Here is a 144179-nt window from a genome sequence, read left to right on the forward strand (position 1 = left end):
GAAACAAAAGGATCATCAAGAACAAACTATGGTTGCTAGGTTTCTTACAGGTTTATCTTCAGAATTTTCTGTTGCAAAAGTCCAAATGTTGACTGGGTCGGATGTGCCTACTCTTGCTGAGGCATATAACCGTCTAAGCAGACTTGCTATATCTCTTCCACATTCTCAGCCTGTGACTCAGTCTTCTGCCTTAGTTGTCTCATCTGGTTATGGACGTGGAAATCTTCAGAACATCCGAGGACGAGGTCGCGGCCGAAGTGTGGGAGGTAGAGGAAAGCTTCAATGTACATTCTGTGGAAAATCTGGACATTTAGAAGATCGTTGCTGGGATAAGCATGGCCGACCAACCTCATCTTCATCAAAGTCATATGCTCCTAGAGCTAATACTACTTCTCTCGAGGCAACAAAGGCACAAGACAATATTTCTGCAAGTGACAGTAGTATAACCCTCAGTCGTGCTGAATATGATGAGCTGATAGCTCTTCGTCCTTTGAGCTCTACCTCTCCTGTTGCTGGTGTTGCCTATTCAACCGGAAATCTTCTTCATCCGACTGACAGTAAGTGGATTATTGATTCTGGTGCATCCAGGCATTTGTGTGGAAATTCACTTGTTTTTTCAGATCTGAAGGATATTAAGGCTCAGCTTGGAGTCTCATTAGCCGATGGGAGTAACTCCCCGGTTGTTGGTCAGGGAAATATTTCTATATCCTCCTCATTACAGTTGAAAAATGCTCTTCATGCCCCAAAATTTCCTCAGAGTTTACTTTCTGTGAGTTGTCTTGTAAAAGAACAAAACTGTAGAGTAATATTTGATCCAATGGGTTGTCATTTTCAGGATTTGCTGACGGGGAAGAAGATTGGTGGAGGCTATGAAGAAAATGGAATCTACTACTTACATCATCCAATGGGTACTGTGCATGCTGCAGTGGACCATTCATTTAGTCCTGTTCAGTGGCATCGTCGTCTTGGTCATCCTTCATTGTCAAAGCTTCGTTCGGTCTTTCCTCAGATTCCCTCCACCACATCATTTCAGTGTGAAGCATGTCAGCTGGGCAAGCATCATCGAAGTTTGTTCCCTTCGAGTCAGAGTCAGTCTAGTAATAAAATAAAGTCTTTGAACTTCTTCATGCAAATGTATGGGGTCCTAGTAAGATTCCTACTAGGACTCAGTGTCGATACTATCTAGTTATTGTTGATGATTTCTCTAAGTTATCATGGGTGTTTTTAATAAAGGAACGATCTGATGTTCCAAATATTATCAAATCTTTAATTCTTGAAATAAAGACTCAGTTTGAATCGAGTGTCAAGATTGTTCGCACTGATAATGCTCTCGAGTTTAAATAAAAAAGTCTGTTACAATTTTACCATGATAGTGGCATCCAACCCCAAACTTCCTGTGCCTATTCATCTCAACAAAATGGGGTGGCTGAGCGAAAACATCGTCACCTACTTGATATTGCCAGGACCATTATGATCCAAGCAAATGTTCCTGCGTTATACTGGGGAGATGCAATTACAACTGCTTGCTATCTGATCAACCGCATGCCTTCCTCTTCTGTGGGTGATCAAATTCCAATTCATATCCTAAAACCAAATACCCCTCTTTTCTCCCTCTCGCCCAAAGTGTTTGGATGTGTTTGCTTTGTACACAAACTTGGCCCTGACCGTGATAAATTAGCTGCTCAAGCTACAAAGTGCATATTTATAGGTTATCCCAAAAATCAAAAGGGATATCGATGTTATGATCCTACTTCTCGCCGAGAGTATGTCAGTGCGGATGTGTCTTTCTTGGAATCCACTCCATATTACTCTAATACTGGTTCCCCGCTGCAAGTTGATCCAGCTGAGTCTTGCCCATTACCGATACCCCCTTTTCCCTTGGAATCCGTGCCCTCATTCCCGAACCACACTTCATCCTCTTCCAGATTTCATAATCCTCCATTGGTATATGTGCGTAGAGATCCACCTCCGCAAGTGCCTCCATCTTCTTCCCCTGAGGTAAGTTCTACTGACAATAATGATCTTCATGATGATGATAACAGGCCGATTGCTCTACGAAAGGGGACACGACAATGTACTTTATATCCCATGTCTCGTTTTGTCTCTGAAGCCAGAATTGGAAATCAGATGAAATCTTTTATTTCAGCTTTATCTGCTGAAGTTATTCCTCGGAACTATCAGCAGGCCGAGATTCATACTCACTGGAAGAGGGCTATGCAAGAAGAAATGGATGCCTTAATATCTCAGCATACTTGGGACCTAGTTGATTCCCCTGCAGATGCTGACATTGTTGGATGCAAATGGGTATATACGATTAAGTACAAATCTGATGGTTCCATTGAACGGTACAAGGCCAGATTAGTAGCCAAAGGGTATACTCAGACATATGGTATTGATTTCTTTGAAACTTTTTCTCCTGTTGCACGAATGGGTACCATTCGTCTTGTTCTCTCAGTAGCTGTGCAGCATGGTTGGAGCCTGTCTCAATTAGATGTGAAAAATGCATTTCTATATGGGGACCTATCTGAAACTGTTTACATGCAACAACCTCCAGGATTCGAGGTTGAGGGGGAGTGTCAGAAGGTGTGTAGATTGAAAAAGGCAATTTATGGCTTGAAACAAAATCCTCGTGCATGGTTTCAGAAGTTGTTTGAAGTAATGTCAGGTTTTGCTTTAATAGGTCAGCAGCAGATCATACACTATTCATAAAGAAAACTAGCTCTGGCATAGTTGTTATGGTGGTATATGTGGATGACATCATTCTTACAGGTGATGATGTGAAAGCTATTGAAGCCACAAAGGCTCATCTTCACAAACACTTTGTTACAAAAGACCTTGGTTCACTCAGGTATTTTCTGGGTATAGAAGTTGCCAGGAGCAGTGAAGGGATGGTTTTGTCTCAACGAAAGTATGTTCTTGACTTATTAAAGGAAACAGGAATGTTGGGAGCTAAACCAGCAAATATTCCCATGGACCATAAAGTTCAGTTGTTTGAAGAAGGGTCAAAACTAGTTGATAGCAAAAGCTATCGCTCCCTAGTTGGGAAACTACTGTATGTAACTGTGACCAGGCCAGATATTGCTTTAGCAGTGAGTAAAGTCAGTCAGTTTATGGACAAACCTACTGAGGTACACTGGAATGCAGCTATTATGATTCTCAGATATCTAAAATCTTCTCCTGGAAAGGGGTTATTGTTCAAGAAAGGTGGACCTCTGGATATAGTGGCCTATTCTGATGCTGACTATGCAGGATCTGTAGTAGATTGAAAATCTACCACAGGATTTTGTGTGTTCCTGGGAGACAACTTAATCTCTTGGAGAAGTAAGAAGCAAAATGTGGTTTCGAGGTCTAGTGCAGAATCAGAATATCGGGCTATGGCCCAAACAGCTGCTGAATTGATGTGGGTTCGTACTGTGCTTCTTGATCTCCAGGTGAAGGTTTCTTCTCCCATGACCATGATGTGCGATAACAAAGCTACAACATATATAGCGAACAATCCTGTATTTCATGAGAGAACAAAGCACATTGAGGTTGATTGCCACTATGTAAGGGATATGGTTCAAGCGGGTCATATCACTACCAAATATCTAAAGTCGGAAGACCAAGTTGCAGATATGTTCACAAAACCTCTTGCCAGACCAAAATTTTCAAAATGTTGTGACAAGCTGAGCATGATCGATATCTATGCTCCAGCTTGAGGGGGAGTGTTGAGAATAGGTGGTTTTAAGTAGAGTTATCTTTCATTAAGGTGCTTTTTGTAATTTAGTTCTTTATAATGGGGCTGTATTGTAATTAGGTCTTTAAGCCTCTCTCTATTTAACATAGAGAGAGGCCCTAATCGAAGGTATGAGTTCTGAGGTTTTCTTTGCAGCCGTCTCTCTCTCTCTTCTCTCTCTTTCTCTCTTCTCTCTCTCTCTTCTCTATCTCTCTTCTCTATCTCTAGGGTCCAGGCCATCGTCTACAATTCGCTCTCCCATTTTCTGAATCTTCTACTTGTTTTCTTTTACCTTCATTCTAAAATATTAACAAAATTAATAATTAAATTTAAAAAAGTATAAGATTTATAAAATACAAGACATACCTTTATTAGCATGCATCTTGTTTGAAGATGGATCTTTTTTACGTTTCTTAGTTGAGCTTGGTGAAGTATCAAAAGGAGTAACATATATATCATCCAAATTAAAAGTTGGATCCAACCAAGAATCTTCTAATGCATCTTGTGGCAAAACTGGATCTTCTTTTTCTATAATCCACTCATAATCAAAATCAATATTTTCAAGACACAAAGGATCCTCAATTGTCTTCCTTCTTATATCTCTTTCTTTCAACTTCATATTGTACATGATAAACACCAAAGCATTGAGTTTTTCTTGCTCAAGGCGATTTTTCCTTTTTGTATGTACCTATAAATTAAAAATTTATATAATTACAAATTTGCAATATATTATGCAACAATGAACAATCAATAATATGAAAATATCTATATTTACCAAAGAAAAAGTGCTCCAATTACGCTCACATCCTGATGCACTACATGTGAGATTCAACACTCACATTGCAAAGTTTTTCAATTCTTTTGTTTCATCACCAAATGTATTCCACCAATCAGCTGAGAAAATAAAATAAAAAAGAATGTTAGTAAGAAAAAAATTAGATCAATTAAAATTAAAATTAAGACAATATAAAGAAAAATACATACCTGGATTTTTTCTCTTTCTTGTTCCAATTGCCTCTGGTCTACCAAACAAACCAATTGCATTTTCATATGTATCAAGTTGAATCAAAATCTCACAACGTTCTTCTATATTGGGCACTATCTTTTCTAAACATTCCATAAACCAATTTTAACTTTTTTATCTTTTATACAATCATCATCATAATGAAAGTGTGAGTTCAGAAAATACCCTGCAGAATGTAAGCAGTGATGCATTTGATTATCCCACCTCTTGTCAATAATATATCAAATGTCTATATAGTTGCTCTTATCATTGCCTACATTATGAGCTATTTCTTCCTTTGCCTTTCTCATATCATTAAACAAAAATCCCATAACTGGTTTATCATCTGAATCAACCCTTCTCAATACTTTCACTAAAGGTAATGTGACTTTAATGATATAAACAATTGCTTTCCAAAAATTTCTATCTTCAGTGACAATGTATGTTACTTCTTTACCTTTTGGATTTTTGATATAATACTCACTATCTTGAAATTCTGGAGATAAGAACATATTCTTTAATGCATTTTTGTTTACACCAATACTTTGAAGAGTAAGATAAGAAGTTGCAAAACGAGTAATAGCTGGCCGTAAGAGCTCTTTACCATTTGTATATTTTCTTATCAAATTTAAAATTCATGCATGTTCATATATAAATGTAGTTACAATCTTTGCTTTTTCCAATACTCGTTTATGCAAATGTATCTTGCCAATGTCTTCAAGTATCAAATCTATACAATGTGCTGCACAAGGTGTCCAAAAAATATGTTGAAAAGCTTCAATATCTTTTAACTTCAAACCTGCAGCCTTGTAATTTGCTGCATTATCTGTAACTACTTGTACTATATTGTGTTCTCCGACTTCTTTAATAACTTCACTAAATAACTTTACCAAATTATCAGTTGTCTTTCTTATTCCACTAATATCACAAGACTTTAAAAAGACTGTACCTGAAGGATTGTTCACAAGAAAATTAATCAAATTTCTACTTTTACTATCCGTCCAACCATCTGCCATTATAGTACAACCAGTTCTTGTCCATGTCTTTTTGTAGTCCTCCAACATAATTTGAGTTTTATCCACTTCATCTTTTAAAATCCAAGTTCTCATCTCATGATAACTTGGTGGTTTAAATCCTTGACCATAATTAGCAATAACTTCACACATGGATTCAAAATATCGACTATTGCAAAAATTAAATGATAACGCATTTGCAAAAAAGAATCGCCCAATAGCATAACATACTTCCTTTCTTTCTTCTCTTTTAAATGCATTATTTATCGTTGTCTGACGAGCTTCTGAACTCACAAATTGATCCATAGGGCCTCTTGTTTGTGAACTTCCAACTCTACTAGTAGTTGGAGAAGAAAGTTCACCACTCATCAGTCCTTGAGTAAAGCTTTTATTCATACCACTTTGTAATATATTTTTTTCTTGTTGTTTTTCTTCTTTCTTCTTTTGCAAGTATTTTGCAAAAAATTGTGTCACCTCATTTGGTGCATGATCACATGGTTTAGCACCCTTGTGACTTCCAGCTAGATGCTCTTTTATTCTTGCTACACCACCTTTATAAACTACCTTACAATACATACATACCGAATTTCCTCTTTTTTCCTTATCATTCAAATCTTCTTCAAAACAATGCTTCCAAGCTGGATCGGTCCTTGTCATTTTTTTTAAGATAAACAACCATCTGCACAAATTTAGATTTTTTTTAAAACAATACAATCCATAATCAAGAAAACATATATTTAAAAGCATCTCTTTATTTTGCAATACAATCTCTTTGTTCATATTTGATGCATTTTTATATGCCCCATTGACCGCTCTCTTTGCGGTATGTTATTTACTCATTCTACAAAATTGGAAGATCAAACAGAAACATGTAGCATATTTAGATTTAATTAATTCTTATGCACATTTCAGTTCAAACTCTGTGTTTGTTATTCAAGCTTTGCGTGAAGAAGCATTTGTATCAGTGAAAAATGCCAACGGTTCAAGCTTTGACACCCCTGATAGTGCTCGACTACTTGTGCTTTGTCTCCACACCCGGTGGGTCATTGCAGCAGGTGGTTTTCTCATACACATAGTTCCACTTTATGCAAAATTCTAAGGCCAATTCTATTAAGTTAATTTAGTCAATTTCCTCCTTAGACACATTCACTCTTTAAACACGTTGGGAGAAGGAACCATGGATTAAATTCTAACTAATCGACCATGTTAAACTCATTAATCCGTTAGTTTGAATCAAAATAATTTACAACCATGAGATCCCAGGTTAATTGTAAAATCCAATCAAACATATATACACACAAATGGGTGGGAGTAACAACAGAGCCCACCTTGTGCATGCAAGTGGTGCGTAAAAGGCCCTTTAGCGGCAGTCACCATGTGCTGTTGGTATCCACTGTTATTACTCCCGTATAGGGGTGGCAATCGGGTCGGGTTGGCAGGTCAGCATACCTCAACACGAACCCGACCCGTTTATTAAACGGGTTGGCTGTGGCAAACACGAACCCGACCCGTATATTAAACGGGTAACCCGACACGACACAATTAACCTGTTTAATAAACGAGTCGGGTCGGGTAAACAGGTTGGCGGGTGGGTCGGGGTCGGGTAAATGGGTTGGCAGGTCGGGTTCGGATAAACAGGTTGACCCGCCCACCTAACCCGTTTATTAAACAGGTCAGCCAGGTTGGCATACCCCTAACACGAACCCGACCCATTTAATAAACGGGTTAGGCAGGTCGACCCGTTTACGACACGAACCCGTTTAAACCAAACCCGAACTCGGCTAAGAAACGGGTTGGTGGGTCATGTCAGATTTTGCCACCCCTACTCCCATCCCATATATATATACATATATATATATATATATATATATATATATATATATATATATATATATATATATATATATATATATAAAATGAGAGAGTGAGAGAGTATTATTGTAGTCTTCCCATATCTATAGGGACATTTTATTATGGTAACGGCCATTACAACCACTTTTCTGAAAATATCTCAACAATGGAGGAGCATGGGTTCCATCATTGTCGCCAAAAGATTTATTGATGAGAAAATCCACCAAGGATTCTAAAAGTTTCTAGAAAAAGTTTCTTAGAAACAAGCCTCCCTTTCAAAGGTAATAGAATTGGCCGAGTACGAGATCAAGTCGTTTTACCATACATGACAGGGTATAATTCAATCAAGGTTGAGATCTTTACTTGAGAAAGTATTTTCTTGAACTCCTTGTTGCAACTGCGAGGTAAGCTTGGATGGTAGACCCTACCCAAGCAAGACCAAGACAAGAAAATATGTACATGTGAATTAAGGAAAACAAATATTTAGTCGAGATTCCCAAGAAAACTTAGAAATGTAGAAGAAAAGAAAGTATAGGAAATAAAAAGAGGGACAACAAACTTACTTAGGATTCTTGAGAAACCCCAGCTCCTTCTTGATGGCGATCCAATAGTGTGATGGTATTTTGGGCTCAATCCAATATAAATCTGATTGAGTTTCTAGGCTCTAGTCAGTGTAGATCTTATGGGGGAAAGGAGCTTTTCTACAAGAAAAATGTTTCTCGAAATAAAGATTCCAAGAATAATGGATTCTTGGGAAAGAGAATCCCCATAAAGGTGAAATCTTGAAAAAAAAATTCAAGAAAGCAAGGAAATATCAATGAAAGTTAAAATTTGAATGAAAATAAAAGAATTTTAATGATTACCTCGGGGCCCCCTTCCTAGTAGAGAACTTTTCGTAGGTTGTTCTTCAATTTGGGCCTTCACATAGCTTCAAGGTGAAAAATGAAGGAAGAGAGAGAAAATTTATAAAGAGAGAAGATTCAGAACCCAATGCTTGAAATCCCCCAAAACCTTAAGAAAAACCCACAAGAATTCTCTCAAGAGAAGTAACTTGAGAAAGGATAGGAGATGCCAAGATAGGATGGAAATGGGAGAATGGGAGCCTATGCTTGGGAGACCCCCCTCCCCCAGGGCAAAACATAGCCTAGTGGCAAGACTGGGTCTTTTCATTGGTTTAACTGGCAATATGACCCACTCTTGGTGTTTTGGCCATATCTCTCAAACTGTGTTTTGTATTTGTATAGTTTAGTACGTTAGAAAGCTAACATCCTTCTCTATAAAAGAACTTTTGAGTAAAAAATCAAATTCGGCAGTTTGGTTAGTAAAAAAAACAATGAAAATGGGTCTTGTCAAATCGAAGAGATTTTTGTTTGGCTGAAAAAGCTTGAAACCTTAGTTTTTGAAAAAAAAATATTTAAAGGATGTTGTTTTGTAGGCTAAAATATGTCAAAAACCAATTTTTATCAAATTTTTTTTAAACACTGATGAAATGTTCTTGAGCCTCTTGTGGGGTTTTGTAGAAAAGATCTTTCTCTCAACTTTTCAAAAGACTTTTTGATAGAATTGTCCCCAGAGCGCTCATCAACCTTTTGCAAAAGAGTCCTTCATGTTGTATTTCACTCTTTGCAGACAAAAGTATTTCAATTTCACATCCAAGGTCTTTGGTATGTGAACAAATCGTTCCATTTCCAATGAATCATCAAAGCGACTCTAATAAATCAAGGCCATGTATGTTGGTTGGGAACTCATAAAATTTTGGGTGTCAACAGCCTAGGTATATGATATATTATTATTTTTTGGTACTATTTCATATTCAAAGAGAATCAAAACAGGGTGCAACAAAAATGCAATGTTCAAAATTTGAGTCTATATAAATACCGTATTCCTATGAACAAATGGATAATCAGTTCCAGGTTAGTCCTGGACTGAATTGATTAGGCCACACTTCTTATGTAAGCGGTAAGGTGCAATATCGTCTCTACATCCAACCTGGATTTGACAAGTTTAGTACTGTTGCATTTTCCCCTTTTGTGATAGCACTTCTCTATATACTTATATCCACGACATTTCTTGGCATAGTGATCCCAGTCTCCCAATGCCCACCTTGGGTTCTGGTCAGGGTGGGCAGTGCCCACCTTAACTTCTGTAAGGTCAAGCACACTCGAACCTGACCCATGCCTCTCTCTCTCTCTCTTGGCAGCTCCCCCCAAAGCCCTACACTTCGGCATGCACTCACCATTTGGTAGCACTAGCAGCAGTGCTGGTGCATATGCCTCTGCCTTGAGGTCCTCTCTCTCAAAACTTTGTTGGATTGCTTCTGGCCACCCTTTATCAGACGGCCTCTCCAGCACACCCTTCGCCCTGGTGGTTGGGTTTCCTCCTTCTTCTCTATTTTCTTCTTTGATTTTTTTTAATGCTTGATTTTAAGGGTTTACTTGCTTTCTTTTTTAACTAGCATAATATATTGTTAGGGTTTAGCGTTTTGATTTAGTTATTTTTTAAAAATAGCATGAATGTTTAATTAGGTTTATAATATTTTTTGCATTTTTATTTTCAATTAATATTAGGTATGAATAATGAATGCTTGATTTTGGTTAGAATACTAAGGGTTTTATTTGTTCTTTTTCATTTAGCATAAATCTATGATTTCCTTTAGAACTTTGGGTATTGACTTGGATTTTTTCAAACAATAAATGCATAATTAAGGTCTTAGGGTTTTTTATTCACTATTTTCTTTTTAATTATCATTAAGCATGATTCCATTAATAAATTCTTTTTATTATCAAACCCCTAAATCTTTATTTTTTTAGGATTTATGTATTTTATTTTATTTTCAAATAATGTAAATATTTAATTGAGGATTTTATTTTTTTCAATTAGCATGGCTATGATGTTTTTTAGGATTTAAAGTTTGTATTTAGTTTTCTAGAATGACATAAATGTTTAGGTTATGGTTTTAGGGCTTGTGTATTTTTTTAATTACCATTAGGCATGACTCCATGAATATTATGTGATTTGATTTTGTTTAGAATATTAACAGTTTTTATTAATTGATCATAAATACATAATTTATGATGTTTGAATTAGGGCTTTGCTTTGGCTTTTTAGAATGACATAAATCTTTAGTTTATGGTTTTAGGGTTTTTTCGTGTTTTTTTACTTATCATAGCATGAACCATGAATATTCATGATGTGATTTTGGTTAGAATATTAAAAATTTTCCATTAATTACCATAAATGCATAATTTATTATGTTTGTAGTAATTACGGTTTTGATTGTTTTTTATAATTATATAAATCTTTAGTTTATGGTTTTAAGGTTTTTTGTGTTTTTTCTAATTACCATTAGGCATTAACTCATCAATATTTTGTGGTTTGATTTTGTTAGAATATTATGTTTTTTTATCAATTAGCATAAAAGCATAATTTATGAGGGTTTTGATTTGGTTGTTTAAAAACATATTGTTGGTATAGTTTGTTAGTAATTATTTTTTCTGTTTTACTTTGTGTTTGTGCCCACCCTAGTTTATAATCTAGGACACGTATATATATAGAGAGAACTGAACATATGAGGCCCCATTTTTTTGTTTTGCCCCATTCTGCCCCATAGTTTTGAAGTGTTTTAAGATAGATATGAACCGTTAGATGTGTTTTGAATGCTCGATTTAGTGAGAATCAACCCTTGGATTATGTTTTTTGGATGAAAAAACATGATTTTATGAGGCAGGAAAAACTGGTACCTTCATAGCCATTGATTTTGGATCACAGGAAAAACCTATATGCAAGTCAGATTCCAGCAATCCAAAAGCCAGATCCCACTAAACAAAACCTATAGATCACATCTATGGTGTTAGATGTGAGAAAAAACCCAAAACAACATTTTTTTGATGCATATATATATATATGGTGGTAGCCGTGCAACGCTTGGTTGCACAACTACCAGCGCAAACGGATGGGCCGTCCATCGCGGCCTTGATGGATGGCCCACGCAAAAATGCACATTTTTGCCTTTTAACAGTGCTTTTTGATCGCCGCTAAAGGTCTCAGTGAAAATTGGGACCTATAACGACGGTCAAAACACTGTCACTAAAGGCCCCAATTTTTGCTGGGGCCTTTAGTGACTAACTTTTGACTGCCACTAAAAATAAGAAAGCAGAAAAATGCACATTTTTTTTTACCATCTATTGCAAGCATGATGGACGGCTCACGGAGTTGCGCACCTAAGGATTGCACAACTAGTACACACTGTATATATAGAGTGTGTGTGCTAGCTGCCTGACCATTTTTGAGCTTGACCCAGTTGATGGTCAATGAGCATCTATCCCACGCGTGTGATGGACGATCAATGCTCTATAGTATTAAAAAGAGCCTTTAGCGGTGTCTTTGAAGCGCCGTCAAAGGTTTAATTTGTGCCCAGACCTTTAGTGGCGCTTCAAAAGCGCTGCTATGGTCCCTTTACACAACAAAAAACATGTGTAAATGAAAGCACCTCTAAAGATCACTTTTAGTGCTAAAGCATGTTAAGCATCCACGTGTGTGCGTGTGCGATGAACACTCAATGCATGTCCATTTCGATCAGGCCCAAAAGTGGATCAGGCAGCTATCACTTTATATATATATGGTGATGGGTAGGTGCCCGATGCTTTTTTGTGCCTACCGCGTGCCTATCGAACTTTGAAAAGATTGTTTCTATTTTTTCTAAAATCTAACCATATAGATGTGATCTACATACTTGATTTTGTGGGAATCGACCTTTAGATCGTCTGATTCCTACACCATGTTAGGTTTTTATAAGATTCAAAAATCATTTAAAAAAATTATTGAATACTTAAAAAATCATTTTTTTCTCAAAAAAAAACATGATCCAAGTGTGATTTTCTAGCAAATCAATCATGCAGAAGCAACCTGAAAACCTTATCAAAGCTCGATCGTACGTGGTAGGCACAAAAAGCTTCAGGAACCTACCCATTATATATATATATATATATATATATATATATATATATATATATATATATATATATATATATATATATATAGAGAGAGAGAGAGAGAGAGAGAGAGAGAGAGGAAATCAATACGTGTTCCTTTTGAATCTTTAGTAATGAATAAGTTGCGATTCAACAAGCTGTAACTAACAAATTTGGGACTACTATAAGCACGGGAGTCTTTGGATGGGCAAAAAAGTTATAATTTGAGTAGTTCAAGCGAAGGTTGCCAAACTAAGAAGAAAAAATGAAAAATGATACAAAAAGCGAAAGCGAGAAGCAATGCATTTTAAAATGTATAGAAAGTGGGAAGCGAGAAAATAAAAAAGCCAATATAAGAATCGAATGAGAATAGAAATGAAACACAAATAAAAACTAAAATAAAAATGACTATTCTTAAATTTTTTACTGTAAAAATTAATTTTTTTACAAAATCTAAAAATGATGATTACCAACAAGGTTGTTAAATGCGATGAGGCGAGGCGTTGAGCCTGCGCTTCGCCTCTGAGGCGTACGCCTCAGTAAGACTCTCAATTATTCGGAAAGACTTAAAATAAGTTTACCTATGTCTGGAAACTGCTTTTATCGATAGTGAGGATTGAATTTAATGCGTATTCCACTGCATCAGAACGACCTTTGTTTAATGATCAGTCAGATTTTTTTTTATATTTACTTTAAGCGCATCACAGCAACGCCTCAGTACCTTGAGCGTGCACCTCGCCTCTGAGGCGTACGCTTCAAGTACTGAGGCGTATGCCTCTCACAACACTAATTACCAATTTAGAAAAGCACATGGAAGTGATTGAGAAGGGTGAGAAGAAGCACAACAAAACATGAAAAGTAGAGTGAGAAAATGTATGAGAATAATAGATGAAGTGTGTAAAAAGCATAAAAGAAGCATGGGAGAATAGAGATTCCCATCAAGTTTTGGAAGTGAAAAGTATCACACTTCCAAAGCAAGTTTTCGGGAAGCAGGCTTTCCCACTTAATTAAGAAGCTTCCGGTAATTCTGGTTTTGCGAGTTCGATATCTAAGGTGTGCATCCCTTGCCACAAGGCAAAGCAGCATGTCCCCTAGTGGGCATGAATGTGGTTGAAGGATTTTTACTATTGGAAGGTGAGCCATATGGCAGAGCATCAATTTCTCTCTCCTACCATGATTTCCCCCCAATAAATATCACGGTGAAAAACTTGCAGAAGGAAAATTGCTATCGGTTTACAAGAAAAAAAATTGTTTTGGAAACCTGTTTTTTTTTTTTTTGGCACTCAAGGCTGATACACAACCCGAAGACATAATATGTTCAAAATACTATGCATTTTGAAAGTATTTTAATATCCTATTACCACGATAAAAAGTTTAGTAATTTTTTTACTCATATTTTTTATGTTGTACATATCTATATTTTTATATATGCCAAATCTTTTCCTAGAAGATCAAAATTTTCTTATGATAGCGTGAGAATATTTGTCTCGTCGAGATGTATTTTCATGTCGCTGCATCTCTCTCATGCATGCTTTTAGGCTAAAACAACTCTACATTGGCAAGGAAAGCTGATGCCAATTAATTTCTGGATGTTTAAATCACTGATTAGTTAAACAATGAGGCTTAACTTATTTTGTTTGGAATGATAAACTTTGTCAATAGATGGGTCAAGGGTTGAATGAGATTAATATATAGCCCAACCCTAAACAGCATATCCATTTAACTAATTTTTGCCAGTTGTGGACAGTGGTGCAAATGAAGATGCCTGCACATTTTGAGAAACATGCATAATTCACGCATAGGCACATATAGCAAATCTTTTAGATTTCATTCATTACCAAATAGCAATTGAAACATGGCAAATCTGCCTTATTGTCTAGGCATTTCTTACTTCATAGGAAAGGCTGTTTATTTGCTCAGACATTTTGCACTTTGACATGAAACCTTCCACATGAGAATGATGTTTTATGTCAGAAGTGGCAACCATAATTGCATTCGCCGGGTGTCTCGTAGCATTGGTGATCGTAGTCACAGCACCAACGGCTTGGATTCACCTCAATGCATGTTCCAAATCCACCTGCATCATCAAAATTTCAAATTAGTCAAGTTCAAGAAGATGAACCCTCCAACTCAAACCACTGGTGTCTTCATGAACCATGTAGTTTCCACCTCAGAGCTTAAATGGCTAAGTTCAAGAAGTACTGTGGTTCTACAGTTCTTGATTTGATCCCTCCTTTTAGGAAAACCCTTTTTTTATAGTCCAAGGAAAAAAAAAAACCCCATCACAGTCCAGTTGGTAAAACCCTTGAGATCCCCCCTGTCCACTGGGGAGTACACCCAGCTTTGCCCCAACCAGATGAAAGGAGCCCCTGTGGGCTCTTTCAGCAGAACCTTGAAAAGAGTTTTTTCACAAAAAGTTTTTGCATGAAGAAAAATCGGAAAATGTGGTTAGCAAGCATATGTTCTTTAAACAAAGAGCATGGCATCTTTGGTGTACAAAGAGAGGTTCAGTTTGCAATTCAAAGTAAAGACAGTCAGGCAGTGCACAGATAAATGACCTTGAACAAGGACCGGAAACAGAAGAGCAATGCAAAGAGAGAGGAGAAGAAGGCGAAGAAAAGGAGCCATGGATGTATTGAATGGTGGTGCTATGAGGATGCGTATGAACCTCAAGACATGAGGCATTTATAGTAGTGGCGGGATGGACGGGATTAGAGAGGGGGGCTGTACTCTGGATATACATGTAGTTTCTAGCTCCATACACAAATGGTAATGGTAGATGTATTGATGTATTAAAATGGTAAGATAAACTTTTTTTTGAGAAAAAAATACATTTTTTCCTTAAAAAAAAATATATCTTACCATTTAATCCATCCATACATCGACCATTACCATTTGTGTATGGATAGGATGATGATGGTGCATATCTCTGCATGAGGCAATATTGAATGTATGATGGAACCCATCCTGTTTCAAATGATGGGATCCGTGTGCTATCCTTTGTCCTTTAGATTTCTCCCAAGTAAAATGATGCATTCTAGAGAGCGGATTCGGTACTGGTAGCTTGGGTAGCTGCCACGTGTCTTGGAAGGCTAGGGCCCACTCTCACTTTTAGCTATAGTGACAGATATAAGTGATATTTTGAAAAATACCGTACAAAAATGCAATATATTATCTTACCGTTTTAAACTTTAAATTCTCGTGATATTTTCAACGAAACCTAAATATCATATTTAATTTTATCACCTTAAACTATCTTTTAATTCATCTCTCTCTCTCTCTCCCTCTCCCTCTCATTTAAAAGTAATAAAATTTTCTCTCATCCACCCAAAACATAAAACGGGTTTCTCAATATGGGAGCTTTGGAAAGGGTTGATAATAAAAAACAGTTGCATAAAATCTATCTTGGAAATTAAAAGCTTTAAATGTGTTGGAATAGGAAACGCCTCCTAGCGTCCAATGTCTAATTTGAACCCATATGTTGAAGTCCTAAATGATTTTATTTAAAAATTTCAAATTTGGACAAGACCTTAAACCAATATCATTTTCTACAAATTTTATTTTACCCCGTATTTATTGAATATTAATTAATTTATTTTTAGCTGATATTTTTTCAAAAAACTTTAGATAAATAAAAATTTTCAAAATCTCACAAGAAGAATCTTCACGATAACTTTCTGTTTTAAACTTTTGTCACTATGCATGTAGGGCATGTAAACAAAACAAGGAGCTCGTGACCCAGCTCAGTTTGGCTCATCACAAATTCGTTCATGATTGTATCGCTAGTGAGCTGAGCCAGGAGAGCTCGTATAGATAAAAAAAAATATACCACCAAGATTTTTTTGTGAGATTTTGAGGGTGTTCAGCTCGGCTTGGCTTAGCTCAGGAGAGCTTGTTTATATATATATATATATATATATATATATATATATATATAAAATAATGCATAAAACATATATAAAAAGAGAGGATGAATGAAAAATATATACATAAAATATGAATTATTAAGTGTAATATATATAATATATAGTGTAATATATAAAAATATATATTGTCCATCTATAAATAACATGGAATGTTTTTACATGAGCCAGCTCGTCTTTGGCTTGTCTCATTCACGGACTAGCCATTCTCAAGCTCGGCTCAGCTAAAAACAAATGCGAGCCAAGCCACGAGCTCAATCCATTGGTAAACGAGCCTAGCCCGAACATGACCTGTTCAGTTCATTCAACTCGTTTACCAGTCTACTCATCTGCCATGGTATACTTGGGTCTGGGGCCTACTCATCCATGTAGCTGCTATGTGGTCTGAGGTTGGGGCTGACCCTCATTCAGGTAGCTGCTATATGTCAATGGTCTGGCATCCACCCTCCCTCAGGGTCCGTGGCCTGCTACAGGGCGTCAAGTGCTTAGGAAAGAACTTGGCCTGAGCACTTTATCACTCCTCACAGCATGAGTTAGCTTTTCCCATTTAAACATCGAGCTAAGTGTTGTTTCCCAGGAAACGGCTAACAAAATCAGATGCAAGCACAATGGCTATATAATAAATATTTTTTTTTAAGATAAGTGGAGGAAAACCAATTCATTGATGCATGGTCTTGAATTTGTGATATCCCATCAACTTGCTGACCTTCAGGAGTCGTATCTGATTAAGATTTTATTTTTAAACCTTGTTAACAGAGATTAGTGATTGCCCAACAGAATAAGGTCTGCCTGTGCAAAAACCATGTGATCTACACATTTGATATGGCCTTTCTAGATTCAAAACCCAAGTACATCAGTTGCATTATCAAACCAGAAAAAACTAAGGTCCCGTTTAAATGAAGGACAGAACCGGGTTGAGGACCAGGTTTTTGTTGTCAATGTCTTTTCAAATGAAGCGGGGGTCTTAAAATATATAATGGATTCACAATTGTTAAATGGTTCAACATTGTTTGTCTTTGAAAATGAAAGTTTCTGGATTTCCAACCCAAAATTTTCTGGTTTCCCTTCACATTCTTTGAGATTCGGAGTGTGTGAACCTTTTATACTTCGTTATTCATCTTTTATAATCATCCCAAATTCATTACAAAGCACTCGAGAGCATTTGTAAAGGGATTTCTAAAAGTCTATTTTGACAAATGCAACTCAAAGAACATTTTTAAATGTTTTTTTTTGTGTTTTCGGATCTTTTCAAAGGAAATCTGGTTTTATCAAACCTTGACCTATGAAATAACGTCATCGACCTCTTTCAACCAAAGTAGAGGTTTCTAGCTTTTAAACAAACCAAAATCACTTTGACAGGACATTGGAGTGAAAAATTATAGCCAAAAACATGTTTTTGGTTTAAAAAATAACATGTTTATAATGTAGTGCCTATTTTAAGGGCATTTTTGACCATTCAAATAATTGAATTTGGTTTTGAGCCTAAAAGAGATTTTGTAACAGTGGGTGTTAGCTTTCTAACCAAACAAACCAATCATCAAACGGACTTGTAAAACTCAAGATACAAAAGTTTTCCCGTGAGGTGTTCGGTTGGGTCTAAGGGTTTTAGATCTAGACCCGAATCTAGATCCACCATATCCAATTCAGTGGTCAAATCTGGCATAGATCTAACTGGGCGTGGACTCAATAGATCCAAATCTAGATCTATTGGATCCATGCCAGAGCTTCAATCTAATGTGGATATAGTTGGGTTTGGACCAAGTTTGGATCCAAACCTGACCCAACTTGAATCCAGATCCATGCCAGAGCTTTAGTCTGGCATGGATATAACTTGGTCTGGATCCATGCTAGAGCTTCAGTTTGACATGGATCCAGCTAGGTCTAGACCTAGTTTGGATCCAGACCCAATCTGACCCATATCTAAATTCACTGGATCCACTCTAGAGCTCAAGTTTGGCATGAATTTAGTTGGATCTAAACCTAGTTCAGATACAAATCCACCCCAGGATCCGAGTCAAGGTGGTTGGATCCATGCCTTTCCTTGAGTCTGGTGTGAATCTCAGAATCTACGCCAGAGCCTAGGTTTGGCAAGGATCTCATATCCATGCCAGAGCTTGAGTCCCTATGGGTTTGAGTGGAAAACTATAAATACACTCTTGGGTGGTGGGGGGGCCAAATTTGCATATCTTGAGCTCTTGGGTGGGTTTAGTGGAGAATTGGGAGCGTTTACCTTCTTTCTTCGTGTTAGAGGGGGACCCTACCTAAGTAATTTTCTAACTTTCTTTTTAGGCTAGGTAGCTTTCCTAGCTAGTTTTTCTTAAGTTTTAGTCTAGTTTTCTTTTTTAATTGACCACCAAGTTGAGAAAGGTTGGAGTGCTTTGCACTCTACTGCCTTCTAGGAATAGTTTATTTTTATCGCTTCCCGCTTAGGATTTTCTTACGTTCTAACATGAAAAATACTAAGCATGTTACTATAGCCTAGGAATTTCATTTTCTTGACATAGTAGGGTGGTTTTCCTAATGGGAGTGCCCTCTCCCACATAAGATATACGGTCAAGGAGGAGAAGCTCTATCGGAAGGTGGAGCATGGCAAGAAAGGGCTAGGGCTTCTTGGATCCTGAGTAAGAATCTCTTTCCCTCACCTCCTCTTCTTTTCTTGTGATTTACTTTTCTCACTCATTGTTAACTAAGTGCACACCCTTGCCTTCTGTTTGTTTGCGCCTTGGGTGGGTTCAAAACTCTTGACTTACTGCATATGTGCTCAAAGGAGGCTTTGGAAGATTAATTTTCTTAGGAAATCTCAACCTTGGTTGGATCATCCATCGGCACTTGGGTTGAACGGTCTGACCTCGTACGTACCAGCTAGGATCCCACAAAGTTTGAAAAGAAGTTTGTTTGAAAAGAAAATCTTTTCAAATAAAAATATTTTATTTTCAAATGTAAGATCTCGGTCCTATAATTCTTTTTTGGCTTGCCGAGTGGGACTCACTATTCACCCATTAAAATTCTTTAGGAATTGATTTTCCTAAGTTTTCTTTTGAGAATCTACACACTACTAGGGAATTGCATGACACATAGATCATAGGAAAATACTTTCCAACCCCTAGCAGTTTTTTCTAAAATTTGATTGTGAGACAATGTGTGCTCTATGTTTGCTGCTTTCTTCTTTATCCTACTTTTTCTAGGTCTAGGGCCACTATGTTTTCTCGTGTGTTCTTTTTTCAAACTTTTTGTTATATCGATTTGGGATCCCCTTGCTCGAAGCTCAGGTACATTAGCAAGTGACCAAGAATCTGGAATTTGTTTAACATGTACTAGAAGCATTAGCTTGGATATATAGTAGATTGTCAGAAGAGATCCCTTTCCTATTAGAACCCCAAAGTGAGCCTGTGTGAGAAACCCTTTTCTTAGAAAACCTGGTTTTTGAAATTGCTTTAAAGGTGAATTGATTTCATCATTGTTTGTTGTCCTAAACCAATGGGTAGATCTAGGAAGGGGACTATCGTGGAAACAGTGAGTGGCCCAGTTTGGATCCTGACCTGACCTGGATCCATGTCAGAGCTTCAATCTGGCATGGATCTAGTTGATTTTGCACCCAGTTTGGATCTAGATCCGACCTAACTCGAATCCTAATCCACTGAATTCACACTAGAGTTTCAGTCTGGCGTTCATCTAGCTTGGTCTGGACCCAGTTTGGATCTATATTTGATTTGATCTTAATTCAGATCCATTGGATCTATAACAAAGCTCAAGTCTGTCATGGATCTAGTTAAATTTGGACTTAGTTTAGATCCAAGTCTGACTCCATATCCGACCTAAGGTGGTTGGATCCATGCCAGAGCTTGAGTCATGCCCGAGCTCAGGTCTGTCTGAGTGGGCTTGAGCCAAAAACTATAAACACCCCTTCGGGAAGCCTCATTTACACATCTTGAGCTGTTGGGTGAGTTTTTACTTGAGAGTGGGTGTGCTCTGATGGAGATTCGAGAGTGCCTATCCTTCCTTTCCTTCGCATCGGGGAGTGTCTCCACTCAGGTAATTTCTTAATTTTCTTCTTAGGCTAGGTAGTTTTTTCTAGGTTTTAGGTTAGTTTTTCTGCTTGGTTGGCTACCAAGCCAGGAAAGGGTACGGTGCTTAGCACTCTACTGTCTTCTAGGAATAGTTTACTTTTGTTGCTTCTTGCTTATGATTTTCTCACGTTCTAACATGGGAAAATACCAATCATACTACAATAGCTTAGGAATTTTGTTTTCCTAGCATAGTAGAGTGGTTTTGCTACTAGGAGTGTCCTCTCCCATATAGGATATCTTGTTAGACGTGAAGCTCTGCCATATTTTTGGCTTGAATAGAATGAAAGTTCTATCGGTCCAATAAGCGAGCACTTTCTTAGAGCCTGAGTAAGTATCTATTTTTCTCTTCTCTTGTTCTTTTCCTATGATTTACTTTTCTCACTCACTGTTTACTAACTGCACACACTTCTCTTTTGTTTTTTTGAGTCTTGGGTGGGTTCACCACTCTTGGCTTACTGCACATGTTCTCAAAAGAGCTTCAGATGAGAAATTTTCTCAGGAAATCTCAGCCTTGGTTGGATTATCCCTTGCAACTTGAGAGAAACGGTTTGACCTGGTACCTGGGAGGATTCCACAACATTTGAAAAGAAGTTGGTTTATAAAGAAAATCTTTTGTTTTCAAAGGTAGGATTTTGGTCCTACCACGGGCTTAACCAATGTACACAACCTTGTTATGTAGTGGTGACAATGGGTCAAACACATGCCATATCAATGTAGATTTCAATCTGAACCCAAATGCTAAGCAAAAGACAGAATCAGAAATCGGAACTAAACTAGATTCAGTATAGTAAAGAGTTTGAAACCAATTTTTTTCTGGTAGTACTAGTCTAGTGGAAAAAATTTCGGACATGTTTCGCACAAGTAAAGGTGTTTTGGGCTCGAAAACTTTTCAAACACCTAGATATTTATGCCAACCCAAACGTATCCACATCAACTTACCAACACCTATTTACTTAGCCCCTAAGCAAACCAATTGGCCAATAAGAGCTTGACACCTCATTTTTTAGCCAATCAGACACAAGAAACTGCATCACAATCAAATCTAAATCTTTTAGCCCAGAAACCCCCACTAAGAAACCTATAAATAGGTGTCCTACCCTAATAGTCCAACATCTATGATTTAAAAGCTTCAGCACCGAGACTCAGCCAATTTGTGCACCCATACCTGAACTCTGTTGGAACCTGGGCCCAACTGAGATCTAGATATATATTTCAACAAATCTTCTAAATTTGAGCCTTGTCTGAGCTCTGTCTTAATTGTCATCACATTCATCATTGTTGTAGAAAAGGCTACCTAAGCTCGATATATGATTTGAATTCTCTACACTTTTTGCATTTATTTTACTATAGCTTAATTTGTTTTATAGGATCGTGTTCGAGGTACATCTCATTGCACACCAAAGCCAAAATAGAAGAGCCATAATTATTGACAAAGTTGATTATTTTGAAGAAAGGAGGAAAGATGACCTATAGACATGGATCCCACGTTCTTTTTAAATATCAGGATTCAATTCAAAATCAAAGATTTCAAAAATTGGATCCGCACTCATTGAGTGGCATAGGATCAGATCTTAAAGTTGCACACTCCGATGGCAGACCCTTGAGGATTTGGGTAATCATATCATCGTCACTCACAGGATTAAAGGTGACAGCAAGCTGGGGCCTAATCTTGTTCGCACATTAAAAATATTCATCAATATTTTTTGTGCCTTGAAATCTTGAAGCTGGCTTTTTAACTGCATAACACAAGACCGACTGTAAGTAGCATGTGTCTGCTTTAACGTGTTCCAATGAGGACCAGCCTATGACCTGGCCATGAACTGATTTGGTAGGAGACAAGATCAGCCACCTCAAGAGAAGCAGATCTTGTCTTTGTGAAAGTAAATGTTTTTTAATTAATTTTAGACTTTCCATCAGCCAATTTCTTGAATTGGGAAGGATAAGGTTTCGGCCCATCAACATATCCAATAAAAAAAGTTTTGGATTTGATCTCACTACAAGGATGAGGGTCAATAGCGGCAACTTTTCTCAATGCTTTTGCCCTATTTATCACCGCTATAGGTTTATAATTGTGGCCTTAGTTGAGTAATGACAGATATATTTGTAGGTTGTTAATGTGTAACCCAACAACGGCAAATAATCTCGTTAAAACTGAGAACACTAATAGCGACGATCAAACCTATAGTGGTGACATTTATGTCATCGTTATAACTTGTAATGGAGAGAACTAACTCACCGTTATAGTCAATAATGGTGATAAGTTATTGTTATACACTATGATAATGACAATTAAACAACTGTTATAGGTTATAACGATGACATAGGGTTAAGGTTGATAACGGTGACACATGAATGTCGTCGTTATATCTTTAACTTATAAAAATATTTTTTTACATTGCATTAAACAAAACGGTAAATACAATTTAAATATATACTTTAAAACATCTTCAAACATACATCCATTCAAATTTAAACATGCATTCAAATATAAACGTACACTTCTCTAACCTTCTCAAACATTCATTCTCTCCAACACCCTCAAACATACATCTATTCAAATATAAACATACACTTCAAACATCAATTCAAATATAAACATATATTAGTGTTTATACTTCTTAAAATATACATTCAAATATAAACATATACTTCTCTAACATCCTCAAATATTCATCATCTCCGACCTCCTCAAACATACATATTTTAGTCTCAATCTTATAATAATTTGGTTCTAGCTTTCGGGTGTCAAAAGGCTTTCCCAAACTTTAAGGCTTCCAAAAATATGATTTGAACTTCTTCCTTTTTATTTATAACTCAAAAAAACTATACCGTCACGCAGGCTCAATCTGTCTCATAAAACTCCAAAGCTAGAACCCCTGCCCCCAGGAACCTATGCTATGGGTTAGATTGGGCAAATGACTGACACCCATGAGAATCAAACCTTGACTACCCATCTAGCAGCCAAGGCTTCACCCCACTACGCCCACCCCCCTTGAGGCATATTATTTGAAGTTGACATCAGACAAAATTGAATCCATAATTGAGCTTTTTTTGAAAAATATTTTTTTTATAAAGATGACTTTCCGTGCCCTACGCATTCCTCTCAAAAAAATGACTTTTCCCCCTTTAAGAGTAATTACAAATTTTTTCTGTTTTCAAAGTTTGAAGAATACTTATTTCAAATATTTTGCTACCAATCGTCAGAACTTCAGCGCGGGTACAAAATAGATCCTACTCATTGACAGATTCAAATGATACATAACAAAACGTGATCTGGATTTGAAACAAATAGCAGGCCCATCGGGTAATCAAATATGTACAGATATGAATTAAACCCGGTCTAACTGCACTGGTTTTTGTTCTTTTCCTTCTCTAAAGATGGCTCGTCTATCTATAAATTCATCGGGACAAAAAATCTTGAATCCACAATTTAACTCCCAACACCCCTAAGGATTTGTTTGAATCCCTTGCATATGAGATTCAAGGGATCGATTCAAGCCTGAATCTGTAATTTCATCTTTCAGTGTAAATTCATGAATCTCAGAATCCCAGTAGCCGAGGCTCAATGCGACATAAACCTCCCAAAGCCTAGCAAAGAAGACAGAAGTATTGCAGTAGCATTCTGATAATAACCATGGAAATGAACAATAACAGCGAATTTGAGGCAGGGAGTTCTTGAAAGGCATATGCCTCAAATCCATCGGACCTGTGGTTAGAGAAAGCCCACTCTACTAAAGGTAATCCTTCAAGCACAAACCTCAAAAATTTCAACTCAACTTGAATAACAATTCACAAGAGAATCACAACTAAGGCAATTATACAACTCAGAGAAAACAAAGCTGCACAGGAACCCCGTGGAAAATAAGGGTCACTTAAAAATCTCGCTTTTCCACTATCAAAATATATATTCATAATTATAAAACTTTTTGGGCAATAAAAACTAATACTGTAAGATGAGTAGTCTAATTAAATTATTGTAGCCTGTATAGCAGAAAAGAGAATAAATAGTATTCAGAAATGAGGAAAGGAAATCAAAACCTGGGATAAGACAATTAAACGGATGAGAATATATATGCATTGAAAAGGAAAACAAAATTGTGGGAACTGTTAAATGTGGACGGCTCGCACATCATTCTGGCCAAAAGGAGTGCCACAGCCTGGGCACTTACGATGACGAATCTCCAAATTCCTTTGAATGCATAGACTGCAGAAAAGGTGGTAGCATTTTGTAATCACAACCTGCAGGGAGTCAAGATCTGGATCAGATGTCGAGTTCTCTCCCCAAAACATAAGGTAGAAATGTTAACTACGCCCAGCTATACATGGTGTCTGATATAGACATCAGCCAAGCAGAATCCACAAAATTTTCTAAATACCTCCTTGGGTCTCTCATAGCAAACGCTACACTTCAACACAGCTTTGTACTCCTTTATTTTATCTTGAAGTTTCTCAATTGCTGCTTCACTGCTTTCAGAAGCCATCTGGTGAACCTTGTTTTTAAGTTCCTGAAGTTTTTCCTCTCGCTTTCTGTTTTCCAGTCTGATTGGCAGTTGAAAAAAAAAAAGATATCACAGGAAAATACTTATGCACCGAAAAAAGGCTACCAAGAAAAAGGAAGAATGAAAGAGGCACAGGCTGTGCAAATAAATCCAATTTGCACGTCATGCCCAAAAAATAAATAAGATTAATGAGTCAAGGGGAACAGGAATGTTCAAAATGTTTGAGATCTAGGGTTACCATTGTCAAGCATTTGAGATCTATCACTACTTCAATGACATAGGACTACCAAGCAAGTCTAAAAAATGAACAGCTATCTATGTCACGTGTGTACGGGTATGACAGCAAATTCAAAAAATTTGGGTAAGGAGACACGGCAATATATATATATATATATATATATATATATATATATATATATATATATAGAAAAACCTGTATCTTCAAACGGGTTTTCCTTTGAACATCTTCGAAGGTGCAGCACTACGCTGCACATTCTTTTTTTTTCAGAAAAATGACTTGTACGGACGCTAAAAGTCATTTTTCAGCAGTCAAGACTGCCGCTAAATGTCTGGAGAATGCAAAAGAAATGACGAACCGTCGCCGTTTGATCGTGCGCGATCAACAGTGACAGTTCGTCTAACCTATCTTCAAACACTTTGTGTTCCCAACACATTTATAGGGTAGGAACTGCAAAAAAAACACTGGAAGGTCAGAAAAACCCATTTAGCACCTAATGTGTGAGCAGCTACCAAATTCGAGAGATTACAAAGTACCCCTTCCCTTAAAAATGAAGAGAAAAAATTTCACACTCCTGTGATTTAAAAAAAAATTATTTTACCCCTTGTAAAAAAGAAAAGACACATTTTGGACATTTTAAAATGAAACAAACATCCCCAACAGGTACCCACTGCCTCTCTCTCTCTCTCTCTCTCTCTCTCTCTCTCTCTCTCTCTCTCTCTCTCTCTCTCTGCTTCTTCGTCTTCTCCTCCCCTCCAGCTAGTTAGGGTGAAGACAGGAAAAATAGCGAGAGAGAGAGAGTTGGGGTTCGGGTTGGATCTCAGTTAGACCCGACCCGATCCAGACCCAGCACGTACCCGTGCTGTGCCTGGTACCGGTACCCGTGTCTATGTGACATGTTAGCTATAAATCATCCATTTTCAGAAGACCACAAAACATAACAAACCTTTCGTTTTCCAACTCTATTTGAAGCTCATCATACTCCCTTTGTTTACGGTCAATTTCTTTCTCTGAAGATTCAACAGCTGTCTTCAGCCATTTTAACTCCTTTTCTGCATCTGCTTGTTCCACTTTCACATTCTCCACACTGATTGCAAGATGCCTGTTCTCTTTAGAAGCTTTAGCAGCTTGGACCAGATATGCTTTAATCTGCATAAACCAAGGAGCTATGTCACCAAGATACTGGTACAACCCAACACAGGACATGGGTTTGAGATGTGACTCCACAAAATTTTTGAAGAATAGGACACAAGGACAGAGATCTTTTAAACTACAAACTTATTAAAAGTAATAAAATAATATCTGTGCATGTCCAGTTGTGTTACCAAGGACACAACCAAACAGTGTGTCCCTGTGACAGGTGGGGAGTAAAATGCAAACTTAACGTTTGACTAAGAATATAAACAGCAGAAAGAAAAGCACCTGCTCCTCGCCACGGGATATTTTCAACTTGAGAAAATCTAGTGATGCATTAGCTTGCTGCAGTTGCTTTTCCAAAGCCTGCTTTTCAGCAAGAAGACTGCTCTGTGCATGCTTTATCTTTACACTCTCGGAAACAAGCTGTCATAAAAGACATTCATGGTGATGTAAGGATAACAGAATCATGAAGTCAAAGTTCATTCACTGCAAATGACTATCTAGAGATGGTCACTAAGATTTGAATTTTTTCATTCAGAGGTCGTCTTCATTAACATGTGCTATGTAGTGAAATGGTCAAAAGAAACCAATGTACACTTTAAATAAGTAATCTTTACATAATTTCACGGTTGAGTTTCTATACCCCACAACATGACATTTAAATATATAATCCTCCATGCATTACAAAACCACAAAAGTTACACTTCACTATTCATTTCAAATACATCTCCAAGTCAACTGGTGTACAATATTTCAATGCAGGATCCTTTGAAAAATATCCTCCAAGACCTCCACTCTCCATCGACCTCCTAGAGCATGAATTACTAAATCTAATCACTAAAAAGATGTAAAACAATGTTTAAGTTCTAAGGGCACAAAAAATAAGATTAAGGTAAAAAAAACTAAAAGTAATATCTTCTAAAAACATAAAAAAAAATGGGCTTACCCTCCAACTTCAATCATACACAAATGAAACAAATAACGAGGATTTTTTACCTTATCTCACTTCCTTGAGTGAAAATGCACTCTTGAGCAAACCACAAAAGTCCTCTCTTTCGCACGGATTGCCCCCAAATTGCACTTAGGACTCCTAAGGTGTGTGAATACCCCTCTAATGGCCTCTACATAAATGAGGGAGTTGGGTCTCAAGAGGTAAACACCTTGTATCGTACAATATAGCATGATACGAGCTTGTATCGTATGATATACGATACGATACAAGTGTGTATTATATCGATTTTGTATAGTAACCAGTGTTATTAAAAACGTGCCTCAAGGCGCAAAAAGCGCGCCTCGCCTCAAGGCGAGGGCCTTTGTGCCTTGAGGCGCAAATGCACAGAGGCGTACACCTCGAGGCGAGGCGTACGCCTTGAGGCGAGGTGCGCCTCAGGGTGAGGCGCGCACACATCATGATTATGGTCAAATGAGGGTCAAAGCCCTCATTTGACCATAATTAAAATCTTGCCCCCGACCCTAACGAGGGTCGGGGGCCCTAAATAATCTCTTGCAGCCCCTCTCTCTCGTCTCTCACAATCTCTCCCTCTCTCTCGCAGCCCCTCTCCCTCTCTCGCAGCCCCTTTCCCATTTCTCACAGTCTCTCTCTCTCCCTCTCTCTCGCAGCCCCTCTCCCTCTCTCTCTCTAGCGTCTCTCCCTTATCGGCCTCCTCCTTCTCGCCGAAAGCAGCTGCGACGCCGGAAGCAGCCATACCCCAAGTAACCCGACCCCCTTCATTCTTTTTCCTTCGTGTCTGCCGCCCTCTCTTGAATCTCTGTAGCAGGCAGGGGCACGACCCCTGCCGTGTGATTTATTCCGGCAGGTAGGGCCCATGGCTCCTGCCGATTGTGGTCCCTGTCAGGTAGGGGCCTTGGCCCCTGCCATATATGATTTCCATTAGGCAGGGGCCAAGCCCCTGCCTGTTTTTTGTTTCTAGCAGGGGCCATTCTATGGTTCAGTCAGGCAAGAGCCGAGACCCATGCCATATATTGTTTCAGGCAGGCAGGGGCTCAGCCCCTGCCATCTATTGGTTAAAGCAGGTAGGGGCCAAGCCCTTGCCTGCTTTTTGTTTCTAGCAGGGGCCATAGAATGGCAGGGGCCGAGGCCCCTGCCATCTGTTGGTTATAGCAGACAGGGGCCAAGCCCCTGCCATATATTGTTTCAGGCAGGGGCTCGGCCCCTGCCTGCTATAACCAATAGATTTGCACGCAAATATGTTTTTTGCAAATATGTTTTTTTGTTTCTAGGTGTTCCCATATTAATCTTTAGTTGTTCTTAGATCGTAATTGGTAGGTCAGATACCATGTGCGAGTTGCATTAAATTGGTGGAGCTGGAGAGCTTGTATAAAAATCACATTGTAGTTAAAGTAGTTTTTATGTTTTTCATCTTTTTCTCTCAAGATATCCATGTTGCCTTGATTTCCTCCAGTTGATGTCTCTCTCATTGATGTTTTGCTTCAGTTTTTTCTCTCAACATTGCAAATATTCTGTGAAGTATGATTAGTTATTGTTGATATGAAATTCTGTGCAGAATTCTGTCTCCTAGTTCTGTTTCCCGTGGATTAATGTACCGCAGAAAAGATACTAATATAAGCTAAGATTTTGTCTAATTTTTTCTTTCTATAAAAAAAATATAGACATTATTTTTCTTCATACTAATTATCTCATATTTTTTCCGTATTTATTTGAGATTTTTTATTTCGTGTTGGTTGGTGCTTCATCAATAAAGCATTTCTTATTTATTTATAAATTTAGATAATTTTTATAGTTTTTTTAAGTTTTAAAAAAAAAAAATTGAGGCTTACGCTTTGCGCCTCGAGGCTTACGCCTCGCCTCAGATTTTGGTGTAGCACCTCGCTACGCCTCAATGCTTTTCACAACACTGATAGTAACGATACGTATCATACCGTACATACAACCTTGCTTAAAATATATAATAAACACAAAATATATATGTGATCTATATGAGCTCTCCTGAGTTGAGTCGAACACCCTATGTTCGGGCTTGACTCATTTAAGCTAAATGATCTGCCATGGCTTGACTTGCCAACTATACAAACCTATCACGAACGAGTTTTTGATAAGCCGAACCAAGACGAGTCATGAGCTGCTCGATTCATTTATCAGCCTTATTCATGGAGAACAATGTCAGATGCCCAAGCTAACAAAAACCATAGGCATCCAATATATATTGTTCTCCATATTTTTGTGTCAAATGACATAAAAACCAGCATATATATGTGATACTCATATATTAGTTTATTTTCAAGTTTAAATGTGGATATGTATATTCCTAGCTTAGAAATGGACCAAGTTGCATGTGAGAGTTTGGGTTAGCTTAACGGTTCACTATTGGAATCCAACTCGAGGACACTTCTTGAGCATGAAAAGAATAGGGAGCTTCACCAATCAAATGGATCACAAGTTTCATTTCTTTAGTCCTCACCTATGTCACATGGGTGTGGGTGCGGGTGCGGGTGCGGGTGCGGCAAAATATATATATATATATATATATATATATATATATATATATATATATATATATATATATATATATATAAAGTAAAAAAGTTGGACATAAATGACCCTGGGTGCATTGACTTCACCCAGGGTTAGGTTGACCGCATCAGGTGCAGGTGCGACACGGGTGCGGCACCTAGTTGGAGAATCTCTGTGACATATAGGGCAAAAAAAAATTCTTGGCAATTTTTTTTTTAAGTTCTAGAATTAGACCAAAATGACCCTGGGTGCAGTCAACGCACCCAGGGTCGGGTTGACCACACCACACCCGAACCCGCGTCGAGTCGAGTCGACACGGGTGCGGCACCCTGCTAGCCGAATCCCTGTGACATAGGTCCTCACTATATTCTTCTTCACATTCATCTTCTATTTTTTCTCTCCTAAATATACAAAGGACAAGGATTGATGAAGAAAATGGGAAGTATCATAGGTTGCAAGCTCTAAACATCAATCAGAAGCAGCTAAAGGCAATTGATGCCAAGTTGAGAACATAATGTAAACCAAACCATCATGAGTAAGGATGAGAAAAATTATGCATTTTCAAACCGACAAGTGGGTCTTTTGTACGTAGATAAGTAACGCCATGATCTTGTAGCAGCCAAGTGTTTATTGTGCCTTGGACATGCCCATAAAAGGTGAGAATAAGTAAAAACAAATTAGAAAAAGTTGGTCAAGATAGAAAATGCACCATCAGATCAACATGAAATATATGATAAAGATTGATACTTGTTATGAACTGTAGCAGTTTGGGGGTGAACACAAATGCAGTCCTGAAGGAACTAAGATTAGCCAGCGTTCAAAGTAGAGCACAAATGTCAGAATAAGTATACACTACACAAATTAGAAGAAATTGTTCAAGCTATCCAATACACAATCAGATCAAATCAAAGAATAAAGATGATACTTATTATGAACTGTAGCAGTTTGCTTGTGAACACAATGCAGTCCTGAAGACACTAAGGTTAAAGAGGATGCAAAGTAGAGCAATAAACGTGTTTTTTGAAGAAATAATGGGCTTGGAATACATGAAAATACATGAGGAAAAAATGACAGTTGCAGGGGATCAGGCGATATTGAAAATCACCACTAATTGTGATTTTCAATATCCACTACACAATCCTGTACGGAGGCATGTCCGTACCACCAAAATGCCCTGGTGGTACGAAAATGCCCTTGAGAGGAGCCTAAAAGGATTCCCCATGGTGGGTGCTCGGTGCCACCACAATGAGGGTGGATATTGGAAAAATCACCATTGGTGGTGATTTTGAATATCACCTGATCTCAACCCGATAATTAAAAAAAACAAAGGGCATCAGGGATAAACTCGCTGAACAATCAACCAAGCAATCTGTTTCACATGGCTGATGTTTGGTTACATTTAACTTATTCTACCAAATTAACTACACAAATATTTATTCCATTCATCAAACTTAAATTGTTAGTTACATTTAACTGCATCACAATAATAGTTAAAATGGACAAAGAAAGGGGAGACAAGAAAGAGACTAAAGACTCAAAGCACAATCCTCAAATTAACAGAAGCCAAGAATTGTATGCCTTTGACATGTGATGTAACACATGCACATACAGGTGGTGGCCTCACGAGAAGATTCTCCAGGTCCATAGCACAAAAGACGTGTACAGTGATGTTTATAGGCACAAATTATAGTAAGATAAGCCCAAAGACAAAGGTTCAGACCTAATCACCTAGTTGAAAGCCACATGTAACCAGGAAGAAATAGCACCAGGCTTGTTTCCTTGGTATTAGAAACATGTTAGACATTTAATTAACTTCCACAACTAGCAGAAAAAACCTACAAAAGAGCTAACCTCTCACTGCTCAAAATTAAAAATAAAAAAGTAAAAAAAGAAAGCCAGATAAAATTTTTTAAGGGTCTCCAATTTTTTATGGATGGATTGGTGGTAATCATGTATGTTGAAGTCGGCTAGGGAGACTCCCTGAAAACAAGAAAAGAAAAACAGAGGAGAGAGAGAGAAGAGAAGAATCGTATATTGATAGTTAGGTCTAATCTCACTTAAATAGAGAGATTAGACATACCTTATTTACAATAATGCCCCTGTCGCATATGAGTAGTTACTAAACTACCCATATGCGACGACTACTTCTTAACACTCCCCCTCAAGCTGGAGCATATATATCAATAATGCTCAGCTTGTCACAACATTTCGAAAAATTTGAACTCGCTAAAGGTTTTGTGAAGACATCAGCAATTTGGTTTTCTGAAGATATGTGCTTGGTGCAAATGTACCTAGTCTGAACCAGGTCACGTACATAGTGACAATCCACCTCAATATGCTTTGTTCGTTAATGAAATATTGGGTTATTAGCAATATAGGCAGCAGCTCTATTATCACATATCATGAGACTTTCACTTGAATATCAGTTAACACAGATTTAACCCACATCATCTCAGCAGCAGTTTGAGCCATAGCCCGATATTCTGATTCAGCGCTTGACCTGGCAACAACAGTTTGTTTCTTACTTCTCCAAATAACCAGATTCCCTCCAACCAACACACAGAATCCAGTTGTGGACTTTCTGTCAACAACCGACCCTGCATAATCTGCATCTTAATAGGCAATAACATCTAAAGACAGGTTTTGTTTAAACCATAGTCCTTTACCAAGGGAGAACTTTAGATATTTGAGAATCATCATAGCAGCATCCCAGTGAGTCTTTGTAGGTTTGTCCATAAATTGACTTATCTTGCTCACTACGAAAGATATGTCAGGTTTGGTCACAGTCACGTATAATAGCTTGCCAACCAAGGAGTGATAACGGCTACATTCCACATACTCAAATTTTTCATCAAACAGATGAGACTTGGGATCCATAGGAATCCTTGCAGGTTTGGCACCTAACATCCCTCTCTCCTTCAGCAGGTCCAAGACATATTTCCGCTATGACATAACCAGTCCATCTTTACTCCTTGCAACCTCTATGCCTAAGAAATATATGAGTGGTCCCAGATCCTTAGTCACAAAGTGTTTATGAAGATGGAGCTTTGTGTCAGAAATGTCTTTTTCGCTGCTTCCTGTGACTATAATGTCATCAACATATACTATCATGACAACAATCCATGTGTAGGTTTTTTTAATAAAAAGAGAGTGATTTGAGGCAGAGCGGACAAACCTAAATGCTGACATGACCTCAACCAGCTTGGAGAACCACACACGGGGACTCTGTTTGAGACCATAGATTGCCTTGTTCAACTTGCACACCTTCGAAAACTCCCCAGGAACTTCAAACCCCAAAGGTTGCTCCATGTAAACTGTCTCCTCCAGGTCTCCATACAGAAAGACATTTTTCACATCAAGCTGACATAGAGACCAACCATGGTGCACTGCGACAGACAAAACAAGACGAATAGTCTCAAGACGAGCAACAAGAGAGAATGCTTCAAAGAAGTCCATCCCATAAGTTTGAGTATAGCCTTTCGCAACCAGGCGAGTTTTAAACATTTCAATCGATCTATCTGAGTTATACTTAATAGTATAGACCCATTTACAACCAACAATATCAGCCTCAGGTGGAGGATCAACTAAGTCCCATGTTCTTCGAGCAAGCAGCGCATCCATTTCATCTTGCATGGCCCTCGCCCATTTGGGGTCCAGAAGAGCATGATGGTGATTGAGAGGAACTGAGGTAGCAGATAATGCTAATACAAAATTCTTCATATTTTCACCAAGTCTGGCCTCAGAAACAAATTGAGAAATAGGATGAAGTGTACATTGCCTTTTTCCTTTTCGAAGAGCAATAGATAAATCACCATCAACTAGAGAATCGTCAGTAGGGTCAAGAACACTCACCTCTGGAGAAGCTGATGGCACAAGCATAGAGTTGGGTGGAGCTTGATGTGTGTACGCCACAGGAGGATTTTTGTAACGAGACAGAGTCGGACTGGGAACAAGAGGCTCAAGACGAACAAACTCTAATGGAAAAGGAGGAACAAGAAGAGAGAATTAATCACCTTGACTAGCATGTATTCTCGGAGAAGTACTAGAAAAATATGGGATAGACACAAAAAATGAAACATCTGCACTGACATACTCTCTCTGGGATATGGGATCATAACAACGATATCCTTTTTGGTGCTTAGGATACCCAACAAAAACACATTTTATAGATTGAGGTGAGAATTTATCTCAGTTGGGATCAAGTTTATGAACAAAGCACACACAACCAAACACCTTTGGTGAGATAGGGAAAAGAGGAGCTTCAGGTCTGAGAATTTGAATGGGAATACGATCCCCCACCGAGGTTGAAGGCATACGGTTTATTAGGTATTCCGCAGTTAGAACCGCATCTCCCCAGTAAGATGCAGGCATATTAGACTGAATCATAAGGTAACGGGCAATATTTAGAATGTGTCTATGCTTGCGCTCCGCTACTCCATTCTGTTGTGAGGTATGAGGACAAGAAGTCTGAGGTTGGATCCCAAGATTTTTGTAAAATTGTAATAAGTCAGAGGATTTGAATTCAAGAGCATTGTTAGTGCGAACAACTTTGACACAAGAATTAAACTGAGTTTTTATTTCAATAATCAAGGATTTAAGAATAATGGGGGCTTCAGTCCTATCTTTCAACAAGAATACCCAAGATAATCTGGAAAAATCATCTACAATGACTAAATAATAACGACACTTAGAACGACTAAGAATTATACTTGGACCCCAAACATCAACATGAAGAAGATCAAACAGATTTTGACTCAAAGGACTTTGACAGGACGGAAATGAACTCCTATGATGCTTCCCAAGCTGACATGCTTCACACAGCAGAGTAGTGGACGACGAGATGTGAGGAATAACTCTACGCAATTTAAGCAACGGAAGATGATCAAGACGATGATGCCAAAGCAGCGAACTAGAAGAGGACTCAACTGCAGAATGAACAGAGCCAACTGGTTGGTGTAGATAATAGACTCCACCTTCCTCATAGCTTCCACCAATTGTCTTCCCCATCAGCAAGTCCTGAAAAGTGCAACAGGAAGGATCAAATATTACTCGACAATTCAATTCCTTTGCAACACGACTAACAGATAACAACTTTTGAGGGAATGAAGGGGCAGAGAACATTTAATAACTGAAGAGTAGGGGAGATGGAGATATTTCTCTGGCCAACAATGGGAGAGGAACTCCCATCGACAAAAACCTTTTTATGATTAGCAACACTATTCAACTTTGAAAAATCACATTCATTTCCACACATATGGCTAGATGCCCCTGAATCAATAATTCACCTACTACCTTTGGCAAGATAATTCATCACCTGTAGAGCATGCAATATCAGCCACGGGAGAACTAGATGGAATATGTGCCAACAAATCATCGTACTCAACACGAGTGAGTGTAACCAAATCACTAGGAGGAATGGTGGGGGACTCAAGTTTGGCCACTTGTGTTGTAAGAACAACTTTAGCTGAAGATGCAGGAGGTCGTCCATTCTTGTCAAAACATCTATCTTCTAAATGCCCAAATCTTCGACAACAGGTATACTGGAGCTTGCCTCGTCCTCCCGGGCCTCGACCACGTCCACGACCTCGAGAATTAGGAAGAAAACCTCAGCCTCGACCATAGGAAACAGACAGAGCAGAGGTTTGTGATTCCGACTGAGATGAAGGAAGAGACATGGCAAGCCTGCTCAGTCAATTATATGCCTCAGCAATAGTGGGAACATCTGAGCCTGTCAACATCTGAACTTTGGCAACTAAGAATTCAGTTGACAAGCCAGTCAGGAACCGTGCGACCATGGTATGCTCCTGGTGTAGTTTTTGTTTGTTACAACATAATGGTCTATGAGCATTTAGTCTCTCAAAAGTTGCCTTCACGGAGGCATAATACTGGACTAGAGTTTGTTCTCCTTGCAACAATTTATAGATCTTCTGTTCTACTTGAAGAATACGACTAACATTGGTTTATTGAGAATAAGTATCTTGTAAATTATCCCACATTTGTTTTGCAGACGTGTAATAAATAAGCCCATCGGCTATGTGAGGTTGCACACTATTCATAATCCAAGACATAACAATATCATTGTCCTCTTCCCATGTAGCATACTTTCCAGTTTTTTTTGTAGGCTCATTTTCCAACAAAATCTGTTTTCGTCGATGCCCTGAAACAGGCATCATGAACGTACGCGACCATCTAGCATAGTTAGTCTCATCCAACTTTACAGATGATCTGTATGAAAAAGGATTTGCAAAGGCTTTATAATCGGACACAATTTCAGTCTTCATGTCTGACCTCTGCATTTCAGCCATGAAAATACAACCACATGCAACTATCAACTGCTGAAAACTCAGGTCTGATGTGCGCACCAAATACCAGTCTGAGAAGCCGACACTACTAGATTTTAATCATACTGATAAAATCTGATATATAAAAACGTAATATGCTGTTCAGATCAGAAACTACCATGCACACCAACTACCCACAAAAAAAAACTGATTCTACCAGATTTTAATCACCCTGATAAAATCTGAACTATTCACCTTAAAAGTTGCGACCAGATGCATACCATAAAAAAATTTTATTCGACAACCTGCATACCACAACTGCATCTTCGGGTATTTTCGACATCAACGCAATCATCAACAACCATACCTGCTGCTACGCACCATTGACACGGTCAGGGTTTCCCTGTGCTACGTGCACATACGTGCTCCATCGACTACAACTTCAGCCGTAATGAATATTGGCTACATCACCATCAATCGACCTCTTTTGTTTTAGACCTCGGTAGTGGTCATGAGGCTGCTCCAGACCTGTCTTCCACACGATGGTCCAGTCACAGCAGAAGCATCGGTGACCCCAGCGATACTGCAATCGTTTGCATCAACTGCGCACGGAGGCGACCCCAGCGATATTGCAGAGACGTCTTCAGGCAGCGACGTCTCATGGCGGTGGCTGAGCAACGTCACCGGCGACGTTAGGCACCCAGGGTGGATGGCTTTGATACCATGTTGAAGTCGGCTAGGGAGACTGCCTGAAAACAAGAAAAGAAAAACAGAGGAGAGAGAGAGAAGAAGAGAAGAATCGTATATTGATAGTTAGGTCTAATCTCACTTTAATAGAGAGATTAGACACACCTTATTTACAATAATGCCCCTGTCGCATATGAGTAGTTACTAAACTACCCATATGCGACGACTACTTCTTAACAATGTATGCAGTCATTCTCTCACGGAAGTAACATCTTTCAATAGCATTCTGGAATTTTCTCCCTTTTGAATCTATAACCTCCTTTTTTCAGCAGTCACCATAAACTGCTGCTTATGGTCAAAGTACTGGAGTCCATTAAAGAATGTAATCAAATCATCAACAGTACCAGCTCTCTACTTTATGCAACCATGTAAAAGCATAACTCTGCACTCATAATTTCATTTAGGGCCATATAACATCATTTGAAGTTTCTAACAAAGTACAGCATTTCCATGCATTCATTTTCTTAATATTCAGATTTTTCAGAGTTCAAACACAAAAAGAAACTTGGTGGGAATGTTATTAATTTAGGGCACTTCAGGTGCAGTATATGCAATATTTCTTCTAATTGCCTTAGGTTAAGAATAATCAGGGAATTTGCTTATGTGCAGAAAACCTAGATGGAACTTGGAAGCAAATCATATTGTTCCAGCTAGGGCTGGGAAACGAGATGAGACACTTGTGGCTCAGCTCATTGTAAAAAATATAAATGTAACTATATATAATATAATAATATAATATTTTATTTATATTTATTTTCTTTTTGTATTTTTATTTTTGTCTAGTTTGATTTGAACTAGACTTTAAACTAGTCAAGATCCAACTAGATCTTGACTAGTTGGTATAGCTGTTGGAGCTAGTCCAATGGCTACAATTAGAGCTGTTGGACTAGCTCCAACGACTCTCTACCAAAGCTCCTTAAGAGCTCTTCTTTCCCTCTCTCCTTGTATATAAATAAGGGTGATCCCCTCTCCTTTGTTATAATGAGTTTTAAGCATTTCATGTAAATGAAATAAAGTTTATTATTTTATCTTTTGAGTTCTTTCATTTATGCCATTTTGTGGGTTATGATTGTAGTGTCCTCAATAGACACCTATTACAAGCATTTGTGCTTTTGTGGAAGACCCTCATTTTCTTACATGGTAACAGAGCTCGGAAGCTTCTAGATTTTGGAAGAGTTGCTACCTTGTTTTCCGTGCCTCTCTAGCAAAAATTGATTCATCACCTTGTTCGTTGTTCAAATGCTTTTAGTGTCATCATAGTTGAAGAAAGAAGACTTTTGGAGGATCGTTGGCTACACAAAGATCATGATTATGCTCTTGTCCTCTTCCCTTTTCTCATATTTTTCTTTTTTTTCCTTCTCTCTCATCACCTTTCTCTCTTTTTCACTCTTGTAAAAATGGATGACAATGATAAAGTATGACCATAAAATTAAATGATACTAATTATGTGATGTGGGCTTCAATCATGAAGCATCACATTTGGGGAATAGTAGATGGTTCCGATTCAGAACCTCACAAAAATTGAAAATGAGAAAGAGGCTTCTCTCACAGAAGGAGAGAAAAATAAGGCATTAGTCACTTATGAGAAAAAGTGAAAATAATGAAGGATGGGGCATGCCAAAATCATGTTTTGGCTAATTAATAGCGTAGACATCAAGAAATGCTCTAGTCTTGCCAAATTTGAGCATGCCAATAAGGCTTGGGAGTACCTTAGAAATATGTATTCTCTTAAAGATATTGCACATGTGTGCAATTTGTAAGATAAAGTTCGGACTTTAACTCAAAAAGACAAAAGTATTAGAGAATATAATAATGAGTTGTCCGAACTTTGGGAAGAGTTGGCTCTTCTTGAACCAAAGTGGCATTGTCCTGAAGATATCGAGCTTCGCCAAAAACAACTTGATATGGAACATTTTTACCAATTTATAAATGGTTTGAGGTCGGAATTTGAAACAATCAAATCGGCTTTTTTACATAGAAGAAAAGTTTCTTTTATTGTTGACACTATTGAGGAACTAATTATGGAGGAAAATAGGCTAAAAAAGAATACTCCAAAGAATGAAGAAGATTATGTTCTAGCCGTATCTAGACCAAAAAATTATATGCACACTTATAGGCCGCCTCATTTTAGTAGACAAAATAATGATTATGACAAGAAGTCATTTGTCACCATTGTCATGAACCGGGGCACTATAAACTTCAATATCCTAAATTAAAGAGAAGAGAAGAAAAACAAGTTGCATATGTTGGTTCATCACAAGAATCAAAAAATCCAACCAATCAAGATGCACCCGTGTCTATGGCACAATTAATGAAAATTCTTCAACTACTTCTCAAAGAAGCATCTTCCTCAACTGAAGCCTCAATCGGAGCAGTTATCTCATCCTTCTCCGATCTCGGTAACTTTCCTTGGCTCCTTGACTATGGTGCTTCTTTTCACGTGACCTCAAATATCAATAGTTTGTCTGAATGTCTTAACAATAACTCAAGTGTGTCAAATATCTTCACAGTTGATGGTACATCTCTTGAATTCAAAGGAATGAAATTTTTTGAAAATCTTCAAAACTCCAAAAAAATCTTTATTTCAAAAGTTAGATATATTTTCAAACTAAATCTAAACCTTTTATATGTCTCTCAAATATCTGATTATGGGTGTAACATCTCATTCTCTTCTCATGGTTGTTGGGTATAAGATCGTCAGTCAAGGAAGATGATTGGGGAAGGTCATAGAGAAAAAGGACTCTACTATATGGATTTTTTGAAATTACCCAAAAATGTCTTTTGTTATAATGTTCAGAAATTGGATTTGGATCTATGGCACAAAAGACTTGGCCATACTCATATATCCAAAATAACACTTTCCAAGTTTAAGAAAATTTTGTAATTCTGAAAAATTTGCTTGTAAATATTGTATTCTTGATAAAATGAAAAGATTACCTTTTCATGATAAAACTTGTGTATCATCTAGACCACTTAGTTAATACATTCGGATGTTTGGGGTCCCACACCGGTCATATCATAAAGCGGATATGCATATTATGTAATTTTTGTTGATGACTTCTCTCCTTAAATATAAATCAGAGGTCTTTTTGCATTTTTAAACATTTCACAAAATGACAAAATAAATTTCAAAATGATGTTTCCATTTTTCGGACTGATTAAGGGAGAGAATTTTTGTCAAAAGAATTTAAAGATTATCTTAATTTACATGGAATCACACATCAAAGATCTTGTCCACACACACACTACAACAAAATGGTTTGGTCGAACGAAAACACCGACACATTATGGAAACCACTAGGACTTTATTAATAGAACTGAATGCCATCTTCTTCTTTGAAAAATATAACCCCAATTGAAAAACTTGTCAAATTATCTCGTGATTACTCCGGATTGAGAGTTTTTGGATGCAAATGTTTTATCTTCACCAACAAAAATGATAAACTCTCCCCTTGTGCCATTACTTGTGCCTTCTTAGGTTATGCAGATAATAAAAATGGCTATAAGTGTTTTGATTTTAAAAATGAAAAATTATATGTATCCAGAAATGTATCTTTCTTAGAAAAAGAATTTTTTTTTATTTTGAAAAGACCAAGGAAGTAACTGAATATTCTTTTTTGATAGATTTGACTTCAAATTTGATGGATATGACTATGAATACGACCTAGACAATGGTCAAGGTATTGTTGATTCTGAACATAATGTTATTAACGAAAAGCAAACCCATAGTGACACCAGTTTACAATACTCAAGACATAGAGAATCAAATCTTCCATGTGCATTAGAAAAATATTCTGAATCACAAACCAGAAGGTCATCAAGAGTCTCTAAACCTCTTGGTAAATTTGTGCCATACGAATCTTTTTTACCCACATATAAGGCATTTATTACATTAATACACTCATATGTAGAACCTTCATCATATACTCAAGCAAAAAACCATACAGAATGGGTAGAGGCCATGAAGGCAGAATTAGAAGCATTAGAAAGGGCTAACACTTGGACCATTCAAGATATTCCACAAAGAAAGAAACATATAGGCTATAGGTGGTTTCATAAAATTAAAACCAAGAGTGACGTAACTCTTGAAAGATAAAAAGTCAAATTAGTGGCCAAGAGATATTCTCGAGAGTATGGCATCGATTACGAAGAAAATTTTGCTCAAATTGCCCGAATGACCACAGTCAGAACACTAATAGCCTTAGAGTCTATTAGAAAATTGTTCATATTTCAAATGGATGTCAAAAATGTTTTTCTCAATGGAAACATAGTTGAAGAGGTTTATATGGAAGCACCACCTAGTATAAGTATTTCTAAGGGTAAGGCTCTTCGTTTAGAAAAGGCTTTTTATGGTCTTAAACATGCACCAAAAGCCTGGTATGACAGGTTTAGCTATGTTATGCATAATATTGGATTCAAAACTTGTCTTATAGACACTGTTTTGTTTATTAAGATTTTTGATGCAAGGATTCTTCTTCTTCTTCTTTATGTAGATGACATGAACATCACCAGAAGAGACAAACAAGAAGTTGGAAACATTAAAAAGCTCCTTAAAAATCATTTTGAAATGACAGATTTAGGTTTATTGAGATATCTTTTAGGAATTGAAGTTGTTTATTCCCCTCGAGGTTATTTATTATCTCAATCTAAGTTTGCTTTGGAAATTGTTTTCCGGTCTAGAATTACAGATGATAAGAGAGTGGATACTTCAGAAATTGTCAACACTAAAATGAGAATCGGTGATGGAGAACCTCTTGATGATCTCACTCCTTACAGACAACTTATTGAAACACTTTTCTATCTTTCCATTACTAGACCTGATATAGCACACGTTGTACACACAACTAGTCAGTTTCAGCATGCTCACACTTCTGTTCACATGGGAGTAGTTTTGCGTATTGTTAGATACATTACGTCCTTCCTTTCACGAGGCCTCTTATTTTTTGCTTCATCTTCATTAGATTTAATTGCTTATACTGATGCTGACTGGGGAGGTGATCCCAATAACATGCACTTAACCACTGATTTTTGTGTTTTCTTAGGTGAATCTTGATTTCGTGACGATGCAAAAAGCAGTAGAAGGTCGCTCTTTCGTCCACTGAAATCGAATACCGCACCATGGCCACCACAACAATAGAGGTAATCTGACTCAAAAGACTACTGACTGACATGGGAGTTGAAGTAACAAAAGCTTCATGCATGTGCTGTGACAACAAAAGTGTAATCTATATTGTCAACAACTGCACATTTCATGAACGCACCAAACATATTGAAATGGATTGTCACTATGTCGGAGAGGAGTATCTACATGGAACCATTGATCTGCCGTATGTTATATCAGAATATCAATTAGTAGATTTCTTTACCAAATCTCTCTGCTCCTAGATATCATTTTCTCTTAAACAAACTTTCGCTCATTGTACCGTAAGTTTGAAGAGTGTTAAAAATATAAATGTAATTATATATAATATAATATATATAATATTTTTTAGTTTTTATTTTATGTATTTTCTTTTATTTTTGTCTAGTTCGATTTGAACTAGACTTTAAACTAGTTAAGATCCAACTAGATCTTGACTAGTTGGTATAGCCGTTAGAGCTAATCCAACAGCTACAATTAGAGTTGTTGAACTAGCTCCAACGACTCTCTATGAGAGCTCCTTAAAAGCTCTTCTCACCCACTCTCTCCTTGTGTATAAATAGGGGTGATCCCCTCTCCTTTGTTATAATGCTTTTTAAGCATTTCATGTGAATGAAATAAAGTTTATTATTTTATCTTTTGAGTTCTTCCAGTTATGCCCTTTTGTGGGTTATGATTATAGTGTCTTCAATAGACACCTATTACAAGCATTTGTGCTTTTGTGGAAGACCCTCATTTTCTTACAGTCATATTCGGCTCGTAAAGAGCTCGTTCTGATTCATGAAATAAGCTCGACAAGTTTAAGCTTGAACAACCAATGTTCGTCTCAGTTCGGCTCCTATAAGCTCGTTTATTAGTAATAATTATATTTTACATATATTTTATATTATAGAATGAATATGGTTGTAGTGTTTGGCCTGCAAGCAATAAGTTTAAAGTTCAAATCCTATTGCTTACAAGTTTGAAACAATTATTTATTTTTAAATGAGTCAATTTCAGCTTGGCTTAGTAGGCTTAGGGTCCAAATTCAATTGTTTCCAACTTTTAAAAAAAAAGTTTTGTAGATGAGTTTGCTCGTGCTCAGATAGGGATGGCAGTGGACCGGGGGGTAACAAATTCAATTGTTTCCGCCATGCCCGTTTGGACCGGGGATGAAGGACATGAAACGGGGAATGGACCGAGGATGGAGGTCAAAATCAAAACCCGTATGGGGATGGACTTACTCTTGCCACCGCCCCGCTTCACCCCGTCCACGATCCCCGTTAAGGAAATTACTATTATACCCTTATACATATTATAAAATCATATATATATATATATATATTCCTAACCCTAACATAAAATTCTTTCTTGAATCTCTCATCTCTCTTTCCTCCAACGAGCCGCGCGAGCTCCCATGTTTATCCCCTCCTTCTAACGACAGAAGGACGCAGCGGCAGAAAGACCGAGGCAACGAGGATGGAGGACATGAAACGGGGAATGGACCGAAGATGGAGGTTAAAATCAAAATCCATACAGGGATGGAGGCGGGGATGGAGGGCAAAATTTTGAGACGGGGTGGGGGTGGAGACCTTATCCCCCGCCCCGGTCCACTGCCATCCCTATGCTTGGCTCATTTAGCTCGGGCTTTTCATGAGCTCAAGCTTAGTTCCATTCGACACAATAAACGAGTCAAGCTTGAACACCTTTTGTTCAGTTCGTTCGGCCCATTTACCAGCCCTAGTTCCAGCTATGACCTTGGCAACCATACTTGGAAGTTTTATGGACTGGTAAGCTCCTTCAGTGTTCCAATTTTCAATAGGACTTTCAGAAAATAAATTACATATTATAAGGTAGAAAAAAATAATGAATCACTTCGGGAAGAATCGTTTTATTGGGTTGCCCTCATTAATAATCATGATTGAGTTTGGTGTTCGACATTGGTTTAGACACTAAAAAATTGCCAGCATACCATTAATATTTTTGGGTGATTCACATAAAAAAGATCAGAGGGCTTTTGGTTGTATGTTTATTCAGGTATAGATCAACAGAAAGTCAGGACACTCAGTGTCTGGCCATCTAGCTATCTGTTTGGTTATATATAAATAATGGGGCAGAGGAAAAAAGAAAAAGAAACAGTGGAAGAAGATATAGAAACCTTGATATTGTAATCATCTCTTTCAGCCACCTGTTGCTGAAGCCGGTGGTTTTGCATTTGCATATCCTCATAAGCTTGCCCAATAGTCTATACCAAGAGAAAAATTGAGATTTAGTTCTAGCATTCAAAATGGAAAAAAGAATACCAAAGAATAATGCAGGAAAACCTCAATTTCAGAAATATATGCTTCCACTTCTTCATCTTTCACTTTTATAGCTTCTCTAACCTCCAAAATATCTCTGCATTAAAACATAGACATTATAGATAAGGTGCTACTGATAAATAACAACTTATTATGGTAGGATTTATACTCCATTTACACAAGGGAAGACACAACAATCTAACCCATAGGGGTTGCAGTAGTAACGCAAAACAGTCCATCTTTTCTGAAAATGAATAAGTACAGCCTTTATGGCTAGATAAAAGTTGTGACAAACATTACTATTCCTTTAAGACACTTCAAACAAATGATGGTACAATGTAAATGACTTGGGTGGTTTGATTTTAGGGACTTTTTACAAATAACTCAAACATATATCATAGTAAGTGTTCTATTCCCACACATAGCTTTCCCCTTTGTTAAGCTAACCGCAGTAAAATCTAAAGCAGCTTGAACTGGAATAAGATACAGAGTATGCTATATCACCCAATTCAACGTCTAATAGAACCACACCACATCCCTCCATCACTCTGAAAAAATGGATCACCAAAAACCAGTTGAGACTTGACAGTTTGTCAAATTGACCAATTATTGAATATTTGAACAAGGTGAAAGCAATTACGGATTAATTGGTAGTTGTTGGAAATCCTATGTCAGAGAAGGAAGATCATTCAAACATTACCAAGTTTTGGACCTACATACAAGGCTTTTAGCACCATGGTCACAAGGAGAGTACTGCAACCTACTTTTAAAGAGTTGCAGATAAACATGATTCTCTGTTGGTTTGCAGTTCCTCTAGCTCATCACAAATGCAGAACACTCATGAGTTGGCATTACAAGTAGTAGAGGTTGTTGAGAATGTGAAGAATCCTTGCAAACAATCAAGTTTTCAAATAACTTGAAAATTCAAATACTCAAGACAAAATAAATGCACAGTGTTTGTAAGCTTTACACCACAAAAGAAATGCAATAAATGCACAGTGTTTATAAGCTTTACACCACAAAAGAAGTGCAATAAATGCACAGTGTTTATAAGCTTAAGGAGACAACTCCTTACTGAAATTACCACTTTACAATGGGCTTACAGTCCTTATAAGCTTTAGCAACTCATAAGAGCTGTTGGGCTGATTCCCAACAGCTCTAATTAGAGCTGCTGGGAGTCAGCCCAACGTCTCTTATTCTTACAACAGTCAGTGGCTGACTGTTGTACACTATACACAGTAAGCTACTGACTGTGTACAGAAATACATAAAAAAAGATAAAGTAAAAAGAAAAAGTTACAAAAATAAGAAAAATTAAAAGGAAGAATTACAATCATATTCAACAACATGAATATGTGTAAAATGACTAAAATACCCCTACATCTAATACAAGAAAGAAATATATATTATATATATAAGTAAATGGATACATGTACATATATATGAAATATGTATGTATATGTATCTTATTTTATACATATAAAATATATATTATAAAATACATTGTCTTATGGATTACAATTTAACACCCCCCCTCAAGCTTAGGGCATAATGACCGAAAGTTTGCCAAGAAAGAAGTTGAATCGCGGAGAGCACAACGATTTGGTGAAGAAATCTGTCAGTTGATATTCTGAAGTTACATATGGAAGATCTATGACTCCTTTCAGATATGCTTCTCGGACATAGTGGCAGTCCATCTCGATGTGTTTAGTCCGCTCATGAAATGTGTGGTTTTTGGCAATATAAATTGCACTCTTGTTATCACAGCATAGCTTGGTGGGCCCTTCTACATTAATCCCCATATCTTCTAGTAGCTGATGAATCCATACAATCTCCATGGTAGTAGTCGCCATGGCACGATATTCAGCTTCTGTTGAGGATAGAGACATTTTTTGTTGCTTCTTACATCTCCATGAAATCAGCGAGTCTCCTAAAAACACACAAAAAACAGTGGTGGAGTGACGGTTATTTGGGTCACCTCCCCCGTCAGAGTCAGTATAAGCAATTAGTTTTAATCCAGAAGAAGAGGATAAGAATACTCTCTTGTTTAGTGTGCCCTTTATGTATCTCACAATCCGCAAGATGGCACTCATGTGAACTGATGTTGGTGCATGTTGGAACTGACTTGCAGTATGAACTGCACCAGAGATATCTGGTCTAGTAATACTCAGATACATCAAAGATCCCACAAGTTGTCTGTAGGGGGGTGGGATCGGAGAGAGGAATGTAAGGAAACGGCTTTGAATACATTAGGTTCAATAATGAACCAATATGCATGCACATGAAGTGCGGATATACCCACTAAAGGGGAAAACACAAGCACATAATATGCTAACACATAAACTCACGAAAGGGACAAAAATGCCTATAAGGGGAAAACACAAGCACATAATGTGCTAACACATAAACCCACGAAAGGGACAAAAATGCCTATAAGGCATAAGTTAATATTATTGAAGAGAAGAAGGGTGTAACACCCATTACAATGGAGCAAAAGCTCCTCCAAGAAATTACAAATACAAGGGGGAAAACCCCTATTTATAAGCCTTTGAGGAGCCACATAAGGGGATCCCAAAGGAGTCGTTGGGAGCCCCCAACGGTCACATTTGTGACCGTTGGGGGCTCCCCAACGACTCTTTGGAGAGTCCTCCAATGTGGCGCAAAACACAAAAAATAAATTTAGAAAAAATAAAAAATAAAAATAAAAGAGAAAATACAATCATATTCCAAAATGGAATATGCGTAAAATGACTAAACTACCCCTATGGCTAATATAGGAAAATATATATTATATATATATAATTAGGAAGATACATATACCATATATGTATATGTATCATCTTTTATATATATAAAATATATCTAATTACAATAATTGATGATTACATTTTAACACCCCCCCTCAAACTTTGCGTGGGGAAACGAAAAGATTGAAAAAAGTCGCAAGACTCCAAGAGGCTTCGGTAAGGATGCCATTGAAATTTGCAAATGCCTTCCTCCAATTGTCTTCTAATGGTGAACACATTTCCCGATCTATCCAGGGTACTTCTTTTTATCCCATCTCCAAGATCCTGTGGAATAACAACCAAGAACAAGTAAAAAATATCTTTGCACTTTACTCAAATGGAACATTCCTAACAAGATTAATCAAAACCATATCGGATGACTCACCCACAAAACAATGGTGCAAAAATATAACTTATGCATAGAAATTTGAAGCACATGATAGGATAATTACTTTAGCATAAAAAGAAAATTTAGAAAACCAAAATTTCAAAATCATATATCATGTCAAAGAGGAAACGAATTACAAGAATGCATAATGTTTTCACAAGCTCTAAAAATGGACAAAACACAACCCCACAATGGGGAATAAAGCAATGGTCCGCCATAGGACCCCATAAGAGGCTTATAATGAAGTGTCGAATAAGAGAAACGAAGTCTTCAAGAGCAAACAAGAGAGCACGCATATACCCAAATAGCCACTAATGGGCAAGAGAACAACAAAACCACAAAAGTGGCAAAACACCCAAAAGAAGAGGAAAATATATATTTCACTCAAGAAGGCTTCAAAGAAGCATATAAAGAGGTATGAATTAATGGGTGTTATTCATTTTACAATGCATAATCTACACATTTCTCTATTTTAGTAGGGAACCTTACACATTTAGGAACATCTCACTCAAATGATTGCAATTATAAAAATTCATTTTGCATATTAAATACAAAGGTGGCCAAAACCATAAGCACTTAATATGTAGATTAAATGCCAAAAAATTTTGCTTTAAAATATGCATATTAATGATATGATTTTCTTGTATCTTTAAAGGGAAAAATATGAATGAAATTTCACAAATTTCAACAATAGTTCATCTACTACAAGCAATTACCTCATTAGCCCTTCAAAACCCACAAATCAAGTGTATAAGCTACTAGAACAAGAACATAACCATAATGCCATTAAAGGCCAAAAGACATACACAAAGGTGTGTAAAAATACCTCTTGTCTACATGTAATAATTCTTGAAATGAGTGTATCAACAACAAGAACAAGAGAATACACGCCAACATGGACCAAAAGTATCTCTTGTCTACGTAAAAAGACACTCAAAATCAAGTATGTTCAGCTACTAGAACAAGAGTATCAAGTCAACCATGGGCTAAAACACAATACATCTCTTGTCTACATAAAATGGCACTTGAAATGAGTGAAAGAAGCCAACCATGGGCATACATTTCAGCGACTAGAACAAACACACAAATGCCAACATGGACTAAAATCACACATCATGGTGTGAATCAACGTGCCTTGTCTACATATAAAAACACTCATGACAAGTGTGTTCAGCTACTAGGCCAAGAGAACAAAGCCAACAAAGGGCTACCAACACACAAAGGTGTAATAAAAATCTTGTCTACATATGATGACACTTAGATAAAAGGTATAAAAGGAGAAGACTTTTGAGGTAATAAAACTTGTAATCACAAACATATAGATAAAACCATGGTTGCCAGTTGAGGAAGCGGGAGCGGGAAGCGAGGCACTTTCAAAATTTTAGGAAGCGGGGAAGCGTGGGACCACTTAGAACCGATTCGGGAAGTGTCTCGGAAGCGACCTAGGAAGCGTCTCGGAAGCGACCTAGGAAGCGTCTCGGAAGCGACCCAGGAAGCGTCTCGGAAGAGAGGGGGAAGCGAAAAAAATAAAAATAAAAAATAAAAAAAATTGAAAAAAACAGGGGAAGCGAGGGGGAAGCGTGGGGGAAGCGTGATGGGAAGTGCGCTTCCCATTAAAGGGAAGCGCGTCCCCCATTAAAGGGAAGCGCGCTTCCCAAAAAAGGGGGACGTTTTCCCCCACGCTTCGGAAGCGCGACGTTTCGCGCTTCCGAAGCGCGCTTCGGGGAAGCACGCTTCCCCTTTTAGCTAGGCGCTTCCGGTAACCCTGGATAAAACTTTGAATATAACCAATAGAACAATATTTTTGAAAATAAATACGTGCACATACGCACAACAAGAACACTTGAGCACAAAACACGAACTCACAAATGTGCAAATGTACTCATAAGATTCATAAACAACAAAAGGCTGAGCAATAGTCCCAAAACCCTTGATTTTAATATACCTTAAAACATTTAAGGTTTCAAACACCATATATCCATCACATTTATATATAAATAAGAGCATTCATAAGATCAATGGCCAAAAAGGGGAAAACGAGTGTCACACTCATAATTAGAGATCATATAACAAATCATTTTAGAGTCCCAAGGTGCCCATAACTCACCTTAACAACCATCTTTAATATGGCAAGTGGACAATCTAAAATGACATAACACAAGGTGCCCATAGCTCACCTCAACAATCATCTCTAATATCATAATAACAAGGCCATATAAATGATGCATTAAATAACCTGTGATGGATAAATATAAATGCCATAAACAGGCAATCAATTTCCAAATAGGTGATTTTATAAAGAGGGCCGATTTGAAAAAATCAAATCAAAGGTCCAATATAATCAATCACAACAATATGCTTTATAACAATGATTATGCATAAACGCGAATTATGCTTTATCATGATCAATTCTTCAAAGAAGTTATTTATACCAAAAAGGTTTATTATATAACATGAAATATTAAGCAACATCATGTGCAAGAACTGATTTGGAATAATCCAAGAGTCAAATCAAACTTTAACTACTCATGTAAAAGTATCTTCAATAAGATACCAAGAACAATATTACAATATTCTTGGAAACAAATGTGAGCACACATGCACAAAAAGAACACTTGTGCACAAGGAGCACAATACAAACTCGCAAATGTGAACCCAAAAGTCATAAGTTTCACTAACAGAGCGTGGGATATAATCCTACAAGCTTTAACCATGATAGATATAAAGTGCAATTATATGCACACCAAATGATAATAGATACAATTTCTATGTAATATAAGATGTCAAATGACAATATAACAAATTTAGTTTAATATGGGCATTCTTTAATAGATGCGGTAAAATTTGGAAAAACTTATGCGGAAAAAATTCACAAAAAGAACAAGTTTGTAAAACTTGCAATATTAGTAGAAAATCAAAAACTAAAGGACCAAGCTTGTATAAAGAATTGGACTTCTACAATTAGACCTTCAAATGCCCACAACGAAACTTCCCAAAAGAATAATCCTTTTAAGACTGAAACTTTGAAGGATTTTCACAAGAACAAACACTCAAGAACTGTGGAAGTCTCATACATAGTATTCACCAATAAGAACCATACAACACTAAAAAACGAGTATGTAAAGCAAAGAAAAACTTAACTCCAAACGAAAGAAAAAACAAACTTCAAGAGTTACTAGAGGTATTCATACATCACTGCATGAGGAATCTTTAATTACAAAAAAGATGCACTAAGACACATGATTTGAAATCATTTTTGAGATTCTTAAAAAATATCACTATATGAGAAATCTCTAATAAACATCACTACTCATAATATATGATAGCAAGTGTGTAGAAAAGAATGTGAATTATCACAAGCTTTTATATGTTAAAGAATTTCAATCTCAACTCAACTTTTCTTTAAAAAACTTCCCACATATATAATTTATGCTTTTAAGCAAACATGCAAAAGATAACTTCAAAGTACCGAAGTTATTTGATAAAAATATAAATTCAAGGAGTCAAAGATGTCCATCAATACAAAGCTTTTAAATCATATGTAGGATTTGAAAAACAACAATAAGATCACAAAGACTCCTAAAACCATACACACGAGTTCAAGATTGACATCAACTTATGCTTGAAAGATAAGCACGATTAACGACCCTATTAAAGAAAGTTTTAAGCAATGACAAACAAGTTCACCGATTTAACTAATTATCTTTTAAGAGATTTTAAAAATGTGATATACACAAAAGCAAAGGCTCAATGAAGAACCGAATAACACAAGTACTAAAAAACAAAAAACACATACATATAGATTATTAAGGAAGTAGATATTCCTTTATAATGCATGATACTAAACGAAAAAGAATACATAACAAATAACTTTAAGAAAGAAAAGAGAGAGAACAAGAAAACTTCACCATTTTTCTTAATATTTCTTGAATAACACGCTTTCCGATGCACCAAAGAGCAACTCGGTCACAACCTTGCTCTGATACCATGTAAGGAAACGGCTTTGAATACATTAGGTTCAATAATGAACCAATACGCATGCACATGAAGTGCGGATATACCCACTAAAGGGGAAAACAAAAGCACATAATGTGCTAACACATAAACCCACGAAAGGGGCAAAAATGCCTATAAGGCATAAGTTAATATTATTGAAGAGAAGAAGGGTGTAACACCCATTACAATGGAGCAAAAGCTCCTCCAAGAAGTTACAAATACAAGGGGGAAAGCCCCTATTTATAAGCCTTTGAGGAGCCACATAGGGGGCTCCCAAAGGAGTCGTTGGGAGCCCCCAACGGTCACATGTGTGACCGTTGGGGGCTCCCCAACGACTCTTTGGGGAGTCCTCCAATGTGGCGCAAACCACAAAAAATAAATTTAGAAAAAATGAAAAATAAAAATAAAAATAAATGAGAAAATACAATCATATTCCAAAATGGAATATGCGTAAAATGACTAAACTACCCCTATGGCTAATATAGGAAAATATATATTTTATATATATAATTAGGAAGATACATATACATATATACCATACATGTATATATATCATCTTTTATATATATAAAATATATATAATTACAATAATTGATGAGTACATTTTAACAAGGAATACCATCATCAATCTTCATTTTGGCTCCTACTATAGCAGGAGTTTCACAAACATTATCATCCGTAATACCTGACCTGTCAATAATCTCAGAAGCAAGCTTTGTTTGAGATAAAAAATACCCTCTATGAGAGTATGCTACTTCAATACCCAAAAAATAAATTAGAAATCTCAAATCAGACATTTCAAACCTATCCTTCAAAATTGATTTTATACTTTTAACCCCTTTAGAATCACTTCTGGTTATAAGCATATCATCCACATATAAGAGCAGAATAACAATCCCTGCATTGGTTTTTCTAACAAATAAGGCAGTGTCAGTGAAACAGTAAGAAAAACCATTTTCTAACATTACGAAGTTAAATCTATCGTACCAAGCCTTGGGGGCTTGTTTTAAACCATAAAGTGTTTTTCGAAGGCGGAGCACTTTCCCTTTAGGAGTCTCCATTCCTGGTGGCGCATCCATATATACATCTTTATTCAGATCACCATTAAGGAAGGTGTTTTTAACATCTATTTGATAGATGTTCCATTTGTTGATTGAGGCAACGGTAATGAGACATCGGACAGTAACCATTCGGGCCACAGGGGCAAAAGTTTCTTCATAGTCAATCTCATATTCTTGACTATATCCCTTTGCAACTAATCAAGCCTTATATCTCTCAAGAGATCCATCGCTTTTAGTTTTTACCTTAAATACCCATCTACACCCTATTGTTTTCTTACCCTTAGGAAGATCTTGGAACTCCCAAGTCTTTGCCCTGTTGAGAGCATAAAGCTCACATTCCATTGCTTTCAGCCATTCATCATTCTTTTTGGCTTCTTCGAAGTTTTTGAGTTCTATATAGGAATGAATGGCGCTAAGGCATGCTCTATGTTGAGGAGTAAACGAATCATATGAAATAAACCTACAAGGCATCTTTCTACTTCTCTCAGATCTTTGTAGGTTTTCATCATTTGTTGAATTGGACCCACTAGGTTCACTTAATTTTTCAATTGCACTCCTAAAACTGTTTCTATCTCTATGGGTATATGTTATAGGATCTCTCAATGCTCCTTCATTTCTATGTTGGGAGATAGGTGGATGGGAAGAGTCATTTTCTTTGTCATTGACGTCATTATAAATGAAATCGTCATCACTATGATCACTATCACTATGATCACTATCATCATCATGTTCTAACATTTCAAATAAAAAAGAGTAATCCATGTTTTCTTCAAAGGGTTCACTCCTTTCAAAACCATTAACATTTTCCAGAAAACTCACATTTCTGGAAACATATAGCTTGTCATTCTTAATATCATAACAACGAAACCCTTTTTGGGTTTCGGAATATCCAAGAAAAGTGCAGACAATGGCTTTTGGTGAAAGCTTGTCGTTCTTGTCAGTAAGAATGAAGCATTTACAACCGACTATAGTCGGGTTCTTTGGTATACAATTTTTCAAAAGGCGAGATATTATTCAAGTTTTTAGAAGGTAGCCGATTTATAAGAGAGACAGATGCTAAAGTCGCTTCAGCCCAAAAAACCTTATGGGATGTTTTGAGAAACAAGTAATGTTCGAGTTGTCTCTATTATATATTTATGCTTCCTTTCGGCTAATCCATTTTGTTGAGGGGTTTTCGGACAAGATCTTTGGTGAAGAATACCATGACCTTCAAGATAATTTTTTAATTCACTTGAAAGATATTCTCCACCTGAGTCAGTTCTAAAATTTTTTAGATTCTCATTAAATTGATTTTTAATCATCACATGATAGGTTTTAAAAATTGAGAAAACTTCATATTTGTTTTTAAGAATGTTGAGAATAGGTGGTTTTAAGTTAAGTCTTTTTATATTAGAGGTTATTTGAAATTATTTTTTTTCATAAAGGGCTTAGATGTAATTAGTCTTTTTAGCCTCTCTCTATTTAACATAGAGAGATGCCCTAATGAAGGGTGTAGTGTTTTTCTATGTGCAGCCGTCTCTCCCTCTCACTCTCTCTCTCTCTTCTATCTTTCCCTCTATCTCTCTCTCTACCTAGGGTTTGGTGCTTCTTTCAACATGGTATCAGAGCCACGTGCGATCTTGGGTGCCTGAGCTCTAATCTCAGCTTCCTTCAAGCAATAAAACCTCTTGGTGGATATCGCTCCTCTGTTGATCAGCGATCAGCGCCTCTTGGTGAAGATCAGATCTGGCGACAGATTTGTAGTTAGACCTAGTCACGACAATGAAGATCTGACTGGAGGTCATGACTCACATCTGAAGCCAGATCTGGAAGGTGGATGAAGACCCAATGGTCGTGGGTGCCAGAACTCATCGTGTACAGGGTGAAGATCTGAAAAAAAGGGGGAGGAATCAGATCTTACTCATATCTGGGTATGTTTGTTAGGAAGGCTTGGGAAAGAAAATCAAGTCTTTGATTTTCTGTCATGGTTGAAGTCACCAGCAGCTACCCATCAAGTGGAGATCGGGCCTGCTGAAGATTGACGTGGAAGTTGACTGTGGCGTGTGGATCGTGGTTTTCTGCCCTGATTTTCTGCTGTGATGCCGTGATTCCTTGCTGTGTTTATCTCTGCCGTGATGCTGTAATTTCCTGCACTGTATTGTTGTCGAGTTCTTTGAAGGCCTATGTTTCTGCGTGCTCAAGTTATCGCTAGTTGTGAATCTGGATGGTGAGTTTATCTCAGATTCTATTTTGTTGGTAGATTTCAAAAGATGAATATTAGCAGCCCTCCTGTGTGTGTAGATCTATTCCCTGCTGTGTCGTGATCTGTTTGGCTGGAAAGTATGTGTTGTGAAAGCAGCATGTTAACTTATTGCAGAATTTTTTTTTAAGCAGCAGGCGTGATTCCCTGCAGTGTGGGAAAATATTTTGTTTGTGGGAATTTTTTTTTGTCGAGGGATTCTGTGTTGAGTTCTGCTACTGGTTGTCTTAGTTGCTGATGCATGATGATAACACACGCTATTCCTTGTGTCACTTGAAGCCTGTCCAGATTTTATCTCTGGTGTGGAAAACTGTGTAGTCGCGAAAAACTGATGTGTGATAGTCTGAAAACCAGACACAACTTTATCGTGTTGGATGTGTGATCTTGATTTGCAACCAATAGCCATCCGCGGTTGAGGTGGAAGGTGCTGGTCAAGGTTCTTTAAAATTTTTAAGTTTGGATCTGAATAGTAGCAAGTCGTTTTTCTCAGATTTCATTGGTGAAATCAAAACTTGATATAGTCGGGTTCGTAGTTGATTGTGGGTGTGCGCGTGTGGTTGCTCCTTGATTTTGTGAATCTAGCCAATTGTTTATATTATGGCTCACGTGGTTAAATCAGATGCAGATTCCTCCAATGATTATGTAACACTTAGCAGGGTTGAATATGACGAGCTCCTTGCTTTACGATCATCCACTTTGAAGTCTTCGGTTGCGGAGGTTGTGTGCTCGGCAGGTGATGGCCTATCTGGTCAAGGTGATAGGTGGATCATTGATTCTGGAGCCTCCGGTCACTTGTGCGGAAATTCGAGTAATTTTTTGGGTTTAAAACCTGACTGGTCAAAAAGGGGTACGTCTTGCTGATGGTAGTTCTTCCCCAATTGTAGAGCAGGGAAGCATGTTTATTACTCCTACTCTTCAATTGTCGCATGTTCTTCATGCTCCGTCGTTTCCACAGAATTTACTATCCGTCAGTCGAATGACAAAAGATTTGAATTGTAGAGTGATTTTTTATCCTATAGGGTGCACCTTTCAGGACTTGCTGACAAGAAGAAAGATTGGTGGCGGCTATGAGGAAGGTGGTTTGTATTACCTACACCAACCAGAAGTTTCGGCCTATTCTGCTGGTACATCATCCTCAAGTCCTCTATTGTGGCATCATCGTTTGGGTCACCTTCCAGTGACAAAACTTCGTCGTGTCATTCCTCATATACCTCCCTCAGTTTCTTTTCAGTGTGAAACATGTCAATTGGAAAAGCATTGTCGAAACTCTTTCCCCACTAGTCAGAGTCCGTCAAGTCAAGGATCGTTTGATCTTCTTCATGTCGATGTGTGGGGTCCGAGTAGGATTCCAAATAGGTCTCAGTGTCGTTATTATCCAGTTATTGTTGATGACTTCTCAAGGTTATCGTGGGTGTTCCTGTTAAAAGATCGGTCTCAAGGTCCTGTCATTCTTAAATCTTTAATTACCGAGATAAAAACTCAATTTGATGTATGTGTTAAAATTGTTCGCACTGATAATGCTCTTGAGTTCAAATCCAAAGCCTTACTTCAATTCTATTCTGGTAATGGGATTCAACCTCAATTTACATGCCCCCATACCTCCCAGCAAAATGGGGTGGTTGAGAGGAAACATAGACAAATCCTTAATGTTGCTCGATGCCTTATGATTCAATCCAATATGCATGCTTCATACTGGGGCGATGCGGTTCTGACAGCTGGTTTTCTGATAAATCGCATGCCGTCAAGCTCTGTAGAAGACCATATCCCTATTCAAATTCTCCATCCAGAGGCTCCTCTCTTCCCTATCCCCCCTAAAGTGTTTGGATGTGTGTGTTTTGTGCATAAGCTGGATCCGAATCGAGATAAACTTGCTGCGCAGTCTATTAAATGTGTTTTCCTTGGGTATCCTAAGAACCAAAAAGGATATCGTTGCTACGACCCTATATCTCATAAAGAGTATGTTAGTGCGGACGTTACCTTCTTTGAGTCTATTCCTTATTTTTCAAGTACTACTCCCAGACTACAGGAGAGCCTTGGTGATATCCTTCATCTGTCGATTCCTCCCTTTCCGTTAGAGTCGCTTCCTCCTCAGTCCTTGGTTCCAGTGTCAGGTGTGTCTCGCTTCCGAAACCCTCCCATAGTATACACGCACAGGGTGCCTCCTACCTCCATGCCGCCATCACCTCCTTCTCCTCAAGTAAGTGTTTCTGAGCAAACTGTTGCCCCTACATTTGATGTTGATCTTCCCATTGCTCTGCGCAAGGGAAAGAGACAGTGCACTCTTTACCCCATCACGCAATTTGTATCAGAAGCTAATCTTGGGGCTTCTATGAAGAATTTTATTTCTGCTCTGTCTGCCGCTTTTGTTCTGCTTCATCACAGTCAAGCTCTAGTCGACTCCAACTGGATGCAGGCTATGCGTGATGAGATGGATGCCCTATGGTCTCGAGGCACTTGGGACTTGATGAGATGGATGCCCTATGGTCTCGAGGCAAATGGGTATATAGCATTAAGTATAACTCGGATGGGTCGATTGAACGGTACAAAGCCCGGTTGGTTGCAAAAGGCTACACTCAGACTTATGGGGTTGACTTTTTTTAAACTTTCTCCCTAGTTGCTCGTCTTGGCACTATTTGTCTCGTTCTTTCTGTTGTTGTGCACCATGGATGGCCCTTGTTTCAGTTGGATGTCAAGAATGCCTTTTTGTATGGAGATTTGCATGAAACTGTCTACATGCAACAACCTCCAGGGTTCGAGGTTCAGGGAAAGTGTCAGAAGGTGTGCAAGTTGAAGAAGGCTATTTATGGCCTGAAGCAGAGTCCGCGGGCATGGTTTCACAAATTATTTGAGGTAATGTCGAGCTTTGGATTTGTCAGGTCAGCTTCAGATCATTCCTTGTTTATCAAGAAAACCAGCACTGGAATTGTTGTTATGGTGGTATATGTCGATGACATCATATTAACAGGGAGCAGTGCCCAAGATATTTTTGCAACAAAAGATCATCTTCAGAAGCACTTTGTTACTAAAGATCTTGGTCACCTTCGATATTTTTTGGGTATCGAGGTTGCAAGAAACAAAGAGGGCTTAGTGTTGCCTCAAAGAAAGTATGTGTTGGACTTATTAAAAGAGACTGGAATGCTAGGAGCTAAGCCAGCTAATATTCCAATGGATCCCAAAACTCACATGTTCGATGAGAAGTCTGACTATGTGGATAGTGTCAGCTTTAGATCCTTGGTGGCTAAGTTGCTAAATGTGACTGTTACTAGACCTGACATTTCATTAGCCGTGAATAAAATCAGTCAGTTCATGGACAAACCTACAAAAGTTCACTGGGATGCAGCTATGATGGTTCTTCGGTATTTAAAGTCATCTCCTGGTAAAGGTCTTTTGTTTAAACGAAATCCATCGTTGGATGTGGTTGCCTACACTGACGCAGATTACGCAGGATCTGTCGAAGATAGGAAGTCAACATCTGGATTTTGTGTGTTTGTGGGAGGAAATCTTGTTACCTGGAGGAGTAAGAAACAAACCGTTGTAGCCAGGTCGAGTGCTGAATCTGAATACCGAGCAATGGCCCAGACTGCAACTGAGATTATGTGGGTAAAATCAGTCTTGACCGAGCTTCAGGAGAAAGTATCCCTTCCTATGTTGATGATGTGTGACAATAGGGCTGCTACATATATTGCCAACAACCCAGTGTTTCATGAAAGGACTAAACATATTGAAGTTGACTGTCACTATGTTCGTGACCTGGTTCAAGCTGGGTTTATCTGCACCGATCATGTATCTTCCGAAGATCAAGTAGCGGATGTTTTTACCAAAGCCCTGGCGAGACCTAATTTCTCAAAATGTTGTGACAAGCTGAGCATGATTGATATCTATGCTCCAGCTTGAGGGAGAGTGTTGAGAATAGGTGGTTTTAAGTGAAGTCTTTTTATATAAGAGGTTATTTGAAATTATTTTTTTTCATAAAGGGCTTAGATGTAATTAGTCTTTTTAGCCTCTCTCTATTTAACATAGAGAGATGCCCTAATGAAGGGTGTAGTGTTTTTCTTTGTGCAGCCGTCTCTCCCTCTCACTCTCTCTCTCTCTTCTATCTTTCCCTCTATCTCTCTCTACCTAGGGTTTGGTGCTTCTTTCAACAAAGAAAATAAATCCAATAATATCTCGTATAGTCGTCAACAAAAATGACATAATATACAAAGCCTTCTTTTGATAGGACGAGTGTCGGTCCCCGTACATCCGAATGGATAATTTCAAAAGGTCTTGAGATCTTTGACAAAAAGGCAATTTTTTCATTTTCCCAAGAATACAGTCGTTACAAGTGAAATCACTTTTAAATAGACTTTTAACAAAAGCTAAATGAGAAATTTTTACAATATTTGGATGTCCAAGTCTCTTGTGCCACGCATTAATATCCTTTTGTTGGACAACATTACAAAACGGGTTCTTTGAAATTTGAAGGGAATCAACATAGTATAAATCACCCTTCCTAGAGCCTTCCTCAATCAATCTCCCGGACCGACGATTCTGTATCCAACATTTGTTAGATGAAAACTTTATATCACACTCATGATCCGAGAGTTGAGAAACAAAAAGCAAATTTAAGTTTAATTTGGGTATAAATCTAATTTTTGAAATAAAGAACCCTTATTTTTCAAATTTTTCTATTCTTTTTACTTGAAGAGGTGTTCCGTCCGCGGTTGAAACAAAAGATGGAGAGAGATTTTTTGAGTATTCAGAAAAAGAACTAAAACTTGGGGTCATGTGAAATGAAGCACCTGAATCTAAAAGCCAAGAGGTCTTACCGGGAGGAGAAGAGGTTGACATGGTGGCTCCGGATATAGCCCCTTTTAGAAGAGGTTGAAGTGCATCCACGATTTGTTGCAATGAGAGAGCTCAATTTGAAGATGACGAGCACTCTTCCTTTTGAGGTTGGGATGTAGTAGCCTTGGCAAGTAACTTTTTCCACTTTGGGCAAATAGGCTTGATATGCCCCGGTTCCTTACAAAAATGGCATAAAAGCTTGCTATAATCTTTCTTCCCTCCTTGACCACTTGAGTTTTGATTCTTGAAGTGAGGAGACTTGTAGGTCCTTAAGTTGCTCTATGGTCTTGAGACATCATTAACTCTTTCATTTTGTTTATTATTGGAAGGTGTAGCTAGAACACTTGGGTTGTTCTTGCTTATACCCATACGAGTCTCTTCCCCACTTAGTTTAGTAAGGGAAGTGAAGGCGGATAAAAGAGAAGACCGGATTTGTTCGAATTCAGGCCTAAGCTCATTCAAAAAATTAAAAAATATATCTTCTTCCAATTGTTTATGACGAAGCTCTACGAATTCTCCACTCCACTTGGGTTCGAGCATAGCAAACTCATCCCAAATAGAAGAGAGTTTGGCAAAATACTCCTTTATAGTTATCTCTCCTTGATGAAGAGTTAGCGCCCTATTTTAGAGGTAATATTTATGGGACAAGTCCTTAGAGGTGTACAGCTTCTCAAGGTACTCCAACGCTTGAGAAGCCTTCTTAAACTTGATAATATTGACATTAATTCTTGTTTCTACGGATGAGAAAATCTATGAGAAGATTTTAAAATTCCTCATCTCCCATTCTTCATGCTTTTTGGTGTAGTCTTCAAGAGCCTTGGCTCTTTCTTTGCCTTCAAAGATTTTTATTTCTCCTTTCTCCATTAAGGTTATCTTTGGCTCCGGTTCGGGAATCGAGCTTTGGACATAGCCCCAAAGCGCTTTCCCTTTAATATAAGCCTCCATGTTTTCGGCCCAAACGTGATAGTTGGACCCATTGAGTTTGAAGTCGAGAGAAAAATGAGAGTCTTTTTCACCCATTAGAGAGGAGAGATGATGAAAAAGAATATGTACCACAAAGGATTTTTAGACCTTTCTTGATAGAAGAGTCTTCTAAAATATTGGATGAACAAAAAGATCCACTCCAATCAGCAAAAAATCGAGGGCACACTTTTCGAGGCACCTGAAAAATTGAGAATCCACACAATCTTTCTTTCTCCAACCTTGCTTTGATACCATGTGAAGAATCCTTGCAAACAATCAAGTTTTCAAATAACTTGAAAATTCAAATACTCAAGACACAAAATAAATGCACAGTGTTTGTAAGCTTTACACCACAAAAGAAATGCAATAAATGCACAGTGTTTATAAGCTTTACACCACAAAAGAAGTGCAATAAATGCACAGTGTTTATAAGCCTAAGGAGACAACTCCTTACTGAAATTACCACTTTACAATGGGCTTACAGCCCTTATTTATAAGCTTTAGCAACTCATAAGAGTTGTTGGGCTGATTCCCAACAGCTCTAATTAGAGCCGTTGGGAGTCAGCCCTCTCTTATTCTTACCTGTGTACAACAGTCAGTGGCTGACTGTTGTACACTATACACAGTAAGCTACTGACTGTGTACAGAAATAGTACATAAAAAAAGATAAAGTAAAAAGAAAAAGTTACAAAAATAAGAAAAATTAAAAGGAAGAATTACAATCATACTCAACAACATGAATATGTGTAAAATGACTAAAATACCCCTACAGCTAATACAAGAAAGAAATATATATTATATATATAAGTAGATGGATACATGTACATATATATGAAATATATATGTATATGTATCTTCTTTTATACATATAAAATATATATTATAAAATACATTGTCATATGGATTACAATTTAACAGAGAATGAAGATCTCAATTTGATTGAACAAGAGAAAATAATCAATATTTTGGCTGGCAGAGGCACATTTAATATCGGCCAGGGAATCTCCTTCACCTATAATTACTTAGCCACATGGTAATGCTCCTAGAATCCCTTGTAAATTTGTAATGTGTGTGGGCTCATAAGCCACTCAACAAATAACTGTTGGCATAGATCAGAAGCTGCTTCACATGTTGGATCGATGGACCAAAAATTTCCCAGCATGTGTCCATTACATCCATGCAATCCCCAACATCCCACTCCTACCAGACCGTCCATAGCTCCTAGCATGTTATCTAGGATGTCATATATGGCTCTTAGCACACCATTTTCAGGTCTGAACCTTTAGAACAATGAGGACATATATGGCACTTTGATTCAACACCTGGTATCAATCCCCCATGCAATACGATGCACCATTAACAATCGTTAAATAATGATTATGTGGGTTGCACCATCCCACATTGCATGATACATGGGTGTATTGTGCTATATAGTATGAGTCGGAATTTGCACAAATTGTGTGATTCCAGCAAGTCTTTTAAGCTGTCCAGCCAGCTTTGGTTGGCTTTTTAGCAAAAAAATGATCATTTTAACACCAAAAACACAAAAGAAATTTCTTCTCCACGAGCCCAATTTTTGTAGGCTCTTCCTTAATCCAACCCTTGTGCCAGATTTGTGTGAAATATTGAAGTATTGGCCTCATCCATCTTAACCAAGGTTAGATCCATACTATGTTTTTGAAGGTAGAAGAGGGTCCAAAGGCTTAAAACCATGAGGTAAGAAGTAGAATCATACAAGCCTAAGTTGGATCTGGTAGGCTCCCTTGGTTTAGTTTTATGTTCTTAGTATGGGATCAAGTTTTGTTACTTGAATTGGGTCTATGTACTTGGGTTGGGCATACATACTTGTATTCATGGGCAAGATTGTCATTTTGAATAGCTCATAGAGCTTAGCATCTTTTGGTTAATACAATAGAACTCTCTTGAGTTTTTGGCCTCTCTAGTAATACTAGTGAGGAATTGGGCTCTGATTAGGGAAATTCCTAGCTGGAAATTGGCTCATCTCAGTTAGAATTCCTTGAATGAGATTCCCGCCACTCTATCCTCTTTTCCCTCCTTTATAACTACTTTTCCTTCTCAATAACATATATCTCCTAGCCAATTCTGTCTACTCCATCTTCCCCCATTCTCTCTCTCAAATCTCTTCAGCTACACCTATCCTCTTCCTAATTTCGAGGATCTGGTATCATAGAATCTAAATTTTTTGAAAGAGTTTTTGTCATAAATTAATTTTCCACAAATTTCTAGAGACCCGGCTCGGGAACATTGCAGTTTTTGTCTATGAGAATAATAGGTTTGTTAACTGATGGAAGCATTATGAGAGGGAGTTTCATGTAAAAATATTTGGAATGAAGTATCATTTGTTTGGTACAAGGTAAAATGTTGCCTAATGCACCTCTAGAAAATGGTCATAAAGCCACTTGCTGTACAAAAATTACAGAAAAAGGATAAAAAATATAAAAAATGGAGGTAGAATATGTTTGAGTTATGAGAAGAGGTGCATCCTGAGCAAGCTGAGGACTTTGAGGCAATGACAGTGTTGAAAGCAATGTTAACAGTAGTCATGAAGAAAAGATGCACATTCTTCAGCAGTACCCCGTTAAATTATAATTCATAAGACAATGCATTAGCTGTAGGGGTATTTTAGTCATTTCTATATTGTACGCATATTCATGTTTTTGAATATGATTGTAATTCCTCCTTTTTATTTTGTCTTATTTTTGTAATTTTTTCATTTTTTATTTTTGTTTTTTTATGCAATATTTTTGTACACAGTTAGTGGTTGACTCTGACTGTGTACAGTGTACAACAGTCAACCACTGACTGTTGTACACAGTTTAAAAAAGATAGACGTTGGGCTGATTCCCAACGTCCGTTGGGAATACTGATTCCCAACGTCCGTTGGGAATAGCCCAACGAATCTTCAAGTATGCTTATAAATAAGGGCTATGTGAGCCCATTGTAAGAAGGTATTACAGTAAGGAGTTGTCTCCTTGAGCTTATAAACACAGTGCATTTATTGCACTTCTTTTGTAGTGTAAAGCTTATAAACACTGTGGATTCATTGCTGGTGTAAAGCTTATAAACATTGTGCATTTATTTTGTGTCTTGAGTATTTGAGAAGTATCAAGTTATTTGAAAACTTGATTGTTTGCAAGGATTCTTCACATGGTATCAAAGCAAGGTTGGAGAAAGAAAGATCGTGTGGATTCTCACTTTTTGGGGTGCCTCAAAAAGCATGCCTTCGATTTTTTGGTGATTGAAGTGGATCCCCTTGTTCATCCAATATTTTAGAAGACTCTTCTATCAAGAAAGGTCTAAAAATCCTTTGTGGTACGTATTCTCTTTCATCATCTCTCCTCTCTAATGGGTGAAAAAGACTCTCATTTTTCTCTCGACTTCAAACTCAATGGGTCCAACTATCACGTTTGGGCCGGAAACATGGAGGCTTATATTAAAGGGAAAGCGCTTTGGGGCTATGTCCAAAGCTCGATTCCCGAACCGGAGCCAAAGATAACCTTAATGGAGAAAAGAGAAATAAAAATCTTTGAAGGCAAAGAAAGAGCCAAGGCTCTTGAAGACTACACCAAAAAGCATGAAGAATGGGAGATGAGGAATTTTAAAATCTTCTCATAGATTTTCTCATCCGTAGAAACAAGAATTAATGTCAATATTATCAAGTTTAAGAAGGCTTCTCAAGCGTTGGAGTACCTTGAGAAGCTGTACACCTCTAAGGACTTGTCCCATAAATATTACCTCTAAAATAGGGCGCTAACTCTTCATCAAGGAGAGATAACTATAAAGGAGTATTTTGCCAAACTCTCTTCTATTTGGGATGAGTTTGCTATGCTCGAACCCAAGTGGAGTGGAGAATTCGTAGAGCTTCGTCATAAACAATTGGAAGAAGATATATTTTTTAATTTTTTGAATGAGCTTAGGCCTGAATTCGAACAAATCCGGTCTTCTCTTTTATCCGCCTTCACTTCCCTTACTAAACTAAGTGGGGAAGAGACTCGTATGGGTATAAGCAAGAACAACCCAAGTGTTCTAGCTACACCTTCCAATAATAAACAAAATGAAAGAGTTAATGATGTCTCAAGACCATAGAGCAACTTAAGGACCTACAAGTCTCCTCACTTCAAGAATCAAAACTCAAGTGGTCAAGGAGGGAAGAAAGATTATAGCAAGCTTTTATGCCATTTTTGTAAGGAACCGAGGCATATCAAGCCTATTTGCCCAAAGTGGAAAAAGTTACTTGCCAAGGCTACTACATCCCAACCTCAAAAGGAAGAGTGCTCGTCATCTTCAAATTGAGCTCTCTCATTGCAACAAATCGTGGATGCACTTCAACCTCTTCTAAAAGGGGCTATATCCGGAGCCACCATGTCAACCTCTTCTCCTCCCGGTAAGACCTCTTGGCTTTTAGATTCGGGTGCTTCATTTCACATGACCCCAAGTTTTAGTTCTTTTTCTGAATACTCAAAAAATCTCTCTCCATCTTTTGTTTCAACCACGGACGGAACACCTCTTCAAGTAAAAAGAATAGAAAAATTTGAAAAATAAGGGTTCTTTATTTCAAAAATTAGATTTATACCCAAATTAAACTTAAATTTGCTTTTTGTTTCTCAACTCTCGGATCATGAGTGTGATATAAAGTTTTCATCTAACAAATGTTGGATACAGAATCGTCGGTCCGGGAGATTGATTGAGGAAGGCTCTAGGAAGGGTGATTTATACTATGTTGATTCCCTTCAAATTTCAAAGAACCCGTTTTGTAAAAGTGATTTCACTTGTAACGACTGTATTTTTGGGAAAATGAAAAAATTGCCTTTTTGTCAAAAATCTATGTTTACAACAAGACCTTTTGAAATTATTCATTCGGATGTATGAGGACCGACACTCATCCTATCAAAAGGAGGCCTTGCATATTATGTTATTTTTGTTGACGACTACACGAGATATTGTTGGATTTATTTTCTTAAACACAAATATGAAGTTTTCTCGATTTTTAAAACCTATCATATGATGATTAAAAATCAATTTAATGGGAATCTAAAATTTTTTAGAATTGACTCTGGTGAAGAATATCTTTCAAGTGAATTCAAAAATTATCTTGAAAATCATGGTATTCTTCACCAAAGATTTTGTCCGAAAACCCTATACAAAATGGATTAGCCGAAAGAAAGCATAGACATATAATAGAGACAACTTGAACATTAATTGTTTCTCAAAACATCCCAAAAGGTTTCTGGGCTGAAGCGGCTTTAGCATCTGTCTATCTGATAAATCGGGTACCTTCTAAAAACTTGAGCAATATCTCGCCTTTTGAAAAATTGTATACCAAAGAACCTGACTATAGTCGGTTGAGAATTTTTGGTTGTAAATGCTTCGTTCTTACTGACAAGAACGACAAGCTTTCACCAAAAGTCATTGCCTGCGTTTTTCTTGGATATTCCGAAACCCAAAAAGGGTTTCGTTGTTATGATATTAATTGTGACAAGCGATATGTTTGCAGAAATGTGAATTTTCTGAAAAATGTTAATGGTTTTGAAAGAGTGAACCTTTTGAAGAAAACATGGATTACTCTTTTTTATTTGAAATGTTAGCACATGATGATGATAGTGATGACAATTTCATTCATAATGACGTCAAGGATAAAGAAGATGACTCTTCCCGTCCACCTATCTCTCAACATAGAAATGAAGAAGCATTGAGAGATCCTATAACATATACCTATAGAGATAAAAACAGTTTTAGGAGTGCAATTGAAAGATTCAGTGAACCTAGTGGGTCAATTTCAACAAATTATGAAAACCTACGAAGAACTAAGAGAAGTAGAAAGATGCCTTCTAGGTTTATTTCATATGATTTGTTTACTCTTAAACATAGAGTATGCCTTGGCGTCATTCATTCCTATATAAAACCCAGAAACTTCGAAAAAGCCAAAAAGAATGATGAATGGCTGAAAGCAATGGAATGTGAGCTTTCAGCTCTCAACAGAGCAAAGGCTTGAGAGTTCCAAGATCTTCCTAAGGGTAAGAAAGCAATAGAGTGTAGATGGATATTTAAGGTAAAAACTAAGAGCGATAGATCTCTTGAGAAATATAAGGCTCGATTAGTTGCAAAAGGATATAGTAAAAAATACAGAATTGATTATGAAGAAACTTTTGACCCTGTGTCCCGAATGGTCACTGTCTGATATCTCATTATCGTTGCCTCAATCAACAAATGGAACATCTATCAAATGGATGTTAAAAACGCCTTCCTTAATGGTAATCTGAATGAAGAGGTATATATGGATGCTCCACCAAGAATATATACTCCCAAAAGGAAAGTGCTTCGTCTTCGAAAAGCACTTTATGGTTTAAAATAAGCCCCCAAAACTTGGTATGATAGATTTAACTCCGTAATGTTAGAAAATGGTTTTTCTTCCTATTTCACTGACACTGCCTTATTTGTTAGAAAAAACAATGCAGGGATTGTCATTCTGCTCTTATATGTGGATGATATGCTTATAACCGGAAGTAATTCTAAAAGGGTTAAAAGCATAAAATCAATTTTGAATGATAGGTTTGAAATGTCTGATTTGGGATTTCTAACTTATTTTTTGGGTATTGAAGTAGCATACTCTCATAGAGGGTATTTTTTATCTCAAACTAAGCTTGCCTCTGAGATTATTGACAGGTCAGGTATTACGGATGATAAGGTTTGTGAAACTCCTGTTATAGTAAGAGCCAAAATGAAGATTGATGATGGTATTCCTCTCTCTGATCCCACCCCATACAAACAACTTGTGGGATCTTTGATGTATCTTAGTATTACTAGACCAGATATCTCTCATGCAATTCATACTGCAAGTCAGTTCCAACATGCACTAACATCAGTTCACATGAGTGTCAGCTTGCGGATTGTGAGATACATAAAGGGCACACTAAACAAGAGAGTATTCTTATCATCTTCTTCTGAATTAAAATTAATTGCTTATATTGACTCTGACCGGGGAGGTGACACAAATAACCGTCACTCCACCACTGGTTTTTGTGTGTTTTTAGGAGACTCGTTGATTTCATGGAAATGTAAGAAGCAGCAAAAAATGTCTTTATCCTCAACAAAAGTTGAATATCGTGCCATGACGACTACTACCATGAAAATTGTATGGATTCATCAACTATTAGAAGACATGGGGATCTCAATAGAAGGGCCCACCAAGCTATGTTGTGATAACAAGAGTGCAATATACATTGCCAAAAATCATACTTTTCATGAGCGGACTAAACACATTTAGATGGACTGTCACTATGTTTGAGAAGTGTAACTGAAAAGAGTTATAGATCTTCCATATGTAACTTCAGAATATCAGTTGGCAGATTTCTTCACCAAAGCCTTGTGTGCTTCGCGATTCTATTTCCTCCTTGGCAAACTTTCGGTCATCTTGCCCTAAGTTTGAGGGGGGGTGTTAAATTGTAATTCATAAGACAATGTATTAGCTGTAGGGGTATTTTAGTTATTTCTATATTTTACGCATATTCATGTTTTTTAATATGATTGTAATTCCTCCTTTTTATTTTTTCTTATTTTTGTTTTTTTATGTAATATTTTTGTACGGCTGATTCCCAACGTCTCTAATAAGAACCGTTGGGAATAGCCCAACGACTCTTTAAGTATGCTTATAAATAAGGGCTATGTGAGCCCATTGTAAGAAGGTATTACAGGAAGGAGTTGTCTCCTTAAGCTTATAAACATCGTGCATTTATTGCACTTCTTTTGTAGTGTAAAGCTTATAAACACTGCATTTATTTTGTGTCTTGAGTATTTGAAGTATCAAGTTATTTGAAAACTTGATTGTTTGCAAGGATTCTTCACAATGTTATAAACTTGATTGTTGAAAGCTTATAAAGCTTATAAACTTGATTGTTGAATTGAAAGCAATGTTAACAGTAGTCACGAAGAAAAGATGAAAATTCTTCAGCAGTACCAGTGCAAAGGTGTAGCTCTCGTGACAGGTACTAGTGGTAGCCAACACTGTACTCCCCTTCCCCAAAGAAAAAAAAAGATGAAAGGAATTGGCTCAGGAGAGCAGAGAGTTTATGGGTCCAGGGAAAAGAATCGGCAGTTATTTCCTGGCTAAATGACCCCACGTGCCCAACCTAGCATACGTTTTACTAATGGCTTCAAGGCATATCATTGAGAAGGTGGACATTAACAGCACAGAGTCTGCTTATAAGATGCTCTTATCATTTTCGAGAGAAAAATGTTGAAGTCATTTTAGAGGTAAAAGTAAAAAAATTGTGTATTTTTAGAAAGTCATTGAAAGTCGCACCATTATGGGAAATGGATGGATGGACATTAGACAATGTAACTTGATAAACTTTTTGGTCACAAGCCCTGAGTGAGTGATGTTTTTGAAGTTTATTAACATGTTGGAATGAGGACAAAGTGTCGGTTGTCATATTTTTAGAGGTGATAAAAGCATTTCAAGGTTGCAAGAAGACTAGTTCAAAATTAATATAAAGGTTTTCTCTGGTGCCCATGTGCAGTGCACTACATGGATTTTATGGTTGAAGACGCTAGAGAGGAGCTTTATTATCGTGTTAAGGGAGAAATATGCAGAGAGAAAAGAAGGATGAGGAGGATGAGGAGGCAGAGAAGAAGAGGTGAGGAAGAAATGAAGCAGCAAGTCATTCTGTCAAGGCAGTACATCTGCCTGGAGCATGAGCATACTCGGTCCCATATGCCATTGATTCTGATCTAGTGGGCACGAGTAACCATTATCACTTCAACAAGGTGTCTACTTTTCTTATGTGGCTAAGAGAAGACAAAAAAAAGAACATAAAAGTCATTTCACCTTTTCCAAGAAAGTTGAAAAACAGTATCCACACAATTATCTGAATTCACTTCACAAATTGCAGGTGAGTCCGTGTACATACCATAGTCACCTGTATCGTTAAAGGTAATTTCTCGGAGAAATTTTCAAAAGTTGATAAATCTCGAGAAAATCTTGGGAGTTATATTTATTATATGTTATATTTATTAGTTTCTTTATTTATTTATATTATGTAATCAGTTTCTTAGTTACTTTTATTAATCAGTTTCAGTTTCTTAGTTACTTTTATATGTTATATTTATTAGTTTCTTTATTTATTTACTTTTTATTAGTTTCTTTACTTTTTATATGTTAATCTCATATATTTTAACTTGTATAGGTTAATCTCATACTTTTTAGTACTTATTTGATATTTTCTATTGCTTATTGGTTGTTGCTTTATAGGACATTATATTTTTCAATTATATAATTAGTTTTCCAGTTATGTAATCAGTTTCTTAGTTACTTTTATATGTTAATCTCATATTTCTTAGTACTTATTTGAGATTTTCTATTTCTTATTGGTTGTTACTTCATCAATAAAGAAATTTTTTATTTATTTGCATTTTTATATTTTTTTTATAGTTTTTTTAAAGTTTTCAAAAAGAAATTTGAGGCTTATGCTTTACGCCTCGCCTCAAATTTTGGTGGAACGCCTCGCTACGCCTCAACGCTTTTCACGACACTGCTTGGGAGTTTAAAAAATTGAAAAAATATAAATAACAACAAAAAAGCTAAGAAAACAATAAGTTTTGCATTATTTTTCTTTCAAAAATATAAAGAAACATGTTTTAAAGGTTTTAAATTTAAAATATAAAATAAAAAAATAGGAAATGCAAACTTAAAATAAAAAATAAAAAATAAAAAATAAAAAATAAAAAATAAAAATAAAAGAATTTTTCTAAAATATATTGTGATATTTTGTTTCTGGTGATATTTTGAAAATATTGTGATATATTCCCAATATTATCGGCTACCTTGAAATATCCGATAATATCGCGATATTTTCAAAATATCGGAAATATTAGTGACAGTGGTACATACAAATATTGTGGACGTTTGTTTTTAATATTAACATAGAAGCAAAAGAAGGGTAGGGTGTCCACGGAGAAATCCTTTAAATCTCAATGAAGGAACCATAAAAACATAACTAGCAATGTGTATGATATGCAGCACAAAATTAATGGAAGATCATAAAATAATAATAATGTCAGGCTTCAGGTGGATGAACTATAGTGCATCATATAGGCATCAAGTAAACAAGAAAAGAAATATAACCTCTGTAAAACATCCAATTTGTCCCTTAGATCAGATATTTCAACTTCAGCTGCAGTAAGCCTTTGTTGACATGCAGCTTCAGCCTCATTAGCTGCTCTTACTCGCAACTCCAGGCCGTGTTCATCTAAAGCAGATTTCAACATCTCAGCTTGCATACAAGCTCTACGTTCTGATTCTTTGATCTCCATCACATCCCTGTAGTAACAAAACAAAAGTCTGATCAGCAAAAGCCTGATCATTTTTTAACAAACCAATTCAACACTGCCCCTCAGATATGAAATTGATCCTTATACATGCAAGAAATCAAATGAAAATGGAACCACAAGACTGTTCATTGGATGGGTGGAAGAACATTCATATTTTTATCACAAAAGCGTTGGCTAACAAGAAAATGCGAAAACAAGAACAATCCCAAAAGGATTATCAAAATTTCCCTCCAGTTTATGTTACATGGGCATTGACATGGCCGTCAGTGTTGAAGATGAGAATACAGTGTTGGACATGTTGAGTCGTAGAAACTAGAAACATAAATATAAAAAGAAGAAAAAAGCTTAAGAAACTAGATATGTAAACCTAAACAATGCAATGCATTAACATGTCAATGTTTCCTACTATAATTCCATTACATAATTCTTTTATTGATAATTAAGATTCATATGAAATATGGACAAATATACAGAAAACAAAACAATATGGTTGGTATTCTAGATAAAAAAAATAAACAAATAACAACAATATGCATGCTCAAATAATTAAAGGAGAAAAACAATTGTTCTTTTAGATAGTCCTCAAAAACCAAAGGATCCCAAGTCAGTCTCATCCAATGTTATGCTTGTCATCACAAGCATGTTGACGCATCAACCAATGATTTATCCCCAAGGGTATCTCAATACTTAAATGGTCACTCTTGTATTTGGGATTCTTTCTAGATACCAGCCAAAGATTGAAATTCCGGAAAGTTTTGGTAAGCACATGCCATAAATCTAGATCACACACATCAAGGTAAGGGAAGTGACGGGAAAAAAGTGTGTGGGACGGGGAGTAAATGAAAGAATATTATGCCTATGGAGCCCTACAAGTCCGACAATTAAGTGCACAGAGATGCCTTTTTCAATGAGAAAGCTGGAGGATGAGGGCCCCCTCCAAGTGAGGCAGAGATATTTAAGTGTCATACACATGAAAGAAAGTGTCCAATACTCACTGTGCCCAACATGAAGCATCAAAGCTTGGCATTGTGTTTGACATGGAGTATCCAAATTTGACAGTGTTACACATACTCGACACCATGTATAACAAATGATGTTTCCATAATCAACATTCTCTTTGACACTCTATGGCTTAAAAGATGTGCATCAAAGGCCACATCCAGATGTCTTAGTTTAGATATTAGTGTCCATCCATCTTAATACTGATGCATTAGGGACCTAGAAGTGTCTAGGAGACTGCTAAAATTGCAACATGGATACATCCAAGAATGTTAAAGTGAAGCATAAATGCATCCGAGAATGTCAGAAGTGAAAACTTGTTGGATGGCTGGAAGACCTGGCAATTCACGCAGTGGAAAATAAAAAAGAACAAGTAGAATTCCATTAGAGAGAAATTCAAAGTGAAAAAAGGAATGTGGTATCCTTAACAGTCTGGCTGCAGACCATGACCATAAATTATGATGGGAAATTATGATGATCGGTTGGCAATAGTAGCATGTTATAAAGCTTAAAGAACCAAAATACGTGACACAGGAATGTTCAGGCTACAGGTTGTAATAATTAATGCTTGTACGAGCTGAACAATTAGACAACTTACAACAGTGTTTAATGATCATAACAATAATAATGAAACAGAAACGTAGATGAACCAGTGCTTAGTTAAAGCAAAAAAATCTAGCCTATCATCATCCAATTTTATCTGATCATTGCAGTTAGCAGCTTAAGCAAGCCATAGATCATGTACTAACAGATTGTATTATGGTAGCAGTTCAGTAAGCTTCACATTGACAAGCTATAAATACAGCTTCTCATTCATTACCCCTACGCAAAAGGTCTTTCTACTAGAATACATGCTAGGCTCTGAATGTTTCTATTCCAGGGTTATTGGAAGCACGCTTCCCTGAAACATGTTTCGGAAGCGCAAAATGCAGTGCTTCCGAAATGCACGGGAAAGCGTTACATTTTTTGGGAATCATGCTTTCCCATATAAGGGAAGTGTGATTCCCTTTGCAAAGGAAACATGGTTCCTTATTTTGGGAACCACATTTCTAGTCACAAGAGAATTGCGTTCCCTTACATTAGGAATGTGATCCCCTAAAAAGGGAATCTCGTTTCCTAATTTTTGGAACCGTGTTTCCCATAGTGCGGGAATCAAAACTCACTTTAAGTTTGCGTTTTGACATCATTAAATTTACCTTTTGAGCCCAAAAAAAGGGAAAACGGTTAAAATTCAAACAAATTTTGAAGGACAAAAAGGTCATTTGGCTTGTAAATCCATAACCCCATATAAAAACCAAAAGGCACAGATTTAGGGATTGAACAGTATGAGATTTTCCAGCAACATTAAGGCGACGTGAGAAGCAACATTCTGGTGACGTGCAGACATGTCCTCTCTCTCTCTCTCTCTCTCTCTCTCTCTCTCTCTCTCTCTCTCTCTCTCTCTCTCTCTCAGCTTCTTCTTCTTCTTCTTCCCTGCCCTGATGCCCTGCATTTTTCTTCTTCTTCTCTGCCCTGCTGGCCTGCACATCTTCTTCCCTTGCTTTGCTTTCTTTTTTTTCTGTTATGTTCTGTTGATTCTACATTTTTTTCCTGTTTTTCACTTGTTTAGCAAATGTATCTGTTGCCCATTTTTTCTGGTTTTGTAACTTGTTTTGCTCTCTCTTTCTCTCTTGGTTCCATTTTTTGTTGTAAACAAAAGAGAGAACTAGAAAACAAAGGAGCAGAGGGGTTCATTATTAAATGTCTACAATAGGATGCATTTTTTAAATGATTGCACTTGCATATATGATTCAGTTTTGAGATTAATAGATCAGCTTGAATGTTATGTACTCATGCTTTATTTTGTCCATGATAACATAAATTTTATAAATTGGTTAATTAAGAAAAATATAATTACATTTTCGCTTCATGTTTGATTCCTATTTGCTTCCCACTTGATTCTCTCTTTGTTTCCCCTTTCGAATCATTTTTAGCTTCTGGTTTGATCCCTAGGTTGCTTTCAGTTTGATTCTCTTGCCGCTTCTAATACAATTCTTCATTCGCTTCTAAGTCGTTTTGCGCTTCCCACTTCCTAATTTTTTTTAGAAGTGCCGCACTTCCCGCTCCTACTTCTCGACCGGCAACCTTGTTCTATTCTATTTTTCAATCCTCATGAAGACACCAAAGAACTAGAAAGTAATCTTATTCATACTAATGCAAGAGTATTCTATTTCATATACCATCCATGCAAGTCTATTCCAATTTGAAAAGCAATAATAGAAATGCACTTATTTCTTTCTGCTCCAAGATTCAGTTGATAGGGTAACTAGACATATTCAAGCAAAGAGTAGTGCACAATAGCAACTTCAAAGTCGAGACTATGACACCTCATTTCTCAAGTTGATATGAAAATTTTAGTACGTTAAATCAACCATCACTTACAGAATCGTGATGGGCCTTCGCAGAGAAGGTACAATAACAAATAGGTTATACTGGTGAGAGTATGCTATAAGGTCAAGGACCAATCTTGAACTATGAATAGCATATGGCCATCTTGCCCAAGGGTTTGAAAGAGGTACCAACAAGTGGAGGATCAATGTAATGTGCAATGGCAACAAAATAAAAAGGAATGCAGAAAAGAGGTTTGGCTCACAGAGTGACTTTGGGCTAATAAGCACATGCATAAACCATCTTAACATGTATAACACCAAGCAAGTTTGGGCTAATAAGCACATGACTTTGGGCCTATGTCACATAGGTGTGGGTGTGGATACAGGTGCAGATGTGGCACTTTAAAAAAACTTGGGTGCGGGGAGGCTATATATATTTTAACAGTTTTAAGTTAACACTACATGTATGTGTGTGCATTATGTATTTATATATATAATATAGATAAAACTGGACTCGGTTAGGGTTAACTGAATCTACTTTTGGACAGAAATGGACCTCAGTGTGGTTGACTTCACCAGACACAAAGGAAGCCGTGTCCAAGTGTTGCACCCACATGGGTGCGGGTGCGGGTGCGGGTGCGACACGGGTACATGGGTGCAGGTGCGACACGGTGCATTGTTAGAAGAGTCTGTGTTACATAGCGTTGGGCTAATAAGCTGCAAACAAGCTGTCCTACTAGACTGAATCAAATAGGAATTTAGTCTACGAACACCAAGCAAGTTTCTATATGTGCTTGGAAATAGGATGACCTTTGATACAAGCTATAAATGTAAAACAAACACCAGGCCTAATTTACAGTCTGTGGCTCATCAGCCCCATATAGCAGACATGTTAGGAAAAGACAAGCCCCATATTACACATACGGAATAAGATTGGGCCAGAGCCATTACGTAAATGTGCTTAATGTTTGCCACAACCATCCCAATGGACCAAATATTTGTTATGAGCAGAAACCAAGGACCAGGACCACTAGCCCAACAGCCCTGTGCATCCTCATCTGCACACGATGTTCCATAGATACAAGAGATCACAGTTCTAACCAGTAGCAAAAAGCATATTAGCCACAAGCCAACAATCCCATACCAAATTTCTCAGCTTCTTTATTGCTACTTGCATAATAATAGCTGCAGTTAATCAAGTACAAAAGCAGAAAGATTTTTAAGAATAAAAAATCTGTCAGCAGAAAAGACACTAAGGTACAGGACATCAGCCAACCTACCAATGATCAGCACCAGAAAACACCGAAACACTAGTTCATCATAGAGTATCCATTCTTTCTTCTACGTCTTTGATAGCCAAAAGTGTGTTTATTACATAACCATTGTAGCCTACCCTGCTTCTTTCCCTTTGAAACATATATAACATTAGAGATGCACAAGGTTGTCAAACACTCCAATATCTTCCCATTCACTGTGACATGAAATACCAATGCTGTCCTCAAATCCTCACGATGCTTGCAGAAAATAGGAAAATTTAAATGTTGTAAGCACTCATAATCTCATATGACGGCAAGTGCCCTCCACTACCATAACATACCACTGACTGCAAGGCTTGACCATTTCAAAACCTCAACAAGATGTCAGGTAGAAACCAAATAAAAAAAACTATCCCTCAGAAGAAGACAAACTAGACCCCCAATTAAAGCCCCTGTCTCCACCAATTGCATCTTTACTAACCTTTATAAGGCCATTTTAAAAGGTCAGCCCATCCAATTCAAGCCAATGGATCACAATCTATTTTGAAACACATTCCTCATCCCTCAAAACAACAGAAACAATGGAAAAACAAACACCTTAATCCTATAAATACCTCAAGTATTTTGATCTTTAAAGCCAAAAGGTTTTGATATTACTTGACCACGCTTAGCATTGATGGCATCATGATACAAAAAACTACATTTTTCATAAAGGCAAATGCCTTTATCTCAATTGCAATAATAAAATGGGCTCAAAACGAAATAACAGCTGAGAAATGTTAGACATCAATTCTTGAATTATTCTCAAAATATACAGCCCTTGTCTTCATATCCACAACCAAAGATCCTCAACATAAGAATGATAAAAGTTTAGAAAATTATTAAGGTCCTCAGTAAAGATACTTAGTGATAAAAGGTTAATGGGAAACTTTGGTGTATTGAGAACAGAATAGAGTGAGAAACAAAGAGTTAAAAAGACTCATATGACACATTTTTTGGGAGCTTTAGAAACTCTAAACGACTTTCTAGTGGACACTTGGTCCCGTCCTTTAATATATTTTTCAAGAGCACATAGTTTCTCTAAATTACCTCATCTAGAGTATTGAATACAATTTGGATGATCACTAAATGATTCTGTGTTTGTCGTATCATGTTGCTCTTCTTGACTCTCATCTATATCACTTTCAGCAATTTTTGGAACTAAGTCCAACAGAAATGAATATTCATCTATTTCCTTAGAGTTCTCACTTTCAAAAGAACTTTCTTTTTCTAGGAAGGACACATTCCTTGATACATACAATTTTTTGGTTTTGAAATCAAAACATCTATAGCATTTTTTATGACTTGCATATCCTAAAAAAGGCACACGAAATAACACGAGGAGAGAGTTTGTCATTTTTGTCGAAAAAAACAAAACATTTGCACCCAAAAACTCTTAACCTAGAGTAATCTGGGATTTGTTTAAAAAGTTTTTCAACAAGTGAAATATTGTTTAATAAAGAAGATGACATTAAAATTGCACTTAAAGTTGCTTCAGCCCAAAAAATCTTCGAAACTTGATGTGTGATAAGAAAAGTTCTTGTAGTTTCAATAATATGTCTATGTTTTCTTTCTGCTAAACCGTTTTGTTGTGGGGTATAAGGACATGATTTTTTATGTGTAATACCATATAGATTCAAATAATCTTTAAATTCTTTTGACAAAAATTCTCTTCTTTAATCAGTGCAAAAAATTGAAATATCATTCCTAAATTGATTTTTAACTAGATTATGAAATATTTGAAAGTGTGAGAAAACTTCAGATTTATGTTTGAGAAAATAGATCCAAGTATGTCGTGTATAATCATCTACAAAAATTACATAGTACATAAAAGCCACTTTTTGAAATAACAAGTGTGGGACCCCATACATCTGAATGTATTAACTCAAGTGGATGTGAAGAGACAAAGGTTCTTTCCTGAAAGAGTAATCTTTTTATTTTTCCAAGAATACATTTTTCACATGTAAAAGTTTCAAAATTACAAAAAAAAAAACATCTTTGAAAAAAATTGAAGCTTGGATACACTAGGATGTCCAAGTCTCTTGTGCCATACATCTAAGTCAACTTTTTGAAAGTTACAACACAATGTCTTCTTGGGTATTTCCAAAAAATTCATGTAGTACAAGTCTTTTTCTCTATGACTTTCCCTAATCAGCTCCCCTGACTGGTGATCCTGCACTCGACATCCACGAGAGAAGAAGAAAACATTACATCCATGGTCAGACAATTGTGAGACAGATAAAAGATTTAGGTTGAGCTTAGGAATATATCTAACTTGTGGAATGCAAAATCTTTTTGAGTTTCGAAAACCTTTTTCAAAATTCTCTACTCCTTTGATTTCAAGGGATGTTCCATCAGTAGTAAAAACATTTGATCCATTTGAGTTATAGCATTCGGATAACATATCAATGTTTAGTGTCATATGAAAAGAAGCATCGGAATCAAGGAGCCAAAGAGATTTACAAGGGTCGGAGATGACAACGGAAGATATGGCGGCTCCAGTGGATGAAGATGCTCCTTTGAGTAGAGGTTGAAGTGCTTCCACCAATTGTGTTAAGGACATGCTTCCGATGGATGATTCACTTGATTCTTGAGGAGGTTCGACAGAAGCAACCTTCTTTTCATATGGTTTCTTCAACTTCAGACAATAAGCTTTTACATGTCCCGATTCTCGACAAGAGTAACAAATTATTTACGCTTTTAAACTCATTTTCATTTCTCTTATCATTTGTCCTCCCATAATTTGGAGGTTTGTATGTACGAACATAGTTTGCCGGTCTAGATACAGCTAGAACCGAGTTATCATCACTCTTGATGATTCTATTCTTGAGCCCATTTTCCTCCATGCTTAATTCATCTATTGTGTCTTCTATTGAGGGAACCTTCCCTCGATAAAGAAGAATGGACTTGGTAGATTCAAATTCCGATCTTAGTCCATTAACAAATTGAAAAAAGTGCTCCACATTTATTTGATTTTGGCGGAGTTCTATGTCTTGTGGGCAATGCCACTTTGGTTCAAGAAGAGCAAACTTTTTTCATAATTCGGACAAGCTATTGTAGTATTCTCTAATATTTTTTCCCTTTGAACCATATTTCGAACTTGGTTTTGTAAATTGCACACATGTGTAATATCTTTAAGAGAATACATTCTCTTAAGATAGTCTCATGCATCATTGGCATGTTCAAATTTTGCGAGACTTGAACATTTTTTGATATTTATGCTACTTATGAGCCAAGACATAATCTTGGTGTATCACATTCTCCATTCTTTTCACTTTTTCTCATAAGTGGTAATGGCTTTAGTTTTTTCAACCTGCGTAAGAGGTATTTCTTTCTCTTTCAACCTTTGTAAGAATTAGCTTAGGTTCCAAATCGATCTCATCCACTAATCCCTACAACCCTTTCCTCATATAAGGTGCTTCGTAATTGAAGCTCATGTAACATAGTTTGTATTGTTGAGTTTAATGGGTTTAATGGTGACATTATCATTGTCATCCATTTTACAAGGTTTGGATAAGAAAATGTCAAAAAAATGAAAGAAGAGTAGGGGAAAGGAAGAAAAGAGAGAATATTTACTCCACCACGGATAGTGGGTACGAGCGCTCCTCCAAGCTTTTGCACGATCACAACTTCACATATACTTGAAAAGAATGTCACTTTTCTTTTCAAACGTTGAAAGGCATGCTTCCTAATGTACCGATAAGAATAACTTGGTCACTACCGAGCTCTAATACCAGGTAAGAAGATGAGACCCACAATCAAATCTTCAAATGATACAAAAAATCTCTCACAAGAACCACGAAGGTTCATAAGCAATACACTCTCGCAAGAACCACGAGGGTTCATACAAATATACCCAAAAAAGGGTATGCAAAGCAATGGAAAAAAATAATCTTTATTTCAATGGGAAAATACCCACACAAAAGCTATCTTACAAGAGGGGAATCACCTCATATTTATAACACTCAAAAGGTGAGGCCAAGAGGGAGTCGTGGGACTCCCAACGACTCTAAATAGAGTCGTTGGAGGTCCAACGACTCTCTAATACAAAAAGCTTTTTGACTTTTGGTAAAAAAGCAAAGGTCTATGAATGTCAAAAAGAATAAAACTAAAACCTAACCTAATTACATTCGAACTACAATACATAACTAAACTAAAAAACTAAAGAGATTACAAATAGAGCCATTGGGAGTCCAACGACTCTCTAATACAAAAAGCTTTTTGACTTTTGGTCAAAAAACAGAGGTCTATGAATGTCAAAAAGAATAAAACTAAAACCTAACCTAATTACATTCTAACTAGAATACGTAACTAAACTAAAAAACTAAAGAGATTACAAATGATTTTATACAAGTGATTTTACATTTTTGAGTCTTCATATCCACAACCAAAGATCCTCAACATAAGAATGATAAAAGTTTAGAAAATTATTAAGGTCCTCAGTAAAGATACTTAGTGATAAAAGGTTAATGGGAAACTTTGGTGTATTGAGAACAGAATACAGTGAGAAACAAAGAGTGTGAACAGTACCTTTCCTAAAAGTACAATAAGGAGATCCATCAGCCAGTTTCAGGTTCCTGCTTTGGATTAGATGCATAATAATCAGTAAATAGAGATCTCTCACCTGATATATGGTTTAATGGCATAGTTGGCAAACCTGGCGATCCAACTCGGGAACTCGTCCAATAGTTGGGCTGCTGATCCAGCCCAAACCTGTTTTAACCAGGTTTGGGTTGGAATAGTTTAGGAATCGACTGACTCAGCACTGACTCGGCAACTCACCGAGTCAATGCTGAATCAGACGATTCACGTCTGTTTCAAACATATCAGTTTTGACCCGATTCACCGAGCTGAACCGGTATGAACACTGGTTCGTTAAGAGTATAACCGGCTTTAAAATATATCACGGTGCTCGAGTCTCTCGACTCTTCCCCTGCTTCCTCATTTTTCAGAAACCCTCTGGTACCTCCCCTCCATTTTCATCCACCACCGGCGTCCACCGACCACTGCCGGCGACAACTGACTACAGTCTCTCTCTCTCTCTCTCTCTCTCTCTCTCTCTCTCTCTCTCTGAGCTGAGCTGAGCTGAGCTGATGCACATTTTGGGTGTTTTTCACCTTATTGTGTACCATGTGCGTGTGTGTGCATTGTGTGAATCTTTTTTCATTTTGCTGTAAATAATGTAAATCTACAAAATGATGATGAATTTTCTCATGTTACTTTTCATTTTGTTGTACCATGTCACAATTTTCATTATTTTTCTTATTTTCGTGGCTAGTTACATGTAAAATTATGAAGCTTATCTATTTTTTTATGCAAATATTTTGTAGTTTTTATCCTTTAATGCTTTGATTTTGGTGAATTTGCTGCTTGGGCCTTGGATTTTGATTATTTGCATTCATATTGTAGAAAACACAGTGTTATATTCAATATTTAAGGTATTATTAAAAAAAACACTAAAAAAGTTTAGGTTCTAACCGGTCCGAGTTACCGAGTTGACCTGCTGACCCGTGAGTCAAAGGTCGGGCGATCCGAGTCCGAGTCACGGGTTTGCCAACAATGGTTAATGGCACTAGATGCCAAATGCATTGAGACAAATTCATACCTTGGTGTCCATGATATGACATAGGAGCCATGGATGAAGTGTCCTTGCATGGATTGACTTCTCACAATTCGAGTGTGTTGATTCTTTTCTGTAAATCCCTTTCTCTCGAGGACATTAGAAAATTCTTGATTGGATTAAAGAGGGAAGTTTTGGTTTGTCATGATGTATTTGTTTCTTTTAAGGAAAATTCAACACAAATGAGGATGAGTGGAGGCTTTTCAAATCTAGGCAAGCCCAATCCATTAAAATGGTTCTATAGAAAATCCAGGATTTGTCAGCAAGAGTTGATGATGTGTGCATGGTGTGTCACCTTCAAAAGGCTCATTTACATATCACGAAATGGCGTCGTAGGCCAACAATCCACAATGTCGTAGGCCAACAATCCACGACGTTGTCTTATGAAAATGGTGTTGTGTTGCCATGGTGGGGCCTGAAAAATGCATGAGTTGTGTGTTTTCGTGAAAACCCCAGGTTTTCACAACACACAAACGCGCCCTGAACTTAACAATTAGGAAGTCGTGTTCACACTATAGGTTAAGGAAAGAAAAGAATAACCCAAACCTAACAATTTCCAAAAGTTACAAGACAAGAATAGAGATAGGCAATTTGGGATCCAAACCAGTAATTAAATCCAAACTAATAAATCCAATTAAACTGGGTGACAAGGCATGTGAGGATGATGGAAATAATAAGCCTTGCATTTATTTTGCAGGTGAATTTTCCAGCAACATTGGAAAAGGGACTGGGCAAACTTTTAGAATGATCTAGGCATAAGGGACCTTCTATGGGAACCAGTGTTATTAAAAACACGCCTCAAGGCGCAAAAAGCGTGCCTCGCCTCAAGGCGAGGGGCTTTATGCCTTGAGGCGCGTATATAAAGCACAAAACCCTCGAGGCATGCGCCTCACACGCCTTGAGGTGCACGCCTCGAGGCGAGGCGCGCCTCAAACTGAGGCGTGTATGCCTGGGTTTTTGGTCAAATGAGGGTCAAAGCCCTCATTTGACCAAAAATTAGGGTTTAACGTTTAAACAAACCATAATCTTTTATGTTTTCACGCATTCTCTCTCTCTCACGTAGGCTCTCTCTCGTCTCTCACGTGCAGTCTCTCTCTCACACGCAGACTCTCCCTCTCTCTCATATTTTTCTCACACAGGTACTCTTACCTCTCGCACGCAATCTACTGCTTTTTCTCATTTTCTTTTGGGGGAGGGATCACATGGGGATTGGGGATGTTTTCATCATGTGTATGTGTATTATGTGGGGATCACAGAAACAAATTGTTTACGAGTTTTGAGTGAGGTTTCATTTAAGAAAATGAGACTTGTGAAACTTGTGGATAGAGAAGACCAGAAAATATTGCTTTTGGGCAATGGTGCATTGTGTGGCATGTGGTTCAGTTAGGCATTTTTTCAGAACTTTCAGCACTGTGCAGCATGTGATAATAAAATATATCTCTACAGAGGGCTGTCTATTAAGAAGGGTATGTCCTATAATATTTGAGTGTATGTGTATTTCAGAGTTTGAAGATTTTGATGCTATAAAATGTAGCAGTAGCTTGCTAAATCATGCATGATATCCCAAATTTTGGTGCTGTACATTATGACTGGAGAGTACACATACCAAACTATATGTTTGATGAATGTGTTATAGTTCAGGATCTGGGGCATAAGGACTGTTCAGCCTGTTTTAATTGTGAGTCAAAGAGGTTAGAGATGCCATGAGGTTTGGTTATAATCACAAGTGACTTGATTAATGTTGCTTATAGCCTATGTCACATGGGTGCGGGTGCGGGTGCGGGTGCGGGTGCGGGGATTCGGCACTTCCAAAAAACCCGGGTGCGGGGGTGCGGCAGGGGCAAAAAATCTGTATAAAAAACAAAAAGAGGCAAAAGCAAACCCTGAAAAGTTGAGTTTTCCGGTTTTAATGGTCAGATGTGTAAGTATGGTTAAGAAGCTAACATTTAAGCAGTTAAGCTGTTCTTATATATATATATATATATATATATATATATATATATATATATATATATATATATATATATATATATATATATATATATATATATATATATATATACTAGTTCCAAATCCAGATCTACATCATCAAATCCTTCTGGATTCAAAATCGGATCAACTGTAATCCAGTCTGTATCCAACCTACTTTCCCCCCTACTGCAAGGTGTTTTTCAATTGGTGGCCCAGGTCATGGATTGCATGTCAGCATACAGGTTTAAGTTGGATATCGGACTGGTGTGGGTTTGTTTTTTGTTCGGATCTGGCATCCCAGTCAAGATCATTTACACCATATTGGAGTTGGTTATTTCCCGGATCAGGTGCGAATTGAAACCATAGTGGCCCACGACTTGTGAACGGGTTACGTATGAATATGACCCAACAACAACTAAGATCGGCCACGACTTGTGAACGGGTCACGTATGAATATGACCCAACACCAACTAAGATTGGATTCAGTAGGGCACAAAAAGATGCAGACTGACACGGACAGAAACTCACATTGGCGTTCACGCAAAACCCTGAACCCTCTCACTCTCTCTCTCTCTCTCTGAAAATCCATGGCGTCCTTCCCAGAAAACCCTGACTAACGGCGAAAATTCGGCGAGAACATGGCCGGAAAACGGTCGTCTACATTCCTCTTCGTTGTTGCCTTCTTCCTCACCGTCTCGTCTCTTAGATCGGCCTCCAGGGCGTCGACAGCAGAAAACACAACGGTCCACGCCACACCCCCAACCCATCGCCGGCATTCTCCTCCAGATTCCGGAAAGGGAACAATACACTCGAGAAGACCTTCGGTCAAGCTCGAATCCCTCCAAAGATCGGAGGTTGCAGAAAACTGGACCGAAATGACCTTGGGTGCGGTCAACGCACCCAGGGTCGGGTTGACCGCACCCGCGTCGAGTGCATCGACCCTGCTAGCCGAATCCCTGTTACATAGCTTATAGCATGGGTTATTCAGTAAGGGCACTCTTTATCGCTTTAGCATAGTTGAACCATAACAAAATGTGTAGGTTGGCTAACAAAACCCATTCATGATGTGTTTATATGTAATCACTATGGTTGGTCAACATCCGGGAGTGATATATAATTTGTGACATTTTTTACAAGTTACTTAGTCTTTGATCTGGTGGAAATAATGAGTGTGATTGATTTTTACAAGTTAATCTCATATTTTGTCAGTATTTATTTGAGATTTTTTATTTCTTGTTAGTTGTTGCTTCATCAATAAAGCATTTTTTATTTATTTATAATTTTAGATATTTTTTATAGTTTTTTTAAGTTTTAAATTTTTCTTTTTAGGCTTACGCTTTACGCCTCGAGGCTTATGCCTCGCCTCAGATTTTGGTGGAGCGCCTCGCTACGCCTCAACGCTTTCACAACACTGATGGGGACCAAATCAAGTAACAAAAAATAAAAAATGGAAGTTTGCTTGGAGATGCTGACTCTTGACTGCATGGTGGGCAACTTGGAAAGAGAGGAACAGCTGAACTTTCAGGGAATGTTCTTTGAACATCTATGTTAGCCATAAAAACATTTTGGCTAATGTTCAGACTTCCATCACTAACCTGTCTTGGCTGAAGCCCATGTTTAATCATACATTGTAGTCATCCACAATACAGTTGGGATGACTACCTCGTCAACCAACAACCTATCTTTCTTGATTTATGATCATAATCACAGATATAGGTGATATTTTGAAATATCTTTATAAATTGATAGAATGATATTAAAGGTAAAATCTCACGATATTTAGAAAATATCAGAAACATATATATCGTGATAATATCATGATATTGTTAGTTATTTTTATTCTTTTACTTCTTTTCTATATCTTAGATATATTTTTTCTTCTTTCTTTTATACTTTTACTTATTCTGCCATTTTCATACTTTTTAAAAAAATTTAAGCGCTGAGATTTTTCCAAGATTAAACTAAACCTATATTATCACAAGAAATTGCCTTGGCAAGATATAGCCTAGGCCAACATTTGTGATTATGTTTGTGATAAATATATTTCTTTACTTTCTCCCATGAAAAAACCATTATGATCTAACTAGGGCAACATAATCAAAATGAAGGGGCTTAACAAATCAATTCTATAAACTAGAGATTTCCTGTAAGTTCAACATTAAAATTGACCCAGAACCTGACATCTTTTCATGTCAAAATACCATTTGGGGATCTACACTACAGAGATGTATGTAATAAAGTTTTAGAGAGCATCTACATCACATGGGTATGGGTATGGGTATGGGTATGAAGGGTACGACATGGCAATTTTAAAAAATACAGGTACAGGGACACGACTCTCTCTCTCTCTCTCTCTCTCTCTATATATATATATATATATATATATATATAATTAAATGGTTAGGGGGTTCAAGTGAAATTGTTGAAGAAGGTGGGAGAGGATGAAAATTTTTTAAATAAAAGTGGGGTAGGTTGGAAAGAGAGGGAAAACCAAAGGGGTTTTCGTCTCTCTCTCTCTCTCTCTCTCTCTCTCTCTCTCTCTCTCTCTCTCTCTCTCTCTCTCTCTCCTTTTTTTCTTCTTCTCCCTCACTGCCCTTTGACTGATGGTCAAACAACAGCAAAAATCGAATGTTTGGTATTTGGGTTGGATCCTGGCTGGACCGACCCAACCCAGACCGAGCACGTACCCATGCCACACCTGGTACTTGTACTTATGCCAAGGCGTGTCAACACAGGTATGTGGATCTTTCAAACGTGCCCGTGTGACATAGGAGAGCATTTTATGACTTCTAATATTCACAAAAATCATGAGGTAAACACCACAGGGAAAAACATCAAAGCAAAAATGTCAATTGGAAATCAGATCTTCCTGCATCAAAATTTATAAATTTAGGAAATGATAATCCAGAGAAAAAAATAGTGAGCATTCAACAGTACCTTCTGTCAAAGCATTCTTGGCCATACATGTCAAGAAGAATCTGTAGTTCTTGTTTTTCCTTCTGTAACTTCTCAATCTATACATACATTGCGTCAGTTAGAAATTACTATTTAATGATAGAAATTAGAGTTATGCTATTTGTACACATTATTAAAACATGAAAATGCCAATTAGCATCAATTCAAGTATCGAAAGTATGAGTATGACACAGACCATATATAAAGATGTAACAAATTATCAGAAGCTCAATAATAAGAAACTGGGGATAAGAAAGGATCCAAGGCCATTAGGATTACCAATGTCTTAAGGGACTTAATCTTTATCTCGTTCGTAGCACATTTATCCGATAACATTTTGTATTCTCCTGTCTGCATGACAAAAGGAATATCAACTCCAAAGCAATAAGATAAGAAGGATAATCACAAGCAATCAAATCATTTAAAAGAAAATTAATTTGATGCACAGATATTATCAGAATGAAATGGAAGGTGCTGCCTCTTAATGAAGAATTAGAATAAAATCAAGAAAGAGCAAAGAGGACATCCAGAAAGTGTGAAATTTAATTGTGATTTTCTACTAAGATGAAGCATCAACACCAAATAGCTAACCAATATAATTAGAATCCAAAACTTTCACTGTTTAAACACAATCTTCGATTGGCACTACATTCAAAAGATTATTTCTCATGTATGTTGTTGTGTAACTAAATAGAACTCACTTGCTAAAAGTGAATGTTTGTTCCTGCTCCATTGTGTACAGCACAGGCAAGTATCTCTTCCAGTTACCATGTTGGTTCCCTGGAATTTTATTGCAAGAAGCCTGAACAAATTAACAAACTCCCAACAAGATCCACTAAAAACTGTATGGCTGGTGAAACCACTTTGAATCAAGAAATGCTGATCTAAGCCTTAATAAAACGACTTCTCCTTGAACATTCTTTTTTGAAAGGACACTCCCCCCACAGCATAGCCATGTCCATGGTTTTTCTCTCCAAATTTACTTTTTATTTGTTATCAGCATAAGTTCTGCATGATACCTTATTTTCTTAGTGTATTTTTAATTCCAAATACAGAATGAAGATTAGCTAAGGATACAAGTCTGCAACCTGTTATTTTTCTTACTAAATGCAAGATAAGTTACTCTTTCTCAAAGAGTTGAAGAGGATAAACCTTTTTATTCTGGCATTTTTGCTCCATCGACCTTATCCACATATAGGCCTGCACTATGTAAGCTGGGGGCTTCTGGTTGTGTGATTTAAAGCTTCGAATGAGGCATACAAAAACAGCAAGCAAGCAGCATTCACAAAGGCATCTCTATCAAGTATCAACTGGATAGATGCACAGCAGGTTTCATCATTTTAACCAGAGATCATAATTAAATTACTATTCTGATTATTATAAACCACAATGATTTATCTTAGAAGACTTCAACTTGAAGTCTGAATCAGATCGATCATGACACTGCAGCAACATCAAATCAACATATAATGCCTCTTAATAATATGAAAAATAGACCAACCATTGCCAGATTGCCATCATCCAATGCAAGGAGTGCCTTTTCTCTTAACCGAATACAAAAGAAAAATCTCAATTGTGGAAAAGTCAAAAAAAAGAAGGACCTTCTGCTAGGAAAAAGAGTTGGCAATACTCAGTATGATTATAATATAAAGAGGCACCACAACTGGAAATACTCAGTATGCCTATAACACAGAGACACCAACAACACACATAATGCAGTTATACAAGCCACCAATTCCTGCATTAATCAGGTACTGCAGAGCACAGAGCACAACACAGTTTTTTGGTCACAAAACATGAACCTAGTGTGATAACTGACCTAAAACAAGCACACAGATATCTGTAAACTACTGAATTCTCTCTTAAGAATCCTAATTGCTGCTCTTCATCAAACACCAACTTCGCTAACTCTAACTATAACTATTAATTGCAGAGTATTCCCTAAAGATGGTCCACGTTCTCATCTGAACAAGCATAATAGTTCCCAAAGATGTTTCACTAGGTCAAGAAATGGATGCAAGATTTGGCCTCTAAATATTTAGTATGTATCTATCCAGTGAATGGAGACCCCCAACCTTACTTGTACAGTTCACAAGAGCATCTCAATAAAACTTGCAGGCAGGTTCAGAATCAATATGCTAATTTGATCAGGACTAGGAAAAGGGGCCAGCTAATTGTTTCCAATTCTTCCAAAAAAAGCGCACACGAGAACCGCTTAATGTACATCTACTGACATAGTCAAGTGAGTATCAGACATGATGCTAATAAACATTATATGACCTGGTAACTTTGTGAAACTGGGACACAAGGACATGGCCGTGTGTACATGTGTGTCCATGTATATATATGCATCTGCACATGGCATATGTATATGTGCATGTGATTGTGCAGAATCTGTAGATTACAAATTCCCAATCTAAAGTAGCAAAGCATATCATAAGAGTGCAAATTCTTCAATAATTCAAAGAAATTATGATTAATAAAGATTCGATAAAGATATAAGGTGGAAATTGAAATATGCTAATCAACAACAAAATTTCCAATATGGTTTGATTGTGCCTACTAAGTGGCTCATTCAGTGTTCATCTTCGTGCAGTGTCGTGTCAACACAGGGCGCACATGCACATACAAAGTGAAGTATCCATGTGATGCAGATGTATCCTGTCTAGGCTGATGGAAGGAGGAGTCCTACCATGTGAAATAGTTTGCCTCAAGGGAACACAAGGATTGCCACCTGTGTGTTAAATATACTGTTATAGATATATACTAGTTAGTATGTACCATACTATTTAACTAGTGCATATATTATATATATAATATTGTATATATTATTTTTCTGTGTTTTTTTTCTTCCTTTTTTTATTTTGTTGTACTTTGTGGCTGTTGAACTAGCCGTTGGGAGTGTCCAACAGCTAGTTGGACTAGCAGTTGGGCACTCCCAATGGCCAGCTCTAGCCTTTTGGATGCTTATAAAAAGGGAATGAATCCTCATAGTAAAGGTAAGCGGATTGTGAGCTTTTCTTATTAATAAAATATTAGTTTTTATACTTTGTCTCTCTTGTGTGCCTTAGTGCACTTCTATTGCCCATAGAGGCTTTTGTATTGCCCGGGCTTGTGTTCTTGGCTTATTGACTAGTGTGTTTGGATATATCTTTTTTTTATTGTTTGCTTTCATGGTATCAGAGCCAAAGGCTCTTGAAGATTGAAGATGGTGATGCCCAGTGGTTCGTGAGATCATTATTGTTGGTGGTAATCCAATACAAGTTCTCTCTCCGTCATATCTAGTGATCATGGCCGAAAGAGACTCTTCCGTTATCTACTTCAAACTAAATGAATCCAACTATTTGATGTGGGCGACCGCCATGGAAAATCACATCAAAGGAAAGAAGTTATGGGGTTAAGTATGTGGAACCACTTCCGAACCCCAACTAAAGCTTACATGAAGAAAAGAAAATCAAGTGAAGGCTCTCACTGACGAAGAAAAGGGAAAAACCTTGAAAGAGTATCGAGATAAAATGGAGGATTGGGAGGCGACTAACGCTCAAATTCTCTCATGCCTTATAAATACTATGTAACTCAAGATCGCTACCAACATTATCAAGTTCAAGAAAGAGAGTGACACATGGGTCTTTCTTAAGAGCATATTCATTTAAAAGGATATGACTCGACAATATTATCTCCAAGAAAAGGTGTGCACCACGAAGCAAGGAGATAGAAGCGTAATAAACTACTATGGTCTTTTGTCTCCCTTATGGGACGAACTAACCATGATTGAACCTAAATGAGAAGGTCCGGCAATAGAAATGAGACAAAAACAAATTGAGGGAAAATCTATTAGCTTTCTTGTTTGGGCTTAGACAGGAATTCGAGCAGGTGAGATATTCACTTCTTCATACAACAACCATGCCTCTTATGAGTGAGGCACTAGCCGAAGTATGTCATGAGGAAACAAGACTCGGCATGAACAAGACAAGTGAAGTACTTGTCGTGTCAAGACCCAGCAACGATGTAAGGACATATAGACTTTCTCGCTTCGAGAAAAAACATAATGGAGGTGGAAGAAAAATCATGTATTACTATTGTAATGAACCGGGGCATATAAAACCAAAATGCTCGAAACTCATATGTAAGGGAGCCTCAGTGAGTGAAGACACACCCAAAAGAGAGGAAACAATCAAAAGAAAAAGCAACCTCAAGGACTTGTATATTGCTCAATTGACGGAGGCTCTTCAATAATACCTAAAGGTCACTACATCTACTTTCGATGTCGTGGTATCATCTTCTTCTCCTCCCAGTAAGTCTTCTTGGATCTTAGATTCGAGAGCCTCATTTCCTACTGAATCTATACTTTCTGATTGCACCAATTAATATTTTTCTTATGTTTTCATTGTTGATGGAACCTCTTTAAATTCCAAAAGCACTGAAAATTTAAAGACTTTTTCAAAAGATTTTAAAAAAAATTATCTCGAATGTTAGTTATTCCAAAACTAAACTTGAATCTTTTCTCGGTTTCTCAAATCTCGGATTATGGTATGAGGTCTTCTTCTCATCTAAGGCTTGTTGGTGCAAAATCTCTAATTAGGGAAGTTGATTGGGCAAAGTCATAGAAGATAAGACCTCTATTATATGAACTATCTTTGTCTTTCAAAAAAATCTTTTTGTAATTATGCTAAATAAATTGACTTAGCTCTTTAGCATAAAAGATTAGGTCACCCAAGTATTTCCAAATTGTTACTTTTTCTTTTTTTGGAAAAATATTGTAAGGAAAATATTTTGTTTGTAATAATTGTATACTTGAAAAAAAATGAAGATGCTTCGTTTTGGATCAAGAACTTTTGTGTTAAATGAACTTTTAAAATTGGTGCATTTGAAACGTATGGAAACCGACCCCCGTTATGTCGAAAGGAGGATTTTCATATTATGTTACTTTTATAGATGATTATAGTAGACATACTTGGATCTACTTCCTAGATTCAAATCTAATGTTTTTGCTGGTTTTAAATATTTTCATAATCTTGTTAAAAATCAATTTAAAACCAATATCAAAACTTTTCACTCTGATTTAGGGGATGAATTTCTTGCAAATGAATTTCAAACTTATTTGAAAAAACATGAGATTATACATCAAAATCTTGTCCTAGAATACCTCAATAAAATGGATTTGCCGAAAAAAACATCGTCATATTATTGAAACAACTAGAAGCATGCTTATTTCAAAAGGAGTTTCAAAAAGTTTTGGGCCAAAGCCTCTCTTACCGTTGTATATTTGATAAATAGAATGTCTTCTCCAATTTTGGAAAACAAACCTCGATAAAAAATCTTTTTAAAAAGTAGTCCTGATTTAAAAATATTGAGGGTGTTTAGATGGAAGTGTTTTGTACTTCTTGAAAAACATGACAAACTCTCCCCCATATTCATAGAGTGTGTGTTTGTTGGATATGCCGATAACCAAAAAGGCTATAGATGTTATGATTTGAAAAACGATAAACTCTATGTTTCTAGGAATGTTTACTTTTCTTGAAAAAGAAAAAGGTTTTGATGTTCAAGAATCCAAGGAAGATCTTAAGTATGCTTTCTTGTTTGATTTATAAGCTAAACATAATGATAAAGTTGTGGATTATGACTCTAGTGAAAATGTTGATGATAATGCTTCTAATGATATTTTTTTATAATGTTGAACCTATTCAAGAGTCAAGTGTTGATAGTGAACCTAGCCAAGAACTTCAATGTTACTCTCGATGTAATGGTGGGGATAATCCATGTGCTTTTGATAAATATAATTAATCCCTTGAAATAGAAGAACCTAGTCTTAGGAGATCCGAACGTGTCTCTAGACCCCCAAATAGATTTGTCTCATATGAGTCTTTTTCACCCAATTATAAATCTTGTCTTATAGTTGTGCATTCATATCATGAACCTTCAAACTATAAGGAGGCCAAAGACATAAAAAAATGGGTGGAAGCCATGAATTTAGAATTAGAAGCCTTACATATAGCTAAAACTTGAAAAATGCAGTCACTACCAAAGGCAAAGAAGACTATAGGATGTAGGTGGGTTTTTAAAATAAAGACCAAAAGTGATGGATCATTAGAAAAATATAAAACTAGGTTAGTTGCAAAAGGATATTCTCAAGAATATAGTATAGATTACGAAGAAACCTTCGCCCCTGTTGCCCATATGACCACTATTATGACCCTTATTACAGTAGCATCCATTAGGAATTGACCTATATACCAATTAGATGTTACAAATGTCTTCTTAAATGAAAATTTAAATGAAGAGGTATACATGGATCATCTCCCTGGTCTTAACATTGAAAAGGGTATGGTTCTTCGTCGTCGCAAAGTCTTTTATGGACAAAAAAAAAAACCCAAAGGCATGGTATGATAGGTTCAGTAGAACTATGTTAGATCTTGGTTTAAGATCGTGTTATACACTGCTCTTTTTGTAAGGTCTATAGGTTTGACTTTTGTTTTATGTCACATGTACGAAAGGTACGACATAGAAATTCCAAAAAATGTGGGTACGGGGATACGACTATATATATATATCACATAAATACAAAATAAACTCAATATAATCTATATATATGCTATATCTAAAATATATATTATATAGTGAAAATATAATTATAAATTATAAATTAAATACAAACTTGCATGTATAGAGGGTAAAAATGTGTGTCCGGGTGTCGACACGGGGATACATGTGTTAACACAGGTACGTAGGGTAAAATGGAGTATCCAGTTACCATAACTTTTGTTATATTACTCCTATATATTGATGATATGATCGTCACAGAAAGTGATAAGAAAGGAGTTGAAGAAATCAAATTTATGCTTAAAGAAACATTTGATATGACTGATCTTGATTTTTTGAGATATTTTTTAGGTATTGAAGTAGTTTACTCACCAAGAGGATACATCTTATCTCAAATGAAATTTACAACTGATATTGTTGCCCGCTTGAGAATCACATATGAGAAACATGCTGACACACCAGAAGTAGTTAATACCAAGATGAGAGCTGAAGATGGGATTCTACTGGATGATCCAACACCTTACCGACAACTCATTGGAACATTAACCTACTTGTCTATTACTCGATAAGACATTGTGCACGCAGCGCATACTGCAAGTCAATTTCTACAGTGCCAACCTGTTTCTATATGAGTGTCATATAGCGAATATTAAGATATATAAAAAATACTATATTCAAAGGGTTTTTCTTATCTTCCTCATCTTTAAATCTTATTACTTATACTAACCCTAATTAAGGAGGAAATCCCAATAACTGACACTCAACTACTAGTTTTTGTATTCCAAGGTGATTCTCTTATATCTTGGCCATGTAAAAAGCAACAAAATGTATCATTATCCTCCACATAAGCATAATATAGAGTGATGGCTACGGCAACAACTGAGGTCATATGGTTGTGGTCCCTACTTAGAGACATGGGAGTTGATGCTTCAGAACCTTCAAAGTGTCAGATACATTGTCATTAATCATACATTCTACGAACGGACCAAACATATCGAGATGCATTGCCATTACATTCGGGATGAGCACTTGAAGGGGACTATTGATTTGCCCTATGTATATTCTGAATATCATATCGTGAATGTTTTTCACTAAAACCTTGCATTGACCACGATTTCTCTTCCTTCTCAGCAAACTTTCGGTGGTTTCACCATAAGTTTGAGGGGGAGGGTGCTAAATATATATATATATATATATAATAGTTATTATGTACCATACTATTTAACTAGTGTATATATTATATAATATTGTATATATTAACTTTCTATTTTTTATTTTGTTGTATTTTGTGGCTGTTGAACTAGTCGTTGGGAGTGTCCAAAAGTTAGTTGGACTAGCCATTGGGATTGGATGCTTATAAAAAGGGAATGAATCCCCATTATAAAGGCAAGACGCTTTGAGCTTTTCTTACTAATAAAATATTATTTTTTATACTTTGCCTCTCTTGTTCTTCTCTCTTGTGTGCCTTAGTGCACTTGTATTGCCCATAGTGGTTTGTATTCTTGGCTTATTGCCTATTGTGTTTGGATATATCTTTTCTTTATTGTTTGCTTTCACTGTGCTCCCAAGGAATGTGCAATGTGATCTCTTATGCGCGAATTCTGCTTGGGTTACTAGCATATTCCTTCCCTTCTTATATGAGTTGCTAGCATCAAAAAACTATCTTGTGTGACACAGAGTAAGAGGTAATTAACAAAAATCCACCTAAGGTATGAGCTATTTACAAACTACTGCCCGAAATTTGGTTATTACATCCAACTGCCTACTTAATGTGAATCAAATACCCACTTGAGATATAAAATTACATTTTTGTCCTGACTCTGTAAAGCAACCCATTTTATGTCAGCTTATATTTTTTTGTTAAACAAATCAACAGTGAGGGCATTTTAGTCACTAGTTGCAGTGCAGGAAAGGCCCAAAGCCAATCCTGTATTTTGGTCACTCAGTTCGACTAAACAAGGTCAACCAAATGAATTTAGGACTAAGCATGTGTTTGAAACATAAGTTATACAAGCACGCGGCTAAATGCAATTACTGAAATGTTAGGTGGCTTTTCATAATTACTCTATAATGTTCCTTCCTTGACCCTTATCAGAAAGTTCAAAAGGCTATGACTGAACAATTTGATGTAGCCCTCATATACCACTTCCAGCAAGAACCCTAGATAGTTGAGATAACAATCACATAGCATTTGAATAAACCTGGGTCACATAGACACGGCAAAAGGACCAGGTGTTGTACGTACTGGGACTGGGTTGGGTCGGGTCTAACGGAGACCCAACCCGAACCCCAACTCTTTCTCTCTCTCTCTCACTATTTTTCCCCAGTCTCCACCCTAACCAGCAAGAGAAGAAGAACGAGGGGAGGAGAAAACAAAGAAGCAGAGAGAGAGAGAGAGAGGTCTCCACCCTAACCAGCAGGAGAAGAAGAAGAACGAGGGGAGGAGAAGAAGAAACGAGAGAGAGAGAGAGGTCTCCACCCTAACCAGTGGGTGGAGAAGACGAAGAAGCAAGAAGAGAGAGAGAGAGAGAGAGGTCTCCACCATAACCAACGGGAGAAGAAGAAGAACAAGGGGAGGAGAAGACAAAGAAGCAACAAGAGAGAGAGGCGGTGGGTACCTCCTTCTCGTTCTTCTTCTTCTTCTTCGCATGGAGAGAGAGAGGCAGTGGGTATGGGGCAGGGTTACCGGAAGCGCCTAGCTAAAAGGGGAAGCGCGCTTCCCCGAAGCGCGCTTCCCCGAAGCGCGCTTCGGAAGCGCGGAACGTCGCGCTTCCGAAGCGTGGGGGGAAGCGTCCCCCTTTTTTGGGAAGCGTGTTTCCCTTTAATGGGGGACGCGTTTCCCTTTAATGGGGGACGCGCTTCCCTTTAATGGGAAGCGCGCTTCCCATCACGCTTCCCCCACGCTTCCCCCACGCTTCCCCCTCGCTTCCCCCTCGCTTCCCCCTCGCTTCCCCTGTTTTTTTTTTAAATTTTTTGTATTTTTTATTTTTTATTTTTATTTTTTTCGCTTCCCCCTCGCTTCCGAGACGCTTCCTAGGTCGCTTCCGAGACGCTTCCTAGGTCGCTTCCGAGACACTTCCCGAATCGCTCCTAAGTGGTCCCACGCTTCCCCGCTTCCTAAAATTTTGAAAGTGCCTCGCTTCCCGCTCCCGCTTCCCGTATCGCTTCCCGCTCCCGCTTCCTCAACTGGCAACCATGGTATGGGGTCCCCATCCTCCTCCTTCTCGTTCTTCTTCTTCGCATATAGAGAGAGAGAAGCAGCAGTAGCGGCTCCTCCTTCTTCACATAGAGAGAGAGAGAGAGAGAAAGAGAGAGAGAGAGAGAGAGAGAGAATGGGAAGGAGATTACAAAGTACCTTCTTCCCTTAAAAATAAAAAGAAAAAATTTCAAACATCCCCTTATTTTTTAAAAAAAAATTATTTACCCCTTGTAAAAAAGAAAACACCTTTTAGACATTTTAAAATGAAACAAACATCCCCCAACACCCCCTCCCCCCCCCCCCCACCACCACCACACACACACACACACACACACACACATATATATATATATATATAGTTGTATTGCCGTTCCCACATTTTTCGAATTTGCCGTGTCGTATCTGCACCCGTACCCATGTGATAGGAATAAACTAAACATTATGTTTGTGTCCAAAATTTAAATAGCACCCAAATGTATTATAGCATTTGTTTCCTTAATGAGTGCACAGTAATGAAACGTCTTTTAAAAGAATAATTATTTAGCCAAATTTTGCAGCTTAACGAATATAATAGGATTGTTAAGGAGGAGACCTTTTCGTCTATTTTATCTCTAAGAGAATGGACTTCTTCACGTAAAGAGAGGGCTTCATGTGCTATCTCCTTAAAACGATTCAGTTGCACTTCCATTATTCCCATTTCTTTAGACAAGGCATCAGCCATGACACGGAACTCTGATTTGATATCCTTCCTTCCTGTGACAGAATATAAATCTGAGTACAATGGTGGCTAACCACTTATCCATAAGAGTGTGCTTCCACTCTTACCTGAATCCTGATCAGCTTCTTCCAATTTTATTTCAAGATTGTTTCTATCAGTCATACACTTCTGCAGCTGAATCTCTAGCTCCTGCATCCTAGTCTCAGCACTGCCAACAGCTTCTCGTGAAGCATCAGCTGTTTCTGCCTTCACGTTCAGTTCCTCCTCTCTCCAGATTATGTTGTTCCTGTCAGCCTAAAGTTAAATCTTAATAACATACTGATCTTAGAAGAAATTCTCAATGAGATTCATCACAAAATGGTTCCAGAGATGCATAATAAAAAATCAGTTCCACCTGCAAGGAGTCAATTAACCCTTTGTATCGTTCCACTTCAGACTTCAAATGCTGAACCCGCTCATTCAGTGTAGTGTAAGGTCTAGAGGACATGACATATTTCTCATCCTTCAGATCATTCTAGCAGCACAAGAATAAAGCACGCATGAGTCAAAAGATAGGCTTCAAAAAACTGAAATAAATCTTGTACGGAAAAGAAAGAAAGAAAGAACATAATATGATCCTATTTATGAAGAACATCAAACCTGAAGAGTTTTTAATTTCTTTGACAGGATTGCATTTTCTTCATATGCCTCTTGAAGCTCCAAAAGACGGCTTTCTGCTAAAGTCTGTGAAATATAACAGAGTGATCTTTATTCACCTATGCATTTATTATCTGAAAAGAAAAAGAGCAGGAATATTACACTGGAGAAAGATATTGCAGTTACATAAGATCCTTCGCACCTTAGCCTCCTCAAGTGAATCTTTCAACTCACGCATTCCCTTTGACCTTTCAGCGGACTTTTCCAGTGAATTGATTCCATTGACTGGACTCAAGATGGGAATTTTTGCTCCAGATGCCACATTTTTCTGCACTCTCAAATTCACTAACTTCCGTCTACTTTCTTCCAGTTGCGACATGCTGTCCTCCAGTTCACCTTATAAACGGAAAAAAAGGAAAATGACAAGACCTGAATTTAACATCCAGAAGGAAGGTTCCAAACAACTATATAATTTCAGATGCACGCTTTCACACTTCTTCACAATGGCATTAGAATATTACCTGCCAATTGTTTAATTTCAGATTGATCTGTTGCATGACTTTCAAGGTAAGTCTTTATTTCTTTTTCATAACATTTATGCTTCAAATGAAGGGCATCAATAGCTTTCTGCAGACTCTTTATATCCATTGTCAAAGCACTGTCAATCTTACGTAACTCAACAATAGCATCTGCAAAATGGGGAAGGATGAGGGGTTGGGGAGAGCTTTCTGGATAAACTCATCAATCACTTGCAGTTTAGGCAGAAAGAAAGAAGGCTCTGCTTATCATTACATACGACTTAAGATAATGAAAATGCATATCGCAAAGACCCTGTCAGTAATAATTTGCTTACCTTCAGCAGAAAGGTCTCCATGCAGTGATGATGCTAATCTTTCAGTTTTCATCCGTTGGGTATCTATAGCCTCCACTAAGCTCTTCATTAAGCTCAAAGTGAACGCCTGCCTTGAGGCAAGAGCTTCTTCAACATTGTCCACTGTCCCATTCGTTATGCGGCTTTCAGGTCTATTTGCTTCTAGAAGCCTGCAAAGAAATGTCTCCTCCAAAGGGCATGATGCAGGTACACCTAGGAAAGGATCAAAATATTTTAATTCCCAACTAGGCTGAAGAAATTACTCATGATACTTTCCATCATTAATACTTTTTGCTAGACTCCGCAACCATAATGACAGTCAACTTTTTTCAAACCTGTTGAGTGCTCTGACTGCTCTAGCGCTTGAATACCATTTTCATAGTCCCCAGCTCGTATAGCTAGCAGGCTCAGGTCATCAACCAACTAAAGCAGTACAAGCAATAAGCCACGAGTCAAAAAGAGGAAATCTTAGTTAAACAACTCAATATACAAAATGAAGATGTCCAACAACTATCACGAACCAGATTCCAATTTTTATTAACATTGATTAATGCTTCATCATAAACAATTTGTTTAGCTTTCAATTCATTAAACTTTTCCTCCAGGACATGCATCTCGTTCTTCTGGGCATCTAACTGCTGGACAAGCCTTTGATTCTGATATTGAAGCATAACTGCATCAGCCTGCAAATATGAACATACATTTTTAGAGTAACTCAGGAAGCATCAATTCTAATAGGTCTCACGGTGCCACAAATTGATAAATGAAGATCTTACATTATGCTCAAGATCAGTGTTTGTGAGTAATTGAAATATGCAGCAGTGAGAAATACTCAGATTAGAAGTATTAATTCAACAAAAGACAGGAACAATAAGATAGCATAAGTAAACAAAACAATCATAAATCATTAGAATATTTTCTTTGGCAGCAACTTCAGACCCAAAGGTATGACCATGAAAAACCCTATAACTCTGAACGGTCATACAAAAAGGAGTAGTAACAATAGTTCTAACAATGTCCCGTCGACAAGGACAGCTGGTAAACGAGCCGAGCATGAAGTGTTCAAGCTCGACTCATTCTTGTGGCAGGCTGAGTCGAGTTCGAGCTTGCTTTAAAAAAAACTGAAAATACTGAAAGTAATAGGATTACAAAAGAAAACACGTTGTTCAGATCTGGAAGCAATAGGATTACAAAAGAAAACACGTTGTTCAGATCTGGAAGCAATAGGATTTTGTCTTTAAGCCTAATGATTGCAAGCCAAATACTTCAATCATTTGTTCCACACGACATTATAGGATGTAACATATATCTAAAATATATCGATCACTACTTAACCAGCCTATACGAACCAAGCTGAGCCAGACACCTATCTTTCATGTTCAGCTTCCCGAGCCAATTTTACTAGTTTCAACAAAATCTTTACGAGCCAAACAAGAGCCGAGCCACGAGCTCTCTCTCGTTTCCCAGCCCTATCGACAAGCCCAATTATCTCTTCATTCCAAGAAAACGAAACCAATGAACAAACTCAACACGGGCATCAAATTTTTGAATGAGCAGCAGGACAGAAAACAAAATGAAGAGACGAAGAAGCCCTGTAGCTGCATCACGAACAAAAATACAAAAATGGAATACCACAATTCTCCAGAAGCGTTTACATAAGAACCGGGAAAAAAAAGGACAGGAGTAACTGCCTAGAAATCCATAAATTTGATAAACACCAGAAATTTAAACTTCCTGCAAATTCTCTACGGAGACAATGAATTGCACGAAATTTGTACTATTCTGCAAAGGATGAAACAATTAAGCAGAAAATAGTGAACCAACCGCACTATGTAAAACAAAAAAATCATTTCAATCATTTTCCACGGCACAACATAAGGGTCCCATGCAAACAACCGCATATCACGATCGACTTTTCCCTAAGAAACCACAAACGGAACCGATTCCAAAAACACATACGGCTTTATTGTCGGGGGAAGTCGGTGAAGGTTCCTTCTTGGCCATGACGGAGACCGAATTCAGGCTGCGCCGCTTATTCTCCGGCTCCTCTTCGCCGTTTCCCATCATTTCTCCAACTCCAGCGGAACCATTAACGGCGAATTTTGCTATCTCGAAACCTTCTCCCGCCGAAAATCCGGAGAGGGGCGCGGAGAAGCCCTAGTTGAGGATCGCCCTCCCTCGATTGCGACTCGAAACAAAGGGCGAGAAGGAAAAACCGCCGGTCATCTACCTCACGATTCACGAAGCTTGAAAACAAGCAGAATTTCCGATTGATTGCAGACCCAAACGAAGCATACGCCGACAGAAGGAGCAATCTCAGTTCTCCCCTCGCTCCGCTCCCTCTTCGAGTGCCACCGTTTTGGTGAGTGGCGACGCTCGCGCCCTGACACCCCCGCCCGGAGTGTATACATACCCCGCCGGTTTGGGTAAGGCGGGTTGGATACTGACTCGGTAGAACCGGATCCAGACTCACTTGTTCGACACGGTAATCCCACCTGTTGACTGTTGCACACTTTCCCTACTTTTTTCGGTATCATATCAGGGTTTGAAGAAGAAGCTCGGAACGGGTTCAATCACATGGCACGAAATTTGTGCATTAAGCACCTGATCGCCCTCCATCAGGTCTTGGGCCCCACAACCGACATGCCTATCCCCAAGATGGAGGGTGATCAGGTGCGTAAGGCACAAATTTTTGTGCCATCGTATTGCACCTGATCTTTTCACGTGCCCTTGACACCCACTAGGGACACGGTCATCCCAATGAAGGGCATGAAGATTGGGATGACTGGCTCTGCCGTAGGGGATTTCATTGATGCTGGTTGTTTTCATCCCATCGCACTCCATAGATGTGATCTAGATTGACATTTAAATTGCCAAAACCGGACTTATGTGCAGGATGCTTTGGCTATTAAAAAATTAACAGTTGACAAAAACACAATTTTATGATTTTTTAAATCATATTTTTCTGTCAAAAAAATACCATTCAAGGGTTAATTCTTATTAAATCGGCCATCTTGAATCCTTCTGTACGGTCAGATTTGATAAAAAAAACTCGCATCATAAGATTTTACAATGGTACGGAGACGTGGGATGACACAAGGGATGAGTCCAATGAAGGGTACGAAGATAGGGATGACATAGTGGATGAGTGGATTTGATCCTTTGCCACAAGGTAGAAGCTAGGTGCGCTCCTTTGTAGGCATAAGTTTTACCAATTATATGCCTACCAACGTCCGATCGGTAGCTCCTTGGCATAGCCAAAATAATAATAATAACACAAATTTGCAATATTTTCATGATCCATATTATTTGTGACATAGATTTGAAAGATGGAACTAGGACGGTTAAATGAGTCAAACAAATCTAGCTAGAGCTTTTTGAGCTCAGCTTGTAAAGAGTGAAACACTACTTGGGCTTGGCTCATAGGCTCGTCATGAACCATGCTTTAGGAGCCAATCATCAGCTGGCTCAATTTTTTTTTAAAAGTTTGCTATTTTTTAAATATTATTTAAAATCTGATAGTATATATAATATATGTAACACCCCAATATTTTAACTCAAAAGTTTGAGAGAATTTTTTTCTTTTTAAAAATAAAGAAAACAACATTTTTCTTTGGGTTAAGCATTCTTGGCGGGTTACAGATCAATCATCTTAACTGAATTAAAATGCGAATAACATTCACTATTAAAATTTAATTCAGTTCTAATAATTTAAAATTTACATAGAGTATTTTCAATCCAAAATAACAATAATTGTTTTTTTCTAAAACTATCATCGAGAAAGAAAAAGGTTATCTCTCAATATCGCCCAAGCATTCCGTATTCGCTTCGCAATTGTACATCATACTTCACCTGAAACCTTATAAAATAGGTCAAACTCGTGAAAAACTGGTAGAAAATATTATTCAATACACACAAACCAAATACAATATGCAAGATAATATCTCAACAACTGACACAAACATGCAGATAGTCATCAATTCAAGCATGCATAGCATTACAATACAACAAAACATTATCATTCATAAACAGTTGAAATATTATGCATGAACAGATAAATATGCATGCACTTACCATTACAAAACAGGAGATCATTTATGCATGAGCAACTTAATTTACTTTAATTAAGTTTTTTTTTTTTACATAATGCATGTCATGTTTATCTAAATGCAAAAACAAATTTATGTTCTCACTTCTTATCCCCATGGGTACTACACAGACAATAACCTGGATCAGGGCCATGGCACGGGAGTTGTATTCATACAATTTATAATTTTATCTTGGTCGGACACCTTTCACCAGTCCCGGGTAGGGGACGACCATAATCGAGAGAGAGCTCCCAATACCACCAACCTGATGCATCTGATTGTCACTCATGACTTTCGTAATTATCCACCCTGCAACTAATATGGAGGTTTTCCCTATATTTATGGTTGAATAGAAGCAACCTTTCGTGCTCAAAAGAATACCCATGAAGCTGAAAGTATTGCTTACTCTCTCATTGTAGGCTCAATAGATTTAGTATAACATGGTTATATTTTTTATTTGTTAATTTCATTCAGTCTATAAGCATAGTATAAATCTAATTAAAGATTCAAACCTCCTTTCAAGTTCATGGATGCACAGTTGTAATGCCAATGAATCAGTCATGCCACAAATAATAATAATAACATTTTAAATTTAAACATACATTCACCAATAAGCATTGATCATACATAATCAGATGCATCCATACACATTCACATAGTGTGCAATGCACATTTTATTCATTTCAATCACACTTTACAAGGCATATATACGTGCAGAGAATGCTCTTTTCAATGCATGTCATCATTTGGGTACTTAATACCCGCATAATTTTAGTATGGACATTGTATTTACAGGTTCAGTAAATCCTTAGAAACATGATTTGAAAATCATCCATGCATTGCCTATATCATTATTTTGGTTCATAGCTAGTTCAAGACTCGTTGGGCCCTAAATTGACATGTTGTTCCGATTGTCACAATGTTGTGCACACTCTGAGAATAGAGCTCGATTTTTTATAGATTATAGAAAATTGTGTCAACTTTCCAATATCATAAACTGTTCATAAAAATGACTACAAACGAGTAAGATATGAATGTTTTACCGGGTAGTGGTCAGTAGCCAAATACAATGATAATTTTTCTCGACAGTAGCAATCAAACCATATCATGTATGTCTCTTTTTTTCAGTTACAACCCACATATTAGGAATTTCACAACCGATGCCATTACTACATATGAATCAACTTGAAATGCATAACAATTTTGAAAGAAAAATACACAGAATGAAAATTTTCACGAATATGAAAATAAGCAATCACAATATCGAAAATCTAAAGATTTTCACAACATCGAAAGGAAATTCAGTTTAAACATATCTAACATATTTGGATTTATGTTGAACCAGTGTCAGAACTGAACCACGAGTGGATCAATTCTCCGTAACAGTTTGAATCTATGTTTTGAATGAACACTCAAAATTGGCATCACCTCTAACGTTGTTGTTTTTTTAACTAATCAATCCCAGCCTCTATAGGGGTTGGTCTGGTCTGGTTCATTCCAAAGAAATTCTTGGATCTGATTCATGAATGAATCAGTTCTTTGCATCATACCCGCAACACATGAAGAGACTCATGTACCCATACCTGGCATAACATACGGGTAGCGATCTTTTTTTTAAGCCTCAAATTGTTGGTTATGGCTCCACCTAATTTGGCCTTCGGTTGTTAGATGGCCTGAGGGTCAACCTGTTTGTATTGGTTATTACATTAAGATGGCATGGTCTGTGTATTTTAGATCTCCCTTGAAAGGAATATATATATATATATATATATATATATATATTATTTATTTTGGTAGACTAGCTCAAGTTAAGTAGGACCTTAAAAGTTTATCAAATCTAAATAAGGGCATCATTTACGTCCAAATATAAGGATGCCTAGAACCCATTGCAAAGACAAGGAGAATCTGTTAGAATGTATATACATGAAAGATGTATATATATACATGTATCTATATGTAAAATTAAGGGAAGCTGATTATAAAGCTTCCTATATTTGTTTTTTTTTTTCATCGTGAACCGAACTCTTGAATCTGAACAGACCCAAATAGGGACTGGTCTAACATGTTTAAAGATCTAAGTTCTGGTTGATCCACGCACTTCATTTGTTTTTTTTACCTTTATTACCTGTAGAACAAACATATATGCATGAAACAAGAGAAGTAGGGCTTGATGTAGTCAAAGCAGCAACTATTAACTTTTTCACATCTATTATTATTTGCATTCAGTTAGGTCACAAACAAGGGCACTCCTTTCAAGTTTGTTTACAATAACACACACACTGAACTAATGCACTCCTTTTATGTTGTGTTTTCTATACAATACCTAGTTTACATGAATAACTTGGTGCTAACTACAGTTAATGAACTTTGAAAAAATATCATCATAATTTACAAGAAATGTGTTTTAGGAAGATGTCACACATATTAAAAGAACCAAACATAAGCTAGGAAGAATAATAATAAGATAAGGTGCAGGCTGAATCATAAAGAATACATGCAAGGCTATAATCACATTTATTTATTTATTTTTCAACAACTTTTTTGATGTGTGTTAAATCTTTTTTAACTTACTGAGATCAATCAGTCCCAGCCCTGGCAGAGACTGATCTAGGTCTATCAAAATTTTGACCATCATTGATCCACAGGTGGATCAATGCCCCGAAACAGTTTTGCACATCAATTATGCTCATGCATACAGATCTTAATCTACATGTATCGGATTAGAACCCCCTACCTCTTTTACGAAAATGGTGAATTTGAACACTAAATGGACCGGTTCGCCAACACGATCCACTTTCTCCTTTCACAATATGGCTGCAACTCCTTGCTTAGCCCTAATCTAATGGAGGTATGGACCTCCTAAGCTTAGAGAAGGGAAGAGGAAAGCAAGGGACAAGCGAGAGGAAAGGGAGAGAGAGAGAGAGAGAGAAAAAAAAAAGAGTGAGAGAGAGAGGAAAAATAAAAAATAGGCAAGTAGGGGGGTTGAGAACCCCTCCCAGCCTTTTATAATATTCCTAACCTTTCAATTTCCTAAGAAATCTCAGCCCTTTTCCTTTTTTTTCTATTCATTTATTTTTTTAAGTATTTCCTATGTTTCCTCTTATTTATTTTCTTTCTTACTAAGGTTAACTTTAGGTTTAATACATGTTATTCATATGATGTACATTACCATGTACATGATATTGACATGCAAGCAAAGAAGGTCCATATGTGCTGGACATCCCCCCCTTATTCGCTTGCTTACTATATTTTAAAGCAAGCCAATATCACTTAATTGAATAACAAGGTATTGACTCTTTGTTAATTTTTTTTAACTTTCTTTCTTATTTTATTTACCATGTATTTATTACTTTTTTTCTTTCTTGTTTGGCAGCCCCACCTAGAGAGGCTTCTAAGATGGGACACCCCTCCCTTAGGAAAACTTTTTTGTTTTTTTTTGGTAAGTTTGAATTTGAGCTTATCTTGTTCTTTTTTTGGAAAACTTTTAAAAGATCTATTTATTGTGTTTTTAACTTTAAATCTTTAAAATGAATTTCACTTGAGGTGCCACGTAGGATGGGCCCACATAGTGGGATGCCGCACCCTATGGAGCTCTATAGTTCTATAAATTTTGGTTAAGCCAAAATTTTCATTCCATAAAAATCTATTTTTAATATTTTGTGTTATTTTAGAATTTGGATTTCAAATATACATAAACCCATTTTTATTTTAATGAAATTACATTACATACATATCAAATTAAACCTAAATTCATCTAAAATTACATTTGACTTTATTTTGATGAAATTTACCAATTATTTTATTAAATTCTATTTTTTCATAAATTAGATTCTGAATGTGAATTTCACTAAAATTAACTTTAATTTTTTATAAGATATTTCTTATCATTTCATCTTACGCTAATTTATATTTTTACACTTCTTTCTCATAAAATTCATCATTAATATTATTTTATTCATTAAAAATACCCTAAAGAATTGCAGGTATTACATCCAAATTTAATTTAAATTTCAAGTTCAATTTCAATAAAGATTCAAATTATTATATAATTCAAATTCTGAATCGACATTCAATTTAATTATAGTTTAGATGAAAATTTGAATTCAATATAAATCCAATTAGAATATTTGAGATTCATTTACTAAATCCAAATTAAATCTAAATCTGAATTCAATTTTCAGAAATTAAAATCAAAATTCAATGAGAGTCTAATTTTAAATGCATACTCACTTTAAATCCCAACTAAATTGAAACTCAAATTGAATTCTGATTAAGTCCAACTTAAATGCATATTAAATCTAATTAAAAATTAAAACTCAATTCAAAATAAATTTCCAGTTCGAGATTCATTCCAAATCCAAATTAAAGTTTGAATTACAATTAAATCTCATCTTAAGTTTAAATAATATTTTAGCATTAAATTCACCTTTATTTCTCATAAAAATATCAAAAAATCATGGGGTTTATAATATATGCATTATATATATAATACATATGTGAAACCATATGTATAATATATCAATGTATATTTATAAAATATAAAATATATAAATATAATATGTATTAACATGCCTAGACCAGCCAAGTTGTCCTTATTCATACTTGGCTTAGATAGCTAAATGAGCTAGCTTGTAGTTCAATTCACTGAATCTATTTCCCAAGCCAATCTGAGCATTTCATGAGTGGAGACGAGCCAAACAATTGAGTTTCACAGCTTGTTTTCCAACCTTAAATTGTAACTAAGTCAAGTCCAAACAGACTAAATTTTGAATTGGCTCTAAAAATAAGGCCCAAACATGACCTAATTTGATTCAAGTCTGGTTTTGTATGTGGCTGACAATTGCGGACACATACAAGTTAACAGATTCAAGAATATATTGGGTAATGACATATTTTTAATTAGGTTTAAAAATTAGACTAAGACCTAACCCAATTTGATTTGGTTCATGTGTGAGTCTGTATGAAAATGTAGACCCATATATGTTAATGAATTTGGTACAACATGGTTTGGATCTCAATTTGGTTTGAGTTTATTTTAAGTTTGGGTATGATTGAAATAATAAAATTAATTATACTCATAGCCAAAATATAAATATAAAAATTAATAGAGTTGGCTATTCATTAAGATGATTGTATGTTAACAAACTTTATTATAAGCACTTAAATTGAAAAGCTTATTAGAATCACTATTCTAAAGTATACCAAAATTTATAAATGAAAAAGAATATTATTTCAAAGCTAATCAACGATATCATCTTAAAATAAAAAACACAACAATGTTGTATCATATCTAAAAACTATTGATTGGTAAAAACTTGGTAGATATAGGTTTTAGTTTATCAATATTCCGCATGATGTTGAAAATTTATATAACACATTTCTTTGAATTATCTTTCATAATCCTTTATTCTCTTCATCTTTTCATCCTCTTTTTTCATCCTCATTGACAATTGAATCTAATAAACAATAACATCAAAAATATAAACAAACAATTACAATAATTATCTTAATAATAAATTAAAAAAAAATTGATTAAATTCATTACATCCAAATGTAAGTCAAAGTCAATGTTATGCACAAACTGATGCTTTTAAAGTTTTTAGATTCATTATACTATAAAACTTGTTGAGAACACAACTATCAATACTAAATGTAGATTCATTAGCAATTGTTGTCATTATAAAAAATAATATGTCACAGCTATCTTAGACAACACAAAATGTTTAGATTTTTTTTTTCTTTCGAAAACTTAAAACATCAATTTTCTTGCTAATTTTGTGAGATCGTTCATGCAAATATAAACAAGCAATATTTAATTACAAACAAAAAATATTAATATATAAAAATAATTTTAAATTTATAGCTTCTTTGAGTATGTCGTTTCTTCCAAGTATATGTTTGTTTTATCAATATGTTGCTTTTGTGCATAAGGGAATCCATATGTTAAGTGATACTTACAGGACATACCTTGTTTTGTTCATTGAAATTAAGTTATTTTATTGTATTCTTTGTTTATATCATTGTTATAGTTTCTCATGGGTTTCATGTTTGACATTGTATTTGAACTTGGGTGTTTGTTGGATAGGATACATAGGAATGAGCAGTGAGGTGCGTAATTGTGACTTCTCGTGGTCTAATTTCAAAGAGGTGATTACCTTCTTTTATTTATTAAATTCTTCTTTGTATTCTCTTTGTAGTTAAGGTGAAGGGAGTTAAAGGCATTCCAAATCTAGCTGTGAGGGGAAAGCCTGCTACTTTCAGCATCTTCATGTAATGAGTTCCTTCTTGAATCCTCAAGTCCCTTTTTCTTCTTTCCTAAAATAGAAATCCTTATTTTTTATTTCTATGTTTTCATTTGTTTGTTATGATTTCATTATTATTACAATATGATTGTTGCATTAGTTTATTTTTTATCAATTGTTCATTGTCTTTGGAACTATGCACACAATGTGCATCCTCTGCTAACAAAGAAGTATACACCTCTTCAAAAAGACCTGAAGTTAAATTAGACAAATATAAAATGTGTTGAAAGATCTGGAGTTCACTTAGCTCACTTAGAAAAAGTTCAATTATCTCTATATGACTCCTTTATATGTTCTTTGTGCAATAAAGATGTGATTGTAGCATACATAGATTTGTGTTTTGCTTTTAGATTATGTTGTTTGATTTCATAATTGTTACTATTAGTAAGTATACATGGAATAGAATGCAGGTGTCTTTTTAGATTCTAAATGCATAACCAGATTCATATGTTAAGGGATGATGCACAATATGCATGGACTTGCACATGGCAATTATATTTTTGTGTGCAAGTGAAAAGATTGAAAAGTGTAAGTTTCATATTTGATGATTGCACACAATTCTCACTTGGTTTAGAGTTATATTCTAATGGTGTGATCTTGTCAACTCTAGATAAAAAAAATTATGCCCAAAACTGCTAGCGATTTGGAGCTTATAAATGCTAGAAAAGTATTGAAGAATAGCAGGCCTCTTGTTGAGTCTAAGGTACCCATGGTTGAATTTCTAGGTGGGGTCATCATAATGCATGTTGCTGTCTAGCCTTCACTGTCAAGAAAAAAGACATATACTTTTAGTTTCTATTGTGTCATGTTGAGTATGCATGTGTTTAGCTAATCAGATTTCATCTTTTATGATAATTAAAGGAGTTGAGCTTCAACTGACTCCTTTACAAAAAAATTACATTGTTGCAAAGTCGGAAGAAAGGATTTGAACTTTAAACCTATCGCTTGCAAGCAAAATGTTTAACCATTTGTTCTACTCAACATTATGATGCAAATCATATTTAAAATATTTTTGTTACTATTAATAAGCCTATACAAGCCAAGCCAAGCTGAACAAGCGAGCCTATGAGGAGACCATGAGCCAAGTTATTACTAACTTGTCTCATTTTCTAGTCCTAATCACTCGATTGTGTGATGGTTTAATTATTGGGGCCTTATGTTCTCTTCTTTTTACTTTTGCTATTTTTTCATTTTTCCCTATTATAAATTATGCAACTTCACCATGTTGTTGTCTTAAAGTTGTTTCAACTTTCAGGTAAAACGATTTAAGATATTTTTGTAGGTTAATTAAGCAGCTTGCTTGGTTGGTAGCTTTTGATGTTTTTGTTGCATGGAAAATTAGTATTTAGTTTGATTCTCTTTGTTTGAGCGAATGAATTCTGACATGCAGCTTTGTTTTGAACAAACAGGTACACTATAAATTTGGTGTACTTTATAGATAAACAAATGCATGAAGGTATGTGCAGTCAATTTTGTTCACTTTTTCATAGTATGACCCTATTTTGATATGTGCTAGATCATGGATATTTTTTTGACGTAGACATATCAAAGCTCAATGATGGAAACCAACCACCTTTGCATAACCATATAGAAGGTTACCATGAGCTATCTTACAACACTCAAACATATGTTTCAACAACATTAGCAAAATGGGATGCTGATTTCTTCATTAAAGTTGATGATGTGCATACGAAACACCATAGTGGCCCTACTGATTTCTTTATCAAAGCAAATTGATGATCAAAACTTCTGTTGTGGAACACTAGAGTAGCCCTTTGATGTGGAGCAAACAACTTTGATGTGTAAAATATATAACTTAAAATCATGATGTAACTTCCATGTGATGTAAATTATATAACTTAGAATCATGCAACCATTTGATGTAAATTTTTCTCATTCAATGTAATTGTTATAGTTTTTTCCATTTATTGAATTGTTGCAAGATTAATTTTTGTATCTGTTATCTATTTGTGAGGAATATAAGTTGAACAAAAAAAATCTTTTCACTGACGCAAACTTGCGTAAATAAAACATGTTTCACTGGTGTAGTTTAGTGCCAGTGGAAATTGTTTCACTTATGCAAAATTGTGCCAGTGATACTCTTCACACTGTTGCAGCCTAGTTCCATTAAAAATGTATCACTGTCATAAAGCCTGTGACAGTGAAAAATGTTTTACTAGCAAAAAAAAATGATCATAAAAACATTATCACTGGTGCAAAATAGTGGTAGTCAATAGTTTATCACTAGCGCAAATAGTTGACAGTGAAAAGAGTATCACTAGCACAATTTTGTGCCAATGAAAATTGTTTCACTATCGAATGCAAAATTTGCCACTAAAAGCTTTACCACTGAGGCTTTCACTAGTGTATCTATTGGTGCAACGATTGTGCCAATAAAGGCTTTCAAACGTTGCACCATTAAAGCCCCTTTTCTGTAGTGTTACTAAAGTTCTAGATGTTAAATTAGGGAGAGGGGTCCCCATTTATAGATTTTGAGATGGACACGGATTCTAATCCTATGGATTCGAGATATAAAGATCTAGATCTAACTTCTAATGACATGGCAAGACCCTATTGGTTGAATGTCTCTTTGTGATTGGTTCTTGCTGTTAGGTTAAATCATATTGGTTGGAGTTACCTTGCTTAGGGGATAAACAATCTAAAACTAACCAAGTTCAATGAGTCTAAGGTGATAGCAATTCCTAAGTGATTAGGAAGGCTTATGTAATACCTGTGATATTTTTATAATTATTAAATAAATAAAAATAATTTTTTATGTCTCAAATTTGGGTTGAATTAGAATTGAATTTGAATGATAATTTGAATTTGAATCTCACGTTAATTTGAATTTGAATTACAGTGTGAATTTAATTCAGATTTGAACTGAATAAGAATTTGAATTTAAGTTGAATTTAATTTAGAATTTGAATTGGATAAGATCTCAATTTGGAGGAAGTATGATTCAATTAAGTAAGTTGGATCCCAAGGGTGGGACGCCCCTCTATGTGCGCTCCATTGGATCAAGGTTTTCAATATTGGGTGGACTCCATTTAGTCGAAGAAAATCCAAAATGGGGTGGGACATCCCCACCTCCTTTCTCTTTTAAAGTAGGTAAGTAAAAAAAAAGATCTATTAGAATCCTAATTAGTGAGGATTCTTTATTCAATAAGGAAACCATGGAGGGAGCTTATTTAAGGTGGCCTCCTTACCTCCTTCTCATCACACGGTCCCACCCTTTGGAGTTTTTACTTTTCTCTCCCTATTTCCCTACTACCTCTATCTCTCTCCCTTCTTCCTCCCACATGCCCCTCTCATTGGGAAGAGGAAACTAGTGTTGGAAGGGTGCATACGTAGGAGGATTCAAGGCTTTATCCAATATAGGTGAGTACCCTTGTTATATTCTATTGTATTTTGGGAATCAACTTTGGTTTCAAATCTGCGTATGAACTTAGATCGGATGTTTTACAGATTTGTAGCATTCGTTTGAGGGTTTATGATTTTCAAGAAGTTATTTTGGACGTGTCAAGCCATGGAAATAAAATTCTTGCAAAAAATGTATGAAAAATCTATACAAATAGGTTCAAATCCGTGATTGATTCATGTGAATCCAGATTTTGATTTAAGCTGATGGTTTAGAACCATGAATTGAGACTTTGAGTGGGTTTTGCATAGCTATGCAAAATGACACTGTTACAATATGTAGATTGGGATTTCAAATTATCTCAAATTTGAATAATATACTTTTGTATATTTAGCATGCTGAAAATGCTTATTTATTGATTTAATATGCTTTTGATGGATTAAAAATCTCGTTGGATGTTTTTTTAAACCTAAAATCTTTTTTAAAAATCATTTTTAAGAAAAACATAATTTTTATGTAAAAATGTTAAATCATGTGTTGGATTCATAATATGTATGATGTTTCTGTGTTTACAACATGTTTAGAGGTTTATATGCATGAATATGATGCGTGATTGATGAATAAAAAATTATTGGAATCATGTTTTTGGTGTTTTTAATAAAATATATAAAGTTCTTAAAGTATTTTCTTGAAAACTACATGGCTCAAATGAGTTACTAGTTGAGAGATATAATATCTGCAAGTTAACACAAATTTTTTATCCTAACATAAAATTTGTGTAGACTGTACTATTTTGTAAAAATCATAACTCCCAATATATCAAGGGTTTATGATTATAATTTTTATGTATGTTAATTTGTATATTTAAGAATAAACAAAAAAATCTTGTGCACTACTTTTTTATGGTTTAAAAATTAAAAATCACACAATATTGTTCAAGAATTTATAATTTCTGAAAAGTAGTATGCCAAAGAACATAAATAACTTATATTGCATGAATTTTAATTTTCTTTAGAAAACGAGTTTTAACTTAGGGTTTTTTAGAGCTTGTGTCAGACATACCAAGCCACCCACAATAAAATTCTCAAAATTTATTGTATTTTGTGTAATGCATGACTAATGTTTCTTTGGGAAGACTAAACCAGAGAGAATTGTTCTGTGAATAGAAAATAGGTTACACTTGAGAGAGAAAGAAATCACATGGGCTCATTGGGCCCTAATTATAGACTCAATGACAACGACAATTATGTCACCGTTATAGAGTAATCTATGTCGCCGCTATTAACCCTAATCCTTGTATATATATTTAACGATTGTACATGTCACCATTAATAAAACATCGATAACGGTGATATACAAGGTCATTGTTATATAGTAAAACCCTATAACGATGATGTCATAATGTCATCGTTATTGATCAATCATGGCAACACTTAATGGCCATTAAATATTGCCATTAAAAGTATTTTAACAATAATATTTAACGGTCATATATGTCATTGTTAAAGACAATCTATAACAACATTTATTAATCACTGTTAGATACATATCTTTAACGACATATAAAGTCACCATTATAGACATATCTATAACAACAATATATAATGTAGTTGTGATTGTGGTAATTCAACTCCAACAATAGCGGTAACTTTTTATGTCATCGTTAATGAGTCGCCGCTATTGACCCATATTCTTGTAGTGTGTAATTTTTGTTACAATGCTAAAATAGACTACATAATGTTATGCTATGTTTGCATGATGTGGGGATATGCTTGCATTATATTATGATATGCTTACATTCAACATGACATAATGTATGTGAAGCATGATGATATGTTAATGTGCACTGAATGCATGATTGAATGGATGTTATAATGCATGCATAAAGTGACCTACGTGTTAATGCTATGTTTATTGCATGTGTAAGAAATTATTGTTTAGCTTATCTGAGCATGAAAATGCATGTGTGGATTGTATTTATGCGAATCTGGTTGAACTTGATTAATTGTTGAATGAGGTCTAACTGAACTTAAGCATGTTTGAGCTTGAAAGGTGGCTATACCTTAGCCCGAATTGGTGGCTATTAACCCTATGAGTAGTTAACTGTGATTAAGCATGATTGGCAAGAAAAATAACTAAATAAATTGAAATATGCAGTAAATTCTCTTGTATCTTACAAGGAAAATATAAGCAATACTCTAGGATCCGTGAGATTTGTTTATAACAAGAAAGGTTGCTTTTCCTAGCCACGGAGAGAGAGGACTAGGTTATCACTATAAATGCAGGGTGGTATGTATGTATTTGAGCTGAACGAATACTGATATATCAGGTTGGAGGGTAGGAGACTCTCCCGACATTAGATTGCCCAACCAGAGGACCTGAGGAAATATGCAAGGTCAGGTTAATAAGTTACAAATTATTTGAATATATACTTCGAGTCATTGTCTTCTTCTTCGGTGAGGACTGTGTAACACCCACAAATGTTTGTTATAGAGAAACAATTTTGTGTTGTGCATGTATATAGAGCTTTGAATGCATCTAAGTAAAAAAAGATAATAAAAAAGATGAGAAGCTACTTATGCGTTAAATAGAGGTTTAGTTGTTCTAGTAAGTTTATGCATTGATTAACTATTCGTGCATAAAAGATGATATAAATGTGTGAATTATTGAATGTTATGTAAATGTTAATTCTTTAGATGTATATGTATTAATTGTTATAATTAGATTTAGTTCTAATTAATGCATGTTGTATTCGAGTTATTAAATAACTGAAATTATTTGATGATATCTTAGACTCTGCACTGTTTGCATGAATTTTTTCATACTTGGAAACGTCATTCTCACCACATATAATTTTTACATTTTAGGTGAGGAGGCTTGATTTAATGATTTCTTTTGAACTTGATGACTGGACTGTGGTTAGACCTTATTTGGGATGCTATGGGGGTTTTGAAACTAGACTCTAAGATTGGCTTATTGGTTTTGAACCCGGCCTATTATAAATATATTAATTTGATTGAGTGTGAAATGATGATTTTTAAATTTAAGAAATTTATTGGAATTTTTGTTCATTTGATATATTATCTATAGCATTCTCAATTTCATGTTTTTTATGCTCTTTCTATTTTTTTGATAAAGAATTCTCGTCTTCGGATGTCTCTTTCTTGAACTTTGTTCTAGAGAGCTATTAAACGCTAGTGCTTGTACATAAGTTGGTTTCCTAGTGCGTAGTCCGATTGGAGCAATGCCATAGATGGGGCATTACATAAAAAAAAATTACTTTAAAAGTGTGTTAAGAATTTAAGAGCATTGATGAGGCCTCCAACAATTTCTTAAGGATTGAATATGAAAATTTTGGATCTTCATGTTCTAAATCGGGTCATACTTTAAATCCATTATGACAGGCTAAATTATTTTGACCATAACTTTCTATATCTAGGCACAATTTGGTGCATTGTAAAGCTAATATCCTTTACTTACAAAACCAAATTTGATCGTTTTGGTATTAAAAAATTCACTCAAAATTTCACTACAAGAATTCTGCAGATTAGCGACAGACGCTATCTGACGCTAATCCATAGCAAATCTATTGCTGAACTATTTAGTGATGGATTGGCGATGGCTTAGCAATGGATAGCGTTTGTCGTAATTCCTTGGTCGCTAATTAGCAACATAATTGATCTGTCGCTACTTTCATCGCTAATTCATGACGGATTAGCGAATGTCATGATAGGTTGCAAGTCTGTCGCTAAATAAGCATTGATTTGGTTTTGCGACAGATACATATCCATCGCTAATCCGTTGTGAAAATTTAATGGTGAATACATATCCGTCTCTAAATTTTATCACCAATTTAGCGACGGATTAGCGATGGATTACATTCCATTGTAAAAAATCAGCTGATTAAGTTCTTGAGACAGATAAATATTCGTTCCAAGTTGGCAATGAATATTATTCATCGCCAAATTTCGTTGCCATTTTGCGACTGAATTTCTTCAAAAAATCCATCGCTGAATATTAGAAATGGATAATATCCGTCGCTAATCCGTTGCAAAATTTAAAAAAAGTAAAAAATTTTGTTTGAAATATAAATATCAAGAAAAAAATTCTTGTTATACAATTTATATAAGTTGTGTACATATAAAAAGTACACATAAAAAGGCTTGGGCAACAATTTATAGCAATTGGTGCATTTCAATGATCTCACAAATACTTTAATCATCATTTTACTCTACATAGATGAAAATATTCTTTTTTTATTGGCATAGATGAAAATATTATCAACAAGGCTTGGGCAACAATTTTGTGTTAACAACTGTTGGCCCATACCACCCTAGTACACAAAGATAACTTTTAAAAGCTATCAGAGAGTGTTTCACAAAAGACCACATTGAGTAATATAGACAAAATACACAATAAGTGGTTTGATGACATACTAGAAAGAACAATTTACTCATGCATGAATCCAAAATGGCCACATTTATGATGACTATGATTCTAATAAAACTAAAACTCCCAAAGTGCCTGCTAAAGAAAAAGAATGAAGTTGAACCATTGAAGAAAAAATCAAGATAATATGGCAAATTGTTTCTTCTTTTGTCAGTCAAGCTGGTGGATAACATTACTATAATCCAAAGCAACAAAACATATTTGTGAGAGAATTAAACATATTAGAATTTTCATTCTTTAGGTTGTAAAACAACTGTTCAAGTTGCATCTAAACAAAAAATTCTTCCAACCAAAGGACAACATATTTTTAATAGTATCCATAGCCTTAACATCCACCTAGAACATTTGGAAGCTTAACTACTAAAAAGTGAACCTAGAAAGTGCTTGTTGCTTTATAATAAGAAAAGAAAGCAAATTTTCAAGTTGAACTTCCTTAAAGAAATTGATATTACATATTATATAGTTTTTGTCTTATTTTTGCATCATGGAAAGTGTAGTTAACTCTAAGAACCCTTCTATTATATACAATGGAAGATAAAAAACTTAGTTACAAGCAATACAGTAGAAACTTACCAACTGAGATTTGACTACCAAACTCATTATTGTAACCAACTACTCACCTACATCAAAATATTGAGAACTGTTTCCTACCATCACAAGAGAAAGAAGAGGTGCTAAGAAGAGAAATAGAAGGCACAAAGCAAGGGAAACCTGATTAGCTCCAAATGAATACAGGATACAACATAAAAAACATTCCCTCTTGGTTTCATTAGAGGACGAAAATGGTTGGCTATGGCTCTATGGATAAAATACAAAAGTGCAACTCAATAATAAACATATATACATGAGCAAAGAAGGGTAGCATATAGTAGTATGATACAGTGAAACACATATCACAACACTTCCCCTCAAACTTGGGATGATGAGAGCCTAAGCATTCCATGTTTAAAGAGGAATGGTTGAAATGTCTTTAAGGACAACCTTTTGGTGAAACAATCTACAATCTGGATTGTTGTCCCAATATATGACAAAGAAATATTCTCTTCTAAATAGGCCGTCCACATGAAGTGATAACCTATCTCAATGTGCTCACTTCTCTCATGAAATTTTGGATTCTTGGCTATGTAAATAAAACTTTGATTGTCACAATACAAAGGTGTTGCATCTTCATTAGTAACTCACATGTCCTTTAGCAACCATCCCAACCACATAACTTCTGTTGCAACAATTCCAAAAAATGTGTGTAAAGAGACACAACTATATATATATATATATATATATATATATATATCATATAAATATAAAATAAATTCAAAATAAGCTGAATATAATTTAAATATATATGCTATATCTAAAATATATAGTATATACTGAAAATATGAAGTTATAAACTAAAAATATAATTATAAATTATAAATTGAATACAAACTTGTATGTATGGAGGGCAAAATGGAGTGTTCGGGTGTCGACATATGTTGACATGGGGATACACGTGTCAACATGGGTACGAAGGAAAAAATGGGTGAAACAAAGTAGGTAAAACAAATTTAACACAAGTTATAAGTGAAACAAATTTAACAACCCAGTATAATCCTTACCAAGTTCTAATTAGTTATAAGCGAACATATACAAAGAGTTTTGTTTGAAACAACAAGTACGTGAAATAAATTCAACACATGAAGCTACTCTTCGCCAAGATTCAGAGAATCATCCTCTTCATTGTCTCGATCTGCCCCTCCATCCATGCCTCCATCAGCTCCTGTACGCTGATCATCTCCAGCATCCTACAAGAGAACCAAAATGTTAGTATTGATAAACAAAATATCATAAAATAAATTATATGCAATGCACCTAATCTAAGGCAATCAAAGTAACATGACTGAATGAAACTAATGAAATATTATAGGCATATACGTATTGAAATCTAACAACATGAAACTAATGACATGAAACTTTATATATGTATTGAAATAAACGTTATACATACCTGATGGGCACCAGAGCTCATGTTGAAGGCAGACAAAGTACTCTTGCCTCGAAAAAAGTTGCACAAGTCATTATGGACAAGGTTGGAAATGACTTCATGTAAAAAGTCATGCATTGTGTCTTGAAGAAGCTGGCGGACACCATCCCAAGAAATAACAGGGTCAATCGAACGCTGAGAGTTGATGCTGGCAGGAGAACACTGAGAGCCCTGGCTGGAAGAGGCAATGACTGTTGTGGTATTTATATTACTCCCAAACCCGAACACACGACCTTTTTTGGGTTCACCGATTGCAGTCACCCATGCTGCAGGATCAAAAGGCAGATGCTGAGTGGAGTCACTGCCATATCGCTCTACCATCAGCTGCTTATATGACTCGTACAAAGTAATGATTACAGTATGAATTAATAATTAAGAACTACAATGATTATGATAATGTAATTCATGGTAACTTGTATATTACAATATTTATTAATACAACAAATACATATCGTTGTCGCTCTTGCCTTCTCTGATACAAACTCTCTCGTGCTCTTACGTTTATGTATTTCAATAATCACATCATTGTAAGGCACAAGGCCTCCTTTTTCAGCTTTTTGTAAGGTTAAATAATAAAAAAATCAATTAAAAAGTATGTAGAAATACTTATAAATTTGACTATATATATATATTAATGAGTTACCATTTTCTTCTGGTGGCTCCCAAAAGTCCTAGAACCACCTGTGTGTAGATGAGCATCAGACATTTTCGCTCAGTTCTGTGCAACCTTTGTTGAGCAGTTTTAAAATTCATGGCTCGCCCACTTGTCGCACATTGCATCCCAATAATCTATCATGATAGTAGAAGAACCATGACCCTTCCACTGCAGTAGATCATCTATCCCACCAACTGCTTTTATTGCTACAGTCTTCATATTGTGAAGCATGTCAACAAATCGACTAGCATCTACCTTCTACCACACTAGCCTTGCATCATGTTCCTCCTTCGCAGTCGCGAAGTGATTCGAAGCCTACAAATAATTTCAGAAAGTTAGTACACATGACTATAACAAAAAATTAAATATGAAACACATTAGCTATGATAAACTATTGCATACCATGAATGAAGACCATAATCTGTCCAACACCTCCTTCGGGTACTCTTTTCATTAAGCGACTGATTCTGGAAGATGTTGAACTAGTGACTTCCTAATTTCTCGAATCACTTCTTGTGGCTCGAACATCACACTGCATATAAGTTGGTACACATTAACAATCAACTGTCGATATACACTATTTATAATATAAGTATTGGATAAGTGACAATGAAATACTTACAGTCGACTATTGATATACACTATTTCAATGAGTCATCATGTGTCAGACTGAGAAGACCCAACGTCCATACAACTCTCTTGGACTGTTATACAAAAATAAGAAAATTCATGTACAAATTTTATCTACATGTTGAGTAAATAACTTTAACCATTATGGAACTATACATACCAACCGACGTTGACTCGTGATGTGTATGAGTAGCTGGTGTAAGTGGGTCATGTGCAGGTAAAACATCATCTATAAAACAATGAGTTAGAAATTCATATTTAAACTAATCAAGTATATAATTATTTAAATGATATACCTATCAAAGCTGTACATGAAGACGAATGCTGAGACTGATGATCACTGAGCTAGGATCCACTGCGACCTCCATGAACCATATTTTAACAAATAAAAATGTTATTTTGATCAATTACATAACTCTTGATCTTAGCATGACATGCATGAACATAACATATGCATGAAATATAAAGATTTAATGGTCCTATATGAATCAGTTTTATAACTATGCATGTACATGCTAAGTATGCCTGGAATGTAACATGATATGCAAGATATAATGTTATAATAGATGGTGCATATACGAGAAAGTGATGTGGTATGTATTACAAGATGTATTTCACTAGCTCGAGTATGCTTTCTTATCACTTGTTTGTCTTTCATATTCTTCTTCTTCCTCCTCCTCCTCTTCGTCTTCACTAGGCAACCATCCACTCGGTATATTATTTGGATCACATTCTTTCATACGTGTGCCATCGAACAAAAGAGATATGACATGCAGACCATGTGTGACATCATGACCATAAGAGAAGTCATACATATCATCTGATTAATAGTAATCACCCTCAACAACAATCTCATCTTCTTGTAACTGATCATATTCAGGGTATAATTTAGACTTCACCTTGCAAATCACCCATCATTCATTTCTATCTGACTTCCTTATATTAAGATATGAAGTATAGTAAACTTGTTGAGCTTGCGATGCTAATATGAATGATTCATATGTTCTAAACCTTGATTTATGATTCACCTCCATAATGCCTGAGGCTTTGTCAACTCTTGTTGTTGTGGGATCAAACCAATGACACTTGAATAAAGTTACTGTGTTATTTATGCCTAAGTAAATCAACTCTATTATTTCTTTAATAACACTATAGTAGTCAAGTTTATTTTTATCGTAATATCTACCCTTGACACACACGCCACTATTCATCGTTGACTTGTTTACACCGTAGTCTTTTATATAGAACCGATAACTATTTATGATGTACCCATTGTAATATTACACAACTTTGGTTGAACCATTTTATGCATCACATATTCCTTGGTCATTAACATCACTATGGCGGACCTACAAACATAAACAATGACTGTAAACACGACCAATTAAGTAACATATTATTGTTTGCACGAAAAGAATGCATGTCATCCTCCTTACCAACTCTTTCAACCATGCCCTAAACTTATTTTCACGTTCTTTATGTACTTCTGAATCAGTGAGACATGGAAGTTCTCTTCACAAGTCTAGATCAAATTGTCTGCACTTAATAAATAAGTATATTACCGAACCATGTACGTATAGAACTTAGTATAACATATTATGTATACTTACTTAATGTAGGGGTCGATCTCTGAGCAATTAAAAAGGATATAGATTTGTGTTGCGTCTTGCTCTCGATCTTCCAAGAGTTTTGACCCGCAACTGCCAAAGGCATGCCCAAGTGGTTTAAATATCGATAGTTTATCAGTTACAGTAACTTGTTCTCCATCATCATTATGAGGTGAGCAAGTATAACGTGTTGGAATGTGAGACTCAAAGTACATAGATAAGAAATTTGAAATCTCTTCTAAAGTGTATGCCTCACAAATTGAACCCTCAACTCTTGCTTTATTTATAACCTTTTTTTGAGGTCAAACATGCATCTGTCAACAATATACATCTCGTAATATAATAAATTTCCAATAGCATTAGAAAAAAAAAATAAAAATAAAAATATACCTTTCAAATGGGTACATCTACCGATATTGCACATGACCACCAACCCTAAGTTTATATGGCAAGTGTATGATCACATGTTCCATAACGTCAAAAAATACTGGCAGAAATATCTTCTCTAGCTAACAAATAATAGTGATAACAGAATCCTCAAGATTCTTTACCCGAGTTACTACAACTTCCGATGCACACAATGTTCTAAAAAATCGACTCAACTCGGATAATGCCACCCATATAGGTTTGTCTAACATATCATGAAATGCTAGAGGAATCAACCGTTGCATGATGACATGGCAATCATGGTTCTTCAACCCATATAATTGTCCCTCGCCTATCTTCATAAATCGAGCAATGTTAGAGACGTATCCATCTAAAAATCTCAACTATCTCAACCACTGACATACCTATTTTACTTGATCTGGTCCAAGCACGTACCTTGCCTTTGGTTTCAGTACTTTGCCATTGTACTCTTGAAGTTCCAATTCTGGTATTTTACATATTACTTTTAAATCTATACGGGCCTTCGAATTAACCTTCGTTTTCCCTTTGACATTCATTACCGTATTAAACACATTATCAAACACATTTTTTTCTACATGCATCACATCCAAATTATATCATATCAATAAGGTCGACCAATATGGTAGTTCTCAAAATATAGATTTGTTTTTCCAATTGTGATCCTTCTCAAATCCAAGGAAGGGCATTATACTTCGGGCATCTATCAGTCCATATGAAAAGTATCACAATCATCTTAAAATCTCTATGTCAGACAACCGTGTAGGTGAACCTTCTATTTTAGTTGTGCCTGCTCGAAACACATTCCTTTAGCGTCAGAACAGATGGTCGTTGGGTAGAAATCAACGGTGACAATCAAACCAATATGGCTTTCTTTTATGCGCCAATTTAAAAGATTTTGTATCCTCTATACAATAAAGACATGCCAACCTCTCATATGTGCTACAACCAGATAACATACCATATGCAGAGAAGTCACTAAATGTCCATAAAATAACAACCTTTATATTGAAGTTTTATTTTTTATGGGCATCGTACATGAAAACACCATTATCCCACAATATTTTCAGTTCATCAATCAATGAACTCAAATATAAATCAAAATTTTAGCCTAGAAATGTCAGATCAGGGATCAATAGAGACAAGAAAAGATTTTGATGCTTCATGCACAAGCTTAAAGGATAGTTGTATGGGGTGACAAATACCGGCCAACACAAATATGGAGTTGATGTACCCCCAAATGGATTAAATCCATATGTACATAAGCCAAGTCTAACATTTCTCACTTCTATTGCGAAGGTTTGATGAGTATGATCAAAGTGCTTTCAAGCTTCCACGTCAACAAGATGCATGATCTTGTCTTCGTCATGTTGAACTTTATTTGCATGTCATCTCATGTGTTTATCTGTCCTCGAAGACACATACAGTCGTTGCAATCTAGGGGTGAGAGAGAAGTAGCAGAGTGACTTGTATGACACTTTTTTTGACTTCGTGCTGGCATTGCCCTTTGTCTTTGACTTGAACCAAGGATGCCCACATGACGAACATGATCTGCTATTTTCTTGATCTTTGAAATACAACATATAGTAATTTGGACAAACATCTATCTTTTGATACCTCATACCTAGAGCGTTGACCATAACCTTCGCACGGTAAAAATTTTGTGGCAATTTCTCATCTTTGGGCAACATACTCTTCACAATAGAGCACAAACGATCAAAACATGATTGACTCAAATTATACTCTGACTTCAAATTTAGTAGTTGAAGAATGACATACAAGATAGTGTGACTCTCGCAACCATTCTACAGTGGCTCATCAGCATCTCTAAGTAAGTCATAAAATCTACTAACTACATCGTTTGCTGCTTCTTCATCTACCCCAGTTGGTACATCACTAGGACCCATAGCAAAACTCAGTTCTGGTCTTGCAGCATCAAATATCAAATCTACATATGGATTATCGTGCACCATATCCATCCTGCATCAAAATTATTCCAAAATTTTTCACCATGAAGCGTTCAATTATGATAACCACTGACAAAACCCTTCTTGTATAGGTGATGTTTAATGCCATAAGGTTCTACAAATTGATTGTTCTTACATATCATGTAGGGGCACCTGATCCAACTGGTGGAATCCACTGTACTGATACTTGCCGTTGCAAATTTAATAAAACTGTTAACACCATCTATATATTCAAGCGACACCTCATTATCAACTATCCTATGGTACATCCATTCATGGTTTGCAACCATTTTATCCTATGATATTACGTATATTATCTTAACCAGTTAAAAAAGAAAATCATAATAATGCTATGATAAGAAAATATCTAATTTATCATGCATTGATGGTGGATGTAATGATTATATATATATATATATATATATATATATATATATATATATATATATATATATATATATATATAATGGCATTCACCTCAAAATGATTTATGATGAGATCAAATACGTAATGTCTGCAGCAGTCATAAGAACAAAATCATACCAGTGCTCATAGAACAATAAAACTGTTCAAGATTTACTAATTCATATAGAACTACAAGCACATGTAATTTCAATTGTGATAGCATCACTTTATAGATAAGGCTAACGTTATTTCAGATGAAGTATTCATAACAAATTTCATGTTTTAGTCATTTTTGGTATTTATGGCAGCAACCCAAAATTCTATATGAAATCCCTGCTCTTGTGGTTGATTGAATCTATTTCATACTCTCCGATAGAAAACTACAATGAACCCCTTTCATCTAGGTAGGGTGCTAGTGAGACGGGGAAAGGGTTTGAAGATGTAGCAAACAATCGATTGAGAGAGGATAGGTTGGGTCTAGAAACGTGGTTATGGGTTGCTGCCATTCATCTGATTTTTGTGTGGCCACTTTGTTTGTAATACTATCTCTTGCCACTTACATACTCATACATGATATCAAAATATATGCCACTTACATAATTCAAATTTACATACTCATGCATGATATAAAAAATCTATGCCACTTGCATAATTCAAATTCACATACTCATGCATGATATGAAAGTATATGCCACTTGCATAATTCAAATTTATATACTCATGCATGATATAAAAAATCTGTCACTTGCATAATTCAAATTCACATACCCATGCATGATATCAAAAATTTATCCCACTTGCATAATTTAAATTTAAATGCTCTCATGAATATTCATAACAAATTTGTATTCATTTTCATGCATGACCCTATCATGTCATGATTTACTATACATGCTCACAAGCATATTTAGAAAGATGAAATCACATTCACAAACATGATACATTAATTTTAAGCATATTTTTATGATACAATTTTATGTTACAATTTCACATAGAATGTATAATAAAATCGAAAATAACTTCATGCAAGCATGAATAATCATGTCAAACATTGCAATAGATTCAATCATTTATATCACAATAATGTCAAACATGTATGTGCAGCAAATACACTCCAATATCCCGTTAACTACAACCATGACTAACATGGTCTCCGAACTATAAAAATAAGAGCACTTCTATTCTCATACATTCAAATCATGCTCAACATGATCTCCAAAATCCAGCAAAACAGTCATAGATATTTACAACTAAGTGAGTGTGTGAGTAGGAAAGTGTTGCATCCAAGAAAGTAAATAACCTGTGGTGCGCTTGCACCACTTACTTACCACGAGTATTTACCCGATTTGCATGCTTTTGCATTTACATTTTTTTTTCTTTTTGCATGGTATTTTTTTAGCCGCATTCGATGCTTAACATTCTAAAACTTTAGTTTAGGAATCCTACCTTTTTGATGCAACGAAAAGTAAAATGAAGATCGAAGTCCTGAAAGTCTAATGCAAGTGCTACATGATGCAATTTACTCGTCTCTCTCACAAAGAGAGAATGCTACCGCTGCACACACAACGACCAACTTATCTAAATACGATATCACATATGAGCGATAAAAACAAAAAAAAAAAAAAAACAAAAAAAAACAAAAAACAAAAACAAAAACAAAAACAAAAACAAAAACAAAAACAAAAACAAAAACAAAAACAAAAACAAAAACAAAAACAAAAACAAAAACAAAAACAAAAACAAACTTCAGTGACCCGATTTGCAAAACCTCAAAGCGACGCTCTAACAAGTTTAAAAAAAGTTTGGACAACACCTTAAGGTTGCACGCTGCCCGTGCATCAACCCAGTGATGGCACACACATCTAGGTACCCGATTCTAACGAAATATATATATATATATATATATATATATATATATATATATATATATATATATATATATATATATATATATATATTAGAATCAAATCCAGACCAAGAGAACAAAAAAAAAAGAACCGACAATGCAAAAGAATACCCCTACTATCCAGCAGGGCAACCCTGCACGATTTGCGCCCTAATTGGCCGTTTTATATCGAAAAGTAGTGACAAAAACATTCTGTCTCAAACACCGTTGCAAATTAGCGATGGAGTAGCGACAGAATTTTTTTTTGCTCATCCGTCGCAAAGTTGCGATAGAGTTTGAGGGCAGCAGAGGCAGGGGGTTCTGCTCCCTACCTGCCAGGGTAGTAGAGACAGGAGCATAACCCCTGTCTGACATGATGAAGCAGAGGCACGAAGCTTGTCGAGAACCACACGGCAGGAGAAAACCCCTGCCGACACGATGCCAAGGGGAGGCAAGGGTCTGCTCTTGCTTGACAAACTTGGCGCAGGAAGAAGGCAACCCTCACAGGACGAGAAAAACAGTAGGGGTCAACCCCTACCAAGCCAACAAGGTGATGCAAATGGCAACCCTGCCATCTGCTGGAAAGAGAAAGGAGAAACAAAGAAAGAAGAGAAAAGGAGGTTTTACCTGGGAACCACTAGCTTCGGGGTTCCGTCGAGGGTTGTTCCGACAAAAGCGATGAGAACGGCTCCGGTTGGCCGGAGGATACATGGAAGAAGGAACGAAAGGTCGGTGACTGCTTTCGCCGATCGTGCTAGTTGGCGGTGGTAGCAAAGAGGAAAGAAGGAGGGAAGACGGTCGATGGGGTTGCACCGATCAAGTTGCCAGGAAAAAAGGACCGTTGACCAAGAGAGGTTTGCTGAATCATGGCAAGAAAGTGAGAGGAGGTGCGAGGGACTGCTGGCGATGGTCGGAGGTCGCCGACAACTACGACATGGCGAAAGGGGGCAATGATGATAGAGAGGTCACCAACACGGTTACCGACGACTTTGGTCATTGGTGGCCGTAGGGAAAATGGGAGCCAGAGAGGAGGAGAGGGAGTGGCGATGCTATCGTCGGCAGCTATCCTCATCAGCGATGGCAGGTCGGGAAAGGCGACGAAAGGGAGAGAGTTCGAGCATCGCTCACAGGGAGAGAATTTCATGCTCTAGTTGGCCGTTTTATATCGAAAAGTAGTGACAGATTAGCGACGAAAAATTATGTCTCAAACGCTACCGTAAATTAGCGTAAAAAAATTTATGTCGCTCATCCATCGCGAAGTTGCGACGGAGTTTGAGACGAAATGTTTTTGTTGCTAATTAGCGATAGATTTTGAGACAGAATTTTTCCGTCGCTAATTCTGCAACTAATTCCAATTTTAGGGACGACTAGTTTTCTCTACATAATCCGTCACAAATTTGCGACAAAAATAATCCATCATATATTTTTGTCACTAATTAATATTTTTCTTGTAGTGTTTGCCATACCTGAAAAACTAGATTTTATTGCATAAGTCGCATTGTTTTGGATATAACTTTTGACTCTAATGTCGTATTGACCTGATTTTGTTTTGTTTGAAATTTAAAATACTATAGTTTAATTGATCTTTCAGACAAAAATCTTGAAGATGACTTTTTTTATGAAAAAAAATAAAGTTGAAATTAGAATAACTCTTAAATGAGCCTAAAATACTGGATTTTGACACATGACTCCTAACATGAAATAATAGTTAAAATGGGGATCTCTACAAATAAAAATTTTGGTTAACAATATAAGGATCTAAGTTTAAGGTAAGTCCACTTAGCACTTTGATTAATTCAGGTTTTCTTTTATGAAGTGAGGATTCAAGTCTGAAAGATACTATCATTAATGCATATGTTTTCTATATAAGCCAAACATATTTTAAAACTAGTGGGGATTATTGGAAAAAGTTTCAAAATAAACTATTTCTATGATTTGATTCATTTATTGTTTCTCACCAAAATACATTTGAAAAGTGTAGACTCATCTTTAAGTGGGAGAGAATTTTTTAGTGGATTAAATAGTCTTTTTTTCTATTTTTAATACTTTGAAAACCCTTGTATCTTAGGGCGGCATGCGAACATTGATGTGCAACGCGTATGATTGGATGTGTTGATCACACACCTACGTGCATGTGTGCACGTAAGGGTGTTCGGGCTCAAGGGCACTTGAGGTGCAATCTAGCGCACTTTGCACTTCAAACGTTCACAATGACACGATGTGCATTCAGAGGCGGCTGAGACCACTTTGACCATACTGATCCCACCTTGACATTTTTTATTGAGCCAACATTGACTTTTAATTTCTCGCATTAATTCGGCCCACTTAAGAGCATTTAAATGGTGAATATGAAGTTTTGTAACTATTGAGTAGTTTTGGAGGTCCTTGATCGTTGGTCAAAGGTGAGTGACCGTTTAGGGTCATTTTTGTTTATTTTTTAAATGCTGAATTTATGACCACTAAATATCATTTTTGTTGTTAGCCTTCTTAAGTTTATATGGTCAAAGGTGGGTGAACGTTGTTAGCTTTCCTAAGTTTATAAAAATTCTTTGTTTTCGTTCTTTTGTAAAATATATATTTTTATTCTCAAACTTTTATTTATTTCTATCCTTTTGGCTTTCGCTTGGCTTGCAAGTTCAAGTGTGTGAGAGGTCACGTGGTCTTGCAAAGTAGTAACACTCTTGAGGTCCAAGCTTAGTTGTATCTTGAGAACTTAGATGTACACAAACTCAGTTTGCATTTTCAAAAATTGTGAAGTAAGGCGATTGAAGTTCTAAAAATAATGATCTTAAGAACTCTCTAGACTTGGGATATTGGTTTTAAAAAATCCTGTATTTGGCCACTGTGTTTCAACACAAGATACCTCCTGTTGCGAATCAGGTGCATCAATTTGTAGATAACAAAAATTAGTTGTTGCGAATCAGGTGCATCAATTTGTAGATAGCAAAAATTAGTTGTTTCACTTGCCAAATCAGAAATAAAGGTAGTATCAAACGAAAGTAATCACAAATGCAGGAGCCCGCCATTTTTCCTATCCTTTCATTGTGATTTTCCCTCTTCATCTTGGTTGTAACAGTGAGATCTCTTTTGCTGTTTTTTCCCTTGATTGTATCTAGAAACCCTAACCTTCAAAACTCTCCATCTCCTAGTGTCAATTTGGTGACGTTTTATAAGTCTTTCCTACCAGATGAGTGGAACCCTTGTGCGCAAGCAATTAACTAAAACTAAAAAGATATGATAATACATGAAAATAGATTCAGATCCTCACCGGAGTTGATTTTTTTTTTGTTATATCCCAACTCAAAAACCCAAACCAGGTTTGGTTGTTTGGATAAGTGGACATGGAGGAGTCTTAAGAATCCTGGTAAAAAAATATTGGTGGCTCGAATATCTAATCCAAACCTGAAACATGCATTGACATCCTAATAAGTTGAAAACAGAATGGGTAGAGCCTCCAGCCATGCAAGTTTTGAGCCTTGTCAACATCTTAATCACATCAAAGTGGGTAGGGGTGCACAGCAAGCTGAGATTGTCACAACAAGCTTGTGGTTTCTCAAGCTCAGACATTTATATAAACGAGCACAAGAAGCCTGGGGTTGCTCAAGCTCACAAATTTACATAAACGACCCAAGCTTGAGCCAAAAATTTAGGCTCGTTTTTTGTTAGATGAGCTGAGATCCTACTAAAGCTAGTTTAAGCTCTCTCTCTCTCTCTCTTTCATATATATATATATAAGGTTATAGGATTAAGTGAATATGTAAAGCAATAAGAATTACCAAGAAAAAAAATGGTAGGTTCATGCATAGTTTTTCATATTTACAATTTCATTCAAGCCGAGCTCAAGCTAAACTGAGCCAAGCTTGACCCTGATGTGACCAACCTGCTTTCATCCTCAACCTTGTCTTAACCGGAGAATATTTGGCTAAAAAGGGTAGAAAGTTGGAAGGGGTTAATGTCCTTAGTCAGATGGCAAAAACTAAAACCATACTTAGGGGTGGCAAAACCTGACACGACCCGCCAACCCACCTCTTAGGCGGGTTCGGGTTTGGAAAAAATGAACCTGTTTAATAAACGGGTTAGTCGGGCGGGTCAACCCGTTTACCCGAACCCATCAACCCGCAACCCGTTTATAACTTTATATATATATATATATATATATATATATATATATATATATATATATATATATGATTCTAACCCTAAAGTTAGAATTTCCAGTCCTCGCTCCTTCTTACCTAGCCACAGCCGATAGCGAGCTGCGAGACGCCGAGACCCCTTTCTCACTCGACAGCATCCACCGCTCTCCCTCCTTCTGTTTTGGGTCTCTCTCTCTCTATTTCTTGCAACATCCACCGCTCTCCCTCCTTCCGTTGTGGGTTGCTGAGTTGCGTTTACAGGTCCACAAGCAAGCGGAATACCAACAACAGGCTGCTACGAGTGCCTCTGCATCTTTTACTGTGGAGGATGCACATCCATGGGGTTCCTCTCAAATTGGGTTGAGGCTTTTGTAGAGTTTTAGTTTTTCCTCCTAAAATTCCATTTTTCCTTTTGTTGGTGTTGTTTTGGCTGGAATTTAAGGGTTTCTTTTATGGTTTTTTAGTGTTTGTTGTGATCTTTTATAACTAGATTTTCATGAAAACTTTGGTGTCTTGTTGATTATCATTTCCCACTTAAGGAGGTGAACATGCTACCATTATACTGATTGATCCCCAGTGTACTTTATATGTATGATACCTCTGACTTCCTTCCGAAACTGGTTTACATATCATTTCCCACTTAAGGAGGTGAACATGCTACCATTATGAAAACTTTGGTGTCTTGTTGATTATCATTATGTTGGTTTGATCGTGCATAAAATTCTGCTCATAACTATATTATTCTTTGCACAGACTGTGATAAAACCCTGTACACTTTTGGTGCTTGTGGGAATTAGTTCTACATTTGTATAATTTCTTTTCTAACTATACATTTGCATATATTTTTTTGTGTATTATGTTTTCTTGTTCTCTTTAGATGTTGGCATTTGAGCGGATTTAGGTCGACATTATTCTTTTCCTGGAAAATTTGGGCTTGATCGTCGCATAGATTTGTGTGGTGTGTTTGTAGGCTTATACTATGGACTTTCAGACCACAGTGTCACAACTTGAAGAGGAGAATATGCAGCTGGTTAGAGGGCAGGTGTGTGTGTTTATTTTTCTTTGGTTATGTAATTGCTTAATTTCAGTTTCTTGTCACCAGAATGGTTCTAATTATAGTAGTTTGTAGGAATATCAGTGATCGCCAAGTTCAGATGACCATCTCTACAAATAGACCCTGTGTATAACGAGTTTTCTAGTGGACATGGTTGCAATACATTTCTTATGGTAAAGGAAAACGGTAAGTACATTAGTTGAAAGGTTGTCGCTCTCTTGCTAGTTATTTTTTTATGGGTCAGTTGAACATCAAATAAGTTAATGCACTAATCAATGTAATCATCAGTAAGGTGCTTGCAAATACAAAAACATTCACAGCAACAACTATTAAATGCAAAACTTAAGCTTTATGGTTTTGATCACACATTTATTATGTATGATCATATGTATGATACCTCTGACTCAACTATTAATTTTTTTCTATGTTCTTTTACTCTATTCAGACAATATTAAATATTACTTTCAATTAGTAATGGACAACATTGTGGATACATCTGCTGAAGGTCCAGAAGAAATTAATTTTGAGGATGTTCGTGTTACGCCATCTACAGTATTAGGTGGAGAGAGTTCTAGTACTAGACGGAAAAGAAAACTAACCTCTAATGTTTGGGAAGCATTTAAGCAACTTCCAATTGGAGAAGATGGGATAAAGAGAGCTGTATGTAAATTATGTAACAAACCCTACCTAGCAGATAGCAAGAATGGGACCGGAAATTTAAAGTGTCATATGCTTGCATGTCCAAAATTAAAAACTAAAGACGTAGGTCAATTATTCCTTGCAAAATCAGAGGGAACTATGTCTTTACAAGATTCTAAGTTTGATCAACAAAAGTATCGAGAATTGGTAACAACGATGATTCTTAAGCACGAATTTCCTTTCCAATTTGTTGATTATGATGGATTTCGTTCATTGATTACCTATGTATGTGATGAGACCAAACACATTAGCAGAAACACAGCTAAGGCAGATGTTTTAAAGATGTATAAAAAAGAGAAAGACAAACTCAAAGATTTGTTGAAATCTATTCCAGGAAGGATATGTTTAACATCTGATTTGTGAACATCTATAACTACTGATGGGTATATATGTCTCACTGCACACTTTGTAGATGAAAATTCAATATTGCAAAAGAAAATTCTAAATTTTTCTGCAATGCTAACTCCACACACTGGAATAGCTATATCTGAGAAAATTTATACATTGTTGACTGAATGGGGCATAGAGAAAAAAATATTTTCGATTACACTAGATAATGCTTCTGCAAATGATGTATCTGTTGAGTTGTTGAAGAGTCAACTTGCATTGAAGGATGTATTATTATGTGATGGTGAATTCTTCCATATTCGTTGTTGTGCTCATATCCTGAATTTGATAGTTCAAGAAGGACTGAAAGAGATGGATGATTCTGTTAAAAAAGTCCGAGAGAGCATAAAATATGTGAAAGGGTCACAAGGTAGAAAACAAAAGTTTTTGGAGTGTGTTAAGCAAGTTTCTTTGAATAATAGTAAAGGATTGAGACAAGATGTCCCTACAAGATGGAATTCAACTTATTTAATGCTTGAAGGTGCGATTATATATCATCGTGCTTTTCTGCATTTACAATTGAGTGATTCAAATTACAAGCATTGTCCGTCGTTAGAAGAATGGGACAAAGTTGAAAAGATTTGTGACTTCTTGAAGTTGTTTTATCGTGTGACATGCTTATTTTCTGGATCTACATATTCTACATCAAATTTATATTTTCAAGAAGTGTTTCTAATCCACTTAAGCATAGTCAAGGGTATGCAAAGCTCAGATAGTTTTATTAAATGCATGGTAACACAGATGAATCTCAAATTTGAGAAGTATTGGAAACATCACAGTCTGATCTTAGCTATGGCTACTGTTTTGGATCCACAATACAAGCTACAGTTTGTGGAGTTCTTATATAATAAAGCAGGAGGCTCTTATGAGGCGATACAAGTCCATGAGAAGATATTTGCTCTTTTTGATATTTATATGCAGAACAATCCTAACGCTTCAAATGTCGAATCTTCAAAATCTGATGGTTTAGAACATGGTTCAAATGATAACTCACTTTTTATGGTAATTACTTCTAATATATATATTTTCATTACTATATTTGTCAATGTTTTTTTTAATACAATTTCTTTTTCTGTGTAGGAGTTTACTTTATTTGAGAACTCTGGGAGTGCGAATAAAGCACAAAAGTCACAATTAGAATTATATCTAGAAGAACCTCGAATTGATTGGAATTCACAATTGAATGTTCTTGATTATTGGAGGACAAATAAATTTCGATATCCAGATCTTGCTCTCATGGCGTGTGACGTATTGAGTATTCCTATCTCCACAGTTGCTTCAGAATCTGCTTTTAGCATTGGTGGTAGAGTACTTGATCAATATAGAAGCTCTTTGAAACCTGATACAGTAGAAGCGTTAATTTGCACTCGAGATTGGTTGTTTCATGCTAATGATAATCCATAATCTTATGTTTTTTTTCTTATACAAAGTATCAAATAATTTGTGGAGTTTGATTAGTGAGTTCTATGTTACTAACTATTTTATGATATGTTACTAACTATTTTATGGTATAACAGAAAATTTAGTATTATTGGAAGAGTTGACGGAGGATATTATTGATTTGAACCAAACTACGACCACAAGTGAAGTTGTAGATTCTGTTGAATGCTCAAATTAAAAACCAATATTTTGTAAGGTACTTGTAAAAATCTTGATACTTATGTTTTTTTTTGTTTCATATGTTGTATCTTAATAATTTAACTTACTTTTTTAATTTTTTTGTGTAGGGTCATGATCTTTGGAGGATTGAAACAATTGATAAATTGATCTTAATGTTGATTGTTGACACAATGTATCTGATGATTACTGTTTAATTGTTATTGTGATGTGGAAGTTTAATTATTTATGTTTATCTTGATGACTGTAAGACAACTTCGTGGATATGTTAGTAGTATGGTTGTAACTTGTAAGACATTGTGTTTATGTTGAGTGAGGATGTGCCTTGCTTGGTCCAGTGGAATGCTGTTATTGCTGGTAGTGTGAGGCATAAGGAGAATTGGATTGTTGTTGATCTCTTCAATAGTATGCTATATGATTCTCACTGAATGCCAAATTCCTTTAAGTTTTCAAGTGCCTTAACAACTTGTGTTGGATTGGAAGAATTGGACTTGGGTCAGGGAATTCATGGTTGGGTAATCAAATGCAATCTGGAAGATGATGTCTTCATTGCAACTGCAAAATGTGAAAAGATTGAGGATGCACTCGTGGAGTTTCACAGAATGCCAGATAGGAATGTTGTGTCCTGAACAAATAATTTCGGTTCATGTTAGGTAGGATGATGTTGTTTCTGCTTTTGAGTTCTTCCGAAGCATGAGAACTTCTGGATGTTGATTCTGCTTTTGAGTTCTTCCAAAAAAATATGCATAGACTGTTGATTATGTGAAAATTTGATTCATTTCGTTTCTGTTAAGGCTGGATTAACTCTTGATGTTTCTGTTGCTAGATCAATTTTCACAATGTACTCCAAATGTGGAAGCCTCAATGAAGCTTTCTAATTGTTTGAACGAATGGTTGAAAGAAATGTTGTTTCCTGGACTTTCATGATTGCTGGATTTGCATAACGTTGGTTACTCTGTCAGCTCTTTTTATTCTGCTTCATCAATTGGCAGTTTTAGTTTAACTCATCAATCTGAAAGCCAGTCGGGTTACTCGGGTCGGTTATCGTGTCTATGCTATTGGGTTGACCTGTTTAATAAACTGGTCCCCGTGTCGTGTAAACGGGTCGTGTTGACCCGACCCGTTTATTAAACGGGTTAGGCGGGTCGTGTTGGGTTACCCGTTTAATAAATGGGTCGGGTTCGTGTTTGCCACAGTCGACCCGTTTAATAAAGGGGTTGGGTTCGTGTTGAGGTATGCTGACCCGCCAACCCGCCGACCTGACCCGCCAACCCGCCAACCCGACCCGATTGCCCCCCCTAACCATACTTGCATAGAATCTCTATATTACCTTACATATCCTATTTCATGCGCACAAGTACTTGATACTGTTAAGAAACTAGTTTCAAAAATACCCAAACTAGTTTTGAAAAGACCAAAAAACTCGTTTCTAAATGCACATGAAACTTGTCTCAAAGAGTAAGAAACCATCCCTTGTACAAGGGAAATTAGTATCAAACCTAGTTTCATTTGTGATAGTGGCATTGTATCCCTCTCAAATAAGGTAAAACATGGGATAATAGGATCTTCGCAGTCTTTCTTGGGTGGTTCTTTTATATGTAAATCTATCTTAATTCTATTGAAATCATCAACAGCTTTAATTCACTTCTATTGAGGCTATCATGAGAGGTTATTTATTTTTCTTCAATCTAAACCTGATTTTTTGTTCTTTTATATTAATTTCATGGTTGAGATTTGTGCATTCACAAACTCTTGCAAGAGGCAACCTTTACATCATTGGCCATATTGGCTTGACATTCTATGTTTTGCTTTATTTGGTTATTATTCTAAACATTTTTCTTTTACATATAGCTTCAAACATTGGATCATTGTTATAGATATACATAATGAAATTATGTGATATTTTGATCTTTATAGTTGGTGCTTTCGCTTTTGTTCTTAGCATTTTTTTATCTCAACATATATAATGTCACTATTCTTATAGGGTAAATGACGAGATCTAAATTTTAGATATTTGTATTAATTTCATTAGAAACTCATACTATTATCAAGAACACCGTGTACCAAAACCTCGTATCAATGTCTACTAGAAACTTGTACCCAAATTTTTAGAGACATGCTTTAATAAAAATGAACCCAAAACTTTTAAAGGCCTTGTGTACCCATACCCCTACCCCTACCAGTATCCTTACCTGTCCCTGGCAACTACCACCAACACATAGTTATTAATCTCGTTATTAGGAATTATGTGGCAAAAAAAAATCTTGTGATACATTAAAAAAATAGTTAAAAAAAGAAAATATCTATATATTTTAATTTAAAAAACATGTAAGCAAATACATAAACATATCATAAAAAAATGTAAATTTAAAAATATAAAAAAATAAGAAAAAATTTCCATTTAGTGGCCAACCTTTTGCCTCTAATTTCAAATAGAGGCATCACTTTTCTAATTGTCCAAATATGTTCCAAACTTTTCCTGACAACTCCCAAATCAGGACCTCAAGGTAATGTCCCTCATGTTAAACCGACAGAAAAGTGATTTTTTTTTTATTTTTTGAGTTTTCCATTTTGTCCCTTTTGATTTAAAAGTGAATATTTACCCTTAAAAAAATGAGATGATGGGTTCAAATTATGGCCACAGAAGCCTGCTGATGAGGAGGCAAACCAGTAACTAGAAAGCGCCAGTACTTCACCAGCCTCAGAGTTAGGCTTTTGGGTGAGATGCCTTGGACAAATGATATCTCTCATTAAATGTCTTGGATGAAAGGCATGCCCTTTAACTACTCTACATCAACTTTCCTAGAAAGCTGCAGGACTGTTTGGAATCTGTAGCTGGGATGGGCGTTTATGGAGTTTATGCATTTGAAGAAGTGACAGCTGCAAAATCCATGATTTAGTGTAAATACAAAGGAGAAAGGGCCTCACTTCCCATCCCAAATGTATAAACACCCATCCCAGCGCCGAGATTCCAAACAAGACCTATATTTAAGTAAACTTCTCTTTTGGATACTGTCCAGAACTGTAAAACCCACGTTAAAAAAAAAAATATTGGACCCGGGTCGGGTCGGGACCCGACCCAGGCCCGCCCTCGTTGGGGTTTTAAAAACCCGATGTAGGGTTAGGGTTTTAAAACAAAACCCTCCCCTGTGCGTCACACCTCACCCGCTCCGCTCCACCCCCTCGGCAGATAAGGGAAACCCTTGAGGGTTTCCCTGAATTTCGCCCCCCCACGAGCTCTTTAAAAGCATTGCAGGAGGGCAGAGGGGGCATGCCTCCCTCTCGAGCCTCCTTCTCCTCGCACCGATGCCCCTGCGAACTGTGACGCCACCTCCGTCTCTCGTCTCTCCCCCTCTGCATCTCTTCTCTCCCCGACTCCATCTCTCTCTAGTTGCCAACGCCGACGGCGGCGAGCTCCTCTCTGTCGAGGCAGCCCGACGACCTCCCTCCTCTTCGACAGCCCCAGGTAAGCCTCCCACCCCTTCTCCTCTCCCAACAACCGCAGGCAGGGGCCAAAGGCCTCTGCGTCTCTCTCTCTGCTTACCTTCCGACAGGGGCCATCGGCCCCTGCCCCTCTTCTTTTAAAATCCAGCAAGGATCGATGGCCCCTGCCATTTTTTTTTCTCAAGCTCGACAGGGGCCTTTGGCCCCTGCCCCCCCTCCTCTTTTAAAGACTAGCAGGGGCTGATGGCCCCTGCCCTTTTTCAACATGAACGACAGGGGCCATTGGCCTTTGCCTCCTCTTTTGAAAGCCGCAGGGGGCCTTTGGCCCCTGCGCTCCCTCTCCCTGCTCATTTTTTTGACAGGGGCCATTGGCCCCTGCCCTTCCTTTAAAGCCAGCAGAGGCCGATGGCCCCTGCCCCTCTCTTAGTCGTCTGGCAGGGGTCGATGGCCTCTGCCTTTCTTTAAATATCCGGCAGAGGCCGATGGCCCCTGCACCTGTTTCCTTTGGCGGCATGGGTCATTGGACCCTACCCCGTTCTGTTTCTAGTCGGCAGGGACGGTTGATCCCTGCCTTGTTTTGCAGAGAAGCCGAGACCCCAGTCCTTTGTTGTTGTTTTTCCTATTCATTTAAATGCATACTAATAACATACCTTTGCAGCTTACGCAACAGGCTCCGTTCGTGCTCCGCGGCCCGACCCTCGTATTATCCTCACGTGTAGCCGTACGCAGCTACACAACATTCTGAGGTAGGGTAAAGTCGCACAAAGGGTAATAAATGAATCTATTTAAGTTGAAATAATTAAGATGCCCGTGCTAGACATGCTTAGAGTTATATTGCTTCTGCATTGCGTATTTTCTTGTTTGCATGCTCATGGGTCGAGGTACAATTTCATTCTTCGATCATTATTTTGCATAGTTGCTTATGAGTTTGAGGTGTGGTTTCATACTTCGTGCAATACCTATGCTCTTGTTTGCTTGCATACGTTTTTGCCTGCACGTTTCCTTTGAGTGAGTTACGACTTTGTGTCTCATGTATTACTTATGACCTTATGTGTTTGCCTATCTAAGTGACCAAGGTATGGTTTTGGTACCTCATGTATTACTTATGCGCTTTTCCCTCGATGTGCGGCATCGCAAGTCGAGAGTTGCTTGTCATGTTATAACCTGCATATGCTCACATTTATGGTAAATATGTACTTACATAAATGTAGTCTTGTGCCTATCCTGTTATCACTTATTTTCAAAACACTAGAAGTTGTGCTTGTGCATTGCAGTTCTTTAAAAGCTAGTTTCCTTCTGCCAACCCAGTGCTCTTCAAATTGCACAGCTTTTGCAAAGTTAAGTTTTAAGTCTCGCAGGATTGCGAAGTCACATTTGGGCCCTCCCAAGTCCACACTTGGGAGAAATGTTTTATAACCTCGATTCAAGTTGCGACTCAATTTGAATAACCCCGATTGGGGGCAGGAGCCTGTGATCGAGTGAGGTTCTGTTGAAGGACCCATTCTTCATTTATTAAACTTAGTGTCGCGTGTCGTGCAAATCATGTCGATATTAAGATAAATTTTGGATGCAAGATTGATAGTGATGTGCCATGTGTGAATGACTCAATGTGGCATTGTGGCTTTTAAGGATGAATCGTGCCAAATGAGCACTCCTATATTCTTTTGATTGTTATGAAGTTGTGTGTTGGGTGTTCCTTTTGAGAAGCCTACGCACCCCCCCTCCCCCCCCTTTTGGTGTAGCGTACTTTTAGTCATGCACGACATGTTAAGTACTTTGTTGATCAGACGAGAGATCCGAGACGACCTTGTATCATGAAATATGCAAAATATTGTTGAAATGAATTCAAGACTTATCTTGCCAAATTGTGTTGCGTTACTTCTTTTGCAGATAATATCTGTTGGGGTTTCTTTGGTGAAATCATATGCCTTTCATTGTAGTCGTACTTTTGACAAGTACGTCCGTACTTTTTGACAAGTACGTCTTCTTACGTTGCGATGATTGGATGAGTAGGTTGTGGCAACCTTGATGAGTGCAAATAACAAAATGCTGAGATCACCTAAATAAGTGATGATTTCCGCCTTCACCGGCAAGATACTCGAGTTGGGTCGAAAGATCAGAGTATGTAGAATGGGTCTTCAGTTAACTACCCCTGATGTACTCATTCGAACCGCTGACTCCTGTCAGGAGAGAGGATGGAAAAGTACAAAAACTTTGATGGACAAGCCATTAATGGAAGTTACAAGCAAAAAATTCGGCTTCCCCAGTCATCGGAGTTAGGGGAAGGGGACTACCATAATTATCCTAGGTGGTAGCTCTCCATGTTCGGGATGCATCTATTGTTTATGCTGCTTTGGGGATTTCTCTCTTGGTCACTGACCGTCCCCTCAGGTGCGGACTCAGTCAGCTATCCGGGTTATCTTAAAATATATAGCATAATAAACTCCCGGATCAGTCTAGGCTGTTTTTAGAGTCGTGCCTTGTGCGTACCCACTTGGCCAGTTAATATCGAAACTTAATTTAAATTCGATCACACAATTTGTTGAGTTATGCACGTATGAAAGCTATAGCATGCAACGGGTTTCAATACTTATGGAATTGTGTGTGTGGTTGATGTAGCGTCGTATTTTGCTAGTTAAATTGCTTATGCAGTGCTTTGCTTATAATAATTAGCCTACTTGTGCCAGTGAAATGCTTGTAATAGTTTTAGCATTTTGCTCATGATAGTAGCTCCATGAATCTGTTGAAATTAAATTGCTATATAATTGTCTGTCTACTTGACATATTAAATTATTTTGCTTAACCATGTTCTATATCGTCCTGTATGTGAACCTACCAGTTTTTAGTGAAACTGACCCATTTTATGGGCAGGTGATGTATAGGTGATACACTCTGCGATGGCACGATGGCGCGATGAGATCAAGATAGAGCTTTTTCTCTGACGTTTCGCTCCTGAGGACATGTTGGTAAATTTGGTATGAAGTGTATTTCAAAAATTCTCTTTTAATTAAACCTTGAGTTACTAAAACTATTTTAGTAAACTTCTTTTTGGTTTCAACAAATATAATGAGTTGCAAAATTTCATGAACAAATTCTCAATTTTTGAAACTGTATTTCAAAACCATTTGATTTCAATAGTTGTGCGAGATTCGACAAAGGAAAGTTTACGCTGTAATGCGCTCAAGGTCCATTGACTTGTGGTTTTAAAAATATCATTTTCCGCTGAAGTACTATTTAAACTCTGATAATTGTATGATTTCAAAGCTTTCTAAACTATTCTAAAAGTTACAAGTCTTGGATTTTTGGGGCGTTACAAGAACTTCTACAAAATGCTGGCTTTTCCAGGTTGCGGGTTCAAAACTGACTAGTGCCCACTATAGCTCTTTTTAACAATTTGGTTCTGAGATCAACTCCAAACCTGGTTCCAAAAAATACGTAACCAAATCAGTCCAAACTTATATGGCTTTAGTGTCAGCCAGATCTTACTTTAGAACCAATTTCAGTTCCGTATTTGATTATATTCATGCATGTCGTTTGATTTTGGTTTTTCGAATGACATGAATATTTAATTAGGCTTTCTAGGTATTTCTGTGTTTTAATTTTTTCAATCAACATTAAACATAATTCTATAAATGTGTGCTTGATTTTGGTTACATTTTTTAAGGTTTTTTTTTTTAATTTAACATATCTATGAATTTTGTTTGGATTTAGGGTTTTGATTTGGATTTTTAAAATGACATAAATGTTGAGTTATAGTTTCAGTATTTTTTCAATTACCTTTAAGCATGAATCCAGGAATAATTAATGCTTGATTTTTTTGAAAATATATTATTAATATAGTTTATTAGTAGTTATGTTTCCTTTTTACTGTGTGTATGTGGCCGCTATGGGTGTTAATGGGTTGGGTTTGATCCGGACTTGACCCGTGTGAAGCCTTGTGGGGTCAGGGTTTGGTGATAAAAAAAAGGTTCGATTAGAAACTGGTTTCAATTAGTTTATGGAGAGGGTATGGTTTGTGAAATTTCATACCTGACCCGAGTCCAATTAAGACCCATGATTTTTCAATATAAAAAAATTAAAAAAAATATTTTATGGGATATGGTTCATGTAATTCTTATAGGACTCATGTATCAATTTTTTTTATAGTCAAGCTGGGGTTAGGCAGACCCCCTACCTGTTAATTTAACCAGTACTAACTGCGATTTTGTACACAAAAAAATTTCACCCTTCTGTCAATGGGTGCCAGTCTAGGGGTGATCTTTCCAAGTCTTGGTCATTCCCCCTCTCTCTAGCTGTGCTAGTTTTTTAACAAAAAATTGAGCTTTGCCGTAACAATAGCTAATGTTAATCATATCAAAACTATACAAAGTATGTAACAACTCTATAGGCACCTCCCCTCTTGGGCCCCTTCATTCCAAGGCTGTAATACTCGATGGTAGACATTCATTCAACTTGTTTCTATGATGACTTTTTCTTTCACTGATGCATTCTTTATAACAGTTGATCATGCAAATCATTCCCTATCCTCCAACTTTCCTTCTTAAAAAAAAAACACCATGCTTTCACTATATAACCTCCTAGAGTGCAAACGGGGTCTCAATATCATAGGTGCCTCCATCATGCAGTCATGAGTTGTTCTGAGTGCTGGAGAGTGCACATTATCGACTCCTTGAATCACATCCTTTGTTACTTGTTGCAGGATCTTGGCATCCCCTTCAAAAATTGCCTCATTCCTTTTCCTGTGTATCATCCAAATGACGACATGGTAGGCTATCTCCCAACTTGTTTGAACATCTTTTTTCTTGAATTTCCTTCATATTCACATGACCAAGCTGATTTACAAGTCCTTCCAATCAAGCTGGATATTAATTTACATACGCCCAAGGACACCTTAGGAACAGGTGATTGTTTCTTTCTTCCTTTTTGCATAGTTTACACTTACTTGGCATTTGGAAACCCAATTTTTTTAGGCATTTTTGAGTGAGCAGTTTTCCTCCCATGGCAAATCTTAGGGTAATTGTTGCTCTTGGAGGGGCTTTGTTGCTCCATACTTTTCTGAATACTTTATCTTGTGGACCCTTTTCTCTAAAGAATTTCCCTATAATTCTCATAGAGTATTCTTTCGTCAGTATCCATTGAAGCTTAACTTATTTCCCAGGTTGCCATTGTTGCCTCTTTATTTCTCTCATACTTTGTATAGGTAAATATACTCTCATAGCAATTAGATGAATGTGGGGTTGAGAGTATTTATATATGACATCTATGAGATGTATGTTACGAAGGGTGTGGTACAATACCTACTGGTAGTTATAGAATTAGAGGCTTCCGAACCATCCAAGGATCAAACCAAAATTCAATAGTTTTCCCTTCTCCCACAACCCATCTTAACCCTTCCCTCAAGGCCAAAGCGCCAATATGAACACCCTTCCATCCATAGGATGTGATCGGGCTCTTCTTGAACAATCAATTTTTTCATTGATTGGACTTTACATATTTGATTTTTATCATTTATTTAGTAGCAACATGTTTCGGATTATGAATTTTTGATGTTTTTTTAAAGCACTAAAAATCAACGGTCCACAATACTTTGTTTTGTAAAGTTTTAAACATATATATAATACTCGGGTCGGGTCAAGTACCCGATAAAAATCATGTCCCAAACTTAGATATTTGAAAGGGACTAAAGATTTGTAATTGAGTTTTCAAGCAGATAATTTAGGACTCTGATTTTGTTGGCAGTAGAGATGATAATAAATTCACTTATAGATACATTTTTTACTTTAGAGGAGGTGCAATTTCTTGGTCATGCAAGAAACAAGGTTGTATAGTTCAGCATATCCAAAAAGCTAAGTATGTTGCATGCAATGTTGTTGCCACTTTTGTTGTTTGGGTAAACCATTTCATTAGCGATTTGAAGTAGCATATAACCAATGGGCAAATAAAAATTTACTGTGACAATCAAGCTATCATCTCTCTTATGAATTGTGAAGCTAATAGTTCCAAAAGCAAACACATAATGATAAAATATTATTATGTTCATAATATAATTGAAAAAAAAGAAATTACAAGCAATTACTTACCTACCGCTGTTCCTTATCATCGTCAAGAAATTCTTAATGGAGTCCCTACAATCCTACAAGAAGAAAAATGCAGCATCAGCATAAAAACTATAATGCCACTTGAATCCTTTCACCTTGACCGAGGTTATACTTGTGTTTTCTTCCGATACATAAGGTGAGATATATAGTCTTTTCATAACCATTATAAACAAAAAGGGGGGCATAGGGTCTCATTGTCTTAGTCCCTTGCTACTTAGAAAAAGCTTGCTTGCCTCCTCATTTATGATAACAACAAATGATGGAGTTCTAACACACTGCATAATGAGTGTAATCCAGGTTTTTGCAAACCCAAAAAATTGTAAGGCGTTTTTTAGAGATGACCACCCTACTCTGGCATAAGCTTTGGCTACGTCAGTTTTGAATAACATGGTATTTTGTTTCCCTACTTTCATTGAGTCTATTATCTCATGAGCAAGAAGGATGTTGTCTTGTATAGACCTCCCTTTCAAAAGACCATTTGATTCCAACTTATTATTCTTTCATGGGCCACTCACATCCTATTGATCATACTTTTTGTTATCACCTTATACACGAAGTTACACAATCTTATTGGTCTGAATTGGGAGAATCTATTGGCTCCCTCTACCTTAAGAATCAGAACTATATTGGTTTGATTAACTATTTTAAGAAGTTTTTTTTTTTTGAAGAAATTTGTAACCGTTGCGCATACATCCTTTCTCACTATGTTCCAGTATTTCTGGAAGAAGATACCAGAGAACTGATCATTCGGGCCTGGAGCATTGTCAGGGTCAAAATAAAAATCTGCTTGCTTGATTTCATTTTCTGTAACCTGTGCAATTATCTTGGTATT

General features: G+C 36.6%; 1 protein-coding gene and 1 long non-coding RNA gene across 3 annotated transcripts; one reads left to right on the forward strand and one right to left on the reverse strand.

Moving 5' to 3' along the window:
- Positions 1–24382: 24382 nt before the first annotated feature.
- LOC149816543 (E3 ubiquitin-protein ligase BRE1-like 2) lies at positions 24383–100528 on the reverse strand. Of its 2 annotated transcripts, none has more exons than XM_089988169.1 (19): positions 100095–100528; positions 98657–98818; positions 98471–98558; positions 98118–98348; positions 97786–97953; positions 97467–97660; positions 97268–97351; positions 97023–97142; positions 96736–96922; positions 96503–96663; positions 86451–86522; positions 86154–86230; positions 70757–70951; positions 44381–44453; positions 44215–44301; positions 26702–26839; positions 26226–26428; positions 24919–25081; positions 24383–24781 (listed from the first exon to the last, which is right to left on the reverse strand). In XM_089988169.1, exons 1-19 carry the CDS (start codon positions 100200–100202, stop codon positions 24650–24652), a joined length of 2643 nt encoding a protein of 880 aa, XP_089844295.1. In that variant the 5' UTR covers positions 100203–100528; the 3' UTR covers positions 24383–24649. The 2 variants fall into 2 exon arrangements, with proteins under 2 accessions (XP_089844295.1, XP_089844294.1); XM_089988168.1 differs by having other exon boundaries at positions 97786–97992.
- Positions 100529–130145: 29617 nt separating this feature from the next.
- LOC149816544 (uncharacterized) lies at positions 130146–134334 on the forward strand. Its single transcript, XR_016427717.1, has 4 exons — positions 130146–131090; positions 131178–131288; positions 133706–133824; positions 133916–134334. It is a non-coding gene; the product is annotated as an uncharacterized LOC149816544 (long non-coding RNA).
- Positions 134335–144179: the final 9845 nt, after the last annotated feature.

The sequence above is a fragment of the Nuphar pumila genome, chromosome 14 (genome assembly GCF_984573655.1).
Source record: "Nuphar pumila chromosome 14, dmNupPumi1.hap1.1, whole genome shotgun sequence".
Taxonomy (NCBI): Eukaryota; Viridiplantae; Streptophyta; class Magnoliopsida; order Nymphaeales; family Nymphaeaceae; genus Nuphar; species Nuphar pumila.

Bases quoted from the DNA above. Each gene is read 5' to 3' on its own strand.
- LOC149816543 (XM_089988168.1), bottom strand. From the start codon at position 100,202: ATGATGGGAAACGGCGAAGAGGAGCCGGAGAATAAGCGGCGCAGCCTG. The intron at 98,559-98,656 runs GTTCGTGATAGT...GTACTGCTTTAG, and splicing joins TTAATAAAAATTGGAATCTG to TTGGTTGATGACCTGAGCCT. The intron at 25,082-26,225 runs GTTTGTTATGTT...ACTGCCAATCAG, and splicing joins ATAGAGTTGGAAAACGAAAG to ACTGGAAAACAGAAAGCGAG.